Genomic DNA, 144,179 nt, shown 5'->3' on the forward strand with positions numbered 1-144,179 from the left:
CCCTATACCAAATTTTGGGACAATCGGACTAAAACTGCGATCTGTACTTTGCACACAAAAATACATCAACAGACAGACAGACAGACGGACAGACAGACGGACATCGCTAAATCGACTCAGAATTTAATTCTAAGCCGATCCGTATACTAAAAGGTTGGTCTATGATTACTCCTTCTTGGCGTTACATACAAATGCACAAACTTATTATACCCTCTACCACAATAGTGGTGAAGGGTATAAAAATGATTGAATCCGTGATTGAAATCAAAAAAACTTGTTTTGCGTGTAGAGATAGTGTGGATAACTTTCTGGAATATTCCTTGTATGTTGTTGGTATTTTTGTGGTTATAGTTGTTTTGTTGCGAAATGTTCGATGGGAGAATTGCAAGGGTTGTAACGACACCAAGCAAATATGGCCCCATTTCAACTTAAACCGCACACTAGATATGCTAATGTTCTCGAGACGTCAGATATCACTCCTGATATCTGCTATAACGGGTCGCTGCCTGATAGGCGATTTTGCAAAAACTATTGGCGCGAAGTATAATGACTATTGTATGAGCTGTCATGATGCGGAGGAAAAAGAATCAATTAAACACCTCTTGTGTGAGTGTCCTGCATTTTGTGTAAAGCGCAAGCAACTTTTAGGAGTATATAGCTTCAGATTACTGGCGGATCTGGAAAACGTTAACTTAAGCAGTCTGCTAATGTTTTTGGAACAATCTGGTTGGTTCAACAAAGAAAAATAATCAAGAAGGTTCAGCGGTTAAAACTAGAAGTGCCCATATGTAATAGGTACTTTTAGTTAATGTGGTATCACAATGGACTGAATAGCAGGGTTGGCCTGTCACAAACTGTGACTTTTGCGACATACATTTGCGACGGTATAATACGTATGTCGCAAAAGTCGTAAACCTACTGTAGAAAACCAAATTTTGAATAGAAGAAATCCTGAACATTTTTTAATTTAGTTTGACAGCATTTGCTGTGAGTTTCTGCAGAAATTTGTGAAAGTTTTCCCATGGTCAAGCCTATTTTCTTAGGTGGTATCGAAATTCCCGTTAGTGAGTGTGTAAAATACCTTGGAGTTATATTGGACAGGAGACTGAACTTAAAGCTAAGAAAGGACGAGGAAATCCACGGTTACCCTGTACTCGTGCAAAAAGCAATAGGGAAAATGTGGGGACTAAAACCGAAAATTGTGAACATTCCTAAGAATTGAAACTTCTTCGCATCTACCATCGTCTTGGATATCATCGAATTCGCTGCCTAGCCGACGCGACTAAAGTATTTTCAGTTTGCGACTTTTGTTACTTTTTCTACATTTATGACGCGTATGTGACGTTTACGACGTTTACAACTTTGCGACAGTCGCAAACCTAAAAAAGTTTGATACAGACCATCTCTGCTGAATAGTCTAAGTGAGCCTGAATCTTAATCGGGCTGCCACTTTAACCTAACCTAACCTTTGTTGCGAAATCGAGATCAGAAAGGGATCGTGTATGTGGAGTTGTTTTTTCTTGCTGCTTTTGTTTTTCTTTACTACATGTATGTGCCCTTTTATGACTATTTGTGTCTTCGAGTTTTATTGCAGCATTCAGTTCTGTTTATGCATTTATGGTGGAAACGCGTGCTTTTTATTGAAAGCAAAAAAATTGCAGGAAGTATTGGTGTTCGTTAATGAAAATAAATTTTGTTCGAAACGTTTTAGAAATGTGATGATGAAAAAAAAACAATTTATGTTGATAAAAAATAGAGAACTAGAAAACAAATAGCCTATTAAGGAACAGTATAATTTTGTTAATGATTTGCAATTATTGTTGATTTTTTGAAAAATACACGACATCATGAGTGGTAATAGTTTAGTTTAGTCGCTAAAATCAAAAATAAATCAGTAAGAAACTATAAAAAAAAAAACAAGTATATACGGCCGTAAGTTCGGCCAGGCCGAATCTTATGTACCCTCCACCATGGATTGCGTATAAACTTCTACGAAAGCCTGTCATCCACAAATTTCAACTCACTCGGATGAAATTTGCTCCTCCAAAGGCTCCAAAACCAAATCTCGGGCTATAAATGATTATGGACTGATATGGACCACTTTTGGCATGGTTGTTAAATATCATATACTACCACCACGTACCAAATTTCAACCAGATCGGATGAATTTTGCTTCTCCAAAAGGCACCGGAGGTCAAATCTGGCGATCGGTTTATATGGGAGCTATATATAATTATGGACTGATAGGAACCACTTTTGGCATGGTTGTTAAATATCATATACTACCACCACGTACCAAATTTCAACCAGATCGGATGAATTTTGCTTCTCCAAAAGGCACTGGAGGTCAAATCTGGCGATCGGTTTATATGGGAGCTATATATAATTATGGACTGATAGGAACCAATTCCTGCATGGTTGTTGAATACCATATACTAACATCACGTACCAAATTTCAACCGAATTGGAAGAATTTTGCTCTTCCAAGATGCTCCGGAGGTCAAGTCTGGGGATCGGTTTATATGGGGCCTATATATAATTATGGACCGATATCGACCAATTTTTGAATGGGTGTTTGAGGCCATATATTAACATCACGTACCAAATTTCAACTGAATCAGATGAATTTTGGTCTTCCAAGAGGCTCCGGAGGTCAAATCTGGTGATCGGTTTATATGGGGGCTAATTATGGACCGATATGGACCAATTTTTGCATGATCATTAGAGACCATATACTAACGTCATGTTCCAAATTTCCGCCGGATCGGATGAAATTTGCTTCTTTTAGAAGCTCCGCAAGCCAAATCGGGGGATCGGTTTATATGGGGCCTATATATAATTATGGACCGATGTGGACCAATTTTTGCATGGTTGTTAGAGACCATATACTAACACCATGTACCAAATTTCAACCGGATCGGATGAAATTTGCTTCACTTAGTGGCTCCGCAAGCCAAATCGGGGGATCGGTTTATATGGGGTCTATATATAATTATGGACCGATATGGACCAATTTTTGCATGGTTGTTAGAGACCATATACTAACACCATGTACCAAATTTCAGCCGGATCGGATGAAATTTGTTTCTCTTAGAGGCTCCGCAAGCCAAATCGTGGGATCGGTTTATATGAAGGCTATATATAATTATGGACCGATATGGACCAATTATTGCATGGTTGTTAGAGACCATATACTAACACCATGTACCAAATTTCAGCCGGATCGGATGAAATTTGCTTCTTTTAGAGGGTCTGCAAGCCAAATTTGGGTGTCCATTTATATGGGACCTATACGTAAAAGTGGACCGATATGGTCCATTTGCAATACCATCCGACCTACATCAATAACAACTACTTGTGCCAAGTTTCAAGTCGATAGCTTGTTTCGTTCGGCAGTTAGCGTGATTTCAACAGACGGACGGACGGACATGCTCAGATCGACTCAGAATTTCACCACGACCCAGAATATATATACTTTATGGGGTCTTCGATCAATATTTCGATGTGTTACTAACGGAATGACAAAGTTAATATACCCCCCATCCTATGGTGGAGTGTATAAAAACTATAAAATTGATGACAAGCTTATATTATATATAAAGTTTATATTCTTTAAAATGGATTATTAAGGTGGGTATTAAGTTCGAGTTTAGCCGCTAAAATCGTCATTCTTTCACGATTACTTGCCTCTAATAATCCATTTTAAGGAATAAAAACTTTGTGAAAATTTGCTTTGGGCTATTCGCCATCAAGTTATAATGAAATTTGCAACAAATATGTACACCCAGAAAACAAATTCGTTGCCTAAACCGAATTATTTGCCAACCGAAAGCAGGTGGTTCCATCAACTATCAATGATATCTGTCAGCACAACTAACATTTGGCAATTGTAACTACATGGTAGTATGTTGGATCAACTTTGCATTGGTTGTCGCAATTTCATATTAATTGTTTTGTTTGTTGGTGCAACCGCCCTCGATTTTCTTTACTATTATCCTAACCAAATTCCAATATCAAATGAAAGGGCAGATTATATTGAGATTTTATTAATTTATTACAAGATTTACAATCATAATAAACTACGAAAATAAATACAACAAAGCTTTTGATCTACATATATGTGAGATCAATTTACATTACAATTTACAATTTTTATAGGTAATGTTTGTATACCAATGACAGATGGTTATTAGGTTGCAATTATATGGTCAAACTACAGAACTTAATTCAATATATACTTGCCAGAAATTTCTTCCTTAAGCCTCTAGATATAAATACAGATCGACTTAGACTCTTCCTGTATTCTTAATACAATAAAAAAAGCTCGCTTGCCGTAAAAAGTATTTGTGTTTGTTGGTGTATGAAGCCTGTAATTTTTATGGAAACTTTTGTAATATTCCTTTTTTATAAATCGGTGCGCTACTTACCTGAAGGCAACTTCTTTTCTATGGGATAAACTTTATTCAATGTATTGCGGACTATTATCAAGTAAATGCTGTTCCCCGTTTTGCAAATTTTGTAGCGTCATACCATTTACCATGTCGATGTTGATATAAATATTTATTTGTTGCAACAACTACCTTACGCCCGTCCTATAATTGAACTAAGATTCTATTAGTATACTCAACTTTTGGTTGTACCAACCATTTGTTAATTCCCATGAAGTAGGTCTCACTATGCTGGTGGTTAGCTCAAAAATTTTATGCAGCTTAAAACCAAATTTATCGGCATTGATTATTGTAACCAATTGAATGGTTATGGGAATTTCGTTTTGATCCTGTGAACTTTGTTATGGTCGTGTTGAATGTATAATGGGGAAAATAATCAAAACATTGTTCTTGTAACAAAAAATAAGTTACTGACATCATTTCCTCATTGTAATTATCGAATTGCAACCAACCATTTCTCTGGGTGTATAATTTTATGCCTTTTTTCACTTTAGTGAAAAAATTACGATTTTAGCGGCTAAACTAGAACTTAATACACACCTTTAATACTAAATGGTAAACGGGCCAGTGGGAATTTTATTATACCCTTCACCACTACTGTGGTACAGGGTATAATAAGTTTGTGCATTTGTATGTCTGTTGATGTATTTTTGTGTGCAAAGTAAAGCTCGCAGTTTTAGTCCGATTGTCCTAAAATTTGGTATCGGGTCCTGTTTCGGCTCAAAGACGATCCCTATTGATTTTGGTTCGGATTTAGATATAGCTGCCATATATATTTTTCACCGATCTGGTCATAATTGGCGTGTATATCATCCGATCTTCCTCAAATTCCGTAAATCCGAATATTTTATGAGTCTCGAAAAACTTGCAAAATATCAGCGAAATCGGTTCAGATTTAGATATAGCTCCCATATATAGCTTTCGCCCGATTTACACTCATTTGCCCACAGACAAGGCCGTAGCCAGGATTTTAATTCGGGGGGGGTTCAACTTAAAAAAAAAAATATTTATATAATCTCATGTGTAGAAAATTTTATTTATGCATAGGTATGTATACAATATTTTTATACCCACCACCATAGAATGGTGACGGGGGTATAATAAGTTTGTCATTCCGTTTGTAACACATCGAAATATCGATTTCCGACTATATAAAGTATATATATTCTTGATCGGGGAGAAATTCTAAGACGATATAACCATGTCCGTCTGTCTGTCTGTCTGTTGTAATCACGCTACAGTCTTCAATAATGAAGCAATCGTACTGACATTTTGCACAAACTCGTCTTTTGTTTGTAGGCAGGTCAAGTTCGAAGATGGGCTATATCGGTCCAGGTTTTGATATAGTCCCCATATAAACCGACCTCCCGATTTGGGGTCTTGGGCTTATAGAAATCGTAGTTTTTATCCAATTTGCCTGAAATTTGAAACCTAGAGGTATTTATGGCCATAAAGAGGTGTGCCAAAAATGGTGATTATCGGTCCATGTTTTGGTATAGCCCCCATATAGACCGATCTCCCGATTTTACTTCTTGGGCTTATAGAAACCGCAGTTTTTATTCAATTTACCTGAAATTGGAAATCTAGAGGTATTGTAGGACCACAAGTACGTGTGTCAAAAATTGTGAGTATCGGTACATGTTTTGGTACGGTCCCCATATAAAACGACCTCCCGAATTTGGGGTCTTGGGCTTATAGAAACCGTAGTTTTTATCCAATTTGTCTGAAATTGGAAATCTACAGGTATTTTATGACCATAAAGAGGTGTGCCGAGAATGGTTAGTATCGGTCCATATTTTGGTATAGCCCCCATATAGACCGATTTCCCGATTTTACTTCTTGGGCTTCTAGAATCCGAAGTTTTTATCCTATTTGCCTGAAATTGGAAATCTAGAGGGGTCATAAAGAAGTGTGCCGAAAACGGTGAGTATCGGTCCATATTTTAGTATAGCCCCCATAAGAACGATCTCCCGACTTAATTCCTTGGGTTTCTAGAAACCGTAGTTTTTATCTGATTTGCCTGACATTGTAAATATTCTGGTATTTTAGGCTCACAAAAACGTGTATCGGATTAAGTTTTTATCGATCCATTTGGTAATGCCTCCATATAGACCGACTTCACTTCTTGAGGGTGTAGAAGGCGCACTGATCATGAAAATTGCTTGAAACTCAATGTAAAATTTCCAGATTTTACTTCTACAGATTTAAGATTTCAAATCAAGACTTTATTTTATAATTTTCTTGCACACTTACAAGAGATGTTAATGATTCCTTTAAAACTCAAACAAAAATGGTTCTTATAAATCCAGAATCTGATATAGTCTTCATAGGTGAAATCTTTAAATTTATCTTCGGGAATATCCTCAAGTCCTCAAGCCCTCCTGAAATTTCGAAGGAAACCCTAATATTTGGTTCATGGTGGTGGGTATTTAAGATTCGGCCCAGCCGAACTTAGTGCTGTATATACTTGTTATAATATTAAATTGAGCCGACGGGCTTTTTGGGCAGCAAATAAATCAATGACTTCTTCAGTCGGCACATTTATTCGGCGATGAACCGACATTAATGCCAATCCTTTGAGTCTACTCTCGCTAGTCGAATTTCTAAGATACGTCTTTAATCTCTTCATTGTTGAAAATGAACGTTCGGATGAGCACGTAGTAACTGCAGCGATGGAAAATGCAGTACTATAGTACTTTTTTCAAACCTTTTTCACCCCGGTCAGTACCGTAGTACCCCCGCGAATGATTTAGTACCTTTTGTGTAGACATTTTTGAGTCGATATCAGATTTATGGTACAATAGCTTTGACAAAATATTTTAATATTTTGAGAAAGTCTTTATCAACCTTATTTGCTAATAGTCTTTTACAAATATGGCAAAACAGACATGTTCATGTGGGAAGAAAATCTAGATTTTGTAAAAGACATAGTCAAAAACAGGATTTTATTGAACTTCAAGAAAGTTTTAGTCGAAAAAAGAATGCGATTCTATATTATCGAAATAGTAGAAATAGTTGTCAACATTTTATTTCTATATAGAATTTTTGCAAAATTTTATTTTTATAGAAAATTTTGTCAAAATTTTATTTCTATAGGAAATTTTTGCAAAATTTTATTTCTATAGAAAATTTTGTCTAAATTTTATTTTCTTTAAAATTCAGTCTCTTGACAATAATCTTCCAGTGAAATTTTTGTTGAAATTTAGTAAAAAGTACCTTTCCGCTCAAAAAATACCTTTTTTGTACTTTCTTAAAAATTGTATTTTCCATCCCTGAGTAACTGGCAAAGTGACCAAAATTTTTAAAAGAATATGCACGTTTGGAAAAATCTCTTTATTGCTTCCATCGCTGAATTAGGCAGTTTCTTTTCGCAGGTTTTGCGCCACATGTGTGTGGCTGTTTCGTTGTTGTTGCTATGGCCAAACAAAGCGAGTCATGTTGACAAAAAGAACAACAAACACACATAAAAAGCAGAAATACATTTTCCAAAAATGAAATTTGTGGTGCGAGAACAAAAATAATTTGTTTTTTTCGACCGTCGTTTGACGGGCTTTTCAACTAGTATTCTGTGATTTGTGCAAGTTTTATAGGTAAGCGTTCTTCAAAATAAAACCTCCAGCTTTTCTTCAACATCTTCGATAAGATTTTTCTATGCAGCTATGAGGGGGTTTGATCCCCCTCATCCCCCCCCCCTGAATACGGCCTTGCCCACAGAGGCCAATTTTTTGCTCCGATTTAGTTGAAATTTTGCATAGGGAGTAGAATTAGCGTTGTAACTATGCGTGCCAAATTTGCTTGAAATCGGTTCAGATTTGGATATATCTCCCATATAAAGCTTTCGCCCGATTTACACTCATATGACCACAGAGGCCAATTTTTATACCCTTCACCACTACTGTGGTACAGGGTATAATAAGTTTGTGCATTTGTATGTAACGCCAAGAAGGAGTAATCATAGACCAACCTTTTAGTATACGGATCGGCTTAGAATTAAATTCTGAGTCGATTTAGCGATGTCCGTCTGTCTGCCTGTCTGTCTGTCCGTCTGTCTGTCTGTCCGTCTGTCTGTGTGTTGATGTATTTTTGTGTGCAAAGTACAGCTCGCAGTTTTAGTCCGATTGTCCTAAAATTTGGTATAGGGTCCTGTTTCGGCTCAAAGACGATCCCTATTGATTTTGGAAAAAATCGGTTCAGATTTCGATATAGCTGCCATATATATTTTTAACCGATCTGGTCATAATTGGCGTGTATATCAACCGATCTTCCTCAAATTCCGTACATCCGAATATTTTATGGGTCTCGAAAAACTTCCCAAATATCAGCCAAATCGGTTCAGATTTAGATATAGCTCCCATATATAGCTTTCGGCCGATTTACACTCATTTGCCCACAGAGGCCAATTTTTAACTCCGATTTAGTTGAAATTTTGCACAGGGAGTAGAATTAGCATTGTAACAATGCGTGCCAAATTTGGTTGAAATCGGTTCAGATTTGGATATATCTCCCATATATAGCTTTCGGCCGATTTACACTCATTTGCCCACAGAGCCCAATTTTTAACTCCGATTTGGTTGAAATTTTGCACAGGGAGTAGAATTAGCATTGTTACTATGCGTGCCAAATTTGGTTGAAATCGGTTCCGATTTGGATATATCTCCCCTATATAGCTTTCGCCCGATTTACACTCATATGACCACAGAGGCAAATTTTTAACTCCGATTTAGTTGAAATTTTGCACAGGGAGTAGAATTAGCATTGTAACTATGCGTGCCAAATTTGGCTGAAATCGGTTCAGATTTGGATATATCTCCCATATATAGCTTTCGCCCGATTTACACTCATATGACCACAGAGGCCAATTTTCCTAAACTTCTAATACATATATATCGAGCGATAAATCATAAATAAACTTTTGCAAAGTTTCCTTAAAATTGCTTCAGATTTAAATGTTTCCCATATTTTTTTACTAACATTGTGTTCCACCCTAGTGCATTAGCCGACTTAAATTTTGAGTCTATAGATTTTGTAGAAGTCTATCTAATTCGGTCCATATCGAGTGATATTTAAATGTATGTATTTGGGACAAACCTTTATATATAGCCCCCAACACATTTGACGGATGTGATATGGTATCGAAAATTTAGATCTACAAAGTGGTGTAGGGTATAATATAGTCGGCCCCGCCCGACTTTAGTCTTTCCTTACTTGTTTTTTATTTCAAATATACACTGAGATGAATTTCAAAAATGGCCCATTAGTTCATGGATATGATTCTATTAATGTACCTACTGGATGGATTTTTTCAATGTGATAAGTTTTTCTATAAACGGTATTTCGTCTATTTGTAACAAAACAAAAATTTCAAAATTTCAATTTTAGATGCTTATATAGGAAATCACAACAAAATCTAGCCAAATCAAGGAAATTGGACAACAATTCAATGAATGAAGCAACATATGCCAAGTGGATGGAAAACATGGAAATTGAAATTAGGTAGTTTAGTCCTACTAATATAGAATATTACTATTTTGAAGAACCAATTACTAATAACCGACATTTAACTGCATCCAATGTGCGAATAAAAATATTTCATTTATTGTATATCATAAGCCATAGTTTTGTGTAATATAATAATAATTTTTTGAAATAAAGTAACCACTAGGGTTATAGAATATTTACTTGTATTGTACGAAAAATTTCTTAGTTATATACAGGCTTGTTGTACCTTTGATGCCTTAATTTATCTACTTTTTTGAAAATTTCTTAATATAGTTTTCCAACAAAATTGTTCATTTTTCTGGATAGCGGGAATATTTTGAATGACTGTGAGTACATTCTTCCCATAGCGTAGTAGTAATAAACTTAGATACGATGCAATGCATTAACTAATTTATAAGAAAATCATGAACTTATCTAGTCGAAAAAATCTTTGGCGCCAAATCATGGTCATTCTTACTATGGTTTAGTTCATTTTCGTAAACAATAGTTACCTTTTTTTTCGGTGTGCACCAGTCTGCCTGTGAACACTTTTTTGTAATCAATGTCTAGTTTGCAATTTTAGACCAATCGGCTTCTAATTTTGTACACGTATGTATATTGGGTCATAATAGAACCCTGTTGATTTTGGAAGAAATCAGTTCACATATAGGTATAGCTCCCATAAATATCTTTCGCCCGATATGAACTTATAAAGGCGAGAGTTTGGCCCTGATTTGAATCAAATGTTGCTAAAAGAGTACAATTGGTAGTATTTTCAAGTTTGCTAAATTTGGTGGAAATCAGTTCAGATTTAGGTATAGCACCCATATATATATATATATATATATATATATATATATATATATATATATATATATATATATATATATATATATATATATATATATATATATATATATATATATATATATATATATATATATATATATATATATATATATATATATATATATATATATATATATATATATATATATATATATATATTTTTTTTTTTTATTTAAATTTTAATTTCATTTCCCGCAAGCAAATATTACAAGTTTTCTTAATTATTGATGCCATACAAGCTTAATTTACATTTCCGGAAAATTTGGAACGTATTTAATTTACGATTCCTATCCTACTGCAGTTAAAATATTACGAGTTGAAAATTGGTTATTTTTAAAAACACCACATTTTTTTAATATTTTGAAATTTTTCATCGGAAGCCGGACGCTGCCGGATATAGGCTTAGCACCACATGAAAGTATACACAACAACATTTCTTCTCATACCAATATTGATGTAGATCGGATGGTATTGAAAATGGGCCATATCGGATCACTTTTACGCAGATTTGGCTTAAGGACCCTGAAGGTGCAAAATTCAACCGATCCGGTTGAAATTTGTTACATAGTGTAAGTATATGTTCTATAACAACCATGCAAAAATTGGTCCATATCGGTCCATAATTATATAACCCCCATATAAACCAATCACCAGCTTTGATCTCCGGAGCCTCTTGGAGGAGCAAATTCCATCCGATCCGGTTGACAATCGGTAAGTGGTGTTTATATATGGCCTCTAACATTCATGCAAACATTGGTCCAAATCGGTCCATAATTATATATAAACTGATCCCCAGATTTAACCTCCGGAGCCTTTTGGAGGAGTAAATTTCATCCGATTCGGTTGAAATTTGGTACACGCACAGAAAAAACATGTTTGGACATGGTTGTCGCATCCATTTAATGCTTATCTAGAGTATATAATTGTCGCGAAAACCATGTATTTTGTTTTTAAAAATAATTTTCGAGCGGAGAAAAATATATGTTGGCAATAAGCATTTAAATGGTTCCCAGATGCCGCAAACATGTCCTATTATTTAAATGATAGAATTTGAGACCATTACATGGTCGAGAAAATCATGTACCTGACCATTCAATTTTTTTTACTTTTTTGCAGGGAAAAAAGTATTTTTATAGGTTACGTATAGTAATATCTAGAACCATTATATGGCCACAAAGACCATGTACATTGTTTTCGTGACCATTTAATTTTTTTGGGCAGCGAAAAGAATTTTATAAAAACATTGACAGGTGCACACGATTTTCATTTTGCGCGTCAGTCGTGTGTTGATTGTTTCTTGGAATGGACGGAGAATACGGAATTACTGTGTTTTGTGTTTATTTATTTATTCAGAAGTGGCACGTGGTTTTATGTGAATCCAAATGAAAGTGTAATTGAAAAAATGTACCTGGTTTTTGTTCTGCATTTTGATATATGGTATAATTTATTTTTATTTGTAGTTACATGATGCCTGGGTTGATACATTTGATGGGCACAAGTAAATATTGAATGATTTCTTATTATTGAAATTGAACCAAAATAGAGTGTGTAAAAGTATATGATGTTTGCTTGCACGACATTATAAATACAAATAAACAATGATTTAATTTATAAATAAATAAAAACCAATAAATAAAATTAATTTTGTGTTTTCTTTTCTCAAGTGGCGTCATTTTTACGACGATGAAAAAAGTTTTTTTCATAAAGATCAAAACATTTTAGATTGTGACCATGTTCTTTTAACTGGAAGAAAACCATTTTTGAGGAATACCATAACATTTTAGATCGTGATCATTTTTTTTTTTTTTGATTCAAACAAAATTATTTGAATCAATATAATAACATTTTAGATGAGGACAATTTTATTTTTCTTAGAACCATGTTCACAAAGCCAAAATGGTTGCAGGTGAAAATGTTACATGGTCGCCGCAAAAAAAGCTCCTATCATATTATTTTGCTCTTCGAATATGATTGTGACAATCATGTTTCTTCCCTACGTGTACGTTGTGCAAGGATATGGACGCTAACAACCATGCCAAAATTAGTCCATATCGGTTCATAATTATATATAGGCGCCAGATAACCCGATTCCCAATCACGCAAAAATTGGTCCATATCAGTACATAATTATATATAGTCCCCATACAAACCGATCCCCAGATTTGAACTCCGGAGCCTCTTGGAGGAGCAAAATTCATCCGATCCGGTTAAAACTTGGTACTTGGTATATCGTCCCTAACAACCATGCAAAAATTGGTCCATATCGGTTCATAATTATATATGTAGCTCCCATATAAACCGATCCCCAGATTTGACCTCCGGAGCCTCTTGGAGGAGCAAATTTCATTTGATCCGGTCGATAATAACCATGCCATAAATAGTCCGATCCGGTTGAAATTTGGTACGTGGTGTTAGTATATTGCCGTTAACAACCATGCCTAACTAGGTCCATATCGGTCTATAGTTACATATAGCCCTTAGATAAACCGGTCCCCAATCACACAATAATTGGTCCATATCGGTTCATAATTGTATTTAGCCTCATATAAAGCGACCCCCATATTTAAATTCTGGTTCTCTAATTACCGCACAAAAGTCTATATCGGTTCGTAATTATTTGTGGACTTAGCTATATATACCTTTTTTTGTAATATATAACACGTATGGACTGACTTACAATTTAGAAGACGAAGTTTTAAGATGCCTTGCCATTGGTAGGTATTACCACATCCCAAGTAATTCGATTGTGGATGACAGCCTTTCGTAAAAGTTTCTACATAAGATTCGGCCTGGCCGAACTTACGGCCGTATATACTTGTTAGTTCATTTAACTAACGTACACACAAAATTATTAATGCCAAGGAAACTTACTAAAAACATAATAATTTCACTAACGGTGCTGTTGGTCGTGTAGATTTAAGACGAGTGAGTGATCGACGTACAACTTTCCTCTTCGGAATTTCAGGAATTCAGTTGTTTGAGTGTACGCTCAATAAAAGTGATCCTTGGTTTTTTGTTTGTTTTTTCGGTTGAGCTAAATTTAGTCGCTTCCATTGTCTCCATAAGCACCCACTAAACCTTTCGGAATAAGAACTTCAATGTTTATCTCTTTCGGGGTAAATATTTATTAATCCGGTTTTATTGATCTAAACTTTTTTATAGTCTACTTTTTTGATATTCGGGAGGTCGAAGTTTTGTAGATAATCGGAGGAATTCGGTATCGGCGGGTTATAAGTGCTTCGATTCTTCGGTTGCTACGTCGATTGGTTCATGATCGGTGTGTTGTTGAAAATTCGTATCATTTGTTATTGACGGTGGTTGCGAACGTTGGCTCGTAGAGATTCGGTAAGTGATGATTGGCAGTCGTAGTGGAGGATAACGCTGATTCGTCGATGATCAGTAGTTAATGAGAAATGCGGTTCGTTGATGATCGGTTATGGAGGAGAACGTCGGTGCGATGATCGGTGGTTGATGGATAATTGGAGGCTATTAAATTCGTTGAAACGTGGTTTCCGGTTTTCAGACGTGTTTAATATCAATGACGGTCTTTGGTGGGATGAACATGATCTCTATGGTACTATTTATTTCGAGCCTGGAAACAACATTTTTTACTATAGACCGATATGAACCAATTTTGGCATGGTTGTTAGCGGCCATATACTAGCGCAATGTACTAATTTCACCACATACCAAATTTCAACCGGATCGGGTGAATTTTGCTCTTTCAAGGGGCTCCGGAGTTCAAATCTGGGAATCAGTTTATATGGGGGCTACACATAATTATAGACAGATATGGACCAATTCCTGCACGGTTGGTAGAGACCATATACTAACACTACATACCAAATTTCAACCGATTCGGATGAATTTTGCTCATTCACGAGGCTCCGGAGGTCAAATCTGGGGATCGGTTTATATGGGGGCTAGCTTTAATTACGGACCGATGTGGACCAATTTGCATAGCTTTTAGAGACCATATACTTACACCATTTCAGCCGGATCGGATGAAATTTGCTTTTCTTAGAGGCTCCGCAAGCTAAATCTGCGGGTCGGTTTATATGGGGGCTATATATAATTATGGACCGATGTGGACCAATTTTTGCGTGGTTGTTAGGGACCATATACTTACACTATGTACCAAATTTCAGCCGAATCGGATGAAATTTGCTTCTCTTAGGGGCTCCGAAAGCCAAATCGGGGGATCGGTTTATATGTGGGCTCTAAATAATTATGGACCGATGTGGACCAATTTTTGCATGGTTGTTAGAGACCATATACTAACACCATGTACCAAATTTCAACTCAGAATTTCACCACGACGACTTTATGGGGTCTTAGAGCAATATCTGTTATGTTACAAACGGAATGACAAAGTTAATATACCCCCATCCTATGGTGGAGGGTATACAAAAGTCGGGTTTTATTTCCAGAACGCACGAACCGATTGCCACGGTTTTGCATTCGTTGGAAAGGTCTCGGGCTCTGTGAGGTTCATAGCAAAGAAAATTCAAGAAAGGTTTTAACGTTTGCACGGTATATTGACAAACCACGCTTGAAATTCGCAGGAAATGTAGAAGATTGTCCAACGATTTGAATACAGAACAATTAAAAACAAGTAAGGAAAGACTAAAGTCGGGCGGGGAAGACTATATTATACCCTACACCACTTTGTAGATCTAAATTTTCGATACCATATCACATCCGTCAAATGCGTTGGGGGCTATATATAAAGGTTTGTCCCAAATACATACATTTAAATATCACTCGATATGGACCGAATTAGATAGACTTCTACAAAATCTATAGACTCAAAATTTAAGTCGGCTAATGCACTAGGGTGGAACACAATGTTAGTAAAAAAATATGGGAAACATTTAAATCTGAAGCAATTTTAAGGAAACTTTGCAAAAGTTTATTTATGATTTATCGCTCGATATATATGTATTAGAAGTTTAGGAAAATTGGCCTCTGTGGTCATATGAGTGTAAATCGGGCGAAAGCTATATATGGGAGATATATCCAAATCGGAACCGATTTCAACCAAATTTGGCACGCATAGTAACAATGCTAATTCTACTCCCTGTGCAAAATTTCAACCAAATCGGAGTTAAAAATTGGGATCTGTGGTCATATGAGTGTAAATTGGGCGAAAGCTATATATAGGAGATATATCCAAATCTGAACCGATTTCAACCAAATTTGGCACGCATTGTTACAATGCTAATTTTACTCCCTGTGCAAAATTTCAACTAAATCGGAGTTAAAAATTGGCCTCTGTGGGCAAATGAGTGTAAATCGGCCTAAAGCTATATATGGGAGCTATATCTAAATCTGAACCGATTTCAACCAAATTTGGCACGCATTGTTACAATGCTAATTCTACTCCCTGTGCAAAATTTAAACTAAATCGGAGTTAAAAATTGGCCTCTGTGGGCAAATGAGTGTAAATCGGCCGAAAGCTATATATGGGAGCTATATCTAAATCTGAAACGATTTGGCTGATATTTTGCAAGTTTTTCGAGACCCATAAAATATTCGGATGTGCGGAATTTGAGGAAGATCGGTTGATATACACGCCAATTATGACCAGGTCGGTTAAAAATATATATGGCAGCTATATCTAAATCTGAACCAAAATCAATAGGGATCGTCTTTGAGCCGAAACAGGACTCTATACCAAATTTTAGGACAATCGGACTAAAACTGCGAGCTGTACTTTGCACACAAAAATACATCAACAGACAGACGGACAGACAGACAGACAGACAGACAGACGGACAGACGGACATCGCTAAATCGACTCAGAATTTAATTCTAAGCCGATCCGTATACTAAAAGGTTGGTCGATGATTACTCCTTCTTGGCGTTACATACAAATGCACAAACTTATTATACCCTGTACCACAGTAGTGGTGAAGGGTATAAAAATTGTTGGAAGGGAACACCCCTGCCCGACGTTTGTTAAGACGGTCCGTTTTATATCTGCATAACCGCCCTATTTATTTATATAAACGAAAAAGCTAGTAGTAAACAAGTAAGGAAAGTCTAAAGTCGGGCGGGGCCGACTATATTATACCCTGCACCACTTTGTAGATCTAAATTTTCGATACCATATCACATCCGTCAAATGTGTTGGGGCTATATATAATGGTTTGTCCCAACTACATACTTTTAAATATCACTCGATCTGGACAGAATTTGATAGACTTCTACAAAATCTATAGACTCAAAATTTAAGTCGGCTAATGCACTAGGGTGGAACACAATGTTAGTATAAAACCAGTAAGGAAAGTCTAAAGTCGGGCGGGGCCGACTATATTATACCCTCCACCACTTTGTAGATCTAAATTTTCGATAGCATATCACATCCGTCAAATGTGTTGGGTGCTATATATAAATGTTTGTCCCAAATACATACATTTAAATATCACTCGATTTGGAAAGAATTTGATAGACTTTTACAAAATCTATAGACTCAAAATTTAAGTCGGTTAATGGACTAGGGTGGAACACAATGTAAGTAAAAAAATATGGGAACATGTAAATCTGAAGCAATTTTAAGGAAACTTCGCAAAAGTTTGTTTGTGATTTATCGCTCGATATATATGTATTAGAAGTTTCGGAAAATTAGAGTCATTTTTACCAATTTTGGACTAAGCAGTGGCGATTTTACAAGGCAAATGTTGGTATTTTGACCATTTTTGTCGAAATCAGAAAAACATATATATGGGAGCTATATCTAAATCTGAACCGATTTTAACCAAATTTGGCACGCATGGCTACAATGCTAATTCTACACCCTGTGCAAAATTTCAACTAAATCGGAGTTAAAAATTGGCCTCTGTGGTCATATGAGTGTAAATCGGGCGAAAGCTATATATGGGAGATATATCCAAATCTGAACTGATTTCAACCAAATTTGGCACGCATAGTAACAATGCTAATTCTACTCCCTATGCAAAATTTCAACTAAATCGGAGTTAAAAATTGGCCTCTGTGGTCATATGTGTGTAAATCGGGCGAAAGCTATATATGGGAGATATATCTAAATCTGAACCGATTTCAACCAAATTTGGCACGCATGGCTACAATGCTAATTCTACACCCTGTGCAAAATTTCAACTAAATCGGAGTTAAAAATTGGCCTCTGTGGTCATATGAGTGTAAATCGGGCGAAAGCTATATATGGGAGCTATATCTAAATCTGAACCGATTTGGCTGATATTTTGCAAGTTTTTCGAGACCTATAAAATATTCGGATGTATAGAATTTGAGGAAGATCGGTTGATATACACGCCAATTATGACCAGATCGGTGAAAAATATATATGGCAGCTATATCTAAATCTGAACCGATTTTTACCAAAATCAATAAGGATCGTCTTTGAGCCGAAATAGGACCCTATACCAAATTTTAGGACAATCGGACTTAAACTGCGAGCTGTACTTTGCACACAAAAATACATCAACAGACAGACAGACAGACGGACAGACAGACAGACAGACAGACAGACGGACATCGCTAAATCGACTCAGAATTTAATTCTAAGACGATCGGTATACTAAACGATGGGTCTCAGACTTTTCCTTCTTGGCGTTACATACAAATGCACAAACTTATTATACCCTGTACCACAGTAGTGGTGAAGGGTATAAATATGGGAAACATTTAAATCTGGAGCAATTTTAAGAAAACTTCGCAAAAGTTTATTTATGATGTATCGCTCGATATATATGCATTAGAAGTTTAGGAAAATTAGGGTCATTTTACAACTTTTCGACTAAGCAGTGGCGATTTTACAAGGAAAATTTTGGTATTTTGGCCATTTTTGTCGAAATCAGAAAAACATATATATGGGAGCTATATCTAAATCTGAACCGATTTCAACCAAATTTGGCACGCATAGCTACAATGCTAATTCTACTCCCTGTGTAAAATTTCAACTAAATCGGAGTTAAAAATTGGCCTCTACGGTCATATGAGTGTAAATCGGGCGAAAGCTATATATGGGAGATATATCTAAATCTGAACCGATTTCAACCAAATTTGGCACGCATAGCTACAATGCTAATTCTACTCCCTGTGCAAAATTTCAACTAAATCGGAGTTAAAAATTGGCCTCTGTGGTCATATGAGTGTAAATCGGGCGAAAGCTATATATGGGAGCTATATCTAAATCTGAACCGATTTCAACCAAATTTGGCACGCATAGCTACAATGCTAATTATACTCCCTGTGCAAAATTTCAACTAAATCGGAGCAAAAAAATTGGCCTCTGTGGGCAAATGAGTGTAAATCGGGCGAAAGCTATATATGGGAGCTATATCTAAATCTGAACCGATTTGGCTGATATTTTGCAAGTTTTTCGAGACTCATAAAATATTCGGATGTACGGAATTTGGGGAAGATCGGTTGATATACACGCCAATTATGACCATATCGGTGAAAAATATATATGGCAGCTATATCTAAATCTTAACCGATTTTTTCCAAAATCAATAGGGATCGTCTTTGAGACGAAACAGGACCCTATACAAAATTTTGGGACAATCGGACTAAAACTGCGAGCTGTACTTTGCACACAAAAATACATCAACAGACAGACAGACAGACGGACAGACAGACAGACAGACAGACGGACATCGACTCAGAATTTAATTCTAAGCCGATCCGTATACTAAAAGGTTGGTCTATGATTACTCCTTCTTGGCGTTACATACAAATGCACAAACTTATTATACCCTCTACCACAGTAGTGGTGAAGGGTATAAAAATAAATATTGAATTTCAGAGTAACCCCAGATGAATTTGGAAAAAAATTTTGTTACACTTCAGCTTATACCCAGCAAAAAAATGGATGGTCGGGAAAATCATGTACCTGACCATTCAATTTTTTTTACTTTTTTACATAGAAAAAAGTATTTTTATAGGTTAAGTATAGACATGTCTAGAACCATTACATGGCCATAAAGACCATTTACATTTTTTCGTTACCATTTAATTTTTTAACTTGTTTGCAGCGAAAAGAATTTTATTATTAAACATTGAGCAGGTACACACGATTTTCATTTTGCGCGTCAGTCGTGTGTTGATTGTTTCTTGGAATGGACGGAGAATACCGATTTACTGTGTTTTGTGTTAATTTATTTATTCAGAAGTGGCACGTGGTTTTATGTGAACACAAAAAAAGAAAGTGTAATTGAAAAAATGTACTTGTTTTTTGTTCTGCATTTTGCTATTTGGATCATTTATTTTTATTTGCAGTTACATGAAGTCTGCGTTTGTACATTTGACCGGCACGCAGTAAATATGGAATACTTACTTATTGTTGAAATTGAAATAAAATAGAGTGTGTAAAAATATATGATGTTTGCTTGAACGGCATTATAAATACAAATAAACAATGAATTATTTTATAAATAAATAAAAAAACAAATAAAGTTAATTTTGTGTTTTCTTTTCTCAAGTGGCGTCCTTTTTTCGACGATGAAAAAAGTTTTTTTGAGTGAAGTTTTAGTTTGAGTGAAGTTTTACCGGGAGCAGTCTTCCTTTTGTTTAGTCCCGTGTGTGTCCGCGACAACTGCGTTATACGACCTGAATCGTTATTATTGACATCATCAGGCAAAAGAGTTTAAAGGTGCCGATCGGAGAATGTTGGAGTAACGAATCTGCGGCGGTTAAATACAACACAATATCAATCTTAAATAAAAGGTCACAAACGTTAACACATTTTTTTTTGTTGGTTGGCTCATCTTTTTCACGGAAAAATACTCAATTTCTAAGAGAATTGCAAATGTTTACAAAAAAATTAAAACAGCTGTGTTTATCACTTTCTGACAAATAAGGGGTTTTGTGGTTGCCATATCGGATATTTTGGTGCGTTAAGTCGTAGTGCATCAAACTCTCAGAAGAAGAGGAAGCATAACAATCTAAACAGAAAATCTGTCCGTTAAAATTGAAAACATTTGAACTTGCCCCTAAAAATATGTCAAGCACTCCAGTTAACGCACCAGCGGTTAAATGCAACACAGTGGGCCGTATTGAACAAAATGTTAAACGGAGAATAATGGAAATCTCACCAGAATGTTTGTCTGCGGTAGGGAATATGACAACTGTAGAGCTCATGAAAATTATGCAAGAATCAATATCCAAAACATTGGATGAGAAATTAGAAAATTTAACTACCAAATCAGATATCATTGCTATTAAAAACAATATTGAAGGTGTTCAAGAGAATATCAGGAGGCTTACGGAGGAAAACCAACAATTGAAGACAGAAATTCAAAAGCTAAAATTCGAGAAAAAAGAGGAAGACATATTGGGGAGAACCAAATTAATAGTTAGAGGTTTACCCAAACAAAAATCACTGTTTGGAGCCATAAAGAATCTCTTTCGGTATAATTTAAAAATGAGTACAGAACCTGAAATAGAAAAAATTAAAAAAATTCAAGAAACCAATGATAAAATGACTATTTCAGTAGAGCTGACGTCGACAAGAATGGTGGCAGAAAAAGTACTAAGTACCTAGCGGGCTCAGGCATATACATTGAGAAGGATTTAAGTGGCGCACGTCTTGAAAGAAAGAAGATTATGTTACTGTTAAAGCGTGAACTACAGAAAATCGATAATAATAAAAGAATTGGAGTAAGAGGAGAGCAGTTAGTTATTGAGGGAAAAACTCTTTATTGGAACTCGCAAAACGAGCTGAAGTATGGTCATTCTAGCGGACTGGAGGTGCTGAAGAATTGTTTTGGAGAAGCTATACAAACAGTAAATATAAATTATGAGCATTTAGCCAGTATTTTGTTTACAAAAAAACTAAGAAAAACAAAGAAATTTACAAATAATAATATTAATAATAATATACATAATAATAAGAGGGGAAAGTTTTGTAATATTATTAATGAAAATATTAAGCAGGGAGAAGATGAAAAGCAAGAAGAATATTTTTTAAAAATTGTTTCATACAATGTTCATGGTCTAGGAAGCAAAAATCTCCACCAAAGCTTTTATGAATATTAATATAGTTTTGATGTCTTCTTACTATCGGAAAGTCATGTTAAACCAAAAAATCAATCAGATTATGGAAAAAAATTTAAAGATTTTAATATTTATTGGAGAGCAGCATCTAGAAATAGTAGCAGAGGAAGAGGTATAGGTGGACAATTATATGGTGTTAAAAAGGAAGTAGAAAGATTAGGATTCAAACATTCCATTACACATCGAGGAACTCAAGATATACTCCAATGTGAGTTTAATACATATAGATTTGAAATTCTACCAACTTATCTAAGGGGAGCAAATTGGATTGACGATTTCGAGACCTTAAAAGCTGCTGTTGATAACAATGATGACAAATGAAAACAATTATTGGAGACCACAACATTCGTATTGGTGAAGAACAAGAAATTCTTGAAGAAATAAAAGGATGCTATTCTGGATTTAGAAAGTCTGAAGACAAAATAGTTAACTCGAATGGAAGAAAATTTATTGAGTTTTTTAATAGTAATGGTCTGGTATTGTTAAATGGGACGAAAATGGGAAATTTACGTTCGCAAATACTAATGGTAATTCTGTAATAGACTTAAGTGTCGCCTCATTGGATATAATGAAATATATATACAGCTTCGAAGTGGAGGACAAAATATGGTCAGACCATTTTCCCATAGTGCTTACGGTAAAAGTACCATTTGAAAGTTACAACGAAGACAATAGAATTGGACTCTTGCCAAAACTGAAGTGGAAAGATGCAAATAAAAATGCCTATCAAAACGCACTAAATATGGGACTAAGTATTCTGCCTGCAAATCCATGTCTAGGTGACATTATTAAATGTATACGAGATTCATGACCGATAAGTGTAACAAGAGAAGTCTGTTACAAAAATAAATGGTTCGACAAAGAGTGCTTGAAAGAAAGAGACAAAACTATGAAAAGGTTAAAATCCTTCCGAAAATCCGGTGGAATAGTTGACAGATCAATGTATCTTGAACAAAAAAGTCTATACGCAAGGCTATGTAGACAGAAAAAAAAACGGATTATTACAAGAGAATCGAGCAGAGGTTAGATACGGTGTCGGATAGCAAAGCGTGGTGGAAATTGGACAAATCGAAAATGATTTTGGTTGTGGTATCTCCGCTGATTCCTTAAGAAGTCATTTTGAATCGTTGCTAAATCCGATCTGTAACTTTGTTTACATTCATTACGCACCCATTATGAGAGTTGATAGACTGTTGGATAGAGAGTTCACGCTCACAGAAATAAAAGACCTCTTCAGAAAACTCAGCGCAAATAAAGCTCCTGGAGAGGATCGGATTCCATACGAATTCTTCGTACACGCCACCGATGAGTTTTTAGAAATTTTATGCCTTCGTTTTACACAAATTTTAAACGGTTGTGATGAAAATGACTCATTCCGTGCTGGAGTAATTTTCCCAATACATAAAAAGGGAAATATAAATGATGTTAACAACTATAGAGGGATCACGTTTATGAACTGTGTCGGAAAATTAATGATTGGCATGATCAATGACAGGGTTACGGAATGGGTGAACAGGAACCAGGAACAGGCATGAAGATGAACGAGAACAAAAAGGTTTATGCATATTTTGTTGATTTTAAATCCGCTTTCGATAGAGTTCCTCGACATCTATTGATATATAAATTGCACGAGATTGGCCTCTCTTCGAAAATTGTTACTTTTCTGGAAAAGATATATACAAGTACGAAGTCGGCTGTGTGGACAGGTACAGAATATTCAGAGTACTTCGCAACTGCCACTGGAGTTAAACAAGGCTGCTTACTGTCACCAATTTTATTCTCATTATACCTGAATGATTTACATGACCACCTCGAAGCAGGTCTCTTCATAGATAATATCAATATACGTATCCTTATGTATGCGGACGATATAGTAATACTGGCAGATAACCCAAGTACATTGCAACAGATGATAAACAATCTACAAACATATTGTCTAAAATGGGGCATGGAGGTAAATCAAGCCAAATCTGAGATCATGGTGTTTAGGAAAGGGGGCCGTCTGGCGAACAACGAAAAATGGTCATTCATGGGGGAACCTATTAGAATAGTAAATGAATATAAATACCTTGGAATCATTTTGACGTCCAAAATGACTTTTAAAAAACACCTTGCCAAGAAAGACGTTGCTGCCAAATTGTCTATAAACTCAACATAGAGTAACTTCATCGCAAACGCATCAGTCCCTCTGAAAGCTAAATGGAAGCTGTTCCTATCGGTATGCCGGTCAATACACAATTATGGTGCTGAGATTTGGGGAAACTCTTATTTTGAGGAAGTAGAAAAACTCTACCGCTATTTTATTAAAATAATTTTAAAGTTACCAGAAAATACTCCAAATTACATAATATCTCTAGAACCGGCTACGAACCGGGTTATATTTACACATACAATCGGCATTTGTCGTACTTAGGAAAGCTGTTGTTTGATCTTAACGACCGCAGATTACCACATATCCTTGCAACAAAACTCCTTGAATTAGATATAAGCTGGTTTAAGGAGTTTAGAAGACAGCTCCTTACCCATAACATTTCCATACATAACATAACTTTGGATAAAGTCAGTTGGTTGAATGCAAGCCAGGAACTTCTTAATAAGATGACTGTACTTTCTTATAACGAAAACATACAAAAGGCTCGGGAAAGCGAAACTCGCTTATATAGACATTTAGATCTCAACGTCGGTGTCATGTATTGTAACGAAAATTTTACTTCCGAACAAATTACCTATATAATGAAAGCTAGAGGAGACCTATATTGGTTGAACGGAAACAAATATGCTACATCACAAGAACAGCGATGCTCGTTATGAAACTTGGGAGAAATCGAGACAATTCATCATATAATAGGCAGATGTCCAGTGCTGAATGAGATACGCTTGAAATACTTCAATCGATATATATTATCGCACAATGACATAATTCATTGTCTTAACGGAGGTGAAGATTTTTGCTGGTTAGATTTGTATAAGTTTTTAAAAGAAACATTAACTTATAGAAAATTTTTGATAAATGAGTTCAATTACTAATATTATCCGTAAAACTCAATTTTCCGGCAGACGGTTTTTAAAAACCATGCTGTATTGTTCTTTTATTTTTAATAATACTGCTTAATTGTATACACTTATATGTATGTATTATTGTAATGTTAAAAGAAAATAAAGAACACTTGAATTGAATTGAAAAAATTACATTTGACCGGTACGCAGTAAATATGGAATACTTACTTATTGTTGAAATTGAAATAAAATAGAGTGTGTAAAAATATATGATGTTTGCTTGAACGGCATTATAAATACAAATAAACAATGAATTATTTTATAAATAATAAAAAAAAAAACAAATAAAGTTAATTTTGTGTTTTCTTTTCTCAAGTGGCGTCCTTTTTTCGACGATGAAAAAAGTTTTTTCATAAAGATCAAAACATTTTAGGTTGTGACCATGCTCTTTTAACTAGGAGAAAATCATTTTTAATGAATACCATAACATTTTAAATCGTGACCATTGTCTTTTCATTCAAACAAAATTCTTTTTATCAATATAATAACATTTTAGATGAGGGCAATTATATTTTTCTTAGAACCATGTTCACTGAGCCAACATGGTTACCGGTTAAAATGTTACATGGTCGCCGCAAAAATAGCTCCTATCATATTATTTTGCTCTTCGAATATTATTGTGACAATCATGTTTCTTCTCTGCGTGTGGTTTCTTCATACTTTTAATGGGTAATTTTAACTTTTTTTGTTTCAAATAGGTTAAAAACAGAGTAAGGATTCATAAAATGGTACAAATCATTTAAATTTTGTCGAAAATAATGCTAAATCCAATCTGAAAAAAATTTAAAAAAAAATTATAAAAATTATTTATTTGATAAAATATCACAGAATTTTTTAATTTCCATCCAAAACATTGAATTCGGATCACACCTAAAGAAGTGATGCAAATTCAGGGCAACGGCTGTTGAAATGAAGAACTTCCATCCCATGACAAGCCCATGTTAAATTCATCGCTTCTGCGTTAATTTTGCACCACTTCCGGATACAAAAAGAACATTTTCATTACTTTTTTGGCGACGTTTTTTTTGCTCGGTAGTTTAATCGTAAATTTGTAGGTTAGGTTAGGTGAGGTTAAAGTGGCAGCCCGATTAAGTTTCAGGCTCACTTAGACTATTCAGTCCATTGTGATAGCATATTTAACTAAAAGTACCTATTACATATGTGCACTTCTAGTTTTAACCACTGAACCTTCTCTATTATTGTTTTTTTTTTTTTTTGAACCAAGCAAGTTGTTCCAAAAACATTAATAGACTGCTTAAGTTAACGTTTTCCAGGTCCGCCAGTAATCAAAAGCGATATGTCCCTAAAATTCGCTTACGCCTTACACAAAATGCAGGACACTCACTCAAGAGGTGTTTAATTGATTCCTTATCCTCCGCATGATGACAGCTCATACAGTAGTCATTATACTTGGCACCAATAGTTTTGGCAAATTCGCTTATAAGGCAGAGACCCGTTATAGCAAATATCAGAAGTGATATCTGATGTCTTGAGAACACTAGCATATCTAGTGTGCTTGCCCATCGAATATTGGCCATCATAACAGCTTTCTCACGCAGTGAGAGCTTGCAGGTGGTCAGAGGCATACCAACAGATTCTAGTTCCCCTGGAATATGTAAGGTAGTTCCTAGCCTCGCTAACACATCTGCTTCGCAGTTCCCCGGCATGTTCCTACGACCAGGCACCCATATTAGGTGAATATTGTACTGTTCAGCCATCTCGTTGAGAGATTTGGGCAGTCGATGGCCGTTTTTGGGTTAAGGAACACAGAGTCCAAAGATTTTATTGCAGGTTGACGGTTTGAGTATATATTAATGCCAATATTTATTGGAACATTACCTCTCAGGCAATTCACCACCTCTCTTATTGCTAATATTTCAGCCTGAAAAACACTACAGTGACTAGGTAATCTTTTAGCTATTCGAATTTCCAGATTTTTTAGAATGTACTCCGAAACCCACTTGGAGCCATCAGTGTAGAAATCTATTCCCCGGGGTCTGTGTACACCACGCCTCACTGTTGGGAAGTAGAGTTTCATACTTTTTGTCGAAAATTACATTTACATTTTTTCCGACCACAGCGATAGCTCGCGGCCGTTGTTGCAGCTGACTGTTTGGCCAAAATGTCTAAAGGCAATAGATGGTGCATGACAATCAGGGAATCTGTTCCTGTCTCACTGAATACGCCTGAGATACACAAGCACGCCATACGCTGAAATTTATATACACCTGTCGGTTGCTGAAGTGACGGTCACCGGACTACAACACCATATAGCATTGTAGGTCTAACCACTGCCATGTATGGCCAATGCACAATTTTCGGTTTTAGTCCCCACTTTTTTCCTATTGCCTTTTTGCACGAATACAAAGCTACCGTGGATTTTCTCGCCCTTTCTTCAATATTAAGCCTAAAATTCAGCTTCCTGTCCAAAATAACGCCAAGGTATTTTGCACACACACCAAAGGGAATTTCAGTACCACCTAAGTAAATGGGCCTAACAGTGGGAGTTTTGCGATCCTTGCAGTACATGACTAGTTCTGTCTTTGCTGGATTTACACCGAGGCCATTATCTTTCGCCCATTTCTCAGTCATCCGGAGAGCTCTCTGTATAATATCTCTGATTGTGGATGGGAATTTTCCCCTGACTGCTAGCGCCACATCATCTTCGTATGCCACGACTTTTATCCTTTCTTTTTCTAGCCAAACCAGAAGGTTGTTTATAGCAACATTCCAAAGAAGAGGCGATAGAAACCCTCCTTGGGGAGTGCCTCGGTTCACATACCTTTGTGACATATGTTTGCTTGTCCTAGTGTGGCTGAAATACGTCTCCTCATTAGAAGTTCGTCTAACAGCCTAAGTATACCTGGATCAACATTCAGAGTTGCCAGTCCATTGAATATCGAGCTCGGATGGATGTTATTGAATGCCCCTTCGATGTCTACAAACGCCACGATTGTGTACTAGTTCATGCAATGCGGTCTCAATAGACCTACCATTCGAGTATGCATTCTGTCGTGTCGAGAGCAAACTTGAATCGATGCCAGATCTAAAATAAATATCTATCATCCTCTCCAGAGTCTTAAGTAGGAATGATTGGTCGGACTTTTGTTTCCCTCCACTTTTCTGGAATATATGCTACGTGTAAGTTTATACACCCTTTACATATCACAGTCAACCAAGCGATAATTCTCTCAGTCACTGCTAGTAACTCCGCCAGAGTACTTCCATCAATACTGCTACAGTACTGAGTAAGTATTCTTTTTAAAATGTGGCTTTCTTTTAAAAATAATATTTTTGATTGTATAATTTTTTGTTAGGTTTTTTTTTTTGGAAGCCAGTTTAATGGATTTCTTCTATACTTACGATGAAAAAGGAACAAAGGATCAAAATGGTCAAAAGGCGAGTTTAAATTTTTATTTACAAAAAACATTGTTTTAACCCTTCTGTGTGTTCGTATACAACTTTATGTTTTATATGATTTGCAGCGTGATGGTTTATGACTTCTTGTATTAAAGTGGTTAAAATTGAAAACTTTGAATTTTTATGTGATTGAATCAATAAATCGATTTTTATAGGTATTTGAAAAAGTTAAGTGCGATTTTACATTAATTACTAATTACATTAATGGTTTTAGCACAGTTTAAAAAGCAGCGTAAAGATATTGCGATTTTTGTATTTGGAACAACTAATAACACTAACATCCTTCCAGAAAATACCGTTATTTAAAAGAATTTGTCATTTTTGAAGTTTCCATTGGTTTTGTTGCTTGATAGTACTTCCGTGGATATATCCACTATAGTGAAACTACAAGTGCAAAAAATGTTATTTGAACTTCATAGAAATCGTGATCGATCTAAGTTTTTATATTTCCATACATGTTTCAGACCCATCGGCTCCTAGAATTTGGCAAGATGGGCCTAATTATACCCACCACCATAGAATGGTTACGGGGGTATAATTAATTTGTCGTTTGTAAGACATCGAAATATCGATTTCCGACTATATAAAGTATATATATTATTGATCAGGGAGAAATTCTAAGAATAATGGAGCTACCGTCCTGAAATTTGGCACAGAATCTGCTTTTGTCTGCACGCAGGCCAAGTTCGAAGATGTGGTATATCGGTCCAGGTTTTGATATAGCTCCCATATAAACCGATCGCCCGATTTGGGGTCTTGGGCTTATAGAAACCGTAGTTTTTATCCAATTTGCCGGAAATTGGATATCTAGAGGTATTCTAGGACTATAAAGAAGTGTACCGAAAATGGTGAGTGTCGGTCTATGTTTTGATATAGCCCCCATATAGACCAATCTCCCGATTTTACTTCTTGGGCTTCTAGAATCCGTAGTTTTTTATCTAATTTTCCAGAAATTGGAAATCTAGAGGTATAAAAAGGTGTGCGAATATATTATGTATCGGTACAGTTTTTGATATAGCCTCCTTATAAACCGGCCCTTCGATTTAGGTCTAGATTCTAGAACTACAATTGGATGTGGTAAATATTGTGTGTATCCCTCCATGTTTTTGGCATATCCTCCATTAGACCGATTTCCCGATCTAACTCCTAGGGTTTCTTGAAATTTTAGTTTTTATCCGATTTGCCACAAATTGCAAATACACTGGCATTTTAGACCCATATGAAAGTGTATATGATTTAGTTTTTATCAGTCCACTTGGTAAGGCCTCCATATAGACCGATTTCAGATCTTGAAGGTACACAGAAAAAAATATCACCAAAATATTTCCAATTAAAAAGTTAATTGAAGTTGAATATTTTTTCAATTAATAAATTAATTGATACAATTAACTTTTTAATCAAGATAGAACATAAAGTTAATTAAGTCAATGATTGAAAATTTTAAAATTTTTAATTAAAAAATTAATTGATACAATTAACTTTTTAATCAAATTCGGAAGACTAAGTCAGTTAAAAAAGTGATGAACATTTCTTAATCCAAATAAAAACTCTAAGCCAATTCAGAAAGTAATTGAAAATAGTTACCTTTTTAAATAAAAAATTAATTGGGGTTTGCATTCAAAACCAATTAAATTTTTAATTGAATCAATTAAAAAATTAATTGAAAATTGCTAATGACATCAATTAATATTTTAATCAAGAATTTTTTCTATGCCCAATTAAAACTGTGATTGATACTATCATTTTCGTGATTGAAGACATTTCAATTAAAAAATTAATTGGATCAATTAATTTCGTGATTGAATCAGAAAAAAAAATTTTTGTGTGTACAAAAGGTGCACTGATCATGAAAATAGATTGAAACTGAATGTAAAATTTCCGGATTTTACTTCTAGTAATCATTTAAATCATTGGGGTAAAAATCTACATATTTTAGATTTCAAATCAAGGCGGTATTTCATCATTTTCTTTCACACTTACAAGAGATGTTTATTATTCCTCTAAAACTCAAACAAAAAATGGTTCTTATAAATCCAGAATATGAATATCTAGTATTCATAGGTAAAATCTTTACATTTATCTTCAGGAAGCGTACTGGTTGAACTGATCTGCTTGGGAAAATATCAGTCATCAATCCTCCCTGAAATTTTCAAAGGAAACTAGTATTTTTGATTCATGGTGGTGGGTATTTAAGATTCGGCCCGACCGAACTTACTGCTGAATATACTTGTTTTGTACCAAGTTTGAAGCCACTAAAAAAATCCTGTTTGTTCAGAACATTCAACTACCAAAACAATATATTGTTGCTTGGTACATATAAGGATTTTTATAGGTACCACGCCTGCGACAAACACTTATCAAAATGTAAACATTATCTGTGTCCTACTAAAAATTAAAGAAAACTATATATTTACACAAATATCTATATATGCAATTTGTGCGTCATACACCCAGAAAAAAGTGCCTTCGAAACTAAAGGAAAAAATGTTTATCAATTTAGTTTAGCCATTTTATTTCCATTAAGTTAAATTTTTGTGTAAAATAATTAAATTTCATTGTTTCAGTAAAAAAATCCTAAACTGAAAGCAGTTAGTAATAGTTCATTAACTAGAATAAGGCATAGAATTTCACTAATACTGTTTCCTTCGCTGGGTATAAGAATTTACTACTGAACAAGAAAACTTTATTCTCTGATAGCAAAGCATACGTAAAAATAAACAAAAACCGAACTAAAGCCGGATTTCCTCAAATTTAGTAAAATTTCTTATAAAACGATAACAATGAATTCCTTTATTATAGAAAGCTTATCATACATACGAATAACACTTGGCATAGGAAAATATTTTTGTTCATTCGTACTTCAATCCTTTCAAAACTTAAGGAAATACACTTGTTAGAATATAGGAAATTTTCCTATATTTCTTTTATCTACCTGTAATCAATACCTGTCATCGATGTAATCGATATGTTTGCGCGTGGGTTGTTTTTTAGTTGGCATCACGTTGTTATGGTATACGGAGAGATTGTTAAAAAATAATATAGTAAAATAATATAATAACTAACAAATAAAATATTTGTTATTTTAAATTAGTCAGAAAATTTTTCGTTTTTTTCAAAATTATTGAGCATAAATAATAAACATTAAGTCTGTCAATGTTCGTGATGGTGTATAAAGATTCATACAGTGACGCTAACCTTTTGTGAAAAAATTGGTTTATGATTTTTTTTATATTTGTAGATATTGAAATTGTAAAAGGAGGACAAAATCGTTACGCAGCATCTTATTAAAAGTGAAAGGAGCAAGAAGAAGAAAAGCATTACGTTTTACAGTTGGTAACGTTACATGGAAATTGGAAATAGTGGAATAATAAACTAATATTTCAAGACCAGTCGATGCTGTTAATTCTTAATAAATATATTTAATATAAAATGCCTATATGAATAAATTAAATTGTAATTAAAAACGAAGGTAAGCAGTTCTACTTTTGAAGTAAAAGGTTTACCACAAATATGTAAGATTTGTCCAAATGAATGAAAAAAGTTCAGCAAAAATTATTCCATATATGAGTTCAATTCAGTTAAATTTTTTCATTCTGTAGTAGTGGTACATAAATATAGGAAAATATTAACTAATATATGGAATGCATTCTACCTAATTTCTACGAAAATCACATCGTTCAAACAAATAAAAATGTCTTTGGCGCTATACAAAGTTCAACTTTCTTCACAATGAGTTCATTTTAACTTAAAGAAGTGGTCACTTTTTTCTGTGTGTAGAAGAGTCTACGGGATCTCATCACGCTGGTATCGCTTCCAGCTTAAGAACTCTCTTAATACATTTTATAATAAAGTACTTTTGCTAAAAGAAAGTTTACTTTTAATGTATGAAGATTTTCATAATATGTAGTATAACTGTTTGTTGTTCCTCTAATTATTCCTCTAATTAGTTGTGGAAATATTTATTTAAAAATATGTTAGTTTATTCGTCGACATTTTAAAGAGAAAGAGAAAATGATTCACCATGTTTTCAGTGCATGTTTGTGTGGGTTGGTATCTGACATTTTCATTTCATTTTCAACTTAATAATAACAATTCTTTAATCTTCATTTCCGTATAAAAGTTGTAGGAAAATACTTTACATTAAAGGCGAATTTGGTTGTATAAATGTTCTTTCCGAGGGAGTGGTTTTTCCTTGGATATACAGTTAAAACCAAATAACTCTTTTAAACATTTATTTTTTAGGAAGCTGCATCTTTGGCACGGAATCGGTTTCCATGCGGGTCGTGTATCGGGGAATTGAGCTCCTCTGGTGGCAAATTGTAGTGGAGCTAAGTTCCATGTAGGAGCGGAGCTCCACGACGGTAATTGGTAGTGAGATGAGCTCTTCTGAGGTTTTGTTTTCAGACATCGGTGGAGAATCTTGTCCCTGTGAGCAATCGAATCGATGACAACTGACATGTAAGAACCCTGGTGTAAGGACACCCGACGAGCTATCCCGGTTTCAGTGAAAAAACAAATCAGACCATTTTGATACAAGCACATGCATCCACAACAGCACATATATGTCTCCCAAAAAGTTTCACAGCAACAGCCATTTTCTCTCATTGTGTTATGTTTATATCTTTCGTCAACTTCTCTTTAAAATAACGAGAATTTACTGAGAATTTTGAGTTTTTGACTATGAAGAAATCATTAGCGCCAAATCAATACACTTCTCAAAAAATCTTACTATTTTTGAGAAGTGAACAAAAATTGTCTTATATTTTAGTTGGCATTGAACACATTTGTGCTCCTATTGAAATTTATGTCCAGAGTAGAGTGACAACCGGTGGACCGGTTTTTCGTTTTGCACCGATTGTCGGATTTGTATAAAATCCCATTTTCGGTGGACCGGTAGGATCGGTGTTTTTTTAATAACATAAAACCCGGTTGTCGGTTTTTTATATTCAATGTAAACTGAAATATGAAAACATCCCGAATATATTTTCTATAAAATACGTTGGTTTTCTGTTGAAAATAACTCTGCTGTAAATATACTTGTGCGAACAAAACATGTACACAGAAAAAAATATCACCAAAATATTTCCAATTAAAAAGTTAATTGAAGTTGAAAATTTTTTCAATTAATAAATTAATTGATACAATTAACTTTTTAATCATGATAGAAACATTAAGTTAATTAAGTCAATGATTTTTAAAATGTTTAATTAAAAAATTAATTGATACAATTAACTTTTTAATCAAATTCGGAAGACTAATTCAGTTAAAAAAGTGCTGATTTTTTTTTTACTTTTTTAATTAAAAATGTATTTCAAACAATCATTTGTTAATCCAAATAAAAACTCTAAGCCAATCTAACTAAATAATTAAAAATAGTTACCTTAATAAATTAATTGCGTTTTGCAATCAACATCAATTAAATTTTTAATTGAATCAATTAAAAAATTAATTGAACTTTGCTGAAAAAATCAATTAATTTTTTAATCAAGAATTTTTTCTATGCCCAATTAAAACTGTGATTGATACTATCATTTTCGTGATTGAAGACATTTCAATTAAAAAATTAATTGGATCAATTAATTTGGTGATTGAATCAGAAAAAAATTTTTTTGTGTGTATGCTTTGAGAATTAAATTTGTTTTTATATGTCAATAAATTATTTCATTATTACACTGTTAGAAAAATATGTTTTTCATATGTTCCGATATAAACAAAATGTGTTTGGGGCACGATTTTAAAACACAATATATTTAAGTGTGAACATGTAATGTTCCTAAACTAACACTAAATGTTTGGGACATCTATGTTAATATGTTAGAATATATTATGTTTGGGGCATGAATGTTTCATAAAAATCATATATGTGAATGCAAACATATATAAATTTTCAAATTTCGACTAAACATACATATGTTGTGATATTTTATTCAAAGCGACAGAGAGAGAGAGTATAGAGAAAGAAATAGAGATGGAAACCGGGAGAGTTGACGAAAGATATCAATATAACTAGCAGAAGAGTCAAAAGAGAACAATTTCTGTGAAACCGCTTGTATGTTGTTTCGGAAAACTGTTTTATGATAAGGCCAAAAATTTGATATGCTTAAGTCTAAATATTATTTAACTTGAATAAAGAGAATAGACATTCGGAACGAAGAGAATAGACATTTGAAAAACAAACAGCATATGTTTTCGCCTTGAGAGCAGCATTTTATGTATGTGTGGACATGTGTTTTGTTTATCATTTTGGCATTATGGGCACAATTTTTTTCTTGGTTTGTTAAAAGAAATCGGGGGTCTTCATAAAAATAGCGAAAGGGCACTATACTCTTTTTAGAGTTGGGACTGTAAAATGAAATAAGGAGGAAATAGTGAAAAATTACACAGTAAAATGTAAAAAAACAAAGTTTAGTTCCTCTTTATTAATAAGTAGTTCACGAGGAGTTGGCGGACACAAGCGGGCATTAAGTTCGAGTTTTACAGCTAAAACAATTTAAAAAGTTTATTTTCTTTAAAATGAATTATTAAAGAAAAATAAAAGGAATTTTAGAGCGATGGTGTTAAATGCTAGTAAAAAACTGCTCAAATAAATTTATGTTTATATTATAAAATTATTTATGTATGTTTATACTCGACTCCACGTTCTTCTTTTGTTAGAGTTTTTGAATTCCTTCCAAATTTTAAAGTTTTGTATCAAAAACAGTTTTTTGTTACAAAATTGTTATTTTTGCAATAAAAAAAAATATTTTATCCAAAAATCAGTCAATCTCGTTTATAGCAAGCACTATTACTGACTATAAATCTTTAATAACGCACATTTCGAAGTTTCATTATAAAAATGTAATTTAGTATATAAATGTGTAAATGTATAAATGTGTAAATTAAAAAAAGTGTTCGGTCGGAGCAGGGATTGAACCCACGACCCTTTGCATGCAAGGCAGACATGCTAACCACTGCTCCACGTGGCGAACAAATGTATGTTTCGTGGGCGCTGCAAACTATGCTATATAAATGTAACTTAAAACGATAATTATCTACTGGTGACTATAACAGCTTCGTAGCCCAGTGGATAGTGTGTTGGCTTACAAACTGTATGGTCCTCGGTTCGATTCTCCGTGCAGGCGAAAGGTACAATTTAAAAAATTTATAAAAGTGAATAATTTCTTCAACATTATTTGTATTACAGAAAAAGGTGCCAATAACTAAAAAATTTCGTGGAAGTGAAAATTACGAGTATGTTAGGGAATGAGTACAATCGTGTTTGGGAAAAATTCTTCCAAGCATATAATATTTTTGGCTCAAAACGCTTCCAATTATATAATATGTTCACATAAAACAAACATATTAATGTTTCGGCAGTATGCAATAATATATGTGCTTCCTGCAAAATATGTTTGGAACATATGTTAAAGAAGCGATTTTTTTGAGGGTGTACTTCTTTTCAAATCGTTCAACTATATAAACGTGTTTTATTTATCTCTGCTAAAAGGTCCTGGGTCCTAATGTGCGTCCTGCAAAATATGTTTGGAACATATGTTAAAGAAGCGATTTTGTTTGAGGGTGTACTTCTTTTCAAATCGTTCAACTATATAAACGTGTTTTATTTATCTCTGCTAAAAGGTCCTGGGTCCTAATGGGCCCAGTCCATAACTGATACGGGCATTTTTAATATTAGTTTTTGGTCAATAATATATTTATCAAACAGTAACCTCTAACGTGTGTCATAATGAATTCGCTGGGAGCAATTCAACAAATGGAGAAACTGGTCGGCCCCGAGGACTGGTCGACTTGGAGTTTCGCCATGAAGACGCAGCTAGAACTGGACGGTGCATGGAAATGCATTGAATCTATAAGTGATAAAGAAGTATTGGATATTGAAAAGGACCGCAAAGCAAGATGCAAAATAATTTTGGCAATTGATAAGGGTCTGTACGTGCATGTACGAGATTGCAAGACGTCAGCTGAAATTTGGAAGGCATTGCAGAGTCTTTTTCAAGATAGTGGGTTGGACAGGAGAATCGGTTTGTTGCAGCAATTATGTTCTGTACAATTGGTGGAATGTTCTTCTATCGAAGAATATGTAAACAAAATTATATCAACCGCTAAAAAGTTAAATGAAATTGGATTCGTTGTAAATGACGAATGGGTTGGAAGTTTGCTCTTGAAAGCACTTCCTAATGAATACCAGCCAATGATCATGGTCATTGGAAGCACAGGCCATGTTCTAACAGCAGACGGTATGAAAATAAAGTTATTTCAGCATGTCAAGTTTGAGCCTTCGTCATCTAATAGTGCATTGTTGTCAAATAAGGGTAAACTTTCAGTCGTGAAATATTCGAAATCACAGAAAAATGCAAAGTCAGATAAAAAGACAAAGTCGAAGTTCTTCTATTATGGGGGCATAGGTCATTTTGCGTCAGAGTGCCCTTCGAAATTAAAGGAAAATAATTTCGCAACTAAAGGAAGTTCAATGTTTGCAGCGCTTAGAGCAGAATCTTTTACAGACGAGTGGTATATCGATAGTGGAGCCACAAATCATATGACAGCAAACCGAAATTATTTTGAACACATTTGTGATTACAATGGCGAAATAAAAACAGCAAACAAAACGACTATGAAAGCGGTAGGAAAGGGTGATATGAAAGTGACAGTACCAACTCCTAGAGGTAAAGAAATTGTAACTATTCATGATGTTCTTCACGTTCCAGATTTGGGAATGAATCTTTTTTCCATAAGGAAAATCGTTGATCCTCACAATAGTGTAGTATTTGATAAATCTGGATGTCGTATATTAAACTCGTCCAAAGAAATCATCGCAACTGGGATCCAAGTCAATGGTTTGTACAAATTGAATGTTATTTCTACAGAAACCGCATATATGGCAAGTCAGAATTCAATGCACATTTGGCATCGAAGGTTTGCTCACCTAGGAATGGGAAATATGAAACTTCCAGCCAAAGGGTATGTAAAAGGTGTGAATATCAAAATTGATTCGATGGAACCTTGTTCATCATGTGCCGAAGGCAAACAACATCGCCTTAGCTTCCCATCAGAAGGAACCAGAGCGTCTGAGGTTTTAGACATTATACACTCCGATGTGTGTGGTCCTTTGGAAGTAAAGTCCATTAGATGAAGTATCTACTTTGTTATTTTTGTAGACGATTATACACGAAGGAACCAGAGCGTCTGAGGTTTTAGACATTATACACTCCGATGTGTGTGGTCCTTTGGAAGTAAAGTCCATTAGATGAAGTATCTACTTTGTTATTTTTGTAGACGATTATACACGTAAAGTAAAGGTGTATTTAATGAAAACAAAAGAATAAGTTGTCGATCGTTTAGTAGAATTTAAAGCCGAGGTGGAAAATCAGAAAGGAGTGTCCATAAAAATTTTGAGAACCGACAACGGAAAGGAGTATTTGAATTCCAAAATGGCGTCTGTGTTAAAGAAAAGTGGAATAGTTCACCAGACTTCAGTGATCTATACTCCAGAGCAAAACGGACTTGCCGAGAGGATGAACTGCAATTTGATGGAAAAAGCTCGAGCGATGATGTCCGATGCTAACTTGCCGAAATTTTTCTGGGCGGAAGCTGTAAATTGTGCCAGTTACATAATAAACAGATCGCCACACAAAATGTTGAAAAAGACCCCTGAAGAAATGTGGTCTGGATACAAACCAGACGTAAGTCATTTTAGGATTTTTGGTTGTTCGGTAATGTGTCATATTCCTAAACAAAAACGTCGAAAACTAGACGCTAAATCCGAAAAATTTATATTTGTGGGATATTCAACTACGTCAAAAGGTTATCATGTATACAGTTGGAAACGCAAAGAAGTTTTTGTATGCCGCCACGTAACATTCCATTAACATGATTTTCATTATTCCAATTCTTTAAATGAATGTAATGAGAAAGAAAAAAATTCCACCATATCTGATTGAAGTGGGGGCAGAAAGCGCTGATGTCCCAGACAACCAGAGTGATTTTGGATCATGTACATCAATGCCAGAAGATGTACATGAAGTGGGGGATTCGAGAGATATTCCAAATGAGATTGAACATATTTTTTCCAATGATGATATTTCCGCCGTTACGAAGTTCAAGATAGGTACGATTTTAATAAAATTTAATGATTTGAGAGACTTATGAACTCAATATAAGCAAACTTCTGCCATTTTACGAAAATATGAGCTATTTTATTTTGTAGTAAAATTGTGCACTATATTTGTATACAACTTTTTTTCTTATTTTTAGTTCGCGTCATTAAAGTTAACAAAAAATTATTCAAATAAGGAACATTTACCCATATTGTGCAAAATTTAACTAAAATCAACTAATCTCCATGAACTAAAATAAAGTTCAGTTGGCATTAGATCCCCTTTTTTCTGGGTGTATGTAGACAAACATTTGTATTACCATCTCAACTACTTCAAATTTGCTTGGAGCTATATAAAGGTTTGCGTTTCCAGATACAAATACTTTTAATGGAGACAATTTTTGTACCTTTACAAAATCTCTATAATTAAAATTTAAATCGGATAACGCCTTGGGATGAAACACATTGTTAGTAAAAAATTAGTAGAAAAAAAAATATGGGACATATGAAGCGAGAGAAATTTTAATGCAATTGTACAAAAGAGCATTTATGATTTATCAGGCGATACATATGTATTCGAGATATAGGACAATTTTAGTAATATTTAAAATTTTTGCTACTCATCAGTGGCGATTTTACAAGGATATTGGCTAGTTCTCGCCAAGATATGTGGTCAAGTGTGGGTTGTGATATATTACGTAGTCAAGTCGGGCGACTTGGAGCCTTATTTAAAACTCAACCTTTCTGTCGAAATTCTGGCATTACAGTGTATAGGATATGACTAACATATGGGGAAATCATCACAGAATTTTGTGTAAAGTGTGGAAATTTTGGCCATATTTGTATAAACCGGAAAAACGAATATATGGATTCTTTATCTAAATCTGAACCAAATTAGATCAAACTTGACACACTTAAATATCATATTAAATACTTTCTCTGTGGAAACTATCCAGTCAATTGGAGGAAATACCCATTGAAAATGGATCTAAAATATGAAATAGTCTGCCATATTTTCCCAATTCTGAGGTACATATACATGGGAGCTATATATAATCTGATATGCATAGTTAGAATAATAATTCTGCTATCTCTGCAAAATTTCACGTAAATTCACACAAAAAAAAAAAATTCGGATTCAATCACCAAATTAATTGATCCAATTAATTTTTTAATTGAAATGTCTTCAATCACTAAAATGATAGTATTAATCACAGTTTTAATTGGGCATAGAAAAAATTCTTGATTAAAAAATTAATTGATTTTTCAGAAAAATTCAATTAATTTTTTAATTGATTCAATTAAAAATTTAATTGATGTTGATTGCAAAACTCAATTAATTTATTAATTAAAAAAGGTAACTATTTTTAATTACTTTCTGAATTGGCTTAGAGTTTTTATTTGGATTAACAAATGATTGTTTGAAATACATTTTTAATTAAAAATTTAAAAAAGTTAATTGTATCAATTAATTTTTTAATTAAAAATTTTAAAATTTTCAATCATTGACTTAATTAACTTAAGGTTTCTATCATGATTAAAAAGTTAATTGTATCAATTAATTTATTAATTGAAAAAAATTTCAACTTCAATTAACTTTTTAATTGGAAATATTTTGGTGATATTTTTTCTGAGTTGGAGTATAACTCTGGCCCCCGTGGTCATTTGAGTGTAAATCGGGCGAATGATATATATGGGACCTATATCTAAATCTGAACCGATTTCAGCCAAATTTGGCACACTTACCGATACTGCTAAACGTAGTCCTTGTGCAAAACTTCAAGCAAGTCATGGCTTTTGAAGCCATACAAGTGCAAATCGGGTGAAAGATATATATGGGAGCTATATCTAAATCTGAACCGATTTCAACCAAATTTGGCACACTTACCGATAATATTAAACGTACTCCTTGTGCAAAATTTGAACCAAATCACGGCAAAACTCTGGCTGTTGAGGCCATATAAGTGCAAATCAGACGAAAGATATATATGGGAGCTATATCTAAATCTGAACCGATTTCCATGAAATTTACCAAGCATTGGTAGAATGTCAATTCTACTCTCTATGCAAAATTTCACGAAAATCGGCAGTAAACTTTGGCCTCTGTGGTAATATTAGTCTGAATCGGACGAAAGATATATATGGGAGGTATATCTAAATCTGAACCGATTTGGATGATATTTTGCAAGTTTTTCGAGACTCATAAAATATTTGGATGTACTGAATTTGAAGAACATCGGTTGATAAACACGCCAATTATGACCAGATCGGGGATAAATATATATGGCAGCTATATCTAAATCTGAACCGATTTTTGCCAAAATCAATAGCGATTGTCTTTGTCCCAAAAAGCGACGTATCAGAAGATTAGGAAAACTAGAGTCATTTTTACAACTTTTCGACTAAGCAGTGGCGATTTTACAAGGAAAATGTTGGTATTTTGACCATTTTTGTCGAAATCAGAAAAATATATATACGGGAGCTTTAGCATGCATAGCTACAATGCTAATTCTACTCCCTGTGCAAAATTTAAATTAAATCGGAGTAAAAGATTGGCCTCTGTGGTCATATGAGTGTAAAACGGGCGAAAGCTATATATGGGAGATATATCTAAATCTGAACCGATTTCAATAAAATTTAGCACACTTGACTACACTACTAATTTTACTCCTAGCGCAAAATTTTAACTAAATCGGAGTTAAAAATTGGCCTCTGTGGGCAAATGAGTGTAAATCGGCCGAAAGCTATATATGGGAGCTATATCTAAATCTGAACCGATTTGGCTGATATTTTGCAAGTTTTTCGAGACTTATAAAATATTCCGATAATAATGAATTTTAAGAACAGCGGTTGATAAACACGCCAATTATGACCAGATCGGGGATAAATATATATGGCAGCTATATCTAAATCTGAACCGATTTTTTCCAAAATCAATAGCGATCGTCTTTGTTCCCCAAAACGACCCTGTGCCAAATTTGAGGACGATCAGACTTAAACTGCGACCTGTACTTTGCGCACAAAAGTACATGAACAGACAGACGGACGGACGGGCAGACAGACAGACGGACATCGCTAAATCGATTCAGAATTTAATTCTAAGACGATCGGTATACTAAACGATGGGTCTCAGACTTTTCCTTCGTGGCGTTACATACAAATGCACAAACTTATTATACCCTGTACCACAGTAGTGGTGAAGGGTATAAATATTGTTGTTTTTGAACATTATCTGTTCAACATTATTGAAATCGGTTCAGAGTTAGATATAGCTCCCATATATATCTTTCGCCCGATATACACCCATATTACCACAGACGCCAAAGTTTTGCTCCCATCTACGTGAAATTTTGCACAGAGAGTAGAATTAATATTCTTACTATGCTTGCCAAATTTGGTTGAAATCGATTCAGATTTAGATATAGCTCCCACATATATATCTTTCGCCCGATTTATACAGATATGGCCACAGAAGCTTAAAGTTTACTCCGATTTACGTGAAATTTTGCACAGGGTGTAGACTTAACATTCTTACTATGCATGCCAAATTTGGTTTAAATTGGTTCAGATTTAGATATAGCTCCCATGTATATCTTTGGTCCGATTTATACACATATGACCACAGAGGCCAAATTTTACTCCGATTTACATGAGAATGAAGTGGGGGAATATCATATGGAAAACGACGGTGAACTACCTGAATTAGACAGGTAGCAATTTTTGGTTAGTAAAAACGGATTTAAATTGGATAAAAATCCTCAATGGAGCAAAAACATGAAATTTTTCGTGAATCTTGTTTTAACGGCTCTAAACCAATTACAAACAACAAATTGAGCATTGTAGACACATTATCGGTGAACCTATACAATCGTTTGCTATTTCTTTTATGCCTGATGAAGGTGATAGATGTGCTACCATGGTGAGAAAAAAAGGAAGCGTCCTGCAAGGCGAAAATGTGGACAATGTAAAAAACCAGTCTGTGTGGAGCACAGCTGGGTGCAAACCAAATGCTACAGTTGCCCAAAATATATATATTTTAAGTTTTTATTTCCCCTTCTTTTATTTGTATTATTATCATATGAAATTATTCAAAACAAATCAACTAAAAGTATGTTAAATCACAATATTTACCTTATGTAAATAGTGGCAGATTTTGAAGAAAAATACAAAAAAGTATTGAAAAATTGCTATATTGTAAAAAATATTCTTAAATTTGTACATATTATGAAAGAGTACAAAAAATTAGCCACTGAGTCCAAATTTCATAAAAATTGGATAAATATTATTGAAATGGCAAGAGTGTCAAAATGAAATATTTACATTTGTATATAGTGCCAAAGCTAGGGTTAATGTACTCTCTTAAGTTTATGTATTAGATTTAAGTGTATTTATCATAAGAATTGTATGTGTGAGCTCTTCAATAAATAAACAAAAATTTAAATTACGTGCTTAGTTCCGAATGGAAATAAAATTTTAATTTAAAAAAATTATTGTACAACCATTGTAGTAAAGATATTTAATTGGGTCAATAGACACAGAGTAATTTGCAAGTAAAGGATATTGGGTAGTTCTTTTTGAAATGCTACATTTCCAAGGAGGGGTTAGGAAATTGTTACAAAAAAGGCGAAATAAACAAGTGTAATTTGAAATACTTCAATAGAATTTTCTAGCAAACAGAAGTTTCTCCGTATTACACAGAAGGTCATCATAATAGATGGACTTGTAATGCAGTCCATTTGCAATGATATCCACAACCTTCAACTCTAAGTTACAACAAAAGCAAACCACATCACCAGCAACATTGAAATTATCGGCAAAGAACCAAATTACGAAACAAAAAAAACACAAAATACAAACGAGACAAAAAAAAAACACTCAAGACATGTTTGCCATACTTTTGACTAATGAAATATCCGTATCCTGTCAAAATACTCCTTTTATTCCGTCACTCTTTGGTACGTTGCCATATTAGTGGTCCTATGGAACGGTAGATTTTCTGATTCATTTGTTGTTGTATGGTCTAGATATTCTATGGTTATCTCTCACCCTGGTGCTGTTGCGATGGCAGCGGCGTGGGTCCGTATGCCATTGATATCCATGGTCGTTTGGGGGAAATTGTGTCCTATAGCATTTGACTAATATGATGCCGTTGTTGTCAGGAGTTTGCATTGAAACCCAAAGGAAATGAATGTATTGTCTGTTCATCATTCATTCATAGAAACGGCTTCAAACACTCTCGCACATCCAGGACCAGATATTCTCAGAAAATGGTAAAGGATTATGTGCCCATATGATATGCTCAATAGATATATGTAGTATGTATGAATTTGTATTTGTATATGTGTGTGTGTGTATCTAGGCATAAAAGTTCATCAATTCGGACCTCGGCCAGTGGATGAAATATGCCAGAGATTTTGTGTAATGGGCCCTAGGTTAGAGTACACGGACGAAAAAGACTGTTTTTCATAGGTTTGGGTGTAAAAATTATATGTTTGGAACTCAAATTTTTAAACACAATATTTTTAAGTGCAAGCATATAATGTTCATAAACTAGCATAACCTGTTTGGGACATATATGTTAATATGTTAGACATATTATATTTAGGACATAAAATGTTTGTAAATATAATATATTTGGCTGCAAACATATATTAATTTAGAAATAGACTATAAACATATATGTGTTTAGAAAGAGAGACATAAAGTGTATGCTTCAAGTAAAATAATGAAAGTAACCAATATACACAAAGAAAATTTCATTAAAGATTGGAAAAATACTATGTTATGTGTGAATATAAACAAGTATAAATTTACAAATTTGGAGTAAACATATATATGTTGTGATATAAGACTTCGTATTACCGGCACAATCTTTTTGTTTCGTTAAAACAAATCGGAACGTAGGACGAGTAAGTCAAAATATTCAAACAAAGGTAATTAAAAGGATCTTCATAAAAACTAACGAAAGGGTACTATACACTGAAAGATTGTGTCTCTACATTAACAATTTTGGTATTGATTCCGAGCCAATGAAGCGGATAAGGATACTTTTAAGACACAATTCTCTTTTAAATGTGGGTTTTGTGTATTTGACTCTATGAAGCAAATTTTAATTTTTCTCTTTTTCAGCTTTTTTCATATGCTATAAAAAGTCCGTTAAAATCAAGACTTCCAGTAGAAATTATGCTATGTTTCAAGTAAAAACGTCTTTAAAATAAAGTGTTGAAAAACATGTCCTATTTTTTAACGATTTTTGCTTTGTAGTCAAGATGCACAAATGCAACAAATTAAAGGACAATTTCATTAATTTTAAAGAATTTTTCTGAATTATTAAAGTCAAGATAACCTTAGTCTTCTTTCATGTTATGATACCCATTTTCAAGTCAAATCACTTAATTATAAGGACAACACGACTTCATTGAAAATTTTATCGACTTTGGAACATGGAAAAAAACTTTATATTAGAGAAATGCATCTTCTAAGCTAAGCAAAATTTGTATTCTTATTTTAAGGACATGAACTCTTTGGCCTCACGACAATATTTTTTTCAGTGTACTCTTTTTAGATTTGTGATAGTAAAATAAAAACAGGGGGAAACAGTGAAAAATTAAACAGTAAGATCTATAAAAACAAAGATTAGTTCCACTTTATTAATGAGTAGTCCAAGAGGAGTTGACGGATTCTTTCGGAAATAAAAGCGGGCATTGAGTTCGAGTTTTGCCGCTAAAATTATTTCTCATTTTAGCATCAAAACTCGAATCGGTAAAACCAGAATAACATTATAACTTTTTTCGGTAAATTGTATTATAACATGGTGGGGAATGATCGAAAGCAACAATTGAAAAAGTTTACTTTCTCTAAAACAAATTATTAAAGAAAATTAAAAGGGTAAACATGGCCATTTTAGCGCGATAATGCCAATTTTATACCGGCCTTAAGAATTAAATTAAAATATTAAAATTATTCGTTAACAAAAATTCATATTTCTAAATTAATGGTGCTACATGCTAGCAAACAATTGTTCACACCAAAATAAATTTATGTGCTGCTTGTAAAATTACTGTTTAGAATTTAAATATAATGTGCTTTTGAATGGTTATCGTTAACCTTAGGATTCGATAGAAAAATATTTATATATACTCGAATTCACGTTCTTCTTTTGTAAGAGTTTTTGAATTTCTTCGAAAATTTTAAACTTGTATACAAAAACCTTTATTTGTTACACAATTTTTATTGTTGCAATAAAAAAATAATATTTGATTTGAACTCAGTCCATTTCGTTTATATCAACACTTTTTTTTTAATTTACACATTTATATTTAATTAAATTTTTATAATGAAACTTCGAAATGTGGGTTATTAAAGATTTATAGTCAGTAACAGTGCTTGATATAAACGAAATTTACTGATTTTTGGATAAAATATTATTTTTTTATTGTAAAAATAACAATTTTTTAACAAAAAACTGTTTTTGGTATAAAAACTTATACAAATTTTGGAAGGAATTCAAAAACTCTAACATAACAAAAGAAGAACGTGGAGTCGAGTATAAACATAAATAAATAATTTTTTAATATAAACATAAATTTATTTAAGCGTTTTTATACATTTTACTGTGTAATTTTTCACTATTTCCTCCTTATTTAATTTTACTGTCCCAACTCTAAAAATAGTATAGTGCCCTTTCGTTATTTTTATGAAGACCCCTGATTTCTTTTAACGAACCAAGAAAAAAATTGTGCCCATAATGCCAAAATGATAAACAAAACACATGTCTACACATACATAAAATGCTGCTCTCAAGGCGAAATCATATGCTGTTTGTTTTTCAAATGTCTATTCTCTTGGAATGTATATTCTATTTATTCAAATTAAATAATATTTAGACTTAAGCATATCAAATTTTTGGCCTTATCATAAAACAGTTTTCCGAAACAACATACAATCGGTTTCACAGAAATTGTTCTCTTTTGATTCTTTCGCTGTGTTACGTTGATATCTTTCGGCAACTCTCGCGGTTTCCATCTATATTTCTTTCTCTATACTTTCTCTCTGTCGCTCTCTGAATGAAATATCACAACATATATATGTTTACTCCAAATTTGTAAATTCATTCACACATATGATTTTTATGAAACATTCATGCCTCAAACATAATATATTCTAACATATTAACATAGATGTCCTAAACATTTAGTGTTAGTTTAGGAACATTACATGTTTGCACTTAAATATATTGTGTTTTAAAATTGTCCCCGAAACACATTTTGTTTATATCGGAACATATCAAAAACATATTTTTCTAACAGCGTAATATATAAAAAGAAATGTACATTTTGATTGTCACTCCATAACTCGAGAACCGCTACATAAAATAAAAAATGGCTAAATACGTTTTGTAGAAGTGAGGATTGTTAGTAAACAACAAAAATTTAAAAGTATTTTCATTTCGCCGAGTTATGGCGATTTTTTTTAAACATTACCCGTTTTCATATAAATTTTATGAATGGAAACAATTTTTGTTTTGTTATACAGAATTGCTTGAATACGAGTAAACAAAATTACAGGTGGCTGAATACGTTTTGTGTAGCATACAATTAGGATGTTTTTTAATTCAACCGAATACACAAACACACATACATATCCATACATGTGTTTGATTTTTGGAGTTTCGTAAATATTGGCAAATATTTAATATCTAAAAAGTGATTTCAATTGTCATTGATCAAGAAAAAATGCCACCAACGCGAAGATCAACTATAGGTCGACGTACGCGTAATTCTACCTATAGGATTAATCAAAGGAGAATACAAAGTGTTGAGGAACGCTCACAACAGAACCAAATTCAACTATTACGAAACGCACGTCGTCATACATCTGCATATTCAACTCCATAAAATCCAACATCGAGACGAACGACACGAACTTCACGTCGTGCTGTGTAAAATAGTGAATATGCTGCTTTCGTTTACAATAGTGAAAATGATTATATTTAGTGAATATGCTATTATTGGTGAAATGACAGTGGGATGCCTACATTGCGATGCCGCCAAATTTCAGGGTGAAACTGCTGGCATGTGTTGTGCGAACGGTAAAGTAAAACTGCCAGCATTTGAATCTCCCCCCGATCCACTTCATTCATTAATTTTTGGATCGTCGCAAGCTTCTAAGCATTTTTTATCTCACATTCAACAATATAATGCGGCATTTCAAATGACTGCATTTGGTGCGACCAAAATTGTAAGAGACAATTTCATGCCGACGTTTAAGGTGATAACTTCATGCGCAATATCATTTGAAAAATGCGACCTGAACAGCATTTTTTAATGTGTGCAATAATTCTGACCCACCATATAATAACATTTTACAACTGTTACAGATTCAAGGACAGATTTATCATCAAGCTGGCTCCTTATTGCAATATCCTGATGTTGATCATCAATTTTTACAAATTTATTTAATCGGAGATGCAAATCATGAATTTGATCGACGTTGTGCAATTGCTGCGTGTACAAAACGACAAATTATTTTTGAAATTCAAACACTTTTACGTCAGCACAATGGATTAATTCGATTGTTTAACACCGCTCTCGATCGTATGCCATCTGATGATCACAGAATCATTATTAGGGCTGACAAAACGCCCTTTGGAGAGCATGTTTGAATTTGAAGGTTGGCTCATCAATTACTTTACTGCGAAATTTAATTGCACCAAAACTGTGTAATGGCACAAGATTAGCAGTACGAAAATTGATGTCAAATACATCTACATAAAGAACAAAGAATAATTAGAGAAAACTTTCAACATCATTATTACAGCCGCATTAACACAAAACGAGCAGCTCCAATTTATGTTATACAACCATTGTTAATAAAAAGAAAATACGTTTTTCTCTCGCCTTCGCATGGGCCACACAATTGCTGCTCATCAACATCTCCTAAATAATAATACCAGCCAATTATGCCCGAAATGCGGACGAATTATTTCAGTACAACATATTTTCGAAACCTTTATGCTTGCACTTAAAAATATAGTATGCTTGCACTTAAAAATATTTTGCTAAAAAATTTGAGTTCCAAACATATAATTTTTAACCCAAACATATGGAAAACAGTCTTTCTCGTCTTTGTATTATTGAGAAAATAAATGCAGTCTCCATATCTATGTTAAATATCACTATATAGTTCCTATATAGCCAATGCGTTGTTTTTTGTATACTCTGCTCCACACTGTGGAACAGGGTTTTATAAGTTAGTGCATATGTTTACAACACCCAGAAGGAGACGAGATAGACACATGGTGTCTTTGGCAAAAATGCTCAGGGTGGGCTCCTGAGTCGATATAGTGATGTCCGTCTGCCCGTCTGTCCGTGAACACATTTTTGTAATCAAAGTCGTCGCAGTTTTAGTCCAATCGACTTCAAATTTGGCACAAGTATGTGTTTTGGCTCAGAATAGATCCCTATTGATTTTGGAAGAATAGATATAGCTCCCATATATATATATATATATATATATATATATATATATATATATATATATATATATATATATATATATATATATATATATATATATATATATATATATATATATATATATATATATATATATAGCTCCCATATATATATATATATATATATATATATATAGATATAGCTCCCATATATATATATATATATATATATATATATATATATATATATATATATATATATATATATATATATATATATATATATATATATATATATATATATTCGCCCGATATGGACTTATATGGCCCCAGAAGACAGAGTTTTACCCTAATTTGCTTAAAATTTTGCACAAGAAGAACCATTAGCACTATAGTCAAGTGTTCCAAATTTTATTGAAATCGATTCAGATTTAGATATAGCTCCCATATATAGCTTTCGCCCGATTTACACTCATATGACCACAGAGGCCAATTTTTTGCTCCGATTTAGTTGAAATTTTGCACAGGGAATATAATTAGCATTGAAGCTATGCGTGCCAAATTTGGTTGAAATCGGTTCAGATTTAGATATAGCTCCAATATATAGCTTTCGGCCGATTTACATTCATATGACCACAGAGACCAATTTTTTGCTCCGATTTAGTTGAAATTTTGCACAGGGAGTAGAATTAGCATTGTAGCTATGCGTGCATTATTTGGTTGAAATCGGTTCAGATTTAGATATATCTCCCATATATAGCTTTCGCCCGATTTACACTCATATGACCACAGAGGCCAATTTTTAACTCTGATTTAGTTGAAATTTTGCACAGGGAGTAGAATTAGCATTGTAGCTATGCGTGCCAAATTTGGTTGAAATCGGTTCAGACTTAGATATAGCTCCCATAAATAGCTTTCGCCCGATTTACACTCATATGACCACAGAGGCCAATTTTTAACTCCGATTTAGTTGAAATTTTGCACAGGGAGTAGAAGTAGCATTGTTGCTATGCGTGCCAAATTTGGTTGAAATCGGTTCAGATTTAGATATAGCTCCCATATATAGCTTTCGCCCGATTTACACTCAAATGACCACAGAGGCCAATTTTTTGCTCCGATTTAGTTGAAATTTTGCACAGGAAGTATAATTAGCATTATAGCTATGCGTGCCAAATTTGGTTGACATCGGTTCAGATTTAGATTTAGCTCCCATATATATGTTTTTCTGATTTCGACCAACATTTTCCTTGTAAAATCGCCACTGCTTAGTCTAAAAGTTGTAAAAATGACTCTAATTTTCCTAAACTTCTAATACATATATATCGAGCGATAAATCATAAATAAACTTTTGCGAAGTTTCCTTAAAATTGCTTCAGATTTAAATGTTTCCCATATTATTTTTTACTAAAATTGTGTTCCACCCTAGAGCATTAGCCATCTTAAATTTTGAGTCTATAGATTTTGTAGAAGTCTATCAAATTCTGTCCAAATCGAGTGATATTTAAATGTATGTATTTGGGGACAAACCTTTATATATAGCACCCAACACATTTGACGGATGTGATATGGTATCGAAAATTTAGATCTACAAAGTGGTGCAGGGTATAATATAGTCGGCCCCGCCCGACTTTAGACTTTCCTTACTTGTTTATCTTGTATTTACTATAAGATCAAAATGAACAATAAATAAATAAAGGAGAGCAAATTGTGTGAAACTGAGTGTATGTTGTTTCGGAAAACTGTTTTATGTGTTCATTTGTTTTGGCTTCACCAAAAATTTGATATGCTTAAGTCTAAATATTATTTAATTTGAATAATAACATGAGTATTTGGAATAAAGAGAATACACATGCGGAACCTAGCCTTGAGAGCAGCATTTTATGTATGCATGGACATGTGTTTTGTTTATCATTTTGTTATTATTGGCACAATTTTTTCTTCGTTTGTCCAAAGAAATCGGAACGTACGACGAGTAAGTCAAAATATTCAGACAAAGGAAATTAAAATATATACAAATTACAAAGGGATCTTCATAAAAAATAACGAAAGGGCTTATACTATTTTTAGAGTTGGGACAGTAAACTAAAATAATGGGGAAAAGAGTGATAAATTAAAAAGTAAAAGAACGTAACTTATAGCCACGCCTGCTACGTTTTTGACAAACCAGCGACAGCCATGCCGACATGCTATGTAAAGAAGAAAAGTACATATAACTCTGAGGTAGAATTTTCTTCAGTTTTGTTCAGTTGAAAGTACTTAATTCGTCATCTTACAACAGTAAAATGTATAAAACGAAAGTTTAGTTGCTCTTTCAAAACTAACCAGTAAGGAAAGTCTAAAGTCGGGCGGGGCCGACTATATTATACCCTGCACCACTTTGTAGATCTAAATTTTGGATACCATATCACATCCGTCAAATGTGTTGGGGCTATATATAAAGGTTTGTCCCAAATACATACATTTAAATATCACTCGATCTGGACAGAATTTGATAGACTTCTACAAAATCTATAGACTCAAAATTTAAGTCGGCTAATGCACTAGGGTGGAACACAATGTTAGTAAAAAACCAGTAAGGAAAGTCTAAAGTCGGACGGGGCCGACTATATTATACCCTGCACCACTTTGTAGATCTAAATTTTGGATACCATATCACATCCGTCAAATGTGTTGGGGCTATATATAAAGGTTTGTCCCAAATACATACATTTAAATATCACTCGATCTGGACAGAATTTGATAGACTTCTACAAAATCTATAGACTCAAAATTTAAGTCGGCTAATGCACTAGGGTGGAACACAATGTTAGTAAAAACCAGTAAGGAAAGTCTAAAGTCGGGCGGGGCCGACTATATTATACCCTGCACCACTTTGTAGATCTAAATTTTGGATACCATATCACATCCGTCAAATGTGTTGGGGCTATATATAAAGGTTTGTCCCAAATACATACATTTAAATATCACTCGATCTGGACAGAATTTGATAGACTTCTACAAAATCTATAGACTCAAAATTTAAGTCGGCTAATGCACTAGGGTGGAACACAATGTTAGTAAAAAACCAGTAAGGAAAGTCTAAAGTCGGGCGGGGCCGACTATATTATACCCTGCACCACTTTGTAGATCTAAATTTTGGATACCATATCACATCCGTCAAATGTGTTGGGGCTATATATAAAGGTTTGTCCCAAATGCATACATTTAAATATCACTCGATCTGGACAGAATTTGATAGACTTCTACAAAATCTATAGACTCAAAATTTAAGTCGGCTAATGCACTAGGGTGGAACACAATGTTAGTAAAAAAATATGGGAAACATTTAAATCTGGAGCAATTTTAAGAAAACTTCGCAAAAGTTTATTTATGATTTATCGCTCGATATATATGCATTAGAAGTTAAGGAAAAATAGAGTCATTTTTACAACTTTTCGACTAAACAGTGGCGATTTTACATGGAAAATGTTGGTATTTTGACCATTTTTGTCGAAATCAGAAAAACATATATATGGGAGCTATATCTAAATCTGAACCGATTTCAACCAAATTTGGCACGCATAGCTACAATGCTAATTCTACTCCCTGTGCAAAATTTCAACTAAATCGGAGCAAAAAATTGGCCTCTGTTGGCAAATGAGTGTAAATCGGGCGAAAGCTATATATGGGAGCTATATCTAAATCTGAACCGATGTGGCTGATATTTTGCAAGTTTTTCGAGACTCATAAAATATTCGGATGTACGGAATTTGAGGAAGATCGGTTGATATACACGCCAATTATGACCAGATCGGTGAAAAATATATATGGCAGCTATATCTAAATCTGAACCGATTTTTTCCAAAATCAATAGGGATCGTCTTTGAGCCGAAACAGGACCCTATACCAAATTTTAGGACGATCGGACTAAAACTGCGAGCTGTACTTTGCACACAAAAATACATCAACAGACAGACAGACGGACAGACAGACAGACAGACAGACAGACAGACAGACAGACAGACAGACAGACAGACAGACAGACAGACAGACGGACATCGCTAAATCGACTCAGAATTTAATTCTAAGACGATCGGTATACTAAACGATGGGTCTCAGACTTTTCCTTCTTGGCGTTACATACAAATGCACAAACTTATTATACCCTGTACCACAGTAGTGGTGAAGGGTATAAAAAGCGAGCATTAAGTTTGAGTTTTGCCGCTAACATTATTTTTCCTTTTAGCGGCAAAACTCGAAGCTGTAAAAGCAGAATAATATTATAATTTTTTGGCAAATTGTATTATAACTTGGTGGGGAATGATCCAAAGCAACAATTGAAAAAGTTTATTATCTTTAAAATGAATGAAATTATTCGTTAATAAAAATTAAAATTTCATTATTTTTAAATGCGTTTAAAATGGTGTTAAATGCTACTAAAAAATAATTCACACCCAATAATTGTATGTGTATATTTTAAAATTATTTATGTTTGTTCTCGACTTCACGTTCTTATTTTGTTAGAGTTTATGAATTTCTTCGTAAATTTCAAACTTTTATGCCAAAAACATTTTTTTGGTACAAATTCGTTATTTTTGCAATAAAAAATACAATTTTTTCCAAAAGCTCAGTCCATTTCGTTTATAGAAAGTACTGTTTCTGACTCACATTTCGAATTGTGTCAGTCTAGTATCGAGGTGTCAGTCTAGTATCGAACCGAGGACCATACAATTTGTAAGCCTGGACAATTATCGTCATTATTTATATTTGTATAGCATAGTTTGCGGCGCCCATGAGCCGATCCAAACAAAACATTATTTAACAGAAACATATATTTGTTGGCCACGTGGAGCAATGGTTAGCATGTCTGCCTTGCATGTAAAGGGTCGTGGGTTCAATCCCTGCTCCGATCGAAAACCAATTTTTTATTTTTTTACGTTAATTTTTAAATATATTCCAAAAATTCCGAAAGGATGTTCGACATTACATATTACCTAATTATACAATTATTTTTCGAGCTTTATGGACAGATATAGATTAAGGAACATGGTTAATAGAGCCATTGAAAAGAAAACGCCAGATACAGATCTATACACCCCTGGACTGTACATGTTTCGGTTTGGGCGAATGAACCTTTCCACAGCCTTTAGTATAGATCTGGCTGTATTACTACATTAAATTTTTACAATGAAACTTCGAAAAGTGGGTTATTAAAGATTCACAGTCAAAACAGTGTTTGATATAAACGGAATGGACTGAGCTTTAGGATAAAATATTATTTTTTTATTACAGAAATAACAATTTTGTAACAAAAAATTGCTTTTGGTATAAAAGTTTGAAATTGTCGAAGAAATTCATAAACTCTAACAAAATAAGAACGTGAAGTCGAGAACAAACATAAATAATTTTACAATATACACATAAATTTATTAGACGTGACCTATTTTTTACTTGCATTTAACATCATTTTAAATGCATTTAATATTTATCGTATTTAGAAATACAAATAAATATGAATTTTTATTAACCGGCGCCAAATAGGTAACAACTTCTACGTGCATATGTTTATCAGCATTAATACTTTTACATGGGCATGTCATTGGAAGAAAGTACGTCGGTGCAAGCATACCAGCTGTTGAAAAATAAGTCCTTCGTCGCAAACATACCAGTAACCGCAAAAAGACTCAAAAAGAGCGAGCAAGTTGCTGCTCTCATATCTATTTATAGATTTTATTCTCTCTTATAGGAAGCCACCGTGGTGCAATGGTTAGCATGCCCGCCTTGCATACACAAGGACGTGGGTTCGATTCCTGCTTCGACTGAACACCAAAAAGTTTTTCAGGGGTGGATTATCCCACCTCAGTAATGCTGGTGACATTTCTGAGGGTTTCAAAGCTTCTCTATGTGGTTTCACTGCAATGTGGACCGCCGTTCGGACTCGGCTATAAAAATCAGGTCCCTTGTCATTGAGCTTAACATGGAATCGGGCAGCACTCAGTGATAAGAGAGAATTTCACCAATGTGGTATCACTAAGTGAGCCTGATACATCGGGCTGCCTCCAAACCTAACCTAACCTTCTCTCTTATAAGTTAGTTTTGTATTCTCGGTCGTAGTCTCTACACATTTCTCTCCCACTTTTTAGATTTTTGGTACAATTTGTACTATGAAAATCTATATGACACCAGGAGGAATCGAACTCAGACCAGTTGTTTTGTAATCCACACACTATACCCTAATTTTGCAATATAAATGATGTACTATACATCTTAAGAAAACAAGGATATGATTTATTGGCGTTATCAATTAATATGTTGCAATTTTTTCTGAAATGTAATATTCGCTACTATTAACGGTGCCCACAATCGCTGTAGATGTTATTATTTTAAAAAAATGTCAAGAAAAATTTAATTAATTAAAATTTAAGAAGAATAAAACAAACTTAAATTTAAAAATAAAGAGTCTCAGCAGGATTCGATCTCGGACCTCAAGATATGATTTTAATTACTGCTATTAAGAAAGGAATCACTTTTGGTCTACACAGGTAAGTTATTATTTTTAAATTCGAGATAATACTACAAGTAGTAAGTTGTTGATTACCGGTAGTACTGGAAGAATCACTAGCGTTTACCCAGTTTTTGCTGGGTACTACTTGTTATACTTATAGAGCTTATAGTGAACAGTAAATAGGGAAACGATATTTGTTTGTCTAAAATTTAGCGTGCATGTAATTACGATGATGTGTTTTCAAGGGAAATTCTTAAAGTAACCCATGGAGATTTGGCCTGTTAGATATTAATTAAATCATTTTTTTTTTATTTTTTTATTAGAAAACGTAACTTTTTTGATTATTTGTTAAATTGGAGACTTTGCTCAAAGTTGCTTAAATGATTAATTGTATCAATTAAATTTAGTTCGCTTTAAATTGTATGCGATTTTCGTTGCAAAAAATCCGAACGAATAAAATGAACATTTCGGAATTTGTTTTTAGTTTTTTTTTTCGTTTTTGAGTTATTTAATGGAGTCGGCAATGGAATTCGTTTATTATCTAACTTCTGATGGACTTGCCCTAGACATATGCACAAAAATCAGCTACGAAATTGCCTTCGTTTCTATAAAGCCTCAAACTACACTGCTAGACATTCACTCTCACACTAGACAATATCACATATAAACATACACAAATACGTATTGAAAAGGTATCCTTTAGTGCGGTATTCATGCTCGAATTTAAAGGATTCATTTGACATCATTGTGAACTTCGCAATGTACAAAGTCAGAGCTCAGTAGGAAACTTTAGACCTTTCATTTTAAAAGTTTACTTAATTCCATTTGCATACATTTGAAGTGGGCCATGAATTCAATTTGGCATCACCAAACAGAGTGTTTCGTATAACTGAACGGAAGTGAAGCCTATCGAATGGCGCATCATTCATAAGTAATCATTTAATTTTATAAATTAAATATTTAATATTAAACGACTGGCCATTGCCCTTGGGCTCTTTCAAACATAAATACTTTTAACATTTATCTGCAGTTATATTTAATATTTGTGTTATTGTCGCACCAAAGTACACTCAATATGATTTGGTATTTTCTTGCCAATTGATTTCCTACTACACACAAAAATAAAGTGAAAATTTCTAATGGTCCTTTAATTTCAATTTAATAATAATGATATTTGTAATTAATTAAATTTACAACTTTTATAACGTATTTACATGCAATTTGACCGAATGAAAAATGAATACACATCGAGATTATCCCTCTGTCTGTTCATCTTGGTGGCTGGTTAGCGCCACGCTAAGAAAATTAGGCCGTGAACTAAAAATGAAAAAAAACAAGTATACACGGCCGTAAGTTCGGCCAGGCCGAATCTTATGTACCCTCCACCATGGATTGTGTAGAAACTTCTACGAAAGACTGTCATCCACAATCGAATTACTTGGGTTGTGGTATCTTAAAACTTCTTAACATCGTTTTCTAAATTGTGAGTTAGTCCATAAGTGGTATATATTAGACAAAAAAGTTATGTACAAATAATTACGAAACGATGTGGACTTTTGCACGGCACGTAGAGAGCCAGAATTGCAATATGGAGGTCGCTTATATGGGGGCTGTATAGAATTATGAACTTGATATGGACCAATTTTTGTGTGATTGGGGATCGATTTATCTGAGGGCTATATATAACTAAAGACCGATATGGACCTAGTTACGCATGATTGCTACCGGCCATATACTAGCACAATATAACAAATTTCAACTGACTCGGATGAAATTTGCTCCTCCAAGAGGCTCCAAAACCAAATCTCGGGATCGGTTTATATAGGGGTGCTATATATGATTATGGACTGATATGGACCATTTTGGCATGGTTGTTAAATATCATATACTACCAACACGTACCAAATTTCAACCAGATCGGATGAATTTTGCTTCTCCAAAAGGCACCGGAGGTCAAACCTGGGGGTTTATATGGGGGCTATATATAATTATGGACTGATATGAACCAATTCCTGCATGGTTGGTGGATACCATATAATAACATCACGTACCAAGTTTCAAACGAATCGGGTGAATTTTGCTGTTCCAAGAGGTTCCTGAGGTCAAATCTGGGGATCTGTTTATATGGGGCTTATATATAATTATTGACCGATTTCAACCAATTTTTGCATGTGTGTTTGAGGCCATATATTAACACCACGTACCAAATTTCAACTGAATCACATGAATTTTGGTCTTCCAAGAGGCTCCGGAGGTCAAATCTGTTGATCGGTTTATATGGGGGCTATATATAATTATGGACCGATGTGGACCAATTTTTGCACGCTTGTTAGAGACCATATACTAACACCATGTACAACACTTCAGCCGGATCGGATGAAATTTGCTTCTCTTAGAGTCTCCGCAAGCCAAATCGGGGGATCGGTTTATATGGGAGCTATATGTAATTATGGACCGATGTGGACCAATTTTTGCAAGGTTGTTAGAGACCATATACTAACACCATGTACAAAATTTCAGCCGGATCGGATGAAATTTGCTTCTCTTAGAATCTCCGCAAGCCAAATCGGGGGATCGGTTTATATGGGGGATATATGTAATTATGGTCCGATGAGGACCAATTTTTGCAAGGTAGTTAGAGACCATATACTAACACCATGTACCAAATTTCAGCCGGATCGGATGAAATTTGCTTCTCTTAGAGCAATCGCAAGCCAAATTTGGGGGTCCGTTTATATGGGGGCTATACGTAAAAGTGAACCGATATGGGCCATTTGCAATACCATCCGACCTACATCAATAACAAGTACATGTGCCAAGTTTCATGTCGATAGCTTGTTTCGTTCGGAAGTTAGCGTGATTTCAACAGACGGACGGACGGACATGCTCAGATCGACTCAGAATTTCACCACGACCCAGAATATATATATACTTTGTGGGGTCTTAGAGCAATATTTCGATGTGTTACAAACGGAATGACAAAGTTAATATACCCCCATCCTATGGTGGAGGGTATACAAATTATAAAATTTAATAATTTCTTCTACAATGTTTGTATTACAGAAAAAGGTGCTAAGAACTAAAAAACTCATGGAAGTGAAAAAAATGTGAGGCAATATACAATTAAGCAGAAAAAAATGTTGAGGACAATATTCTTTGGGAGAAAATTCTTCTCAGCATATAATATTTTTGGGTCCAAAATGCCTCCAAACATATTATATGTTCACATAGTAACATATAGTTTTTTGGAAGACAACATTATTGAATTTGGATGGAAAAATACAAAATGTTTTGAACTTAGACTACCCAAACATATTATATTGTTTAGACCAATATGCTTTCAAACATATTATATATTGGAAGAAATCAAACATGTAAATATTTGGGCAATACCCAAAAAATTATATGCTTGAAGCAAAATATGTTTGGTAGTATATGTTACAGAAGCGATTGTTTTTGAGGGTGTATATATTGGAATAACCTGTAAACGATTCACAATATTAAATTTAAAAAAATTCAAAACTCCCAAACAATATTCTCTTTAAGCCGTGCTTACATTGTTTTTTAAGTTTCCAAAAAATTAAAATTTCTAATATTTATTTTTTTTAATTCCTAAAAAAATAATAATGGCACAAACACCAGTGCTTTGATAAAACAGATCAAACTAAAAATATATTTAGAATAAAATGAGCTTTATTTCATTACAATCGGTGCACAACTTTTGATTTTGTTCACGATTTACTAAATTGATATAAATCGCGATTTCCATACCAAAATAAAATGTTCTAATGTGTGTTTGTATGGAAATTTTTTTGGCTTAACTGCACTTCACTGGCACCTCGCCAAATCGCATGAATTTCAAGTATGTTACGTAGTTTGGTGTTCTGATTCTAACAAAGTAAAAATTGTGGCCCGGAAGTACCCGGGTCTTGAGAAATAATCTCTAAGGGGTCAATAAAAATTTTGCCAAATCTCAGTCATTTATGTCTCAATTTGATGATACATACAAATTTTCACAAAATTAAGGTCAAAAATTAAAATTTGCTGTTATATCTAATAAACTTTAGAAGATATTTACATAACATGTGGTTAATAGCACTTGGGATCAGCTTTACAACGACATCAAGTTTGTTCAAATTGAGACATAAATGACAGAGATATAGCAAAATTTTTATAGACCCTTTAGAGGTTATTTCTCAAGACCCGGGTACTTCCGTGCCAATACTTTTACTTTGTTGTAATCAGCACACCAAATTACGTAACATACTTCAAATTTAAGCGATTTGGTGCCAGTAAAGTGCAGTTGCTCCTATATTTTCTAAAATTAATCAAAATTGAAACTAAAAATGTCAAAATGTCAAAATGTCTTTAGCGCTAAATGAAATTCAATACCGACAAAATTTAAGAAACATTTACTCATTTGAGAAAGTCAACTTAAGCAAACTATGAAAATATGAACTATTTTCATATTAAATAATGTAAAGAAATAGTACTTTACGCGTTTAGTGGTTGTAAGTCACTAATTTATTCCAAAAAATATTCATCCTTATATACTAAATCTTAAACTAGCTACAATCTAAATATTCTTAAAAAGTAAAGATAAGTAAATACTTATACAACACTATCTTGTATTCGATATCCCTTAGATACGATTGGTCACGCATATGCAGCAAATTGGTGCGTTATCAGCTACGGCTACACATGTAATGCGTTTTCATTTTATTATGCCATAAACCTTATCTATCCTAAATACACATATCGCACACGGATGAAAAAGACTGTTTTTCATATGTTTGGCTATAAACATTATATGTTTGGAACACAAATTTTTAAACACAATATTTTTGAGTGCAAGCATATAATGTTCATAAACTAGCATAACATGTTTGGGTCATATATGTTAATATGTTAGAACATATTATGTTTGGGACATAAAATGTTTGTAAATATAATATGCTTGGATGCAAACATATATTAATTTAGAAATAGCCTATAAACATTTATGTGTTTAGTAGCTTGGAGCGCTATTTAACAGGGAGCGATATTGAATTAAGTTGGTGGTTGTTGCTTGTTATTACAAAATTAACATTTTATTTTTCCTTGGGAAATTGATCAGCTACTTCTTTGATCCTTACAAACTGTGTGGTCCGCTGTTCGAATCCCCGTCCGGCAAAAGGTAAAATTAAAATAAAAAAATCATACAATTGAATAATTTCTTCTACAATGTTTGTATTACAGAAAAAGGTGCTAAGAACTAAAAAATGTCGTGGAAGTGAGAAAGATGTGGGGGAATATACAATTAGGCAGAAACAAAATTTTGAGCATTCAGGTCGAAAACCTATGTTGTTAGCACCTATATTACCTGTTTATTTTCATAATTCATTATGATTGTAAATATATAAATAAATAAATAAAATTTTGAGCACAATATTGTTTGGTAGAATTTCTTTAAGCATATAATATTTTTGGGTGCAAAATGCTTCCAAACATATTATATGTTCACATAATAACATATTGTTTTTTGGAAGACAACATTATTGAATTTTGATGCAAAAATACAAAATGTTTGGAACTTAGACTACCCAAACATATATTGTTTATACCAATATGCTTTCAAAAATATTATATATTGGAAGAGATCAAACATATAAATGTTTGGGCAATACCCAAAAATATATATGCTTGAAGCAAAATATGTTTGGGAGTATATGTTACAGAAGCGATTTTTTGTGAGCGTGTATATATATTCTGGGTCGTGGTGAAATTCTGAGTCGATCTGAGCATGTCCGTCTGTTGTTGAAATCACCCTAACTTCCGAACAAAACAAGCTATCGACTTGAAACTTGGCACAAGTACTTGTTATTGGTGTAGGTCGGATGGTATTGCAAATGGCCCATATCGGTTCACTTTTACGTATAACCCCCATATAAACGGACCCCCAAATTTGGCTTGCGATTGCTCTAAGAGAAGCAAATTTCATCCGATCCGGCTGAAATTTGGTACATGGTGTTAGTATATGGTCTCTAACAACCTTGCAAAAATTGGTCCACATCGGTCCATAAGTACATATAACACCCATATAAACCGATCCCCCGATTTGGCTTGCGGAGACTCTAAGAGAAGCAAATTTCATCCGATCCGGCTGAAGTGTTGTACATGGTGTTAGTATATGGTCTCTAACAAGCGTGCAAAAATTGGTCCACATCGGTCCATAATTATATATAGCCCCCATATAAACCGATCACCAGATTTGACCTCCGGAGCTTCTTGGAAGACCAAAATTCATCTGATTCAGTTGAAATTTGGTACGTGGTGTTAATATATGGCCTCAAACACCCATGCAAAAATTGGTTGAAATCGGTCAATAATTATATAAAAGCCCCATATAAACAGATCCCCAAATTTAACCTCAGGAACCCCTTGGAACAGCAAAATTCACCCGATTAGTTTGAAACTTGGTACGTGATGTTATTATATGGTATCCACCAACCATGCAGGAATTGGTTCATATCAGTCCATAATTATATATAGCCCCCATATAAACCCCCAGGTTTGACCTCCGGTGCCTTTTGGAGAAGCAAAATTCATCCGATCTGGTTGAAATTTGGTACGTGTTGGTAGTATATGATATTTAACATCCATGCCAAAATGGTCCATATCAGTCCATAATCATATATAGCCCCCCTATATAAACCGATCCCGAGATTTGGTTTTGGAGACTCTTGGAGGAGCAAATTTCATCCGAGTCAGTTGAAATTTGTTATATTGTGCTAGTATATGGCCGGTAGCAATCATGCGTGACTAGGTCCATATCGGTCTTTAGTTATATATAGCCCTCAGATAAATCGATCCACAATCACACAAAAATTGGTCCATATCAAGTTCATAATTCTATACAGCCCCCATATAAGCGACCTCCATATTGCAATTCTGGCTCTCTACGTGCCGTGCAAAAGTCCATATCGTTTCGTAATTATTTGTACATAACTTTTTTGTCTAATATATACCACTTATGGACTAACTCACAATTTAGAAAACGATGTTAAGAAGTTTTAAGATATCACAACCCAAGTAATTCGATTGTGGATGACAGTCTTTCGTAGAAGTTTCTACACAATCCATGGTGGAGGGTACATAAGATTCGGCCTGGCCGAACTTACGGCCGTGTATACTTGTTTTTTTTTCAACTTTACCTTTTGCCGGACGGGGATTCGAACAGCGAACCACACAGTTTGTAAGCCAGCACACTAACCACTGGGCTATGTAGCTGTTATGGTCATCAAGTTTCTACACAATCCATGGTGGAGGGTACATAAGATTCGGCCTGGCCGAACTTACGGCCGTGTATACTTGTTTTTTTTTTTTCAACTTTACCTTTTGCCGGACGGGGATTAGAAAAGCGGACCACACAGTTTGTAAGCCAGCACACTAACCACTGGGCTACGTAGCTGTTGTGGTCATCAAGAGATAATTATAGTTATAAGTTATATTTATATAGCATAGCTTGCGGCGCCCACGAGCCGATGCAAACATAACATTGTTTAACAACATAACATTGTTAAACATACATTTGTTGGCAGCGTGGAGCAGTGGTTGGTCGTCCGCCTTGCGTGACAGGGGTCTTGGGTTCGATCCCTGCTTCGACCAACACCATTTTTTTTTAAATATATTTTTTAACATATATTCCAGATTCGTTCGGAAGTTCCCAAAAAGGTGTTCAGCATTACATACTATTATATTAAATTTTTACTACGAAATTTTAAAGTGTGTTTTATAAAAGACTTAAAGCCAGAAAAGAAAAATGCTTGATGTAAACGAAATGGACTGAGTTCAAATCAAAAACTATTTTTTTTTATTGCAAAAATAAAAATTGTGTAACAAATAAAGGTTTTTGTATACAAGTTTAAAATTTTCGAAGAAATTCAAAAACTCTTACAAAAGAAGAACGTGAAGTCGAGTATATATAAATATTTTCCCATCGAATCCTAAGGTTAACGATAACCATTCAAAAGCACATTATATTTAAATTCTAAACAGTAATTTTATAACAGCACATAAATTTATTTTGGTGTGAACAATTGTTTGCTAGCATGTAAACCATTAATTTAGAAATACAAATAAATATGAATTTTTATTAACGAATAATTTTGTACTTAATTTAATTCTTAAGGCCGGTGTAAATTGGTATTATAGCGTTAAAATGGCCATGTTTACCCTTTTACTTTTCTTTAATAATTTCTTTTAAAGAAAATAAACTTATTCAATTGTTGCTTTGGATCTTTCCCCACCATGTTATAATACAATTTACCGGAAAAAGTTGTAATGTTATTCTGGTTTTGCCGCTAAAATGAGAAATAATTTTAGCGGCAAAACTCGAACTCAATGCCCGCTTGTATTTTCGAAAAAAATCCGTCAACTCCTCTTGGACTACTCATTAATAAAGAGGAACTAATCTTTGTTTTTATAGATCTTACTGTTTAATTTTTCACTGTTTCGCCCTGTTTTCATTTTACTTTCCCAACTCTAAAGAATGCACTGAAAAAATATTGTCGTGAGGCCAAAGAGTTCATGTCCTTTCAATAAGAATACAACTTTTGCTTAGCATTTCTGTAATATAAAGTTTTTTCCATGTTCAAAGGTCGATACTTTCAATGAAGTCGTGTTGTCGTTATAATTGAGTGATTTGGCTTAAAAATGGGTATCATAACATGAAAGAACAAATTTTTGGACTAAGGTCAACTTGACTTTAATAATTCAGAAAAATTCTTTAAAATTAATGAAACTGTCTTTAAATTTATTGCATTTTTGCATCTTGACTACAAGGCAAAAATCATTAAAAAATAGGATATGCTTTTCAATACTTTATTTTAAAGACATTTTTTACTTGAAACATAGCATAATTTCTACTGGAAGTCTTGTTTTTAACGGACATTTTATAGCATATGAAAAAAAGCTGAAAAAGCGAAAAATTGAAATGTGCTTCGTAGAGTCAATGCACAAAACCCCATTTAAAAGAGAATTGTGTCTTAAAAGCATCCTTACTTGTATTCTCCGCTTCTTTGGTTCGGAATCAATACCAAAATTGTTAAAGTGGAGACACAATCTTTGGAACCGGACATGCCTTTTGTTCAGTGTATAGTGCCCTTTCGTTAGGTTTTATGAAGATCCCTTTAATTACCTTCGTTTGAATATTTTGACTTACTCGTCCTACGTTCCGATAATGCGAAAATGATAAACAAAACTCATGCTCTTTTTATACCCTGCCCCACACTGTGGAACAGGGTATTATAAGTTAGTGCATATGTTTGCAACACCCAGAAGGAGACGAGATAGACACATGGTGTCTTTGGCAAAAATGCTCAGGGTGGGCTCCTGAGTCGATATAAAGCGATGTCCGTCTGTCCGTGAACACATTTTTGTAATCAAAGTCTAGGTCGCAGTTTTAGTCCAATCGACTTCAAATTTGGCACAAGTATGTGTTTTGGCTCAGGATAGATCCCTATTGATTTTGGAACAAATCGGTTCAGATTTAGATATATCTCCCATATATATCTTTCGCCCAATATGGACTAATACGGTCCCAGAAGCCAGAGTTTTATCCCAATTTGGTTGAAATTTTGCACAGGGAGTTGAATTAGCATTGTAGCTATGCGTGCCAAATTTGGTTGAAATCGGTTCAGATTTAGATATAGCTCCCATATATAGCTTTCGCCCGATTTACACTCATATGACCACAGAGGCCAATTTTTAACTCCGATTTAGTTGAAATTTTGCACAGGGAGTAGAATTAGCATTGTTTCTATGCGTGCCAAATTTGGTTGAAATCGGTTTAGACTTAGATATAGCTCCCATATATAGCTTTCGCCCGATTTACACTCATATGACCACAAAGGCCAATTTTTAACTCCGATTTAGTTGAAATTTTGCACAGGGAGTAGAATTAGCATTGTTGCTATGCGTGCCAAATTTGGTTGAAATCGGTTCAGATTTAGATATAGCTCCCATATATATGTTTTTCTGATTTCGACAAAAATGGTCAAAATATCAACATTTTCCTTGTAAAATCGCCACTGCTTAGTCGAAAAGTTGTAAAAATGACTCTAATTTTCATAAACTTCTAATACATATATATCGAGCGATAAATCATAAATAAACTTTTTCGAAGTTTCCTTAAAATTGCTTCAGATTTCAACGTTTCCCATATTTTTTTACTAACATTGTGTTCCACCCTAGTGCATTAGCCGACTTAAATTTTGAGTCTATAGATTTTGTAGAAGTCTATCAAATTCTGCCTAAATCGAGTGATATTTAAATGTATGTATTTGGGACAAACCTTTATATATAGCACCCAACACATTTGACGGATGTGATATGGTATCGAAAATTTAGATCTACAAAGTGGTGCATGGTATAATATAGTCGGCCCCGCCCGACTTTAGACTTTCCTTACTTGTTTTTTACTAACATTGTGTTCCACCCTAGTGCATTCGCCGACTTAAATTTTGAGTCTATAGATTTTGTAGAAGTCTATCAAATTCTGTCCAAATCGAGTGATATTTAAATGTATGTATTTGGGACAAACCCTTATATATAGCACCCAACACATTTGACGGATGTGATATGGTATCGAAAATTTAGATCTACAAAGTTGTGCAGGGTATAATATAGTCGGCCCCGCCCGACTTTAGACTTTCCTTACTTGTTTTCAAATATATTTTATCTTGGTTCCGAATGAATTTTCTCTCCGAATACTCATTTTAATATTTTACTTAAGCATATACAATTGTTGGCGAAGTCTTATATCACAACATATATATGTTTACTCATAATATGTAAATTTATACTTGCTTATATTCACACGTAATATTTTTCCTATATTTAATGAAATTTTCTTTGTGTATATATATATTTGTAATGCGCCAATTGGTTACTTTCATTATTTTACTTCCAGCATACACTTTGTCTCTCTTTGTAAACACATATATGTTTATGGGCTATTTCTAAATTAATATATGTTTGAATCCAAGCATATTATATTTACAAACATTTTATATCCCAACATAAACATATTAACATATATGTCCCAAACATATTATGCTAGTTTATGAACATTATATGTTTGCACTCAAATATATTGTGTTTAAAAATTTGAGTTCCAAACATATAATGTTTATACCCAAACATATGAAAAACAGTCTTTTTCGTCCGTGTATAGTGGAAGTGCCTTAATTACAAAACTACAAAATTTGCACAGTTTCTTAAAGTCTCCTTTGGGAAGCAAATTAAACCGTGCATTGTATGATTTCCATCTGTATTCGTATTTCACATAGGGCTTTGCCCAAATAAATTTGACAAGCATACTTTTCCTCTATTGGTTAAGCTACACTTGTAGTTAAGTCTATGCATGGTTTTAAGATGAAATCAAAAAAAAACAATAATGGTTTTTTATTCTTATTAAATACGAGGGCGGTTCGGAAACTTCTTAACTATCAATGAAAGAGAATAGTTAATTTTTCATAAATATTTTTTATTTGTCAATATAATCTCCTGAAACTTCAATACACTTAGTCCAACGCTTTTCTAGCAATTCTATCCCTTGATTAAAATAGTTATCCTCAAGGTCTTCAAAATAGGGGTTTACGACTGTAATTACATCTTCATTTGAGGTAAAACGCTTGCCAGCAAGGATTTTTTAGACTTGGGAACAAATAAAAGTCACTGGGAGCTAAATCAGGAGAATAAGGTGGGTGGTCAAGTAACTCGTACTTTAATTCGTCGATTTTAGCCATTGTTAAAACACTCTTGTGCGCTGGTGCGTTGTATTGATGAAAAATTATTTTTTTGTGTTGTAAGCCAGGACGTTTTTCTCGAATCTGTACATTTAATTGATCCAAAAGGTTGCAATAGTACTCTGAATTTATTGTTTTACCCTTTTGCAGATAGTCAACAAATAAAATACCTTTGAAGTCCCAAAAAACCGTTGCCATAACCTTATCAGCCGATTGAATTGTGTTTGCCTTCTTTGGGGCACTTCCTCCAGCTTCAGTCCATTGTTTGGAATGTTTTTTTCTTGTCTCTGGATCCATGTCTCATAACGACGCTTAAAATCCATTTTATTTCGCTTAAAACGATCCAAACAAGCTTGGGAAATGTTCATTCTTATGAGGTTTTGATCGACTGTTAACAAATGCTGCACCCATCTTGCAGAAAGCTTTTTCATCTGTAGTTCTTAATGCAAAATTAAATGGACTCGATCATTTGAAATGCCCATGATATTAGCAATTTCACGTACTTTTATTCGTCGATCATTTAATACCATTTCTGCCCTCGTACACGCTCACAAAAAATCGCTTCTGTAACATATACTCCCAAACATATTTTGCTTCAAGCATATACATTTTTGGGTATTGCCCAAACATTTATATGTTTGATCTCTTCGAATATATAATATGTTTGAAAGCATATTAGTCTAAACAATATATGTTTGGGTAGTCTAAGTTCCAAACATTTTGTATTTTTGCATCCAAATTCAATAATGTTGTCTTCCAAAAAACAATATGTTATTATGTGAACATATAATATGTTTGGAAGCATTTTGCACACAAAAATATTATATGCTTAAAAAAAATTCTCCCAAACAATATTGTGCTCAAAATTTTATTTATTTATTTATATATTTACAATCATAATGAATTATGAAAATAAACAGGTAATATAGGTGCTAACAACATAGGTTTTCGACCTGAATGCTCAAAATTTTGTTTCTGCCCAATTGTATATTCCCCCACATCTTTCTCACTTCCACGAGCTTTTTTAGTTCTTAGCACCTTTTTCTGTAATACAAACATTGTAGAAGAAATTATTCAATTGTATGATTTTTTTATTTTAATTTTACCCTTTGCCGGACGGGGATTCGAACAGCGACCACACAGTTTGTAAGGATCAAAGAAGTAGCTGATCAATTGCCCAAGGAAAAATAAAATGTTAATTTTGTAATAACAAGCAACAACCACCAACTTAATTCAATATCGCTCCCTGTTAAATAGCGCTCCAAGCTACTAAACACATATATGTTTATAGGCTATTTCTAAATTAATATATGTTCGCATCCAAACATATTATATTTACAAACATTTTATGTCCCAAACATAATATGTTCTAACATATTAACATATATGTCCCAAACATGTTATGCTAGTTTATGAACATTATATGCTTGCACTCAAAAATATTGTGTTTAAAAATTTGTGTTCCAAACATATAATGTTTATATCCAAACATATGAAAAACAGTCTTTTTCATCCGTGTATTTATTAAATCTTGGACTCCTCAAGAATCGTGTATTTAAATTAATTTTTACTTGAAGATTAGTTTTTTTTCTTGAATAGAATAACTTCTACAGCGATTGTGGACACATTAACTGTGACTGTGTAGCGAAAAGTAATACCAAATTGCATTTCAAAAAAAAAATTGTAACATATTAATTGATAATGCCAATAAAATAAAATACTGTTGTGCTAAGTTTTATAATACATAATTAATATTGCAAAATTACGTCATTACGCTGTGGAGTAGAGTATAGAGTGTTGGATTACAAAATAACAGGTCTAAGTTCGATTCTTCCTGGTTTCTTAGAGATTTTCAAAGTACAAATTGTACCATAAATATAAACATATGGAGAGAGAGGGGTAGAAAAAAACCGAGAATGCGAGACTAACTTTTAAGAGAGAATAAAATTTAGAAATAGATATGAGAACAGAAACACGCTCGCTCGTTTTGAGTATATTTATGCTAAAGCCAGTGTTGTCAGATTAGGGGGTTTTCCCAAAACTTGGGATTTTTTTCTCGTGGTTAGGGATATTTTTTGACTTTGGGGATTTGGCTGGGGATAAAGCCGTGGTATGGGGATTTTTCTGGGGATATTCGTCACAAAAATTTCCAAAATATCCAAAAAAATATAATATTTAAAAAAAAAAAAAAGAACTGTGTCATGTATCCAAAAATCCCAAACTCTTTTTCCGCTAAAAAATATAACAAATTAAATCACATCATTTGGCATAGAAATCATTCATTTCCGTTAAAATTTAGATTTTTTATGAAATTTTTACATTTTTTTTTTGAGTTTGCCCAAAAATGGTCTTTTTCGAATAAAACTGCATGTGAATGTAGAAAATCTTAAAAACTCTTATAAAATGTATATATTTTTATAATGCTTTAATATTTTCTTTTATTCTAAGATATAAAGATCTAATATCCGTTAATATTTGGAATTTTTGCAAAAATTTTAAGAAAATAGACCAAAAACTGAAATAAAACGGAAATTTCACAAAAATTACACCTAAGGTTAACAGAAAATCATATATTTTATTTTTTCCATTAGAACTACGCATGCTTTAATAATCAAATTCATTTTGATGTATAAAACTTTTCTTTCTGACAAATTCTATACATTTTATGGTAAATTTGATTTTACTCAAAAACGGGATTTTTATTAAAATTTTTACCAAACAATGAAAGATATGGTACTAAAGCCAATTTAATTACATTTTAGTTCATGGAATTATTATGTTTTGAGAAAGTTTTCTTGACTTGAATAATTTTTGTGTACATTACCTAAACGAACCTAAAAATCGGGAGGAACTTGTAGTATTATCTGGAATTTAAAAATAATAACTTACCTGTGTAGACCAAAAGTGATTCCTTTTATTAATACCAGTAATTAAAATCATATATTGAGGTCCGAGATCGAATCCTGCTGAGACTCTTTATTTTTAAATTCAAGTTTGTTTTATTCTTCTTAAATTTTAATTCATTAAATTTTTCTTGAAATTTAGCTTTTTCTTGACATTTTTTTTTTTAATATAATAACCTCTACAGCGATTGTGGGCACCGTTAATAGTAGCGAATATTACATTTCAGAAAAAATTGCAACACATTAATTGATAACGCCAATAAAACATATCTTTGTTTTCTTAAGATGTATAGTACATCATTTATATTGCAAAATTAGTATAATGAGTTGGACCAAAAACAATTTTTTGTTACAAAATTGTTATTTCTGTAATAAAAAATTAATATTTTATCCAAAAGCTCAGTCCATTCTGTTTATATCAAACACTCTTCTTTTTTGACTGTAAATCTTTAATAACCCACATTTCGAAGTTTCATTGTAAAAATGTAATGTAGTAATATGTAATGTCGAACATCTTTTCGGAATTTTTGGAATATATGTAAAAATAAATTTAAAAAAAATTAAAAAAATTGGTTTTCGATCGGAGCAGGGATTGAACCCACGACCCTTTACATGCAAGGAAGACATGCTAACCATTGCTCCACGTGGCCAACTAATATATGTTTCTGTTAAATAATGTTTTGTTTGGATCGGCTCATGGGCGCAAACTATGCTATACAAATATAAATTATGACGATAATTGTCTATTGATGACAATAATAGCTACGTAGCCCAGGCTACGTATAAGAGAGAATAAAATCTATAAAAAGAGATGAGAGCAGCAACTTGCTCGCTCTTTTTGAGTCTATTTACGATAAACCTATTATTTTTGGAGAGCTGGTATGCCTGCGACGAAGTACTTATTTTTAGACTGCTAGTATGCTTGCACCGAAGTACACAGAAAAAATAGTGTCTCGTAAATTTAAGAAGATTTTTACAATAATTTATTACAAGAATTTTCCAGAATTTTAGTTCATTTTTCGTATCTTCAACGAAAATTAACTACTCGAAAGGAAATTTTACAAATTCTAAGTAGCAATCGTTTAGTTCATGGCCAACAAAATACGATGGAAATTTCCTTAAAAAATTTCTTAACTGGTAGTTAAAAATTCGTTTGTCATGCTATAAAACTACTTGTGAAATGTAAAGTATTTTCTAAATAATAAGAGCAATTTACCATAATATTTTTTTGTATGATAAAATATTTCTTTTACGAAAAATGAACTTGAAAGTGGATAGCAATTTCTTACTGATAATTCCTATGGTTAATAATTGTTGGTAAAAAATTTCCCAATGAAATATTTTTAGTTCACATATAATTAAATTTAAGTTAAACGTTTCATCGTTCTTATACTGATATGCATTTAAGAGTATTGTTTTTAGAGTAAATTGTGGACAGATGCGATGAACTAATGCATAGTAAAGAGATCTTTCTCGTCAAAGTGGAATATGTTTAATGTAAAGATGATGTTACTTGAATTTTTTTTGAGAGTGAGAACATGCAATGCAATAATGAGAAATGGTAGGGAGTGATGGGGATGTTGTGTATATCTGAGCGTGGGGTTGTTTTTGTTCTTTCAGTGGTTTGTGTGTGTGTTTATTATTGGCGAATGGTTTATTTGTCTGGATGAGGTGTTGTTTTCAATGAAGGCACATGTGTTTTTGTTGTTGTAGGAATGTTTTGGTTTTGTTTGGCATGCTTCAGTTGAATAGTTGGCGTTGGCGTGGGCTGTTGCATCTTTTTAGCAAGTATGTAACAAGGGAATATAAAGGTATGGAATATTTTGGTTTTTTTAGACATATATTTGTGTTTGTTTATTAAAACTTTGAAATGAAAGTTATTAATATTTTAGCGATGAGATGTACGATGGCGAAGTGATGATCGGTAGCTTAGAAAAAAGGTATTAAGAATGTTCAATATTTAGGAAAAATGCTGAAATGGAAAGTATATTGAAATTGTTTTATCTAATTTAATTTTTATTATTCAATGTAAAAAATAAATATTCAATTTCAGAGTAACTCCAGATGAATTTGGAAAATTGTTTGTTACATCTCAGCGTATAGTTTAATGATAAATAGGTAAGAGTTCTTTTTCAATGTGGTTTTCTTTTAAAAAATAATATTCTTTATGTATATTATTATTTGCTAATTATTATTATTATTTTTTTTTAACAAGTTTCATGTTTTTCTTTGTTGTAAAAAAATATCTAAGATAAGAGCAACCCCAGATGAATTCGGGAAAATTTTTATATTTCTCCTCAGCGTATAATTTAATAGAGAAGTGGTAAGTTTTCTTTTAAAAATTGGCTTTCTTTTCACTAGAATATTTAAATTTTTATAACCTTTTTATTGTCAAAAATTACAGGTTTTTAATACCTTATTTTAGTATTACTTTAATCAAATATTTTTGGAAAATTTTTGTTACACCTCAGCAAATAGTTTAATCATAAATTGGTAAGTATTCTTTTTAAAATGTGGTTTTCTTTTAAAAAGGATATTTTTTATCATTATTTGCTAATTATCATTATTTTTTTTTTGAAACTAGTTTAATGTTTTTCTTTGTTGTAAAAAAAATATGTAATTTCTGAGCAACCCCAAGATGTATTCGGGCATATTTTTATATTCCTCCTCAGCGTATAATTTAATAGAGAAGTGGTAAGTTTTCTTTTAAAAATTGGCTTTCTTTTCACTAGAATATTTAAATTTTTATGACCTTTTTATTATCAAAATTACATGTTTTTAATACCTTATTTTAGTATTACAATAATCAAATATTTTTGGAAACAAATTTAATATTTTTATTGTAAAAAACAAATATTTAATTTCAGAATAACAATTTGGAAACATTTTTATGAATTGGTAAGCTTTCTTTAACATTCTTTTAACCTGAATATTTAGTTTTTTTATGCATATTATTTCTTTAATTAGATTTTTTGGAAACCAATTTAATGTTTTCTATTTAATGTAAAAAATAAATATTTAATTTCAGAGTATCCCCAAATGAATTTCGATAATTTTTTAACCTCAGCGTACAATTTAATAGAGAATTGGTAAGTTTTATATTAAAACTTTGGCTTTCTTTTGACAAGAATATTTATTGTATTATGTCCTTCACATCGATAACAACACAGTTTTATGAGTTAATATATTACTTAATTCATTATTTCTCTAATTGTTTCAGGTACAAACTTTAAGAGGTACGTTTATCTAAGAAAAGTTGAATTCCTTACACCATTTAATAAAATGCCCCCAAATATGGTAAGTTACAAGCTAATTTAAAGAGATTAAAAATTATATTTTATTACATGTTAATTTTTAACAATTTTCATTATTCCTTCCATTTTTTTCAAGCAAGATATGTGAACAAAAAATGAATAAAAAACTAAGGAAAAGTCAAAATGTGAAAATAGCGAGTTAAAATAAACTACTTTCTTGTTCCACGTGGTCATAATTTTTATTCACAAAAATATTGCATTAAGAACTCTCATCATAAGTTTTTATAATAAAGTACTTTTGCTTAAAGAAAGTTGAATTTTAATGTATGAAAATTTTCATAATAGTAAAACGGGTTGTTGTTCCTCTAATTATTTAATTTCTCTGTACTGTGGAATGATTGATTTAAAAATAGTTTAGTCGTCGACATTTTAAGGAGACTGTTAACCACTTTTTATTATCGGGTTTCCCAAAAAATAAGCAGGTAAACCAAATTAATACTGACTTTTTAACTTGGTAGGGGTATATAAATCTTATGGTGTTGTAAAAATGAACTAAAATACAATGTTATAGATTAACTAAAATTTAAGAGAATTATAAACTAGACAAGTTGAAAAAAATCTTAAGGGCTAAATCATGGTCAATATTACTACAGTTTAGTTCATTTTGCAATGGAAAAGGGTTCACTGTTTTTTCAGTGTACTTTCCTCCAATGTCATTCCCATGTAAAAGTATTACTGCTGATATATGCTATGCACGAAGAAGTTGTTACCTAATTTGGTGCAGACATACATGTACTCATACCCGGTAATAGAAATTTTTGTTGGGTACTAAATTTTCAAACTTTTTCCTTCAAATTTCGAAATTTTCTTTAACGAGTGGAAGTGGAAGAATAATATATCACAAATGCAGTGCCGAGAGAGTTTAGTTACAATGTTCTAAAATTAACTTAAGATTTCTTAAATTAATCTAAATTTTCCCTTTTGGTATGTTCATTTTTTTTTTTGAGTTTTGTAGTTTCATTTCTCCTTACTTCGCTCCTACTGTTGGCCATCAGAAAATAAAAAAAATAAATTGGGAAGAAATAAAACAAAAATATAAATCCACGGTAATTTTGTGCTAAATGTTTTCAATAAAACATAGTACAATTTCAATAAAACATAGAAGCCACCGTGGTGCAATGGTTAGCATGCCCGCCTTGCATACACAAGGTCGTGGGTTCGATTCCTGCTTCGAATTATCCCACCTCAGTAATGCTGGTAACATTTCTGAGGTTTCAAAGCTTCTCTAAGTGGTTTCACTGCAATGTGGAACGCCGTTCGGACTCGGCTATAAAAAGGAGGTCCCTTGTCATTGAGCTTAACATGGAATCGGGCAGCACTCAGCGATAAGAGAGAAGTTCACCAATGTGGTATCACAATGGACTGAATAGTCTAAGTGAGCCTGATATAACCTAACCTAACCTAGTACAATTCTATATACATTTTCATTACAAGTTTTGTTACTGAAAAAGATCCTTTACATAACGTCGGCAATTTTTATAGCAAAACCCACATCAACTGTTGAACGGCTGAAAGACTTGTTAAAGCCCTTATCTATTAGAGAATTCGATAATATTAGGTTAATTTTATTTTTTGTAGAATAAAATTTATATACATAAAATTATTAAAGGTATTATTGCGACGAAGTACTTTTCGACTTATGCTTGCTCCGAAGCACTTTCCTCCAATGTCAAATTTAAGAAAAATTAAAGAACGCCCCAAAACATATTTTTGGGTATTATTTATTTTTTTTTATTTTGCGGTATTATTTCATTATAAAATAAAATCCCAGTCTTAAAATTGAAACAAACCCCCAACAAAGTGAAATAAAGTCTTTGTTATCTGTATAAACAATTGGGGTCTTATTTAATTTTGAGGCTCTATTTCATTGGGGCGTTATTTCGTAGAACCAATTTTCCGCTACAGATCGAATTTTCTCTGTGTGACGTAGAATCAGAAATTTTCCCGGCTTCGAATATCTGACTAAGATATTTCAATTGAAAGTACCCACATTGTTCAGTTCTTTTGCCTTTAAAGAAACCTCTACAATTCAAAATACATACTTAACACATGAAAGAATCGTAGCTATTTGCTAGTGATTATTTAGTTTGTATGTTGACGTAAAAAACACATTAGCTCTACACAACAAAACACGAGATGAGGTCTGTCCTCCCTAGTAATCTTTGGCAGGGAGTCCTCAACGAATCGTTAACTTCAAATTGGTAGCTATGCAATTTGGCGAAAACATTCATGGAACGTTGCTTCCTTCATTCCCGGTCATACACATTTGCAATTAACTCAGGCTGGTGGAGTGGGCGGCGTATGTGTCTTTTGCAAGCAGATGAAAGACGCATTTGCTTTCTCTCATAATACGTTTTGAAATAATTTTAAGCTTGTGCTTTTATAGCTTTTTCGCCATGCTACGCCAAAACGAACGCCCTCTCTCACCAACCTTAAGTAAACACATTCGCATACTCAACGAATTGCTTTCAAACGCCTTTGAATGTTTTCAAAACATACACTATACACACATACACACACACGCACACTTAGAAATGGCAAAGGTTTGGGAACGGGGGAATTTATGTGAACTGAACATTGTTGTCGTCGCATAAGTACAAATGAACATTTAAAAAGTTAAAAACAATTACATTTTTTACAGTTAGGTGCCCCCAGAGCCACTGTTTACCCTCATTGCTGGTCCTTTGTGAGCCAGTTGTTCCTTTATATTCACAGAGCAATGAGCAACAGAAGGTGTACTCGCATGAATCCACACAACGCACACACGCATATGGCGCCAGCTCCATACGTAGACATAGTATATGAGTAAATATGTTTATCGTTCAGCTTTAAATTGAAACAACTCCATATGCATAGTAAGGTTAAATTGAAATTCGTTATTAAAGAATCAGACTAAAATATAAGATGGAAAAATCAAAAGTCACTCGAGCCAACTAATTTCATTCCATGGACTCCATGACAACTATTACGCGAAAAGATTTTCAATTTAAATTAAAGCGGAACTCTAATTACCAAAAAATTTTGAAGGTGACTTGTTGCTAATGGAAATCTTGTTTATTTTTATATGGTCACCTCCACCAAAGACAATAAACTTGAGGAAGATAGGAAATTGGCTTGCGTCATACCAAATGTTGCATTTACCCTGTTAATTCCATACATGTTTATAATTTTTGTATTTGTTTTTCGTTTTTATTTTTTAAACGAAAAACTTAATTTTCTTAATGAAACAATGTTTAATTTTGGGCAATAACAAAAAATTACATTTTCCCGTTTAATGAAATTTATTTCGTGCACTTAATTTCTTCTTATTTGCATTTTAATGCTATGTCAATACTTGTCGTATACGCGTTTGGTTCGAGTATGAAACTAACACGGTAAATGGTTTGATCTCCTCAGTAGCCAATTTCCTATCTTCCTAGAGTTTATTGTCTTCGACCTCCACAACAATACCATCGGCTTGGAAAGGATTGCATACAGTCAACGAATACATTCGGTTACCAAACACAATTTCTTCATTTAGAGTCGTGGGTTGGCGTCAGGACGTCAGCAAAATTTGCCCGACTCCTCGATTCCGACGTCGGAGTCGACTCCGGGTAATACAACTAAATCTCATTTTATTAACACTCATTTGTAATTCTGGTTTGGAGGGTACCAAAAAATGGACCTATACTAATTATCTTATTTATTTATGTGTAGAAAAGGTATCTACACAGAAAAAAATTTCACGAAAATTTTTCCAATTAAAATTTTAATTGAGTTTTAAAAAATATTCAATTAAAAATTTAATTGATTCAACAAATTTTTTAATTGAAACAAAAATTAATAGTATCAATTAATTTTTTAATTGGATCAATTAATTTTTTAATTGGATCAATTAATTTTTTAATTGGCCTTCAATTAATTTTTTAATTGATAGTATCATTTCTGTGATTGAAGACATTTCAATTAAAAAATTAATTGAATCAATTAATTTCGTGATTGAACCAGAAAATTTTTTTTTGTGTGTACATTTCACATTTGACACCAATATTGCAGTTGTATGTATTTGGTTGTGCTACTTGTACACTGATGGCAAAATAAGTGTTTATTTACTTCAAATATACCCTTTACTATTACATAACTTTCTTATTCATAATTATATGACCCGCAGCGTTGCCATAATGACAAAAAAATTTTTTTTCAACCAGTTTCACTTATTTTTCATCCATATGTTTTATTACACTATTATTTTCCTATTATCTAATTTTTACAATTTGAAAAACTTTTTCGCTCCGACCAGGGATTGAACCTGGGTTTACTGGCACCATAACAGAACGCCTTAGCACACTCAGCCACAAACGCCATTGAACATAAAGCGTCGAAAGGTCAATTCAAATGTTTGTGATATGATCGTAATACGACACCAAGGAATAACATTCTAATTGCTTCTCGAGATGTTCTTTATTAGTATGAACGAAAAAATAAGAAACGCAGGTTCAAATCTTACCAGCGGCAATTTTTTTATTAAATATTTTTCTAAAAAATTATTTTTTTATGTCATGCATCGTTTTTATTTTTTATTTTCGGCATATGTTTTCGTATAAATATATTTTTTCCATTAAAAATCAACAAAAAAAAAATTAACAAGTAAGGAAAGTCTAAAGTCGGGCGGGGCCGACTATATTATACCCTACACCACTTTGTAGATCTAAATTTTCGATACCATATCACATCCGTCAAATGTGTTGGGGGCTATATATAAAGGTTTGTCCCAAATACATACATTAAATATCACTCGATATGGACCGAATTAGATAGACTTCTACAAAATCTATAGACTCAAAATTTAAGTCGGCTAATGCACTAGGGTGGAACACAATGTTAGTAAAAAAAATATGGGAAACATTTAAATCTGAAGCAATTTTAAGGAAACTTTGCAAAAGTTTATTTATGAGCCGAAACAGGACCCTATACCAAATTTTAGGACAATCGGACTAAAACTGCGAGCTGTACTTTGCACACAAAAATACATCAACAGACAGACAGACAGACGGACAGACAGACAGACAGACGGACATCGCTAAATCGACTCAGAATTTAATTCTATGCCGATCCGTATACTAAAAGGTTGGTCTATGATTACTCCTTCTTGGCGTTACATACAAATGCACAAACTTATTATACCCTGTACCACAGTAGTGGTGAAGGGTATAAAAATTCTCGTAATTTGCAAAACCTTCTCAAAAGAACTTCCATGGAAGCGAAAAAGTCAAACGGCACAGGTTCAAATCCCAGCGGGGATGAAATTTATTTATTTTTTTTATTATTTTCTTACTATTTTTATTAATTTCTATTTCTTTTTGTTTAGTTTGTTATTAGTTTTCTATTATTTTGTAAAATTTAATTGTACAAAATTTGCACTTAAAATCGCCTGATTGCGTTCTTTCTAATACTTGTCCACAAGGACTGCACCGGAAGTAGAAAAAAATCATTGGGGGATCCCAAGATGCGCTTTAGAAGAAATGTTTGTGTACATGTCCAAAAGGACTGCATCGGAAGTGGAAAAAATCATTGGGGGATCCCGCGTTGCTCTTTAGAAGAAATGTTTGTGGACTTGTCCAAAAGGACTGCATCGGAAGTTGGAAAAACTCGATGGGGGATTCTAGGATGGGCTTCAAAAGAAATGTTTGTGGAACAACTTCCATTTTTTTTTGCTGGGAAATGAAGTAAACTAGAAATAACTGATATGTTTTAGCGGTTGACATCGAAATCGATAAGTCGACTTTTCAACTTTTTTAATATTTGGAAAACTACACTTTTTTAAGAGGTCGAATTTATAAAGTTTATTTTAGATAACATAAAAATTCTATATTACAAGAAGTTGACATCAACTTTCTATTTAGAGGTATTTTAAGACCACAACAGACACACATTCGGCTTATATTGGTATAACCCCCATGAAGACCGATCTCCCGAATTTACTTCTTGAGAGAATACGGTAGATTTCGGAGTTTTCATCCGAGTTACTTTGCACCCATAATTTGATACGTCAAATGTAGTTCACATCGGTCCTAATTCTTTGAAAGCCCTAATATAGCTTAATCTCACTATTTCACTTTAGGCTCAATTAAAACATTTTATTTGGTAGGTGTCTGAAATGGTATATAATCTCATAGATTTGAAAGATTAGTGAATATGTAAAAAAAAAAAATAATTACTAGAAAAAGTAAAAAAGGAAAGAAATTGAATAAAGAGTCAGTCTATGATCGATCATTGAACAAGGAAGATGTGTTTTTATTTTGACGCGTTTAAACAAGGCGGATGCTACAACATCAGAAGTGGGATTGCTTTAAGAAAACAAAGCACCCCATTTTTTATATATTGTTCGATTTTGAGCTGCAACGAGAAAAATATTATTTCCATAGCCATTTAAAGACAACGTGTACACCCTCACAAAAAATCGCTTCTGTAACATATACTCCCAAACATATTTTGCTTCAAGCATATACATTTTTGGGTATTGCCCAAACATTTATATGTTTGATCTCTAACAATATATAATATGTTTGAAAGCATATTGGTCTAAACAATATAAGTTTGGGTAGTCTAAGTTCCAAACATTTTGTATTTTTGTATCCAAATTCAATAATGTTGTCTTCCAAAAAACAATATGTTATTATGTGACCATATAATATGTTTGGAAGCATTTTGCACCCAAAAATATTATATGCTTAAAAAAAATTCTCCCAAACAATATTGTGCTCAAAATTTTATTTATTTATTTATATATTTACAATCATAATGAATTATGAAAATAAACAGGTAATATAGGTGCTAACAACATAGGTTTTCGACCTGAATGCTCAAAATTTTGTTTCTGCCCAATTGTATATTCCCCGACATCTTTCTCACTTCCACGAGATTTTTTAGTTCTTAGCACCTTTTTCTCTAATACAAACATTGTAGAAGAAATTATTCAATTTTATGATTTTTTTTATTTTAATTTTACCTTTTGCCGGACGGGGATTCGAACAGCGGACCACACAGTTTGTAAGGATCAAAGAAGTAGCTGATCAATTGCTCAAGGAAAAATAAAATGTTAATTTTGTAATAACAAGCAACAACCACCAACTTAATTCAATATCGCTCCCTGTTAAATAGCGCTCCAAGCTACTAAACACATATATGTTTATAGGCTATTTCTAAATTAATATATGTTTGCATTCAAGCATATTATATTTACAAACATTTTATGTCCCAAACATAATATGTTCTAACATATTAACATATATGTCCCAAACATGTTATGCTAATTTATGAACATTATATGCTTGCACTCAAAAATATTGTGTTTAAAAATTTGTGTTCCAAACATATAATGTTTATAGCCAAACATATGAAAAACAGTCTTTTTCAACCGTGTATGGCCAATTTCGCTTTAATTGTATTGTTGTTGTGTAACAAAAGGATCGATTGCGTGAGATTAAGCAATAAATTATGGACGAGACGATTGATTTATGTGTATATGTACACAGTGCCGCAGCTGCGCAGTTGGCTTGAGAGTCTCAAATTGCTAACTACAGATACGAAAGCAAACCTTATGTTACGATTGAATGCACTCACACTTGAAGAGAGAGGAGTTGGTCCAATAACTAAGAGTACAGATTTTTTCCAGAGAGATCCCCAATATTTTGAAAATATATCCCCAAAATCCTTTTTCCAAAAAATTTAGTGTTAAACGTTTTTCAATAAAACATTTAGATTAATATTAGGTTATTTCCATATTAAATTGTTTTTTTTTCTGTTTACTGACCGCAGGAACAAACGAAACGAAAGTGAAATGAAATTACAAAAAGTTACAAAAAGAAGTTAGGTCTTCTTCAAATTTGTTACATAAATATGAAGCTGCGATAGAGACGCGGTTTCCCCTGAGCCTTATTTTACTTCGCTTTTACATTTTCTATAACAAATTTGATACTATCTGAGTGAAGGTGGAAATGTCCCCAAATTACGACGTTATCCCCAGCCAAATCCCCAGATCCCCAAAGTGAAAAAAATATCCCCAACCACGAGAAAAAATCCGCAGTTTGGGGAAAAATCTCCTAATCTGCACTGCACGATAGTGGTTAAGCTCACACAACTATCGAAGAGAGGATAAATGAAGTTACAAACTCTGCCGACAATGACGAGAGTGAAAATATGAATTCGGCAGAGGGGAAGGGTGCTATTAAGAAGACTTTCGAAGTTACAAACAACAACAAAAAATAGAAAAAACAATTAGAAACGATTGATCAACAGACGATGCTTCTGAAAATGATGGAATTGAAAGACAAAAACAATGAACAGCCACGGATAGAAGAGGAAGGTTCTATTTCACATTCAATTGGAGAGCAAGATAGTCACAATGTAATAAACAACGAGACAAAAATATATACGAAAAAAAACATTATTTATGAAAGAAAACCAATTAATGCGAGGAGAAATCGAAATGTTGAGAGTGAATAAGCTTTATAGAATGGAACAAGATTTAGAGTCGAAATTTGAAAAAATGCATAACGAAGACAAAATTGTGAAAAGAGCGGATATTCCATTCAATGGGCTAAGGGAATTGATACTAGATTACGATGGCACATCTTCCTTTGATGTGGAATATTTGTCCTTTGTATTCTCTGGATGGACGTACTATGAAAGCTGGATGGACGTACTATGAAAGCTAAAGCACAACTGTGGTTACATTCCAGAAATGATTACATTAAAGAGGAGCTCGAGAATATATTTCAAGATATGGGTGAAGTATTTGATAATAAGGAGAACAAACTCGTAGCAAGGCGCAAATTCGAATCCAGAATATGGAAAATTGATGAGGCCTTCATTGATTTTTACAATGACCAGATTTTGCTGTCAGCCAGTTTGAACATGGAGGAAGATGAGCTGATTGATTATATAATCGAGGGGATTACCGAGGAACAACTAAGAACACTCGCAAATCTTCAGTGTTACAAAACCAAATCACAACTTTCGTCAGCATTCTCCAAGATACGATTGAAGAAGCAGGGCATCATAAACGGAGTACAAATTGAAAGGCGTGAAACTAAGGTAAGGTGTTTCAATTGCAATAGCCTAGGGCACATTGCGAATAATTGCCAGAAACCAAAACGAGAATTCGAAACTTGTTATGGGTGTGGAGGTCGCGACCATCTAGTGGCCGTCTGCCCGGAGAGAAACCCTGACCAGAAGGTGACCCACGGTTTTATTATGTATTTTAGATTTAGTATGTATCATAACTTTTCGAATTATTTTAATTTAGAATGCCTGATAGATACCGGGAGCACAGCCAGTTTTGTGAGGAAATCCGCGATTTTAGGAAGTGTGCCTCAAGCGGCAATAAATGAGGATGAGTCTTTTTTATGGAATTAATATGACTAGAATTACTACTTATGGAAGTTTTAAGTGTTACGTTTTTTATAATGAAATAAAAATTGAATTGGATCTTATAATTGTTGAAGATAGGTAGATGGGGTACGGTTGCATTTTGGGCACAGATTTTATGGTTAAGGCTGGGTTGAGATTATTAGCAGTATCGCTCCCTGATTCTACAGTGGTTTATGCGGGAGATGAAAATGAGGATGCATTTTTTGGTTTGATTATGGCTATTGTTTGTGAATCTGATGAGATTGAACGACTTATTGTAGGCGATAGTATGTCATTTCACATGAATGTAGGCAGAATCTTAATGAGTTATTTAGGGATTTTTATTTGCGGCCTGTCGAGCCAATAGTGCGGTGTGAGATGAAGTTGAATGTTGATAGTTCTAAGCCTTTTTTGTGTGCTTCTAGGAGATTGTCGTATGATGAAAGCAGCAAATTACAATTGATTTCGGACGAATACTTAGAGAAGGGTTACATACGGCCAAGTGAGTCCGAATACACCAATAGTTTTAGTTAGGAAAAAATCTGGGGATCTTCTCATGTGTGTCGACTATCGTACTTTGAATAGGAAAACTTTGAGGGATAATTACCCGATTCTCTTATAGATGACCTTTTGGACACACTAGGTGGGAAGCGATATTTCACCAAGTTGGACCTGCGATGTGGATTTCACCACGTTTATGTTGAGGATGGGTCTGTCAAGTATACCTCATTTGTCACCCCATTGGGGCAGTTTGAATTCCTTCGGATGCCATTCGGATTGAAGAATGCTCCGTCAGTGTTCCAGAGATTTGTCAACAAGATTTTCATGGATATGGTTAGAGGAGGGAAATAGTGATTTACTTAGATGACATTATGATTGCTACACACGATATTGATGAACATTTCAGTATTTTAGGTGAAGTTTTCGACGTTTGTTTGAAAATAAACTGGAACTATGGTTAGATAAATGCGAGTTTTTTACGACAGACATACGGTATTTGGGCTGCAGGGTGAATGGGGAAGGAATTCGTCCTGACGATGCAGGTGTTAAACCTGGTTTAACAATAATATATGTGATACGCTGTATTTAGTATAAGCTCTTAAGTACTAAAAATGCAATATATATTTGGTAGTATTTTTATCTGTCAATTTTGCGAACAATTCGAAGTTTCTTAATTTAAATACAAAATGTAACTTCCTCTTTTGTCAACGTCAGCCGAAGTGTCAACATCGCTCAAAGGATGGTAAAATAAATTCACTTATAAAACTGAACTTGGTCTCGTTTTATTTTTCTCCCCGCTATAGGTGATTTTCCAGTACCGACTAGTGTGCATTCAGTAAGAAGTTTTCTGGGACTTTGCTCTTATTTTTGTAGGTTCGTTAAAGGATTTTCGACATTGGCCAAACCATTGACAGATCTCACGATGAAGGACAATAAATTGTTTTCGGATCGGAAGAGCTTAGGACCTTTGAGCTATTGAAGGATAAGTTGGTGCAATCCCCGATATTGGGGCTTTACGATCCCCATCACGAGACGGAACTCCATTGTAACGCCAGTTCACTAGGATTTGGTGCAGTTTTGCTGTAGAGAAAGGACGATGGGAAAATTCACCCTATATTTTACTTTTCCAAGCGGACAACCGACTCGGAGACAAAGTTTCACAGTTTTGAGTTGGAAACTCTTGCGATTGTATATGTGTTTTAGGATTTACTTACAGGGCATCCGCTTTAAGATTGTGGCAGAATGTAATTCTTTGACATTGACGCTTAATAGAAGGGATTTTAACTCCAGGATTGCAAAGGGGGCCCTTGAATTGAATTGTGGGCCCTTGAATTTGGTCATATCCCAAAACAGGGATGTGAAACTCAGACAACTTAAAGACGAACTCCAGGAGAAGCAGCACAAGTGTTATGAAATGGGGAATGGGATACTATATAGGAAGTTACAGAAGGACGGTTCGTTATTATTTTATGTGCCCCGCGAGATGGAGCGTCATATATTGTTTAGGTATCACGTTGAGATGGGACGTATAGGCGTGGACAAAATGATTGATCTCATAACTAAGAGTTATTGGTTCCAACATATCAAGCAGAAAGCGAATGGACACGTGCAGAATTACTTGAAGTGCATTGCGTACGCCAATATTCCGTTTGGCGTGATTCATATAGACCATTATGGACCCATTGGTGGAAGGACTTTGAGGCATATATTAGTATTTTTCGATGCTGGTACAAAGTTTGTCAGCCTATATCCGAAACGGACGACCAATTCTAAGGAAGCTGTGGCGCAGTTGAGGGACTATTTTAGGGCCTATAGTAGACCAAGGTATGTGGTTAGTGATAGAGGTACGGCATTCACATCGGCTGAGTTTGAGGAATTCTTGATGCATCAGGACATAATGATCGCGACTGGCTCACCTCATGCGAATGGGCTGGTGAAGAGGGTGAGTCGGAGTATTGGACCCATGTTGGCTAAGTTGGTCCGCCCTGCAGGTGGTATTTATTGGGATTTGGTTTTGGAAAAGGTAGGTATACGCTGAATAATACGATACATCGCATTGTTGGCGAACATCCCAGTGTTTTGTTTTTTGGAGTTGATCAACGTGATGATGATATTGTTGAGGATTTGCTTGGGGATACTTTCGATGATGAAAGGAACTTGGATCGTGTAGGGGGAAAGGCTATAGGATTATAACAAAAAGCCTGTAAATAGTAGGAGACAAGCGGCGAGGCTTTATTCTGTGATAATGTTAAAAATTTCGAGTCGCAGACGGGTGTAGCCAGGAAGTTGATTCCAAAGTTTAAGGGTCCTTACAGGGTGTCAAAGGTTCTGAGGAATGATAGATATTTATTGGAGGATGTAGAGGGATACCAAGTGTCGCGTAATCCGTACGTCGGTATATGGGCGGTAGGGAATATTCGGTCTTGGTTCAATGGGCGTTCGGTAGATCAGGTGATCTAGTGGTCAGGATGGCCGAGTTTTAGCATTTGTATATATTTGGTTGTGCTACTTGTAGACTGATGGCAAAATTAGTGTTTATTTACTTCATATATATCCTTTAGTATTACATAACTTTCTTATTCATAATTATATGACCCGCCAACTAGAGTTTAACTTGTCATGTACTTTCTCTTCATCTTTTTTCGTTATGTGCTCTACTTTATGTGCATTCATCTTTTGTCAATTTTGCATAAAGAGTCAGTCTATGATCGGTCATTGAACAAGGAAAATGAGTTTTTATTTTGACGCGTGAAAGCAAGGCGGATGCTACAAATAGAACTCTATATTTCAAATTTAAAGTCAATTAGGTGTGAGGGATTATATGCGTTCATGAATCGGTTTATGTAAGGCTTCATCGCAGTTGCTTTTGCTATAAAATAATTTTATTTTTTCACATGAAAAATGTCCGGAGAACGTAGAGGGTAATCATGTGGTGAAAATAAGGTACCTCATTATTTGATATCTGGTGGGGGAGGGGACATACCCCTTGCCCACTTTTTCAAAATTGGGCCAAAGTTCTCCTGATGTCTAGACAAAGACCCGCTACATTATTTTTCGATATTTGATCACGGATGTGGACCACCCCTTTATACGATTTTTGTTTAAAATACAGTAAAAAACAAAAATTCTCTGCTTTAGTTGGGATTTACAGAGAACACGCCGTGAGGTTATGAATTTATTATGGGGTACCTGATTTTTTTAAAATTTGGATGGGAAGGGGGACCTCCCCCCTTGCCCGACTTTTTGAAAATTGGAACAAAATTATCCGATTTGCTTGAAGTTTTCGGGGAAGGTTATTTATTTATTTTATTTTTCGATATTTGGTCGAGGAGGAGGGGGGGGGGGGCTTTCCCTTTGTCCGACTTTTGTTAAAGTATAGTGATAAAAAACTAAAATTTGTGGACTTTTTTTACGGAGAACATGGAGGAGATTATGAAATTTATATGAGGTATAGATTTTTTAATATTTGGTCGGGGAAAAATTGAAGTGCACAGGAAGATCTTATTTCTCCTCAAGTACATACGGTGAAACAATTAAACTTTTCCAATTTAATTGAAATTTACAGAGGATATGGGGTAGGTTATATTGTTATAATGGACTAACAAACGTCGGCCAGGGGTATTCCCTTTCAACCAATTTTTTTGTTTTTAATTGTTCTGTATTCAAATCGTTGGTTAATCTTTTACATTTCCTATGAAGGAGGTATACTTCTCCTCAACATACCGTCCAATAAATATTAACATTTGCGTACGTCAGTAAAATTAACTAAAAAACTAAAAAAAAAATTATACACAAATTAATCATAAAGATTTACAAAATTTGCATTTCTCACAAAATAGTTAATTATTTCTTTAAACTTGTAACTTTTACTCCAAATGCGTCCATCACGAACTTCGTATATCAGTAAAGACATTCTTGCAAATTTTGAACTCCAATTTTTTCCTTCAAACTAAAAAATTTCCTTTAACAAGTGAAAAAAATTAATTATGTCTAATAAATTTTCTTGAATTTGTCCAAAAATTGTTATTTATTTTTGTGATATCGGCGTGATGCCAGCGTTTGTAATCAAATTTTCTAAAAATATTCAAAATGTTCTAAAATTAATCAAAAGTTTTCATCTTAGTGGGTTCACTGTTTTTTCAGGGCTGTATTCATTTCACAAAGTTGTACACGGTAGGGAATTGGTATACTTGCCTATGTGATGGTGTTCGGTGGTCGTTCGTTGGATATTGGCTGATGAGGAATTCGGTTAGGTGATTGATGTCGGTCGTCGTCTGTTGATGCTGGATGATCGGGATGTTGCGATCGGGTACTGGCGTTCGGGCTGGTTTCTTGGTATTTGGTGACAGATTCTGTTCTTGGTAGGTTTTCGTTGTTGGGAGTTGATTTCTGCTTCGGATGCTTTCGCTACCGTTGATTGTTCTGGGGCTAGCTTCGGTGTTGGCAGTGGAGTGATAGACGGGATCAGCTTCGGGTCGGTAATCTGTCAGGCTCGGTGTTTAGTCGTACTGACGACTATCATGCAAACTACTACTACGGCTACTAGCTAGTCTATGAGCGAACAGTAGGCCCGAAGGTCTCTGTGGTGGAACAGTAGGCCCAAAGGCCTCAGTGGGGAAACAGTAGGCCCGAAGGTCTCTGTGGTGGAACAGTAGTTCCGAAGGTCTCTGTGGTGGAACAGTAGGCCCGAAGGTTTCTGTGTAATATGTATTTCGCATCTGGGAATAAATTCCTCAGTCGTCGCAAAGAAAGTATTACCGAACTTCGAGCGGGACGATGTGCAATGAGCAACTCGTAGTACGATTAGCACCTAACTGTATACAGTATATACTGGTGATGTCCAAAGTCGTAGTCAGTCGAGTCTATCCGAGTCTGTCTTTGGTCGGCAAAACGACCACCATATAAGTAGGGCACACAATGAAGTGACTGCGAATTGTTACTGCCTGAATGAAATAAAAATTTAATTTCCTGTCATCAAAAATCACTCTTACATACTAAGCGGTTGATCATATGATCTAGTGGTGGGTTATGCGAGTGTGTAGTGTTGGTTGGTTGACTGTTGTATGACGTAGGTAGCGTTAATAATGTAATGCAAAATGGACTAAGCCACTTTTGCGGCATTTTTCCTTTCGTCAGCATATATTGCTGATGTTTTTGCGCCTTCTTGGGTTGTTGGATCGTGAGTGATTTCAAGAATTTCATTATTTCTCCCGGCGTTGGGGAGTTATTGTTACCCTTTTGGATGGTCGGCTTGACGATGGTGCGGCCAATCTGTTGGTTGTCCCAGATGGCGATGGGGCCGCTTCCGTCGTTGTTTTATTTAGTCTGTCGGTAACACTCAATGAGGCGAGAGGTGGTGGGGCGGTTTCAAGTTGACTGGGTGCGACAGCATTCGCAGATGATATTTTTCTGTTTGGAGGGGCTTACTTTGTGGTCGGATGATAGGGCTAGTTCGGCTCTAATGACAGCAATTCGCATGAGTTACCCTGTAGGGTAACTTTCCGAGTGCTGTTTATTGCCGCCAGAGGGTGTAAAGGGGGCACCAACTGTAAATTTTTTATCACCCGAGGGCGAGCTTCCATCGGCGGCATAAAGGGTTTCGGTGGTATAGCCTCTACCGGCTTATTAGTTTTATAAGAGGGTTTGCGTGGAGCTGTTGGTTTGCGTATTATGTTTATTCTTTGTTGGATTTTGGAAGCTTCCTTATTATTAACGACTACGGCTGGCCATAATTCGGTCATTTTCGCAGGGTGCGTTGTCGCGGGTAGATTGGGCGAGGTTCGATGCCAGAATATTCCGTCCGAACAACACTTCGGTAGGAGGAAACTTGGTCGACTCTTGTATAGAGGTATTTATAGCGAAGCTTATTTCCGAACGATGACTGTCCGGTGTATTGTGCCATCATCGTTTCACCAACCCTGTTGGTTCTTTCAGTGGGGTTCTCATGTCGAAGCCAGATGGTGTGCTTGGTCACAGTGCACAAGCCCCTCAGCGTGTGGAAGATCTGTCGTTGCTCTCGGATGACGTCCGAGAGCTCCTTATTCCCTTCGGGAGATAGAAAGTCCCCACTAACCGGGCAATGTAAGGTTTGTGCTTGATTCTGTATGCCGACAGAGCTGCGAGATATAGGTCGCCCGTCGAGTTCCAACCTGATTCTTCGCTGGGAGAAAAAAAACCATTCCCAACACTATTGGCTCTGCGAGTTTTGGGATAACAAATGCATTCACTGTCGTAGCCATACCATCAAACAAAAGCTCGTCCTTTGATCGGCGAATTGTACTTCAGTCTTTGCAGAACTTCGTCTTAATCCAGAGTCTTCCAAGTGCTGTTTTAGTGTTTCGTCAATGTATGTGAGCGAGGCACCCATGTCCACCAATGCATTGACTTGTAATCCAAGAAATATCAGCCATTGCAGTCGATCGTGGTGGTGTCGGTGATACGACAGCTACAGTCCTTGGATAGAATGTTCTCTTTGCCACAAAATGAGCAGAATAAACAACCCCTCCTGACGCACTTGTGACGGATGTGACCCCTTCCTTTACATCGCCAGCAATGACTACTACGGTCATACGTTTCTCGCAACTGTCACCATGTGTGAGGTGTGCGGCCGCTCGGCTCGTGCTTCATCTCGCTTAAGTAGCTCGAAGTCATCTACGAAGGCTATAAGGTCGTCGAAGGTGTTAAAATCGTGCCGTCTCACGTCATGTCGGTACTCTGGCCGAAGGCCCTCGTATATCCTCTCCAAATGATCCATGGCTTTCAACTGCGTGTGCTGTCTTGCAGTGGTAACCATTTGGATAATATAATCCTTCGCTCTTTCCCGATTATGTTCTCTTCGATTGTAGAACGACTGTTCGATTTGCGGCAAATATCTCCGGGTCACGAAAAACTTTTAACTCGTTTTCAATGTATCGCAGCAAGTTTTCCGAAGATGCCCTTGGTCTCTTTGTTTTGACCAAGCCGGCCAGCTGATTCCTCAGATGTTCAACGGTACATCCTTCGGTGGTTATTCCTGCCCTTCGACATTGCTCCACGAGCTGCTCCTTCTTCAGCAAGTATAACCATCCAAGTGATTCTATATTTAGAGAGTTACCAGATGTTGGACTCAGTTCTCCCTCGGTGGCGGTCGGTGTGGATTTTCCGCAGTGCGATTCGGAACTAGGTCCCTGCTCGGGCGCCATTTGTAACGTTTTATCGTTGGCTGAGGTAAGCTTAGTCGCCTCCAGGGTCTCCGTAAGGACCCTTTCGGAATAAGAACACAAGTGGTTAACTCTCTCGAGTGAAATAAAAATTAATTCAGCTTCATTGATAAATATTTGTAATCTACTTGTGTGATATACGATACTCTCTCTAATATATTTGATATATGATGGGGCGGACAGTCGTTACTTCGTTGAGTTGTACATGGTCGGGAATATGTATACTCGCTGTGATGGTGTTCGGTGGTCGTTGGTTCGCCACAAATGCCGAAAAATTGGATTTGTAGGCGGTCGGTGATTATGGCGACTTCGGTTCGTTGGATATTGGCTGATGAGGAATTCGTTTAGGTGATTGATGTCGGTCGTCGTCTGTTGATGCTGGATGATCGGGATATTGTGATCGGGTACTGGCGTTCGGGCTGGTTTCTTGGTGTTCGGTAGTTGGTGACAGATTCTGTTCTGGGGCTAGCTTCGGTGTTGGCAGTGCAGTGATAGTCGGGATCAGCTTCGGGTCGGTAATCGGTCAGGGTCGGTGTTTAGTAGTACTGACGACTATCATGCAAACTACTACTACGGCTACTAGCTAGTCTACAAGAGAACAGTAGGCCCGAAGGTCTCTGTGGGGGAACAGTAGGTCCGAAGGTCTCAATTCCTCAGACGACGCAAAGAAAGTATGCCGCAGATGCTGGTGATGTTCAAAGCAGGGCTGCCAATTTTGCCGATTTATCGGCATTTTGACGATTTTTTACTCACAAAATGGACAATTACGATCTTTTTATTTACTTATTTATTTATTTAAATAAAAAACGATTTTAAGAATATTAATTCCGTTCTTTAGACACATAGTTTAGGGAGTTACAGTTTTTAAATTTTGAAGAAAATTTTTAATGAAAATATTTGAAAATTTTTGGGAAAAAATTCGGAAACAAAACGTGGAGTACTTTGGCTTCTTGAGTTTTGTCAAAATTTGTAAAAATAATCATGACTCTTCGAAACTCCACAGCAAACGTGGAAATGTTTAAGCAAAAAAATAAAATTAGAAACAATAGAAACTTTTACTAATTGTGATAAAATTCTATATATATATATATATATATATATATATATATATATATATATATATATATATATATATATATATATATATATATATATATATATATATATATATATATATATATATATATATATATATATATATATATATATATATATATATATATATATATATATATATATATAATTATAATTAATAACAATATTTAAAAACAAAATGGATTTTTATACAAAAATTACGAAATATGTTTGTTTAACCAGAAAACGATTTCTATGGTAATGTTATTTGTATACAAAACTGATTTCTTTAAATATTTTTTTATTGAAATGCATAGTTGTGTACATTAATTTTCTGTTTTGTATAAGAAATAAATACTTTTGTTTTGTGTTTATCCAAAAAAATATGTTTAATTTTAATATCATTTATATTGCCGATTTTTTTTTTTTTAATATTCTTAAAATGTAAGTGACGATTATGACGATTTTTATTGAGAAAAGTGACGATTTTTCTTGAAATTTTATTGACAGCCCTGGTCCAAAGTCTCATTTAGATTTGTTTTATGTGAACATATTAAATGTTTGGAAGCATTTTGAGTCCAAAAATATTATATGCTTGGAAGAATTTTCTCCAAAGAAGATTGTGCTCATTCCCTCACATAATTTTCACTTCCACGAAATTTTTTAGTTCTTGGCACCTTTTGTCTGTAATACAAATAATGTTAAAGAAATTATTCAATTTTATAATTTTTTTAAATTTTACCGGAGAATCGAACCGAGGACCATACAGTTTGTAAGCCAACACACTATCCACTGGGCTACGTAGCTGCTATAGTCACCAGTAGACAATTATCGTTATAAGTTACACTTATATAGCATAGTTCGCAGCTCCCACGAGCCCATGCAAACATAACATTATTTAACAGAAACATACATTTGTTGGCCACGTGGAGCATGCTAACCACTGTATGCCTTGCATGCAAATGGTCGTGTGTTCAATTCCTGTTCCAACCGAACATAATTTTTTTGTTTAATTTACTCATTTATATTTATACTATATTAAGTTTTTATAATGAAATTTCGAAATGTGGGTTATTAAAGATTTACAGTCAGAAAAGAAAATGGACTGAGCTTTTGGATAAAATACTATTTTTTATTGCAAAAATAACATTTTTGTAACAAAAAAATGTTTTTGGTATAAAAGTTTGAAATTTTGGAAGGAATTCAAAAACTCCAACAAAACAAGAACGTGGAGTCGAGTATAAACATACAAAAATAATTTCATAATATATGTTACACATAAATTTATTTAGTCGTGAACAGTTTTTGACTAGCATTTAACACCATTTTAAATGCATTTAAAACTTATTGTGTTTTGTACTTAAATTAATTTTTACCTTTAAGGCCGGTATTAAGTTGGCATTATCGCTCTAAAATGACCCTGTTTTGCCTTTTACTTTTCTTTAATAATTCATTTTAAAGAAAATAATTTTTTTTCAATTGTTTTAGCAGCAATACTCGAACTTAATACCCGTTTTATATTTGAAGGTGTCCGTCAACTCCTCTTGGACTTATTAATAAAGAGGAACTAAACTTTGTTTTTATACATTTTACTGTTTAATTTTTCACTATTTCCTCCTTTTTTCATTTTACTGTCCCAACTCTAAAAAGAGTAATGTGCCCTTTCGTTATTTTTATGAATATCCCTTTGTAATTTTTATATATTTGCCACCGTTTTTTAATTTCCTTTGCCTGAATATTTTGACTTAAAGTGGAATTACATACCATGCGGTCATGCGTACGTACGTTAAATGCTTTTGTCAAAAAAGTTAAAATGTTATAACTACAATTGTTTGAGTTACACGACAAAAGTAACGACGCATAAAGTTGACGAACTTTTAACTTTTCAATGCGTCGGGTGCGTTGACAACATTAAACAACATGTAAACAAATCAAGAAACGAAAAACAATTTAAAATATTGACGAGAAATTATTGATTGAATTAAAAATACATAAAGTCATATACTTTAAAAAGTGTGTGGAATACAAAAACAACAAAAAGCGCAGAGGCAAGGAATGTAATCAGCAAATTCATTGGTATTCCGACGCATGCTCTGTAACTCAATTGAAGAATCGTATTCGTCAACGCATTCGAATACAACGTATGCACGCATGATCGCATGGTATGTAATTCCACCTTTATTCCTCGTACGTTACGATTTCTTTTAACGGACCAAGAAAAAAATTGTGCCAAAATGATAAACAAAACACATGTCCACACATACATAATATACTGGTCTCAAGGCGAAAAAACATGCTGTTTTTTTCAAATGTCTATTCTCTTGGTTCCGAATGTCTATTTTCTTTACTCCAAATATTTATTCTAATATTCAAATTAAAAAATATTTAGACTTAAGCATATCAAATTTTTGGCCTTATCATAAAACACTTTCCCGAAACAACATACAAGCGGTTTCACAGAGATTGCTCTGTTTTGATTCTCTCGCTGTGTTATGTTGATACCTTTCGTCAACCCTCTCGGTTTCCATCTCTATTTCTTTCTCTATACTCTCTCTCTCTCTCTCTCTCTGTCACTCTCTGAAAAAAATATCACAACATATATATATTTACACGAAATTTGTAAATTTATATATGTTTACATTCACACATATTATTTTTATGAAACACACATGCCCCAAACATAATATATTCTAACATATTAACATATGTGTCCCAAACATTTAGTGTTAGTTTAGGAGCATTACATGTTTGCACTTAAATATATTGTGTTTAAAAATTTTGCCCGAAACACATTTTATTTATATCGGAACATATGAAAAACACATTTTTCTAACAGTGTAGCGTTATTAATGTAATGCAAAATGGACTAAGCCACTTTTGTACGTAAAAAGCACTAAGTCGATTTTGGTACGTTACGCTTCCCCTACGACCTTTGTAAATTTCATGTAAACTTGAGAACTCTACACTGTTAGAAAAATATGTTTTTCATATGTTTCGATATAAACAAAATGTGTTTCGGCCACAATTTTTAAACACAATATATTTAAGTGCAAACATGTAATGTTCTCAAACTAACACTAAATGTTTGGAACACATATGTTAATATGTTAGAATATATTATGTTTGGGGCATGCATGTTTCATAAAAATTATATGTGTGAATGTAAACATATATAAATTTACAAATTTCGAGTAAACATATATATGTTGTGATATTTTATTCAGAGAGCGACAGAGAGAGAGAGAGAGTATAGAGAAAGAAATAGAGATAAAAACCGGGAGGGTTGACGAAAGATATCAAATTAACACAGCGAGAGAATCGAAAGAGAGCAATTTCTGTGAAACCGCTTATATGTTGTTTCGGAAACTGCTTTATGATAGGGCCAAAAATTTTATACGCTTAAGTCTAAATATTATTTAATTTAAGTTTAAATATTATTTAATTTGTGTATATTATAAAATTATTTATGTATGTTTATACTCGACCCCACGTTCTTCCTTTGTTAGAGTTTTTGAATTCCTTCCAAAATATCAAACTTTTATACCAAAACCAGTTTTTTATTACAAAATTGTTATTTTTGCAATAAAAAAATAATATTTTATCCAAAAGCTCAGTCCATTTCGTTTATATCAAGCACTGTTTCTGACTGTAAATCTTTAATAACCCACATTTCGAAGTTTCATTATAAAAATTTAATATAGTATAAATATAAATGCGTAAATTAAAAAAAAAACAATTGGTGTTTGGTCGGAGCAGGGATTGAACCCACGACCCTTTGCATGTACGGCAGACATGCTAACCACTGCTCCACGTTGCCAACACATGTATGTTTCTGTTAAATAATGTTATGTTTGCATGGGCTCGTGGGCGCTGCAAACTATGCTAAAGGGTGATTTGTTAAGAGCTTGATAACTTTTTTTTTTAAAAAAACGCATAAAATTTGCAAAATCTCATCGGTTCTTTATTTGAAACGTTAGATTGGTCCATGACATTTACTTTTTGAAGATAATTTCATTTAAATGTTGACCGCGGCTGCGTCTTAGGTGGTCCATTCGGAAAGTCCAATTTTGGGCAACTTTTTCGAGCATTTCGGCCGGAATAGCCCGAATTTCTTCGGAAATGTTGTCTTCCAAAGCTGGAATAGTTGCTGGCTTATTTCTGTAGACTTTAGACTTGACGTAGCCCCACAAAAAATAGTCTAAAGGCGTCAAATCGCATGATCTTGGTGGCCAACTTACCGGTCCATTTCTTGAGATGAATTGTTCTCCGAAGTTTTCCCTCAAAATGGCCATAGAATCGCGAGCTGTGTGGCATGTAGCGCCATCTTGTTGAAACCACATGTCAACCAAGTTCAGTTCTTCCATTTTTGGCAACAAAAAGTTTGTTAGCATCGAACGATAGCGATCGCCATTCACCGTAACGTTGCGTCCAACAGTATCTTTGAAAAAATACGGTCCAATGATTCCACCAGCGTACAAACCACACCAAACAGTGCATTTTTCGGGATGCATGGGCAGTTCTTGAACGGCTTCTGGTTGCTCTTCACTCCAAATGCGGCAATTTTGCTTATTTACGTAGCCATTCAACCAGAAATGAGCCTCATCGCTGAACAAAATTTGTCGATAAAAAAGCGGATTTTCTGCCAACTTTTCTAGGGCCCATTCACTGAAAATTCGACGTTGTGGCTCGTTAGTAAGTCTATTCATGATGAAATGTCAAAGCATACTGAGCATCTTTCTCTTTGACACCATGTCTGAAATCCCACGTGATCTGTCAAATACTAATGCATGAAAATCCTAACCTCAAAAGAATCACCCTTTATATAAATGTAACTTATAACGATAATTGTCTTCTGGTGACTATAACAGCTACGTAGCTCAGTGGTAGTGTGTTGGCTTACAAACTGTATGGTCCTCGGTTCGATTCTCCGTCCAGGCGAAAGGTAAAAATTAAAAAAATTATAAAATTGAATAATTTCTTCAACATTATTTGTATTACAGAAAAAGGTGCCAAGAACTATAAAATTTCGTGGAAGTGAAAATTATGTTAGGGAATGAGCACAATCTTCTTTGGGGAAAATTCTTCCAAGCATATAATATTTTTTGCTCAAAATGCTTCCAAAAATAGAATATGTTCACATAAAACAAACATATTAATGTTTCGGCAGTATCCAATAATATATGTGCTTCCTGCAAAATATGTTTGGAACATATGTTAGAGAGGCGATTTTTTTTGAGGGTGTAGTTTTTTTCAGTTTTAGAAAACGTCTCTCTCCCAGTCCAAATATCAAAAATGATATAGAGTATATTGTGTAGACGTCCCAGAAAATCTCAAGCAAATTATAAGCCAAATTTTTAAACAGCTTGGCAAGGGGAGGCCCTTCTTCCCGTCCGAGTATTACAAAATCAGGTATCCATTATAACAATATAACCTACCCCATATCCTCTGTAAATTTCAGGTAAATTGTAAAAGTTTAATTGTTTCACGGTATGTACTTGAGGAGAAATGAGGTCTCCCTGTGCACTTTAATTTTTTTCCCGATCAAATATTAAAAAATCTTATACCTCATATAAATGTCATAATCTCCCCCAAGTTCTCCGTAAAAAAAATCGACAAATTTTAGTTTTTTCACTATACTTTAACAAAAGTCGGACAAAGGGGAGGCCCCCCTCCTCGACCAAATAACTAAAAATAAAGTAGCTGTACTTTGCCTAGACGCCCCCTTCAACCTTCCCCGAAAACTTCAAGCAAATCGGATAATTTTGTTCCAATTTTCAAAAAGTCGGGCCACATGATTACCCTCTACGTTGTTATAAAATAAAATTATTTTTATAACAAAAGCAACTGCGATGAATTTAAATTATAAATTTTTGTAATGTGCGCTGATGTAAAAAAAAGAATTTCCCGCTTTTCCGTTGAAACTTTGCTTAAATTTTCTTTGCTATAAACCTCACGGAGATCTTTCCAACGAATGCAAAATCGGGGAAATCGGTTCGTGCGTTCTGGAGTTATGGCGTCAGTAAACCCCAACTTATTTTTATATATTACACCCAAAAAATTAATAGAGAAAAGTTTACTTGATTCAAGCCGTAGCGGTGTCAAAAGTACGGATTTGCTTAATCCAAGAAGAAAATGCTTAATTTAATCCCGAAAATATTAAGTATAGTTTTCTTAATATTAGAAATTTTCAATCGTGTTTGTGCTTCCCTTAAGTACGGAACGTGCTTGATTCAAGCCTAGTGAAGCTCTATATAATCCTAATCTGTACTTGATTCAATCCACCTTTAAGCTCACATTAAGCATAATTTGCGCTTAATTTGAGCCAAAACGAACTTGTTTTAAGCAGAATCAAGGCCAGAATCAAACTTTTTATTATTGTAATATAATCCCCCCTTTAAGCTTATTCAGTACATTATATCATCAAACCCACAAAATAAAAATTAGCATATTTTTATATTTTTTAGTATTCTTTTTAATATTAATAAATTATCACAATGGACTGAATAGCCTAAGTGAGCCTGAATCTTAATCGGGCTGCCACTTTAACCTAACCTTTAATATTAATAAATACATTTTAATGACAAAAAAATTATGGAAAAGAAGACAATATGTACTGTAGTGAATTATTTCCGCCACTTTACGTTCATAGTAATTTAATGTCGTTAAATTCAACACAAAACTTTCCTGGCTGTCGCAAATAATAAGCATCTTCGTTTTGATGGGAAGACTCCATTTAATAAAATGGAGATTGAAAAATCTTGCGAATCTAAATAAATAAGAAAATAAAAACGTTAATTTTTGTTTAAAAAACATGTAAACAAATATTTTCACCTAAATTATTCGACTCTTTTGCCTTCGACATTTGTTGCTTACATAATTCGTTGTGGATATTATTTTCGAAGTAACCCATAATCTTCATTTTAAACACATCGCACTTGTAAAGTAGCATATTGGTTTTGCCCAGGTAGAGAAATCTATTTCGACCTGAAAGATACAAAATAAATTAAAATTAAATAATACGTTTGCCTACACTTATCGCAAACGTCAGCCCAATCCATCGACGTTCTGTTCAAACATGCCTTTATCGCCAAGGCGACGGAATTGTCAATTTCTAAGACCTCTACTGTTTCGCTTCTTGAACTTTTGGATGAGTTACCGTCGCCTTCTTTTAAAACAAATTTTGAAGTATCAAATTTTTAGATAAAATTTTGCCAAAATTTTAGTTTTTAATAAAATTTTGCCAGAAATTTGGTAAAATTTTATTTATAAAATTATTTGAAAATGAATTTTTGGCAACTTTTTATATGAAAAAGAATTTTTTATTTGAAAATTAATTTTTGGCAAGCTTTTATACAAAAATGAAATTTTTGGTAAAATGTTATAAAAAAATAAATTTTTATTTTTTAAACAATAATGTTGGCAAAATTTTATTTAAAACTAAAATTTTGGCAAAGTTATTTAAAAATTAATTTTTGGTAAAATTTTATTTAAAAACGAATTTATGGCAAAATTTTATTTAAAACTAAAATTTTGGCAAAATTTTATTTAAAAATGATTTTTTGGCAAAATTTTATTTGAAAATTAATTTTTGGCAAAATTTTATTTAAAAATTAATTTTTGGTAAAATTTTTATAAAAATAAATTTATGGCAAAAATTTATTTAGAAAAGAAATTTTGGTAAAATTTTATTTAAAAATGAATTGTTGGCAAAATTTTAGTTAAAAATATTTCCAGATTAATTTTTTTATACACTAAGAAATAGTGAACCAAGCAGGAAGAACATAACAAGAACTTAAAATGTGCAGGTAATGTGGTACACCCAGAAAAAAGTGCCTTCGAAACTAAAGGAAAAAATTTTCATCAATATAGTTTATCCATTTTATTTCCATTAAGGTAAATTTTTGTGAAAAATAATAAAATTTACTCGTTTCAGTAAAAAAAATCCTAAACTGTAAGCAGTTAGGAATAATTCATTAACTAGAATAAGGCATGGAATTTTACTCATACTATTTTCTTCACTGGGTATAAGAATTTACTACTGAACAAGAAAATTTTATTCACCGATAACAAAGCATTCGTAAAAATAAACAAAAACCGAACTAAAACCAAGTTTCCTCAAAATTAGTAAAATTTCTTATAAAATGATAATTGCGACTTCCTTTATAATAGAAAGTTTTTCATACATACGAACAACACTTGGCATAGAAAAATATTTTAGTTCATTCGTACTTAGAAGTATGCAATCCTTTCAAAACTTAAGGAAACACACTTGTTAGAATATAGGAAATTTTCCTAAATTTCTATTGTCTACCTGTAATCGATACCTGTCATCGTAATCGATGTGTTTGCGCGTGGGTGTAATCGATATATTTGCGCGTCGGTTGTTTTTTAGTTGGAATCGCGTTGTTTCGGAGAGATTGTTAAAAAATAATATGGTAAAATAATATAATAAATAACAAATAAAATATATAAAATATTTGTTATTTTAAATTAGTGAGAAAAATTTTCGTTTTTTTAAATAAATCTATCAATGTTCGTGATAGTGTATAAAGAAAGAAAACACCAGCAGAATAACAACCCTTTCATTTTGGAATCTTCAATTATCAGGTAATATTCAGTGACGCTAACCTTTTGCAACAAAAATGTTTTATGATTTTTTATATTTGTAGGTATTGAAATTGTAAAAGGAGGACAAAATCGTTAGGCAGCAACTTATTAAAAGTGAAAAGTACAAGAAGAAGAAAAAGTGCGTTTTACAGTTGATAATATCACACGGAAATTGGAAATAGTGGAATAATAAACTAATATTTCAAAGAGATTCGATGCTGTTGATTCTTAATAAATATATTCAATATATTAATAAAACATGTATTTTATTGAAGATAAAATTGCTTATAGAAATAAATAAAATTGTATTTAAAAACGAAGGTAAGCAGTTCTAATTATGAAGTAAAAGTTTTACCACAAATGTGTAAGATTTGTCGAAATGAATGAAAAAATTTCAATAAAATCATTCCATATATGAATTCAAATTAGTTAAATTTTTTCATTCTGTAGTATAGTGGTATATAAATATAGGAAAATGTTAACTAATATAAGGAATGCATTATACCTAATTTCTACGAAAATCACATCGTTCAAACAAATAAAAATGTCTTTGGCGCTATACGAAGTTCAACTTTCTTCACAATGAGTTCATTTTAACTTAAAGAAGGGGTCACTTTTTTCTGGGTGTACACCATAAGTTAGACTTTTCTTTTAATAAATGCAATATATACTCGTATATGTAATTGCGATTGCATAAATTTTATTCCTATTTAATCCGAAAATTAATAAATTGAAAATATCCTTTTTTCAATTAGCACAAATAAAGAGTTGCAAAAATCGAACTGATCTTTGATTGCTTCATTCTCTGACAGCCACAATCTATTCAGCTTGGTTTAGTTATTCGTATGTTCTACGAATAACTATGTTCCACATTTGCTGCACTTACTCTACTAATCCTGTTCCACATTTGCTGCACTTACTCTACTAACTTTTTTGTCAAATTCACGGTTCACTTGTATTTTTTCAGGGTATAAATTAAAATAATTAACACTTTTACTTACCTTTCAAATACTTGTAATTACAATTTCACTTGCGTCACTCGTGGCTTCACAGTTCACTCTATACCAAAAAAAAAAAAAATTGCAAGCGAAGCAGGGCTGCCAATAAAATTTTAAGAAAAATCGTCACTTTTTCCCGAAAAAATCGTCATAATCGGCACTTGCATTATAAAAATCGTCCAAAAATCGGGAATTTAAATAATATTAAAATAAATGCATCCGATTTTATATCGTAACCCACATAGTGTTTAGGGAATAATAACTTTTATTGACTTTAGACTCCATAAACATACTGATCGACTCAGAATCACCTCGTGAGTCGATCTATTCGTATTCATCCGTTCATCGGTCGGTCTGTCTATGTATTGTTCGCAGGATTCCGGTCGCAATTATTTTGATAAAACTTGGTTCAGTGCTTTTGAGCACAAGGACAAACGCTATTGAATTTGGAAAAAAATCGGATCACATTTAGATATAGCCCCCATATATATGCATCGCCCGATTTCAACAAATGCGGTCGTATTTAGCTAAATAGGTCGTCTTCAAATTTAATACAAGGTAATTAAGTACCGTTAAATTAAACAAAATTTAATCGAAATCGGTTAAGATTTCGAATTCGCTCGATTTTTCCAAATTTTTGAACCAAGTATATATCGTATTTTCGAGGCAAAAATCGGAAACTGTTTTTTTTTTGAGCCAAAAATCGTCAAAATGCCGATAAATCGGCAAAATTGGCTGCCCTGAAGCGAAGCCAAAAAATCCAAACTCGAAATCGAACATTACTCACATACACATCCACAATGCTTCATACTTGCGAACACACATAAACCAAAAACCAGTTTGTGGTGCTGAAACCAAAGCATATCTCGATACTCTGTACATGTAAAAACACAAATACAAATCTTTAGTTTTGTGTGAGAGTATCAATGAGAACAGATCAGGGCATTTTGACGATTTTTTACTCACAAAACGGACAATTACGATTTTTTTCGATTTTAACAATATTAACTACGTTCTTTATTTATTAGACACATAGTTTAGTGAGTTAAAGTTTTTACATTTTGAAGAAATTTTTGAAAATATTAAAATAAATTTGAAAATTTTTGGGAGCAAAATTCGGAAACAAAACGTGGAGTACTTTGGCTTTTCGAGTTTTGTCAAAATTCGTACAAATAATCATGATTCTTCCAAACTCCACAGCAAACGTAGATATTTTTAAGCAAAAAATTTAAATTAGATGATAGCTGGAGAATTGGATGGAATATTCAAAAAATAACCTAAAATGAAATAACTCAAGTTGTTTTAATACCAAAAATGTGCAATAGAAACTTTTACTAATTATGATAAAATTCTAGTACAGTATAAAAAATAGCCACATATAGACATATCTATCGGAAACACCATAAAAATCTCCTGTTGTGGAAAACACGGACTTTTTCTTTAGTTTCAAAATATTTAATTTTTAAATAAAAATGTTACTCAATTAATAACAATATTTTAGAAAAATAGATTTTTTATACAAAAATTACGAAATATTTTTGTTTTACCAGAAAATGACTTTTATGGTAATGTTATTTGTATACAAAACAGATTTCTTTAAATATTTTTTTATTGAAGTGCATAGTTGTGTACATTAATTTTCTGTTTTGTATATGAAATAAATACTTTTGTTTTGTGTTTACCCAAAAAATATGTTTAATTTTAATATTATTTATATTGCCGATTTTTGACGATTTTTAAAATGCAAGTGCCGATTATGAAGATTTTTTCGAAAAAAAAGTGGCGATTTTTCTTGAAATTGTATTGGCAGCCCTGGAACAAATGTTTATTTTGCATTCTCATTAGGTATGACTCATAAAAGAATATCAAGCTGAAATGTTCTTATTTTAAGCCATAGTAGGCTTGAAATAGCAAACGAAATGCAAGCATATTAACAACACTAACCTAGCATTGAACGCAAACACGATACTCTGTACACATAAATATACAATACCAAATCTTTAGTTTTCTTTGGGAGTATCAATGAATCCAAATCTTTATTTTATTATCTTTATTTATCAAGCAAAAGTTTTCTTATTTTAAGACATAGTCGGCTTAAGATAGCAAACGATTACAAGCCACTACCACTTCAAGCAAAACAAAAAAGTTTTCGGAGATTGAAAATCGATGAGAGCATCGAGGAGAAAAAACTCTATTTTGCGCTCTCATTACCTAACTCTCAGAGACGAATTATGTAACAATTTTCTTGTTTTAACTCAAAACAAGCTCAAATCAAACTTTCAGTACTTGAATTAGTCAAATAAGAACACTCTGTACTTAACCCTTTCTGTTATTCTATGCCATATGGCATAATCGCTTTTCAGTGACCATTTTAAGATTATAGAGTTATGGTTTTTATCGTTTTTGTATTTTTGTATTATTTTGTTTTTATGTGTTTCCTTCAAATTATTGCAAAAAAAAATTTAGTTAGAGGACCAAGTATATTGTGAAGTTTCAGAAAGCGTAGGCACCCTCGAGTTTCACATCTTAGCAAAAAAAAAGATCATTTCGTTCTTTAATATATTTTATTACAAAAATTACTTTTTTTGATAACTTTATTTAAGTTGTTTAGTAGATAATCATTCCTTCGATTGGTGTAAAAAAAGCTGGATTCCTAAAGTAGTTCAATAAGGCTGTACGATTTTTTTTATTTCGTACTATGCCATATGACATAGATCGCGTATTGAGGAAATTTAAATCACATACAAGGCTATGCTCTCTCATTCATTCATCAACGAAACAGCGACGAATGAACACGTAATAAGATGTATAAATTAAAAAACGATCAAATAGAAAATATTTTGGTTAATTTTTATGACTCAGATTTATCTGACTTTGATGATGATGAAGAAGAAGAAAATGGTGTTTTGGAAACGCTATTAGAAATTTTAAATGATGATAAAACAATTCCTTTTTAATTGAGGAGTTAAGTAATCCAGATGGAAATATCGATTTATTTGAAGCGGAAGATGAGCCATTGAACTTGGATGAAGTTACTGATCCATCATTTCAAAAAATCCTTAACTTTCGATGGGCAAAGAGAGCAACCCAAGCTCAGATTTTTCTGAAAATTATCCGAAACAAAATGTTAAAACTCCGGTTTCCTATTTTTTAAATTATTAGATGGTGGCTGTGTTATGTTAGTTTCATCTATTTATGGCGATAAGGACACTAAAGATGTCATCAGATTTAGTGCACAAGAAAGTGGACGCTCAAAATTTTTGACCATTTCACGGACTTAGCAGTATGTAACTCGTGGTTGGAATATCGCATTGATAGCGGTAAATATAATATAAGAAAAAATGATCAAATGGATTTATTAGCATTCCGGAATGATATAGCTGATGGATTGCTAGCATTATCTTTATTTGAAAACCTCTCTCGAAAACGAGGAAGACTAAAGCTAACTGAAGACTTAGATCTTTCCGAAACCCCATCAACTTCGAAACCAAGTTTGTCTTATGAAAGAGCTCCTTCAGTATCGATTCGTTTCGATGGCTTTGAACATTGGCCAGAGTATACAGCTGTCAAACGTACATGTAAAGTTCAAGGATGCAAAGGATACTCTAGATACACTTGTTCAAAATGCAACGTCCATCTATGCATTCCAAATGGCGCATTCCAAATGACTACAGACACAGATCTAATGAAGAAATCTAAATTGGCGATGAACTCACTTTTTAAGTTTTTATGTTTTATATAATAACTAAAGATTATTACTATTTTTTAACGAACTTTGCGAATATTTCAGTATAAAATAAATATAATTATTTAAAACGTAAAATGATCTTAATACTATTCATTTTTTTTTTGCTTGCTTTTTTGCTTTATACTATTTATGTCCTTAATTTTAAATAGAAACCCTTCAACAGTGCATTTAAAACTAAAACTAGGTTGTATATATTTTTTCCCTTAAGTACATTTTATGCCATATGGCATAATGCTCAAAAACCACCTTTGGAAACAATATTTAAAAAAATTACTTTTAAATATTCACACCGAAGCCCTAATCAGTCAGAAATTTTATAAAAATGATTTTTACGTCAACAAAAAAAAGAAGTACCGAAAGGGTTAATATAACTGTATAACTTAGTATTTGCGTACTTAAAATTTTAAGTACGAATTCAGGCTAAAAATAAGAATTTGAAACTTGATTTTAGAAATCTATTTTTCTTTGGGTGTAGATGAAAAAATGTAAATTACAATCATATATGTATATTCTATATATAAAGCATATTTCAGAGAAAAGTGTGTTTCATGAATTTGAAGATTTTTTCATCGCATTTACGAAAACCATCATCCGTGATACATCATGGAAATAAAATACTTGAAACTTTTGTCCACGTTATATTAAAATGTGGAATTCTTATAATGGGACTAAAAAAAATTAATTTAATTCCAACATTAGTTTTGGTAAATTTTTCCTGTATCAAGGAGAAAATGGATTCGTCTCGTAGACGAAACTGGATCGTCAAGGAAGACATATCGACTTCAATGATTGGTTTCGTCACGTAAACTACCGAAATACTCACATGGACGAAAGTTTTCATCGCATAGACGAAAACACTTGATGAAACTTAATCGTCAATGTGACGAACGTTTTTTCTTTCTTTTTAGCCGGTCGTTTATTCGCCGACTAAATACTAATCCGAGGGCGGGAAAATGGGCACAATGATGGGCATACAGCTACCTTTCTTAGCTTGTCCTTACATCTTCCATCTGGTACACAGCGCTCAGAATAACAAACTACATTTAGCCTTACAAACATTAAGCTTCTTTGTTGGATATTGTCTCTATTAAATTTTTTATTTCACATTGTCTGCAAATTTAAAACGCTATTCGTGGCGAGAGTGTAGCAGATAATTGATAGCTGTGGACATTTGTACGGTCACCATTGTCAGTGGTAATGATACAGAATTCAATGCTAATGATCATTAGTGGATACTGCCGTCAGCTTCAAAGGCAATCAAAATGATTGATTTCGTTCGCTGTGAAATACTTTAAACTCAATTAAACTCCCTTTTGCCGATAAAGTTTATATATATGGCGTGAAATCATTCATACAAACACAATCACGCTCGAGTTCCAATAGAACCTGAACAAGGTTTTCTAGGTTGGACAAAGCACAGTACTTTGGCGATGACTATTTGCTAAATATTGGACATGTGGAATTTCAAAATTAAAACGTAAATAAGATGCAAACTACGCTACTCTGGAAGAAAAAAGTGATCAAATCGTATGTCAAGTTATAAAATTAGCAGATGGACAGTATAATTGTTAACTTTGATAAATTCAGTTATCTTAAATACCTGAAATTGCACGATGTTTTGTTTATGAGGCATTTGTACTGATTTTACATTGATAGGAGGTCTTACGAAATCAGACCTATATTTAAGCATTGCGTTCATTTACTTTTTTCATTTTAGAAATTCTCCATGCGTTCTTTATCGGAAGCTGTATAGGATGGACCAGGGATGATAAATGATGTTGACGAAAAAGTACTAAAAGTGTATTAAAAATGTACTTTTCGAAGCCAAAAGGTGCTAAAATTACATAATATCAAATTTAAAGACTATTGTAAAAGTATACGTATATTTAAATCTAGACCTATTTGGACATTTCTTTTTTAGGTTTTCTAAAAAAAATCTTATTTTGCAAAATTTTCTATCTGTAGGAAATTTTGTCAAAATTTTCTTTCTGTAGGAAATTTTGTAATAATTTTATTTCTAAAGAAAATTTTGTAAAAATATTATTTGTATAGAAAATGTCAGCATTTTATTTCTATAGGAAATATTGTCAAAATTTTATTTCTATAGAAAATGCCAAAATTTTAGTTCTATAGAATGTTTTTTTTTTTTTTAAATTTTGAATTTGTATAGAAAATTTGGTCAAAATTTTATTTCTATAGAAAACCATCTTGCAGTCTATAGGGCTTTGCCCAAATAAATTTGACAAGCATACTTTTCCTCTGTTGGTTAAGCTACACTTGTAGTTTAGTCAATGCATGGCTTTAAGCTGAGATCAAAAAAACAACAATAACGATTGAAGAGAAGCCAACAATAACAAACAAAACGAATGAAGATAGAAGAAGCACGCTCAAAAACAAACCCAGCCAAATATATTCAAATCGATGATTTGAGTTTGGCAAAGGAAAAGAGATATGCTGGCAAATTTGTTTAGGCAGTAGCCGACTATCAAACCCTTTTTCGGGAGGTTCAAATGTAGTTCACTTTGGGTTGAGTGAATTACCCGAATTTATTCTGATAATTGGTTGATAGTTTTGCTGCAAGTAGAGGATGCTGATGAGGAATGTGGTAATTCCGAAACAGCTGTACAGCCAACCATATTGCAGTCTATAGGGCTTTGCCCAAATAAATTTGACAAGCATACTTTTCCTCTGTTGGTTAAGCTACACTTGTAGTTTAGTCAATGCATGGCTTTAAGCTGAGATCAAAAACAACAATAACGACTGAAGAGAAGCCAACAATAACAAACAAAACAAATTTTTATTTCTATAGAAAATTTTGACTAAATTTGATTTCTATAGAAAATTTTATCTAAAGCTATAGAAGCAATAGAAAATTTATGAAGAAGTACCTCTTTGCAAAATCTACCAAAATCAAAAATTCTACCAATCAACAAAACAGTAAAAAATTTGCCATTTTTTGTAGAATTCTACCAACTGTGTCAACCGACGGTTCAGGGGCCAGCTCTAAGCATTATTGCTAAAGACACCATATGTGTATTTCGTCTCCTTCTGGTCGTTTCAAATATAAACACTATCTTATAATACTATGTTCCTTAGTGTTGCGGAAAAAAATCACATTTCACGTTTCACATTTGCGGATGAATGTGGTATAGACAATATTCCTCTCAAAAATGTTGAGATCCTGTAATAAAAACTACAATATCTTCATTTTGGAATATGTTTATTTCTTCAATAACCGCTATTTATAAGTTCTAGAGTTGAGTTGATATCTGAGAAACGTTCACATTTAGGGCAGAATAACTCTATGTAGAGTAATTGTGATGAAAAAGTACCAAATGGCTGGTGTTCGTGCCACGGAGCTTCTGGCGGTTGAAATGTATCAAAAAAAATCTCAAAAGGGTCAACTTTATCAACCCTGGGACGGACGCGTAAGTTATGGAGCAGATGAGTTGTCTACGCTTTAATTTTTTTTTTTTTACATTCCTATTTGATTATAATCACACCCTCACAAAAAATCGCTTCTGTAACATATACTCCCAAACATATTTTGCTTCAAGCATATACATTTTTGGGTATTGCCCAAACATTTATATGTTTGATATCTAACAATATATAATATGTTTGAAAGCATATTGGTCTAAACAATATAAGTTTGGGTAGTCTAAGTTCCAAACATTTTGTATTTTTGCATCCAAATTCAATAATGTTGTCTTCCAAAAAACAATATGTTATTATGTGACCATATAATATGTTTGGAAGCATTTTGCACCCAAAAATATTATATGCTTAAAAAAAATTCTCCCAAACAATATTGTGCTCAAAATTTTATTTATTTATTTATATATTTACAATCATAATGAATTATGAAAATAAACAGGTAATATAGGTGCTAACAACATAGGTTTTCGACCTGAATGCTCAAAATTTTGTTTCTGCCCAATTGTATATTCCCCGACATCTTTCTCACTTCCTCGAGATTTTTTAGTTCTTAGCACCTTTTTCTGTAATACAAACATTATAGAAGAAATTATTCAATTTTATGATTTTTTTATTTTAATTTTACCTTTTGCCGGACGGGGATTCGAAAAGCGGACCACACAGTTTGTAAGGATCAAAGAAGTAGCTGATCAATTGCTCAAGGAAAAATAAAATGTTAATTTTGTAATAACAAGCAACAACCACCAACTTAATTCAATATCGCTCCCTGTTAAATAGCGCTCCAAGCTACTAAACACATATATGTTTATAGGCTATTTCTAAATTAATATATGTTTGCATTCAAGCATATTATATTTACAAACATTTTATGTCCCAAACATAATATGTTCTAACATATTAACATATATGTCCCAAACATGTTATGCTAGTTTATGAACATTATATGCTTGCACTCAAAAATATTGTGTTTAAAAATTTGTGTTCCAAACATATAATGTTTATAGCCAAACATATGAAAAACAGTCTTTTTCAACCGTGCAGAATGCATTTGTAAGGTCGTTTGATGTCTATCGATTATTTCAAGTTTTTTCCCCATATGAGAAAAAGTAATTTTACCGTAACAGAACAAAAACTGTACCATGTGGATAATTTAGCGTGTGGCACACCCAGGGATCCGGAGCGGAGCGGAGCAAGCCCTTTTTTTGCCGGAGCGGGAGCGGCATTTCTAAAATCCGGAGAATAAAATATTACTTGAATGAAATGTGTAACTTTGAAATTACAATGTGTAGGTAATTTCAAATTTAGCTAGTACTTAGCGTAGTGTGAGTAAACGTTTAAAATGTACGATATGTATTTTTGTACGTATGTACATTGGGGAAAACACAACGTGTTTTTTTAGTAATTGTTTTCAAAAACGGCAAATGTCAAAATATATCTCTAGTATGTGTTGTAAAAGTAACAACAGTACCTTCGATCAATTTCATCCCGTATTACTACAAAGATGTTTGTAACGAACGTCAAATAAATGCAATTTAACGATCTTATTTATATTTAATTTTTTAGTTTTCTAAACTAAAAAAAATATTGTCGTGAAGTCAAAGATTCCATGTCCTTAGAATAAGAATGCAAATTTTGCTTAACATGGAAGACGCATTTCTCTAAAATAAAGTTCTTTTTCTTGTCCAAAAGGCAATAAACTTTTGAATGAAGTTGTAATGTCCTTATAATTAAGTGATTTTACTTAAAAATGTGTATCATAACATGAAAGATAAAATTTTTGAGGTAAGGTCAACGTGACTTTAATAATTAAGAGAAATTCTTTAAAATTAATAAAATTGTCTTTAAATTTGTTTCCTTTTTGCATCTTGGCAACAAAGCAAAAAGTCGTTAAAAAATAAGACATGTTTTTCAACACTTTATTTTAAAGACGCTTTTTACTTGAAACATAGCATAATTTATGTGTGTGAAGATAAATTCGAATTTGAAATTTGCAGCAAAAACTTAGCCGAGACACAAACCAACACTAAAACTATTTTTCAAATTCGAATTTAGGATTTCAAATTCGAATTTGGATTTTTAGTATTTGGCTTATTATTTAAAAACTAAGCCGCGTGCGATATAGAGAGTAGGCTCATTGGAAAGGGCTTGAGCTCAGCTTTCATAATCACAAAAGTCTTCATTAGAAAAGTATTTGTGAAAAGCGAAAATTTGAAAACAAAATTTTCATCAAATTTTTACAACGGGCCCACTGTGCCAAAACTAAGCCGCGTGCGATATAGAGACTAGGCTCATTGGAAAGGGCTTGAGCTCAGCTTTCATAACCACAAAAGTCTTCATTAGAAAAGTATTTGTGAAAAGCGAAAATTTGAAAACAAAATTTTCATCAAATTTTTACAACGGGCCCACTGTGCCAAAACTAAGCCGCGTGCGATATATAGACTAGGCTCATTGGAAAGGGCTTGAGCTCAGCTTTCATAATCACAAAAGTCTTCATTAGAAAAGTATTTGTGAAAAGCGAAAATTTGAAAACAAAATTTTCATCAAATTTTTACAACGGGCCCACTGTGCCAAAACTAAGCCGCGTGCGATATAGAGACTAGGTTCATTGGAAAGGGCTTGAGCTCAGCTTTCATAATCACAAAAGTCTTCAATAGAAAAGTATTTGTGAAGAGCGCAAATATGAAAATCAAATTTGAAAAGAAATATCATATTGAAAATAAATAAATCCAATTTATTTATTTAGCATAACATGACTAATTTTAAACAATACTTCGTTAAATTATTAAATTAAATTTGATATTAGTTTGTTTATTTAATTTGGTAATTTGACATTACGAAGCAAGTTCAACATTTTCTTTTACATACAAAATGAGCCCTTTTTTAAGAAATGTATGTTATTTTCATTTTTTAATTCAATTGGCAGTTCATTAAATAATTTAAAAATATTTCTTCGACTGGTAAAATAATTATAAATAAATAAATAATAGAAAATTATACAATTGATTGTCTCTAATAAAAAATTTAGTTTTCTACCAAAATCAATCAAATTTTTAATTGAAGCAATTGAAGCAAGAATATTTTTTATTTCTAATTACTTTTATGATTAATACTATCGTGATTGATCAGTTAAAAGTTTAATTGGAAATATGTTGGTAGTATTTTTTTCTGTGTATGGTCTACTATGAGTTTTTAATTAATTTTTAGGTTTTTGCACAAAAAATTTTGTTTACCTTTTTATCACGAAATTAATTGAAACAATTAAAAAATTAATCGTCACTATTATTTATTTGTAGTTTAATTAATTATAAATGAGTAATGATACAATAAACAGTATATTGGCATAATTTAATAATTAATTGAATCAACACTACAATTGATTGATATTCCGAATTAATTAAGTATTTTTGTAATTTGTGATTGATGCAATCTACTTCTTTATGTAAGCAATTTCAATAAAAATAAAATTACTTCAGTGAAAAAATAGTGTTTTGCTATCGTAATCAATTACACTTTTAATGGAATCAATTGGATTTAATTGAATTAATTAAATTTGCGGACAAAATGATTCGGAACCGCGAATCAACAAAATCTTCATCACGCAGCAAAAATACCACCAATATATTTTAAATTAAAGTTTTAATTAATAATTTAATTTAAAATCTATTTAATCACAATTTAATTGATTTCATTATTTATTTAGTTAAACCCAAATTCAATTGCAAAATTGAATTGGAACAACTAATTTTTTAGTTGTTATAGATGATTGATATTATAATTTTCGTGACAGAAAAAAATTTAGTTAAAAATTGATTGGAGCAATTAATTTTGCGACATATCAAACCGCAGTGAACATAAAAGTTTATTGATAAATATCAGCTGTTCCCAAAGTGTGAGTCCTACGCAGAAAAAATATCTTCAACACATTTCCTTTGAAAAAGTTGATAGAACTTGAAAAATTTTCCAATTAATAAATTAACTGATGCAATTAACTTTTTAATCAAGATGGAAACATTAAATTAATTAACAATCTTAAAATTTTTAAGTAAAAAAACTAATTGATACAATTTACTTTTTAATGAAAAAATTAATTGAGTTTTGCAATCAACATCAATTAAATTTTTAATTTAGTCATTTAAAAAATTAATTCAAATTTGCTCTTAACATCAATTAATTTTTTTAATGCCATTTTCGTGATTTAAGAAATTTCAATTAAATAATTATATGTATCAATTAATTTCGTGATTGAATTAGAAAAAAAATTTTTGTGTGTATACAAAAAAGAATATTGACAATATTGAGAAATTGTTTATCTTTTAAATAAAACTTTAAAATTTAATTACATCTATATGGTGAAGACTATTGTGGGTCTGAAAGGTGAGCTCAAGCCCTTTCCAATGAGCCTAGTCTCTATATCGCACGCGGCTTAGTTTTGGCACAGTGGGCCCGTTGTAAAAATTTGATGAAAATTTTGTTTTCAAATTTTCGCTTTTCACAAATACTTTTCTAATGAAGACTTTTGTGATTATGAAAGCTGAGCTCAAGCCCTTTCCAATGAGCCTACTTCTATATCGCACGCGGCTTAGTTTTTAAATAATAAGCCAAATACTAAAAATCCAAATTCGAATTTGAAATCCTAAATTCGAATTTGAAAAATAGTTTTAGTGTTGGTTTGTGTCTCGGCTAAGTTTTTGCTGCAAATTTCAAATTCGAATTTATCTTCACACACATGCATAATTTCTACTGGAAGTCGAGTCTTAATATGGAAAAAATAACTCGTTAACTCGTTTTTAAAGGATTTTGATAACAACTGACGAAAAAAATCTAAAAAAATGAAAAATTAACATTTGCTTCCTACACACAAAAAAATTTTACGAAAAATTTTCCAATAAAATTTTAATTGAGTTTTAAAAAATATTCAATTAAAAATTTAATTGATTCAACAAATTTTTTAATTGAAACAAAAATCAATCACAAAAATAATATTATCAATTATTTTTTTAATTGGATCAATTAACTTTTTAATTGACCTTCAATTAATTTTTTAATTGATACTATCATTTCTGTTATTGAAGACATTTCAATTAAAAATTAATTGGATCAATTAATTTCGTGGTTGAATCAGAAAAAATTTTTTTTGTGTGTAGAAGCAAGTACATAACCCCCAAATTTAAAAGAGAATTACGTCTTTAAAGTATCCTTACTTGTATTCTCCGCTTCTTTGGCTCGGAATTAATACCCAAACTGTTAAAGTAAAGACAAAACCTTTGGAACCGGGCATGCTTTTTTTTCAGTGTAAGGACATTCATATTTGCTTTACTTTTGTACTATATCCTAGCATTCTCTTATTTCTGATATTAGTTCTCGAAAATTTAATTACAATTATGGATAGTTTCAATTTTGGTTGAAAAATGTGCGCATATACATTTATTATACAATAAAGGGGAAAAAAGCGAAATTAGGTAACACTAGATCTGAGTAAGAATATTCGTAGGTATACCACGGACTGATGTCGATGGTTGTTGTTGCAAACATAAACATACACACACACATTACAAATATAACAAAACCTCTTCTCTACGTCTGTTGCAAAAAAAAACTTTCGGAGAGTAGTTACTTCTACTCTGTGTATAGACTTTCAATTCCAATAAGCGTTGCCGTTTTGGTCCGATCGGACCAAAATTGGTCCAAAAGATTTCTAATTTTTAAATTTGGTCCATTTTGGTCCATTTTCATAAATTTGGTTTCTATCACATATTAAATAGTAGATGGTGCACCGCAAAGAATATTGTCGGGAGGCCAAATATTTCACATGCTTAAAATAGGAATACGAGTTTTGCTTAGAATAGAAGACGTATTTCTCTGAAAAAAAGTTTTTCCTTGTCTAAAAGTCTCTAAACTTTATGTGCGTGAAGATAAATTGTAAATTTAACTAGTCGAGACACAAACCAGGTAGTTTTTGCCTGCGCACCTAATGGGTTAATTACAATTTGGAGAGATAAAATATTTAATGAAATTCAGAACTTTCCAACACATTTGCGCAAACTATTTTGATATTAAACGAAATGTATTGACAAGTACTGTAAATGCAAGTGGTTGTCATGCCAATGTGCACTTTTTTTTGAAATTCTAAAAAAGTAATTTTCTTTTTGATAAAAATCGATATTTTTATGATGCTTTCGAATATAACAACCACTTGGATTTATAATACTCATCAAGAGCTTTCATTTTATACCAAAAAATCTAGAGCAGGTATTGCACAGTGGGCGTAGTTTAACTTTATTTCAAGTTGGACAAACTGACTTTTAAAATATAGCTGCAAAACTAACATTTATGGGACGCTTTCGAACATGACAACCACTTGCATTTATAGTACTTGTCAAGATCTTTCGTTTAATACCAAAATATTTTGCGCAAATATGTTGGAAAGTGCTGAATTTCATTAAATATTTTATCTTCCCAAATTGTAATTAACCCATTAGGTGCGCAGGCAAAAACTACCTGGTTTGTGTCTCGACTAGTTAAATTTACATGTTCGAAAGCGTCCCATAAATGTTAGTTTTGCAGCTATATTTTAAAAGTCAGTTTGTCCAACTTGAAATAAAGGTAAACTACGCCCACTGTGCAAAACCTGCTCTAGATTTTTTGGTATCAAATGAAAGCTCTTGACGAGTACTACAAATGCAAGTAGTTTTTATTTTCTAAAACATCCCAGAAATGTAGGTTTTTGTTAATTTTTTTTTAAATTTAATCGCCACAATTTGAAATAAAACTGAAATGCGTGCACTATATTTTAAATTCTGACATATTAATTATATTTTTGATAAAAATCGATATTTTTATGATGCTTTCGAATATAACAACCACTTGGATTTATAGTACTCATCAAGAGCTTTCATTTTATACCAAAAAATCTAGAGCAGGTATTGCACAGTGGGCGCATTTCAGTTTTATTTCAAATTATGGCGATTAAATTAAAAAAAAAAATTAACAAAAACCTACATTTCTGGGATGTTTTAGAAAATAAAAACTACTTGCATTTGTAGTACTCGTCAAGAGCTTTCATTTGATACCAAAAAATCTAGAGCAGGTTTTGCACAGTGGGCACGGGAGTCCTATATTGTAACTTCGTGCAAACTAAGTTTCTTTTTGATAAAAATCGATATTTCTGTGATGCTTTCGAATATAACAACAATAGTACTCATCAAGAGCTTTCATTTGATACCAAAAAATCTAGAGCAGGTATTGCACAGTGGGCCCGCGTGCACTATATTTTAAATTCTGACATATTAATTATATTTTTGATAAAAATCGATATTTCTTTGATGCTTTCGAACATGACAACCACTTGCGTTTTTAGTACTCGTCAAGAGCTTTCATTTGATACCAAAAAATTTAGAGCAGGTTTTGCACAGTGGGCGCTGGTGCGATATTTTCTAAAATTTCGCAAATTAATTTTACTTTTGCTTAAAACAATTTTTTTGGGAAACTTTCGAAAATAAAAACCACTTGCATTTATAGTACTCATCAAGAGTTTTCATTTGATACCAAACACTGTAGAGCAGGTGTTGCACAGTGGGCCAATGTGCACTTTTTTTTGAAATTCTAAAAAAGTAATTTTCTTTTTGATAAAAATCGATATTTTTATGATGCTTTCGAATATAACAACCACTTGGATTTATAATACTCATCAAGAGCTTTCATTTTATACCAAAAAATCTAGAGCAGGTATTGCACAGTGGGCGTAGTTTAACTTTATTTCAAGTTGGACAAACTGACTTTTAAAATATAGCTGCAAAACTAACATTTATGGGACGCTTTCGAACATGACAACCACTTGCATTTATAGTACTTGTCAAGATCTTTCGTTTAATACCAAAATATTTTGCGCAAATATGTTGGAAAGTGCTGAATTTCATTAAATATTTTATCTTCCCAAATTGTAATTAACCCATTAGGTGCGCAGGCAAAAACTACCTGGTTTGTGTCTCGACTAGTTAAATTTACAATTTATCTTCACGCACATCTAAACTTTTCAATGAAGTCTGTTTGTCCTTATAGCTAAGTAATTCGACATAAAAATGTGTATCCTAACATGAATGCAAATTTCGTTTTAATGAAGTCAAAATGGATTTAATATTTCTGAAAAAATCTTCAAAATTAATAAAATGTTTCAACATATTGTTTTAGAGTCATTATACCCTAAACCACATAGTGGTTAGGGTATAATAAGTTTGATCTGCCAAAAAATGTGCCTAAAGAAATATTGATTTTAGACCCTATAAAATATATACCGATCGACTCAGAATCACCTCCTGAGTCGATCTAGCGCTTGGTGTCCGTCCGTCCATCCGTCCGTCTGTCCATGTATTTGTTGTTCGCAGGATTTCGGTCGCAATTTTTAACCGATTTTGATGAAATTTGGTACAGGGAGTTTTTTTGGGCACAAGGACGAACGTTATTGAATTTGGAAGAAATCGGATCAAATTTAGATATAGCTCCCATTTATATGTATTGCCCGATTTCCACAAATGGGGTCATGTTGCACTTTTTTACTAACCGATCGTCGCAAATTTAGCACAAAATAATCTTCTGTATCACCCTTTAAGTCTGAAAATTTCATCGAAATCGGTTCAGATTTAGATATAGGTCCCATATATATGTATCGCCCGATTTTGCCAAATTAGGTCATAAAACCCTTATTTATCAACCGATCTTACTCAAAGTTGGCGAAATGTAATCTTCTATAGCACTAACTATATGTGCAAAAAATCATCGAAATCGGTTCAGATTTAGCTTTAGCTCCCATACATGTACCGCCCGATTTTTCTAAATAAAATAAAACTCAATTGAACAAATAATACAATGTTTGTACTATAATTTTCTCGAAGAGGAGCGGAGCGGAGCGATTTTTTTTTCTCGGAGCGGAGCGTGGAGCGGAGCGGTTTTTTTCCGGAGCGGGAGCGGAGCGGAGCGAAAAAAATGGACCGCTCCGGATCCCTGGGCACACACCATTTGTTAGGTGAATTATTGAATTCGTGGAATACGGGCGTGTTTCAAATTATAAAGTTAAGTTATCACGTTTTGTGTGTTTGAATTACTAAAGGAAACTTAAAGAGGTTAAAGTTAATTATTTGTATTATTATACCCTCCACCATAGGATGGGGGGTATATTAACTTTGTCATTCCTTTTGTAACACATCGAAATATTGCTCTAAGACCCCATAAAGTATATATACTCTGGGTCGTGGTGAAATTCTGAGTCGATCAGATCATGTCCGTCCGTCCGTCTGTTGAAATCACGCTAACTTCCGAACGAAACAGGCTATCGACTTGAAACTTGGCACAAGTAGTTGTTATTGAAAATGGGCCATATCGGTCCACTTTTACGTATAGCCCCCATATAAACGGACCCCCCAAATTTGGCTTTGGCCCTCTAAGAGAAGCAAATTTCATCCGATCCGGCTGAAATTTGGTACATGGTGTTAGTATATGGTCTCTAACAACCATGCAAAAATTGGTCCACATCGGTCCTTAATTACTTTATAGCCCCCATATAAACCGATCCCCCGATTTGGTTTTCGGAGCCTCGAAGAGAAGCAAATTTCATCCGATCCGGCTGAAATTTGGTACATGGTGTTAGTATATCGACTCTAATGACCATGCAAAATTTGGTCCACATCGGTGCATAATTATATATAGCCCCCATATAAACCGATCACCAGATTTGACCTCCGGAGCTTCTTGGAAGACCAAAATTCATCTGATTCAGTTGATATTTGGTACGAGGTGTTAATATATGGCCTCAAACACCCATGCAAAAATTGGTCGAAATCGGTCCATAATTATATATAGCCCCCATATAAACCGATCCCCAGATTTGACCTCCGGAGCCCCTTGGAAGAGCAAAATTCATCCGATTCGGTTGAAATTTGGTACGTGATGTAAGTATATGGTATCCAACAACCATGCAGGAATTGGTTCATATCAGTCCATAATTATATATAACCCCCATATAAACCGATCCGCAGATTTGACCTCCGGTGCCTTTTGGAGAAGCAAAATGCGTCCGATCTGGTTGAAATTTGGTACGTGGTGGTAGTGTATAATATTATCCATATCCATATCAACCATACCAAAAGTGATCCATATAAGTCCATAATCATATATAGCCCCCATATAAACCGATCCCGAGATTTGGTTTTGGAGCCTCTTGGAGGAGCAAATTTCATCCGAGTCAGTAGAAATTTGGTACATTGTGCTAGGGTGGTTAAATTGTAAGGGCTGATGTTGAATGTGAACCACACCTAAACGCCAAGTTTTTTTCAGAATTTTATTTGACATTTCTCTATTTCAGACTTCCTCAATTTGGACCATGGAGAGATACACAATCCAACAACGTGTTAAAGTTATCCACACTTATTATGGAAATGGTCGTTCAAATCAAAATGCATATCGTGCACTTCGTGATTTTTTTGGTCAATTTGATCGTCCAAATGTGCGTACAATCGCAAAAATCGTGGAAAAATTCGAGCAAAGCGGGTCTGTAGAAGATGTGAGAACACCAGTGCATGCTCGCACAGCTCGTACTGCAGAAAATATTGCTGCTGTTTGCGATAGTGTGGCTGAAGAGCCGTCCACCTCAACTCGTCGTCGTGCCCAACAATTGCACCTCTCACGCTCGTCGTTGATGAACATTATGCATAAAGACTTGCATTTACACGCTTACAAGGTGCAATTGGCTCAAGAACTAAAGCCTCTTGACCATTCCAAACGTCGTGAATGGGCAGAATGGTTCCAAGAAATGGCAACAGTGGATGATCAATTTTCGAAGAAAATCATCTTCAGTGATGAGGCACATTTTCATCTCAGTGGATTCGTCAATAAACAGAATTGCCGCATTTGGGCGAATGAGAATCCAAGAGTGATTGTCGAAAAACCAATGAACCCACAAAGAGTGACTGTTTGGTGTGGTTTATGGGCTGGCGGCATCATCGGGCCGTATTTTTTCCAAAATGAGGCCGGTCAGGCAGTTACAGTGAATGGTGTTCGCTATCGTGAGATAATAACGAACTTTTTATGGCCCGAACTGGAAGATATGGATGTGGACGATATGTGGTTTCAGCAGGACGGTGCCACTTGACACCGTTGGACTTTTTTCTTTGGGGTTATTTGAAAGAAAAGGTGTACGTCGATAAGCCAGCAACAATTCAAGAACTAAAGGATGAGATACGTTATTGCTACCAATTCATGCAGTACAGATGCATGAAAAGTAGTGATGTTTTCCTTCACGCCAACAATGCTATACTCAAGATTATATATCACTTCTGAGCAATATTTCTATTAAAATTAGCAATTATATCAGCGCTATGTAGAAGCTGCTCTAAATCGGGACATCGCCCACAAAAATCAGCGCTGATTCGGTTGTTTTGTAAACAGTTGTTAGAGCCTCTCTCCCTTACAGTCCTGCTGTATTTTCCCGTTCCCGGGATTTCGCTATTTTTTGCTCCCGCTTAATTCCCGGGAAGTTTTCTTTGCAGTATTTTATATAAAACGGAGGGATAAATATTACAAAAACATTATTTTTAGTACGAATGACCGCATAAAATCAATTTTTGAACTTGTGAAAATTAAACGTTTGGTGCTACAGAAAAGTTGACAACACATTACTAACAAAAAATCCAAAATGGTAAACAATATGTCAACCCGTTTGGCGGTTTCAGGCCGACGAAGTGCCAACTTTTTGTTATTGATTTTTTTCTTGAATTCATAGTTTAGCAAGGTGCTTTAGAGATTTTGCTGGTAAAAAAAGATTTTAAAGTTATAAACTTAATTTGAAATGGAAAATTTAAAGTACGAGTATGTATTTTTAGTACAAATTAACAAAGGTTGTAAATATTGTTTCGATATTTAAGAAAAATGTGTGACAAAAAGCATATTTTTTCTTTGATTTATTTAATGTATGTCCCATGTTGCCTGGAGTAGAACTTACTAACTTGGAACGTATTGGTAGAGCTCTATACTGCGTTAGAAAGGTTGAGATGTTGTCTTTCTTGCAAACATAAATTTGTCTTCAGTTCTAATCTAGATTTTCAGTTTCCAATGTTACTACATATTGATATATTTAATTTGGTGTATAATAAAGTGGTTGAGATACATCATCCATTAGAAAGCGGGCGTGACAGTGGGTACATGTTCAAAATTTCAGAGCTCTAGGCACTTCCTTTAGGTTGAAATACGCCCTTTATTTGAAAGTGGGCGTAGCAGTGGGCGGATCGGTCCAAAATTGTTATCATACTTTATTCTCATCCACAGTGGTACATGTAAAAAATTTCAGAGCACTAGGTGCTTCCGTTGATTTAATGCGCAAAAACCTGTCATTTGGCCCACTGTGCATTGGGTAAATCATCCTTCTCATTACACTTCCAAAATCTACTAAAACTATTTTCAACTGTCATTTCATTTGTAAATGATGGACTTCAAATGGCGAATAATTTAGCCTAAGTACACTGAATAAATAGTTACGTGATATTAAAAATTACTCAACCTTAATTTTAGGATGCGCAATTTACACACTATTGGACAAATTTCTTTAAAATAATGAAATTTTAATTAAAAGAAAGTTTATAATCTTTGCTTCAAAATTTTTTTTTTCATTAAATTTGAAAATTTGCGTCCCTTCGTTAAAGTTGCATATCTTTAAATTAAGGCAAATTTTCATTAAAGTAAAAAACACATTTTTGATGTAAAGACATCGTCCTGAAATTAACTGAAATATTGAATCTTTAGATTTAAGATAAAAACGATTCAAATATAGGCTAAGACTTATTTTGAGGATTTAGCATCTTTGGTTTAGCATCTTTGGATTTTTTGAATTAAGAAAAAATTTTTACTTCGAAGTATATGTCATATTTGGATTTTTAAACTAGCATTTGTTTGTACATGAATAGCTTTATTAATATACCGGAAAAATAGAATGAAAATTTGATAAATCCTTGATCCTAGATTTAAAGCCAGATAGGTCGCAAAAATGTTTCCTTATTATAAAGAACCTGCATCTTTGGCTCGGAGTCAATACCAAAATCCTTAAGGTAAGGTCAAAATCTTTGGATCCAAGTAAACTTTTTTTTGAGTGTAGATAAGAATATATAATATAATTTAATTGTTTTTGGTATTTTTGTTTAGATAAAATAAACTATGAAATGAAATAATTTAAGTAAAAAATTTCAATTACTTTGGAAATTGAATTCTCCTATTTGAATATGGTACAACACTGAAAAAAAAAACATTGACCTAATATGGAAGATTATGCAACGTAAATTTGAGGACTCAAAATTTACGCAATGCTAAGGACAAAATTCTTTAAAATAATGACATTTTAATTAAAAGAAAGTTTATAATCCTTGCTTCAAAAATGTTTTTCATTAAATTTAGGACACAAATCTTGAAATTTTGCGGCTCTCTGCTGAAGTTTTAGATCTTTGAAGTATGGCAAATTTTCCTTAAAATAAAGAAAAACATAAATTTAAGGTAAAAACGCTTCAAATATAGGCTAAGACTTATTTTAAAGATTTGCATCTTTGGTTTAATATTTTTTTGAGCATTAAGAAAACTGTGTTTACTTTGAAGTACCTGGAATAATTTTTATTTTGAAATTGGAATACCTTTATTAATATATCTCAAAAAGAAAATAAAAACTTGATGAATAAGATCTGCATCCAATTTTAATTTTATTGATCCTAGATTTAAAGCCAGGGAGGTCCGTAAAAAATGTATTTATTTTAAATAAACCGCATCTTTGGCCCGGAATCAATGCCAAAATCTTTAAGGGAAGGTCAAAATCTTCAGGTAGTAATAGTTGACTTACCGACAGATAAAGTCATGGGTTCTAGGGCAGGTTCTAATAGCCTACCAATTGGTTAAAAGAAGGTTGCTCATCCTAATTTTTTATCGTCATGTTTCTGTAAACATTCCTCTGGTAGACTAAGTAAACTTTTATAAACAATGGGTTATTTTATCTTATATAACCACTTTTGCAATTGCATAATTTCAAAATATTTTCATAATAATTTCAAGGATGTGTTTATGAAATGGCAACTTTTATTATGATAGTTACTTTAATTTCAAATATAGATGGTATATTACTTGTGGGAATGTTGACCGAGCATGTGCATATAATGACATATAGTGACTCTGTTTTAGGATTTTAATGTTACAAAAAAAAAAAAAACACTATATCGGATACTGTCCATTGTGGCCATTGTAAAAGCCTTTTCTATTTTGTTATTACAAAATATATCTTATTTTAGTATAATATACATTCACTGAAAAAACAGTGAATCCTTTTCCATTGCAAAATTAATTAAACTGTAGTAAAATTGACCATGATTTAGCCCTTAAGATTTTTTTCTGCTTGACTAGTTTATAATTTTCTTAAATTTTAGGTCATCTAAGGCATTGCTTTTTAGTTCAATTTTACAACATCATAAGATTTATATATATTGTGGTTAACTTGATTATTTTTTGGGAAACCCGATAATAAAATTTGGTTAACAGTCTCTTTGAAATGTTGACGACTAAACTATTTTTAAATCAATCATTCCACAGTACAGAAAAATTAAATAATTAAAGGAACAACCGTTGTACTATTATGACAATTTTTTTATATATTAAAAGTATTTTTTTTTAAGCAAAAGCACTTTATTATAAAAACTTATGATGAAAGTTCCGCATACAATGGTTTTTGTGAATAAAAATTAGGCCACGTGGAACAAGAAAGTAGTTTATTGTAGCTCGCTGTTTGGACTTATTCTTAGTTCTTTATTCATCGTAAGTATATTTTTCACATATCTTGCTGAAAAAATGGAATAATGAAAATTTTTAAACATGTAATAAAATATAATTTTTTAATTCTTTATATTAGCTTGTAACTTGTCATATTTGCCATATTATATTAGCTTGTAACTTGCCATATAAAATGGTGTGAGGAATTCAATTTTTTAGGTAAACATATCTCATAAAATTTGTACCTGAAACAATTAGAGAAATAATGAAGTAAGCTATATTAACTCAAAACTGTGTTCTTATCAATGTGAAGCATAATAAAATAAATATTCTAGTCAAAATAAAGCCAACATTTTAATATAAAACTTACCAATTCTCTATTAAATTGTACGCTGAGGGGAAATATAAAAAGTTGTCCAAATTCCAAAAAAAAAAAATAAAAATATAGTTCAAGAAATAATACTATGCATAAAAAACTAAATATTCTGGTTAAAAGAAAGTTTAACAAAAATTACCAATTCACTATTAAATTATACCAAGAGCAGTAATAAAAATTTGTCCAAATTGTTAAGGGATTAGTCTGAAATTAAATTGATTAAAGAAATACTAAAATAAAGTATTAAAACCTGTAATTGTGATGATGGTTAGGTTAGGTTAAATTGGCAGCCCGATTAAGTTTCAGACTCATTTAGACTATTCAGTTCATTGTAATACCACATTTAACTAAACGTACCTATTATATATGGACACTTCTAGTTTTAACCACTGAACCTTCTCTATTATTTTCTTTTGTTGAACCAATTCCAAAAACACTAACAGACTGCTTAAGTTAATGTTTTTTAGGTCCGCCAGTTATCTAAAGCTATATTCCCCTAAAATTCGTTTACGGCTTACACAAAATGCAGGACACTCACACAAGAGGTGTTTAATTGATTCCTTTTCCTCCGCATCATGACAGCTCATACAGTAGTCATTATACTTCGCACCATTATACTTCGCCTATCAGGCAGCGACCCGTTATAGCAGATATCAGGAGTGAAGAAACTAGCATATCTAATGTGCGGTTTAAGTTGAAATGGGGCCATATTTGCTTGGTGTCGTTACAACCCTTGCAATTCTCCCATCGAACATTGGCTATCATAACAGCCTTCTCACCCAGTAAGAGCTTGCAGGTAGCCAGAGGCATACCAACAGATTCTAGTTCCCCTGGGATATGTACGGTAGTTCCTAACCTTGCTAACTCATCCGCTTCGCAGTTCCCCCGTATGTTCCTATTAGGTGAATATTGTACAGCTCAGCCATCTCGTTGAGAGATTTGCGACAGTCGATGGCTTTTGAGTTAAGGAACACAGAGTCCCATGATTTTATTGCATTATTTTGAGGACCGAAGTGTGACCGTACATTTTTCCTGTCTTACTGAATGCGCCTGAGATACACAAGCTCGCCATACGCAGCACTTTATCAACATAAACCTGTCGGTTGCTGAAGTGCCGGCCACCAGACTACAACACCATAAGCATTATAGCTCTAACCACTGTCGCATATAGCCAATGCACAATTTTTGGTTTTAGTCCCCACTTTTTTCCTATTGCCTTTTTGCACGAATACAAAGCTACCGTAGCTTTTCTCGCCCTTTCTTCAATATTAAGCCTAAAGTTCAGCTTCCTGTCCAAAATAACGCCAAGGTATTTTGTACACTCATCAAAGGGAATTTCAATACCCCCTAAGGATATGGGCTTAACCGTGGGAGTTTTGCGATCTTTGCAGTACATGACTAGTTCTGTCTTTGCAGACCATTCAGTCATCCGGACGGCTCTCTGTATAATATCTCTAACTGTTGATGGGAATTTTCCCCTGACTGCTAGCGCCACATCATCTGCGTATGCCACCACTTGTATCCTTTCTTTTTCTAGGGAAACCAGAAGGTCGTTTATAGCAACATTTCAAAGAAGAGGTGATAGAACTCCCCCTTGAGGAGTGCCTCTGTTCACATACCTTTGTATGCTTGCTTGTCCTAGTGTGGCTGAAATGCGTCTCTTCCTTAGAAGTTCGTTGAACAGCCTAAGTATACGTGGATCAACATTCAGAGTTGTCAGTCCATTTAATATCGAGCTCGGATGGACGTTATTGAATGCCCCTTCGATGTCTAGAAACGCCACGATTGCGTATTCTTTGACAGATAGTGAGCTTTCAATAAAGCTGACTAGTTCATGTAATGCGGTCTCAGTAGATCTGCCCTTCGAGTATACATGTTGTCGTTTCGAGAGCAAACTTGAATCGACGCTAGTTCTAAGATAAATATCTATCATCCTCTCCAGAGTGTTAAGTAGGAATGATGATAAGCTGATTGGTCGGAAATCCTTCGCATTCGAGTGAGAGGCTTTTCCCGCTTTAGGTATGAAAACGACTTTTGATTCCCTCCACTTTCGTGGAATACATGCTAAGTTGATACATCCTATATATATCGCCGACAACCAAGGGATAATTCTTTCAGTCACTGCTTGTAACTCCGCCGGAGTAATTCCATCAAGTCCGGGGGATTTGAATGCTATTTAACGCCCATTTTATTCTAGATTCCGATACAATTTCCTCGATAAGAAACGACCGCTGAGCCCCTGTGGCACCGCCAGAACATGGTTCGACCGTCTGATTTCCAGGAAAATGTGTGTCCAGTAGTTCCTCCAGTGTCTCCTCACAGGACGTTGTCCAATTGCCCTCCGATGTTTTATTGAAACCTGGAGCAGAGTTAGTGGATTCGAGTACCTTCGGTAGTCAGGAAGCCTTGGATGTATTCTCAATACTGCTGCAATAATCATTCCAAAAGTTATTCTGAGCCTTTCTCAGTTCTCGCTTGTATCCTCTCAGATTCATTTTGTAAGCGTCCCAATTCTCAGGAGCTCTGGTGGACTTTGCTTTGTTAAAGAGTTTACTGCAGGATTTCCCTCCTTGGCTTTCCTCTAGGGCATGCAGCTTTCAGAGAGATGTTGAAGGCCTTAGTAATCTGCTCCACTGCTTGTTCGATATCTTGCACAATGCTCATATTTGTCTCTGGTATTTACGGTATCATCAACGGTACATGGAGGCATCTCCCTATCATGTCCCATGTAGACCGAAGATACCCAATATTTGCATTTGGCTATTTCTAAACTGGCAACGAAATTGCCTGCATTGCATATTGAAGGAAGCAGAAACAAGTTGAGCTCGTTTTTAGCAATTATACAGGCTCGATTTACATCATTACCAGCATACTGCAATAGTTTGAACCCCGGAGTACTTAATTCACATATCTTGTTTCTATAAACATATGGTTCTTGAATAAGAATTATATCTAGTCTCCTTTCATAAGGAGAACTTTTAAGGCAGCACAAGCAGCCTTACAATGGTGAAGATTTATCACATCAGCCGCTTAAACTTAAAGAATGTCCTCTTCAGAGATTTCGGTGATTCTCGCAATAACCATAGGTTAAACTTTGGGAAGTTTTGAGGCTGTAGAAACCTCCTCTCGCATACGGTGTCTATCCATGTCTGCATGTCCATTTCCGAATCCTTCAGCTGATCGTTTTTATATACCTTCATTTGGATATAATGAAAGCCATAACATACACGGCCCTAGGACTTTGCAAGGTGTGGCGAAGACTGAGTGTTCAATATAAACACTGCATGTCGTCTTGGTCCATCCATGTCATCCAAACGGCCAACCTTCAAATCAGCTGTTGGAAGATTTGGATTGCATTGTTTCAGTCTATTTAAAATAGATTTAGGGTCAGTAGGGTTTGCAGGTATCCACGCATGTGCTCTTGGTCTTGCCGGTATGTCTTTCTTCTCGACTAACTTTAGAGCGGCTCCTTCCCAAACTTGACCAATTAGTATCAAAGCAGCTTTAAAACATTCTGTAGACCTCTGGTCCTCAAATGCGACTAGCTTAGATCGTCCTTGATACCAACCAGCCTCTTGGTGTCGTGGATCTGGGTCGGGAAACTTTTCCAGAACATGTGAGTAGCGCCAGACAAAGCATTCTCAATTTCCCCCATTTTTGTTTTTGAACCATACCGTCCAATGCTCCTTTATTAATGATAGCCATCACAACGCTGTCTTTAGCAACTGAAGCAAACGATCTCTGATTCTGAGTCCATTGTGATACCACATTAATTAAAAGTACCTATTACATACGGGCACTTCTAGTTTTAACCGCTGAACCTTCTTGATTAGTTTTCTTTGTTGAACCAACCAGGCCGTTTTCGAGTTGAGGAACACAGAGCCCAAGGATTTTATTGCAGGTTGACTGTCTGAGTATATATTAATGCCCACATTTTTTGGAACATTACTTCTCAGCCAATTCGCCACCTCTCTTATTGCTAATATTTCAGCCTGAACAAGTATATACGGCCGTAAGTTCGGCCAGGCCGAAGCTTATGTACCCTCCATCATGGATTGCGTAGAAACTTCATCTAAAGACTGCCATCCACAATCGAATTACTTAAGTTGCGGTAACGCTTGCCGATGGCAAGGTATCTTAAAACCTCCTAACACCATCTTCTAAATTGTATGTAAGTCTATACGTGGTATATTAAATCAAAAAAGATCGATCCAATACGTATATAATTCAGTTTGACAAAGTAGACATAAAATTTTGACAAAATTTTCTACAGAAATAAAATTTTAACAAAATTTTCTATAGAAATAAAATGTTCACAAATTTTTCTATAGAAATAAAAATTTTGACAAAATTTTCTATAGAAAGAAAATTTAGACAAAAATTTCTACAGAAATAAAATTTTAACAAAATTTTCTATAGATATAAAATTTTGACAAAATGTTCTATAGAAATAAAATCTTGGTAGATTTTTTTTGGCTCGAGTGGCAACCATGATTATGAACCGAATAAAATTTGAACAAAATTTCTATAGAAATAAAATTTTGACAAAATTTTCTATAGAAATAAAATTTTGGTAGATTATTTTTGGCTCTAGTGGCAACCATAATTATGAAACGATATGGACCAATTTTTGTGTGATTGGACCAATTTTGGTATGGTTGTTAGCGACCATATACTAACACCACGTTCCTAATTTGAACCGGATCGGATGAATTTTGCTCCTCCAAGAGGCTCCGGAGGTCACATCTGGAGAATGTTTTATATGGGGGCAATATATAATTATGAACCGATATGGACCAATTCTGGCACGGTTGTTAAAGATCATATACTAACACCATGTTCCAAATTACAACCGGATTGGATGAAATTTGCTTCTCTTGGAGACTTCGCAAGCCAAATCTGGGGATCGGTTTATATGGGGGCTATATATAATTATGAACCGATGTGGACCAATTTTTGCATGGCTGTTAGAGACCATATACCAATATCATGTACCAAATTTCAAGCGGATCGGATGAAATTTGCTTCTCTTTGAGGCTCCGCAACCCAAATCTGGGGATCGGTTTATATGGGCGCTATATATAATTATGGACCGATGTGGACCAATTTTTGCACGATTGTTAGAGACCATATATCAATATCATGTACCAAATTTCAGGCGGATCGGATGAAATTTTCTTCTCTTTGAGGCTCCGCAACCCAAATCTGGGGATCGGTTTATATGGGGGCTATATATAATTATGGACCGATGTGGACCAATTTTTGCATGATTGTTAGAGACCATATACCAACATCATGTACCAAATTTCAGCCGGATCGGATGAAATTTGCTTCTCTTTGAGGCTCCGCAAGCCAAATCTGGGGATCGGTTTATATGGGGGCTATATATAATTATGGACCGATGTGGACCAATTTTTGCACGGTTGTTAGAGACCATATACCAACACCATGTACCAAATTTTAGCCGGATCGGATGAAATATTCTTCTCTTAGAGGCACCACAAGCCAAATCTGGGGATCGGTTTATATGGGGGCTATATATAATTATGGACCGATGTGGACCAATTTTTGCATGGTTGTTAGAGACCATATACCAACACCATATACCAAATTTCAGCCGGATCGGATGAAATATGCTTCTGTTAGAGACTCCACAAGCCAAATCTGAGGGTCCCTTTATATGGGGGCTATACGTAAAAGTGGACCGATATGGCCCATTTTCAATACCGACCTACATCGATAACAACTACTTGTGCCAAGTTTCAAGTCGATAGCTTGTTTCGTTCGGAAGTTAGCGTGATTTCAACAGACGGACGGACGGACGGACGGACGGACAGGCTTAGATCGACTCAGAATTCCACCACGACCCAGAATATATACTTTATGGGGTCTTAGAGCAATATTTCGATGTGTTACAAACGGAATGACAAAGTTAATATACCCCCATCCTATGATGGAGGGTATAAAAATACTACAGTGATTAGGTAATCTTTTCGCTATTCGAAGTTCCAGATCATTAGAATATACTCCTAAACCCAATTGTCCATCCAATTTGGAGCCATCAGTGTAGAAATCTATATATTGTTTATTCCCCGGGGTCTGTGTGCACCACGCCTCACTGTTGGGGATTAGAGTCTCAAACTTTTTGTCGAAAAGTGGACTCGCCAAAGTGTAATCCACTACGTTAGGCATATCTGGCATTATTTTGGGGTAAGAACTGTGACCGTAACTTTTTTCCGACCACGGCATCTCCCTTGTTGCAAACTACCAGATTAGTACGCAAAATAAACTCTATTAGCGACTCTCCCCTTGCATTAGTATCACTACTTTCCCATATACTATGATGCGCATTCGCATAGCATCCCATAATGAGTTTCGTCTTTGTTTTCAGTGATTCCTCAACTAAGGTCTTAACGGCACATGGACGCATCTCTCTGTCATGTCCCATGTAGACCGAAGATACCCAAAATTTGCATTTGGCTATTTCTAAATTGGCAACGACAGTGTCTGCATTGCACACTGAAGGAAGCAGAAACAAGTTAAGCTCGTTTTTAGCCATTATACAGGCTCGATTTACATCATTACCAGTATACTTCAATAGTTTGAACCCCTGAGTACTTAATTCACATATTTTGTTTCTATAAACATATGGTTCTTGAATAAGAACTATGTCTATGTCCCCTTTCATCAGGAGAACTTTTAAGGCAACACATGCAGCCTTACAATGATGAAAATTTATCTGGAGGATCCGTAGGACCATCGAGATTTTCAACAACCGTCACATCAGCCGCTTCAATCGAGTCATCAAGAATGTCCTCTTCAGAGATCTCGGTGACTCTCGCAGTAACCATAGGATCAACTGTGGTGAGTTCTGAGGCAATAGAAACCTCTTCTCGCATACGGTGTCTATCCATGTCTTCAACTTTGGTATCTCCCTCGACTTCGCAAGAGGATCCGCTTACTTCTGATTCAGACAGAGGCTTGTCTATTTCTGAATCCTTTAGCTGATCGTTTTTATATACCTTCATTTGGATATAATGAAAGCCATAACATACACGGCCCTGGGACTTTGCTAGACGTGGCAAAGACTGAGTGTTCAATATAAACACTGCATGCCGTCTTGGTCCATCCACTTCATCCAAACGGCCAACCTTCCAATCAGCTGTTGGAAAATCTGGATTGCGTCGTTTCAGTCTATTTAAAATAGATTCAGGGTCAGAAGGGCTTGCAGGTATCTACGCATGTGCTCTAGGTCTAGCGGGAATGTCTTTCTTCTCGACTAACTGTAGAGCAGCTCCTTTCCAAACTTCACCAATTAGTATCAGAGCAGCTTTAAAACATTCTATAGACCTCTGGTCCTCAAATGCGACTAGCTTAAATCGTCCTTGATACCAACCAGCCTCTGGGTGTCGAGGATCTGGACCGGGAAACTTTTCCAGCACCTGTGAGTAGACGACAGACAGAGCATTCTCAATTTCCCCCATTTTTGGTTTGGAACCATACCGTCCAATGCTCCTTTATTAATGATAGCCATCACAAGGCTGTCTTTAGCAACTGAGGCAAACGATCTTTGATCACTTTTGGAGGATGGCAGCTCATCCGGTGATCATTCCCTTTTTCCAGCCTCATCTTTTTGTTTAGCCAACAGCGTGCTTGGGTCGACTGATCCTAAATTCTTTAGGATAAACAAAGCATTTCTGCGTTCCTTGAATCTCTTTCGTGAGGGATTACCTCCTTTTGATGTCGTTACCTTAGAAAAAGTTCGACTTGTCAGAGTGTCGCCACCTGTCGACCCGTCTACAGGTCGACTAATTGGGCCTATCTCTTGGTCACTGCCCAGATTTATAACTCCTGTCCAGTATTGCAAAAATAACAATTTTATAACAAAAAGTGTTTGTGGCATAAAAGTTTAAAACTTTCGAAGAAATTCAAAAACTCTAACGAACGTGAGTCGAGGACTACTTATTAATAAAGAGGAACGAAGCTTTGTTTGTATACTTTTTTAGTGTTTAATCTCTTATTGTTTCCCCAGTTTTCATTTTACTATCCCAACTCGTAAAAGAGTATAGTGCCCTCTCTTTATTTTTTTATGAAGATCCCTTTGTAATTGTTATATATTTTGCACTGTTTTTTCTTTTTTTGTTAATGTCTGAATATTTTTACTTATTCGTCGTACGTTCCGATTTCTTTTGACGAAGCAAGAAATTCTGTCCATAATGATAAACAAACCACATGTCCACACATACATCAAATGGTGCTCTCCAGGCGAAAACACATGCTGTTGTTTATGCCCTCCACCATATGATGGGGGTATATTAACTTTGTCATTCCGTTTGTAACACATCGAAATATTGCTCTAAGACCCCATAGAGTATATATAAGCCAGAACATACACGGCCCTGGGACTTTGCTAGACGTGGCAAAGACTGAGTGTTCAATATAAACACTGCATGCCGTCTTGGTCCATCCACTTCATCCAAACGCTTATATATATATATATATATATATATATATATATATATATATATATATATATATATATATATATATATATATATATATATATATATATATATATATATATATATATATATATATATATATATATATATATATATATATATATATATATATATATATATATATATATATATATATATATATATATATATATATATATATATATATATATATATATATATATATATATATATATATATATATATATATTCTGGGTCGTGGTGAAATTCTGAGTCGATCTAAGCTTGTCCGTCCGACTGTTGAAATCACGCCAACTTCCGAACGAAACAAGCTAACGACTTGAAACTTGGCACAAGTAGTTGTTATTGATGTAGGTCGGGTGGTATTGCAAATGGGCCATATCGGATCACTTTTACGTATAGCCCCCATATAAATTGACGCTCAGATTTGGTTTGCGGAGCCTCGTGGAGGAGCAAAATTCATCCGATCCAGTTGAAATTTGGTACATGGTGCTAGTATATGGTCTTTAACAACCACGTAAAAATTGGTCCACATCGGTCCATAATTATATAGAGCCCCCATATAAACCGATCCCCAGATTTGGCTTGCGGAGCCTCTAAGAGAAGCATATAAAGGGTGATTTGTTAAGAGCTTGATAACTTTTTTTAAAAAAAAAACGCATAAAATTTGCAAAATCTCATCGGTTCTTTATTTGAAACGTTAGATTGGTCCATGACATTTACTTTTTGAAGATAATTTCATTTAAATGTTGACCGCGGCTGCGTCTTAGGTGGTCCATTCGGAAAGTCCAATTTTGGGCAACTTTTTCGAGCATTTCGGCCGGAATAGCCCGAATTTCTTCGGAAATGTTGTCTTCCAAAGCTGGAATAGTTGCTGGCTTATTTCTGTAGACTTTAGACTTGACGTAGCCCCACAAAAAATAGTCTAAAGGCGTCAAATCGCATGATCTTGGTGGCCAACTTACCGGTCCATTTCTTGAGATGAATTGTTCTCCGAAGTTTTCCCTCAAAATGGCCATAGAATCGCGAGCTGTGTGGCATGTAGCGCCATCTTGTTGAAACCACATGTCAACCAAGTTCAGTTCTTCCATTTTTGGCAACAAAAAGTTTGTTAGCATCGAACGATAGCGATCGCCATTCACCGTAACGTTGCGTCCAACAGCATCTTTGAAAAAATACGGTCCAATGATTCCACCAGCGTACAAACCACACCAAACAGTGCATTTTTCGGGATGCATGGGCAGTTCTTGAACGGCTTCTGGTTGCTCTTCACTCCAAATGCGGCAATTTTGCTTATTTACGTAGCCATTCAACCAGAAATGAGCCTCATCGCTGAACAAAATTTGTCGATAAAAAAGCGGATTTTCTGCCAACTTTTCTAGGGCCCATTCACTGAAAATTCGACGTTGTGGCAGATCGTTCGGCTTCAGTTCTTGCACGAGCTGTATTTTATACGGTTTTACACCAAGATATTTGCTTAAAATCTTCCATGTGGTCGAATAACACAAACCCAATTGCTGCGAACGGCGACGAATCGACATTTCACGGTCTTCAGCAACACTCTCAGAAACAGACGCAATATTCTCTTCTGTACGCACTGTACGCATTCGTGTGGTTGGTTTAATGTCCAATAAAGTAAACTGAGTGCGAAACTTGGTCACAATCGCATTAATTGTTTGCTCACTTGGTCGATTATGTAGACCATAAATCGGACGTAAAGCGCAAAACACATTTCGAACCGAACACTGATTTTGGTAATAAAATTCAATGATTTGCAAGCGTTGCTCGTTAGTAAGTCTATTCATGATGAAATGTCAAAGCATACTGAGCATCTTTCTCTTTGACACCATGTCTGAAATCCCACGTGATCTGTCAAATACTAATGCATGAAAATCCTAACCTCAAAAGAATCACCCTTTACTAACGTGGTGTTAGTATATGGTCTCTGACAACCGTGCAGGAATTGGTCCATATCGGTCCATAATTATATGTAGCCCCCATATAAACTGATCCCCAGATTTGAACTCCGGAGCCCCTTGGAAGAGCAAAATTCACCCGATCCTACATAAAATTTTGTCAAGATTTTATTTCTATAGAAAATTTTGTCAAAATTTTATTTCTATAGAAAATTTTGTCAAAATTTTATTTCTATAGAAAATTTTGTCAAACTGAATTATACACGTATTTAATCGTTTTTTTTTTTGTTTAATATATACCCCTTATGGACTAACATACAATTGAGAAGATGGATTTAAGAAGTTTTAAGATACCTTGCCATCGGCAAGTGTTACCGCAACCCATGTAATTCGATGACAGACTTTAGTACACCCAGAAAAAAGTGCCTTCGAAACTAAAGGAAAAAATGTTTATCAATTTAGTTTAGCCATTTTATTTCCATTAAGTTAAATTTGTGTGTGAAATAATAAAATTTAATTGTTTCAGTAAAAAAATCCTAAACTGAAAGCAGTTAGGAATAGTTCATAAGGCACGGAATTGTACTAATACTGTTTTTTTCGCTGGGTATAAGAATTTACTACTGAACAAGGAAATTTTATTCACTGATAACAAAGCATTCGTAAAAATAAACAAAACCCGAACTAAAACCAAGTTTCCTCGAATTTAGTAAAATTTCTTATAAAACTATAACACTGAATTCTTTTATTACAGAAAGCTTATCATACATACTAATAACACTTGGCATAGAAAAATATTTTAGTTCATTCGTACTAAGAAGTATTCAATCCTTTCCAAAACTTAAGGAAACACACTTGCTAGAATATAACTTTTCCTATATTTCTTTTATCTACTTGTAATCGATACCTGTCATCGATGTAATCGATATTGTTACGTTTTTATATTACCCGATAATTAAAAAGACAGTTCTTTTCAATAACGTTAATCTACAATTTATTTGTTTAACTGATTGGTTTCACTTATTTGCTCTACGATGTGTACTGTATAAACTTTAGCTTACGACTGACTTGACTGCTCCCTCCGCCAGGGGCTTATATACCGTGATTTGACGATTTCGAAAATTCTGGATAGTCTGGCCTACAACCATCTAGAACTATCTTGTACAATTTATCTAACACCACATATTCAACTGGTTATCTTCATTGCCTACAGCCATCTGGAATATTCTATCGGCGTTACTTTACAGGTGATATGGCACACATACTTTTAGGCTTATGCTAATAATCTAGTGCATTCTACTAGATTAGGTAGATGTCGTGCAGGCATAAAACAAAAGGCGTTACTTTTACAATGAACGATTGGAAACACAAAAGATGTTTAAGAAAGTACTAGAAAATAAAGAAATGACTCTAACAAGTTATGACGTAATTTTATCGTTACAATTTGAAATTTAAATTAACGTAAACTAATTTAAATAAACTTAAATCAAGAAATATCACATTCGTAACACTGCCTCCCGCTTAAGCCTGTTCGTCCCGAATAGGCACAGAACCCGTTCCGTATGGAGCCAAACGTTCCAGGTGAACGACTTTCATCTTTGACCTTGGGCTGTCGTCTTTTTGAATGCGGTATACAACATCATTGATCTTCTTGATGACTTTATATGGGCCTTCCCACTGTGTTTGTAGTTTAGGACATAATCCTTTCTTTCGTTGCGGGTTGAATAGCAGAACCAGTTGTCCTTCACTAAAGCCCTCAGTGTTTGCTGCACGATCATATCTCGCCTTCATTCTGTTGCTAACCATTTTTATTTTGTTTCGCACTGATTCGTGAACTTTACCAAATGTGTTTGGTATGTCGTTACTGGTTTCTTCCATGGCGAGCTCATTGGGTGTAGCGCCAAATATCAAATCTCCGGGCAACTTCAATTCCGTTCCGAATAGGACCTTGGCCGGTGTTCGTGACGTAGAATCATGTATGGCTGATCTATACGACAGCAAAAACTTTGGTATATGATCGTCCCAGTCTCGTTGGCCGTTATCCACCACCTTTCGAAGATGTTCTTCCAGAGTGCGATTAAACCTTTCTACCATGCCATCACACTGCGGATGCAATGGCGTGGTCCTTGTTTTCTTGATACCAAGGGAGTCACACATCTCTTTGAATATGGCCGATTCAAAATTTCTTCCTTGGTCTGAGTGTATCTCGGTCGGCACACCGTAGCGACATATCCAGTTCTTGTCGACTACATCTACAATCGTCTTCGCCTCTTGGTTAGGAATGGCATAAACTTCTGGCCACTTGCTGAAGTAGTCCATGACCACAAGGACATATCGATTTCCAGAATCACTTACTGGGAAAGGCCCTGCAACGTCCATTGCTATTCTTTCAAAAGGCGCTCCTGGCCTATACTCTTGCATAAGACCTCTACTTTTTCGTCTTGGCCCTTTCGCCTTTATGCACTTCTCACAATTTGCCACCCATTCAGCAATTGATTTCTGGCATCCAACCCAGTAGAATCGTTGCTTCACTTTCTCGGCTGTTTTGGTTATTCCTAAGTGACCTCCACTAGGTCCATTGTGGAATTCCGTCAAAACATCCTTTACCTTGGAATCTGGCACGATTATCAAGTTGCGGCTATTCTTGCCATCTTCACTTTCCCACTTACGTTGTAGGGTTCCGTTGACCAGACATAGACTGTCCCATTGAGCCCAGTATGATTTCATAAGTGGGCTTTCGGCTGCGATGTCTTTCTTACTGGGTTTCTTATCTTCTTCTTTCGCCGAAATAATTTTGCTCAAAATGAGATCTTTACGCTGTTCTGCTGGCCAGTCCACTCCAGATTCGACGTGCAACAGCCTGATATCCACGATTTCTTCCTTATGTTCAGCTTTCGAGCAGTGTTTGCACTCGACATTACAAGGTCGACGTGACAAGGCGTCCGCGTTGCCGTGTTTGCCACCTTTTCTATGTTCGATGCTGAAATCATAGCTTTGGAGTCTTTCTATCCAACGTGCCAGCTGAGCTTCCGGATTCTTGAATTGAAGCAACCATCGTAGAGCTGAATGGTCAGTTCTTAGCAAGAAATTCTGTCCATACAAGTATTTGTGGTAATGCTTCACGCTTTCTATGACAGCAAGCAGCTCTCTTCTTGTTACGCAATAGTTCTTCTCGGGCTTGGATAACGTTCGGCTAAAATATCCGATGACCTTTTCTTTACTTTCAATCTGTTGAGATAGTACACCACCAATTCCGTACGCACTGGCATCTGTATCCAAAACAAATTTTTCGCCAGGAATTGGATACGCCAGAACAGGAGTTGAACATAAAAGTTCTTTTAGATGATGAAATGACTGTTCCTGTTCTTCACTCCACTGGAACTTCGTACCTTTTTGCGTTAATTTATGGAGGCTTGCGGCGATGCTGGCGAAGTTTGGTACGAAACGCCTGTAGTATGTGCATAAACCAAGGAAGCTGCGCAACTCGTGGAGATTCCGTGGACGTGGCCAATCTTTTACTGCTTGAATTTTGTCTTCATCGGTGGATATTCCCTCTGCTGTAACATGATGACCCAGGTACTTAACTTCTCGCTGGAAAAGCGAGCACTTCTTGGCGTTAAGTCGTAAGCCAGCGGCTGACAATTGCTGGATAACGTCTTTCAAGTTCTTAAGGTGCTCGTCAAATGTTTTGCCCATCACTATGATATCGTCGAGGTATATCAAGCAGGACTTCCAATGCAACCCCTTTAGCACCCGCTCCATCAATCGCTCGAACGTAGCCGGAGCATTGCAGAGCCCGAATGGCATTACATTGAATTGCCAAAGACCGCCATTAACGCCAAAAGCTGTCTTTTCTTTGTCTTTCTCGGCGATCTCTACTTTCCAATATCCACTCTGCAAATCAAGCGTGGAAAACCATGTTGTTCCGGCTAGTGTGTCCAACGTGTCATCAATGCGTGGAAGCGGATAACTGTCCTTTTTGGTAACATCATTCAATTTTCTGTAGTCCACGCAAAATCGGGTACTTCCATCTTTCTTTTTGACCAGCACAACTGGCGAGCACCAAGGACTTGATGATGGTTCAATCACACCACTTTCCGCCATTTCCTTAACGAGCTTTTGAACCTCATCTCGTTTTGCTAGAGGGACACTTCGTGGTGCCTGTTTTATGGGTCTTTCTTCTGTGGTATTTATTTCATGCTTCACCACAGATGTTCTCCCTTGATTTTTCTTCTCAATGGCAAAGGCTGAGGCATTTTTCCATAACAATTTCTTGGCTTTATTTTTCTCGGACGGTCCAGATAAATTCAAAACTCGAACTGGTATAAGTCCCTCTTCATTTGTTGTTACCAGGGCATTTGCTATCAAGATGTTGTTGTTTTTATTTTCTGCTGGTTCAACAACCCACAATTTGCCGACTTCACAATCTCCATTCATAGAAACCCATATAATTGTTTCGGCATTTGGTGGTATTGACTCTGGTTGGCTCATTGTCAAATATCTGACAGGTGTATTCTCACTGTAGCCCACGTTTACCGGTATTTCGATATCGCACCAGGTCATTACACGACGCTTCAAATCCAAGTTGAGACCAAAAGCAATCATAAAATCCGCTCCAATTATAACTTCGTCCACTATATCGGCCACAATGAATTCATAATTAACGGATTTGTTTGCAATGGTTAACTTTACAGGAACCTTTCCATATACAGTTGCGGGTTCACCTGTAGCCGTGCGTAGTTTGACTCCAATTAGTGGTGTAACTTTTCCTCTTACTAAATCGGATCTAATAATAGATTTCGATGCACCAGTATCCAACGTCAAAGTTCGCTTGTATCCATTAATACCACCCGCAATAGTCAAATTGTTATTTTTCTGTTGAACTATTGCTATAGAGATTGTGGGGCCATCACATGTGGGAGCCAGCTCTTGCCCCGCTGAACTAGCTCGATTTAGTTTAAATGTGAATCACTGGACTGTGGGTTCACCCACATATGGCTATTGTTTGGCGGTGAAGGCGATTTCGATCTTGATCGCTTACGACGTGCTTTACATTCACGAGCAACATGTCCAGGCTTATCACAGTTATAGCACTTTATTCTGGATTTAGTTGTCTCCTGCTTCATTTCTTGCACTGCCTGCTTAACTGCTTCTTTCACTGAGTCAATCACGGAATTTGATTCATCTTGCTCGGTCTCCACTCTGCGTACCTTGTGAATTTGAGGTCGTGCCAACAATCTCGCAGTTTCTTGTGCAAGTGCAAATGTTACTGTTTCTGCGAATGTAGCCTTTTGTGACGCATATGTCGCGCATTTTATATCAGGGTCTCTAATTCCATTCACAAAGGTCTCGATCTTGATGCGGTCCACAAGTGGATGACTTTCTCCTGGATATGTCAAAAGCACCAACCGCTCAACCTCTGTTGCAAAGTCTTGTAGAGTCTCATTTGACTTCTGGACTCTTCCTCTTAATTCCATTCTGAAGATGTCTTGCTTATGTTCTCCGCCGTACTTACGTTGAAGTGCCGCTATTACGTCATTATAATTATTTCTAGAGGCAGCGGGAATGCTTTGTATCACATCAGCGGCGTTGCCCTTTAATGCCAATAGAAGTTCAATTGCTTTGTCTTTGTCGTTCCATAAATTTCTAGAAGCAACCATTTCAAATTGGAATTTGAATACATCAAATGAAGTTGAGCCATCGAAAACAGGAGGTTTGGTTTTCGAGCCCTCGATAACGCGCACTGGTCCACCTTTAATTTCCAGCTCTGACATTTTTCTTTCAATGTGTAGAAACTTCTCATCATGAACCATAATTTTCTCATCCACAGAAATAATCTTCTTATCCAGCTCCCCAATTTGGCTTTCGATATGGTCCACACGTTTTTCCATGCCTTCAGCAATTTGTTGAAGATTCTCATTTAGAATTCTAGAATTTTCGTCCATCTTTTTTGAATTTTCGTCGAATTTTTCTTCCAATTTTCTAGAATTCTCTTGCATTTTTAGAGAATTTTCTTCCATCATTTTGCTCAAAATATTGACCATCGATGTGTAATCAACAACATTAGAAGCTACAGATGGAGTTTCCAAGGCGCTGGCTACTACTACTGATTCGTCAAGATCTTCCTTATAATCGAACTCATGTGTTTCGATATCAATACTGCGCCGCTCGAACTCTTCCAGTAGTCGCTTTTGTAATTGGGCCTTGTTTCCTGTAGTCGGCTGCTCCATTTTGCTCAATTCCTTCTTCAAGTCTTCCACTCGAAGCTGATTAAACTTCATTGTAGATTTTTTTTTTCCCGTTATTTCACTTCCGACACCAATTGTTACGTTTTTATATTGAGGCGTATTTAATTACCCGATAATTAAAAAGACAGTTCTTTTCAATAACGTTAATCTACAATTTATTTGTTTAACTGATTGGTTTCACTTATTTGCTCTACGATGTGTACTGTATAAACTTTAGCTTACGACTGACTTGACTGCTCCCTCCGCCAGGGGGGATTTCGAAAATTCTGGATAGTCTGGCCTACAACCATCTAGAACTATCTTGTACAATTTATCTAACACCACATATTCAACTGGTTATCTTCATTGCCTACAGCCATCTGGAATATTCTATCGGCGTTACTTTACAGGTGATATGGCCACATACTTTTAGGCTTATGCTAATAATCTAGTGCATTCTACTAGATTAGGTAGATGTCGTGCCGGCATAAAACAAAAGGCGTTACTTTTACAATGAACGATTGGAAACACAAAAGATGTTTAACCTTTAACTGGGTACGTGGTGGTAAAATTTACCACCTCGAACACTCGTTTACATATATTTTAAAAAAGACGTGTGAAATAAAGTATATGTTAATCATGGAAAGAACATATAATATTTCGAAATATTGTTTTATTTTCGTTAAATACAATGTTTACTAATCAACAAATATAATAATGATACAACAAAACCATTTTTTTACAGAAAAAATATTAATGTAAAAGAGGGGGTAAAATTTACCACACGTCGCAAATTACGCAAAAAAATTTCACCTCACCGGTTAAAGGTTAAGAAAGTACTAGAAAATAAAGAAATGACTCTAACAAGTTATGACGTAATTTTATCGTTACAATTTGAAATTTAAATTAACGTAAACTAATTTAAATAAACTTAAATCAAGAAATATCACATTCGTAACAATATGTTTGCGAGTGGGTTGTTTTTTTAGTTGGAATCGTGTTGTTGTGGTATACGGAGAGATTAAAAAATAATATAGTAAAATAATATAATAAGTAACAAATAAAATATTTGTTATTTTAAATTAGTGAGAAAATTTTTCGTTTTTTTTTTGTCAAAATTATTGAACATAAATAACAAACAATAAGTCCATCAATGTTCGTGATGGTGTATAAAGAAAGAAAACATCAACAGAATAACAAACCCTATAGGTTTAGGTTTAGGTTAGGTGGCAGCCCGATATATCAGGCTCACTTAGACTATTCAGTCCATTGTGCTACCACATTGGTGAACTTCTCTCTTATCACTGAGTGCAGCCCGATTCCATGTTAAGCTCAATGACAAGGGACCTCCTTTTTATAGCCGAGTACGAACGGCGTTCCACATTGCAGTGAAACCACTTAGAGAAGCTTTGAAACCCTCAGATATATCATCAGCATTACTGAGGTGGGATAATCCACCCCTGAAAAACTATTTGGTGTTCGGTCGAAGCAGGTATTGAAATTGTCAAAGGAGGACAAAATCGGTACGCAGTATCTTATTAAAAGTGAAAGGAACAAGGAGAAGAAAAGCATTACGTTTACATAAACATAGGAAAATGTTAACTAATATATGGAATGCATTCTACCTAATTTCTACGAAAATCACATCGTTCAAACAAATAAAAATGTCTTTGGCGCTATACGAAGTTCAACTTTCTTCACACTGAGTTCATTTTAACTTAAAGAAGTGGTCACTTTTTACTGGGTGTACAAGTTTCTATGCGATCCATGGTGGAGGGTACATAAAATTCGGCCTGGCCGAACTTACGGCCGTATATACTTGTCCAATCTTGTTTCCGAATGTCTATTCTCTTTACTACGAATATCCATTTTAGTATTCAAATTAAATAATATTTAGAGTTAGGCATATCAAAATTTTCGCCAATTTTGCCAACCCCCCGGTTTCTACCTCAATTTCTTTTTCTATACTCTCTCTGTCTCTCTCTCTGTCGCTCTCTGAATAAAATATTACAACATATATATGTTTACTCGAAATTTGTAAATTTATATATGTTTACATTCAAACATATTATTTTTTTGAAACATTCATATCCCACACATAATATATGCTAACATATTAACATTTGTGTCCCAAACATTAAATACTAGTTTAGGAACATTACATTTTTGCACTTAAATATATTGTGTTTAAAAAATTCTGCCCGAACGCACATTTTGTTTATATCGGAACATATGAAAAACATATTTTTGTAACAGTGTAAATATATGTCACATCGAAACAAGTTTCCTTTTGACCGGGATCCCGGGAAATTCGAAAAAAGTGGAAAAAGTCCGGGAACAAAACCCTAATTTTAATTCTTCCAGATTTAACGCTGTGAAGTGGACATTTTTTGCTAATCATAAAAAAAAAATACATAAAATCATTGTAATGTAAACTCGTATTTTAGTTTTGGGAATCTTTCTCAGCATTTTTTGAGTAGTGCTACAACATTCATCTAATAAGAAGGGCGTGAGACGTGGTTATATTTTGAGTAATTATGTAAAGACAGGCCTGGAAGGAGGCATTTCAAGCACATCAACCACGCAATTGGAGTATTCCACATATGCAAAAAAATATTTAAACCTTATAAGTTTTAATTTTTATACCCTGCGCCACACTGTGGAACAGGGTATTATAAGCCCAGGAAAAAAATTTGGAAGTTCTTCCAAAGGCACAACTTTAAAAGCACTTCCAGAAGATGCACTCCCAATGATGTTCTTTATTTAACTACCCAGGAAGTTCTTTTAATTCAATATTTTATAACTTGGATTTTTTAAACTTTTAATGGGTGATTTTAACTTTTTTTGTTTCAAATAGGTTAAAAACAGAGCAAGAATTCATAAAATGGTACAAATCATTTAAATTTTGTCGACAAAAATGCTAAATCCAATCTGTGCATTTTTGAAAATATTTGAGGTCATACGTTTCAGACAAGCGTTAGAATCCATTAAAAATTATAAAAAATTATAAAAATTATTTATTTTACAAAATATCACAAATTTTTTTAATTTACATCCATAACATTGAATTCGGATCGCACCTAAAGAAGTGATGCAAATTCAGTGCAACGGCTGTTGAAATGGAGAACTTCCGTCCTATGACAAGCCCATGTTAAATTCATCGCTTCTACGTCAATTTTGCACCTCTTCCGGATCCAAAAAGGACATTTTCATTACTTTTTTGGGGACGCTTTTTTGCTGGGAAGTTAGTGCATATGTTTGTAACACCCAGAAGGAGACGAGATAGACACATGGTGTCTTTGGCAATAATGCTCAGGGTGGGTCCATGAGTCGATACAACCATGTCCGTCCGTCCGCCCGTCCATCCGTCTGTCTGTGAACACATTTTTGTGATCAAAGTCTAGGTCGCAATTTAAGCCCAATCGCCTTCAAATTTGGCACATGTTCCTAATTTGGGTCAGAATAGAACCCTATTAATTTTGGAAGAAATCGGTTCAGATGTAGATATAGCTCCCATATATATCTTTCGCCCGATATGCACTAATATGGACCCAGCAGCCAGAGTTTTATACCGATTTGCTTGAAATTTTGTAAAAACATAGCACTTAGTCGTATAGTCAAGTGTGCAAAATTTGATTGAAATCTGTTCAGATTTAGATATAGCTCCCATATATATCTTTCGCCCGATATGGACTAATATGGTCCTAAAAGCCAGAGTGTTGGCCCAATTTTGTTGAAGTTTTGCACAGGGAGTAGATTTAGCATTGTAGCTACGCGTGCCAAATTTGGTTGAAATCGATTCAGATTTAGATATAGATCCCATATATATCTTTCGCCCGATATGGACTAATATGGTCCTAGAAGCCAGAGTTTTGGCCCAATTTGTTTGAAATTGTGCACTAGGAGTACAATTAGTATTGCAGTTAAGTGTGCAAAATTTGATTGAAATCGGGTCAGATTTAGATATAGCTCCCATATATATCTTTCGCCCGATATGGACTAATATGGTCCTAAAAGCCAGAGTGTTGGCCCAATTTGGTTGAAGTTTTGCACAGGGAGTAGATTTAGCATTGTAGCTGTGCGTGCCAAATTTGA

This window comes from Haematobia irritans, chromosome 2 (genome assembly GCF_050003625.1).
Source record: "Haematobia irritans isolate KBUSLIRL chromosome 2, ASM5000362v1, whole genome shotgun sequence".
Taxonomy (NCBI): Eukaryota; Metazoa; Arthropoda; class Insecta; order Diptera; family Muscidae; genus Haematobia; species Haematobia irritans.